The 144,179-nt window shown below is 40.1% G+C and overlaps 1 protein-coding gene and 2 long non-coding RNA genes across 4 annotated transcripts; 2 read left to right on the forward strand and 1 right to left on the reverse strand.

Moving 5' to 3' along the window:
* Positions 1 to 14,445: 14,445 nt before the first annotated feature.
* LOC144457926 (uncharacterized) lies at positions 14,446 to 15,533 on the forward strand. Its single transcript, XR_013487530.1, has 3 exons — positions 14,446 to 14,637; positions 14,786 to 14,870; positions 15,072 to 15,533. It is a non-coding gene; the product is annotated as an uncharacterized LOC144457926 (long non-coding RNA).
* A 3,234-nt stretch (positions 15,534 to 18,767) lies between these two features.
* Positions 18,768 to 78,200, forward strand: LOC110217290 (uncharacterized). Its single transcript, XR_002327014.2, has 2 exons — positions 18,768 to 19,314; positions 76,497 to 78,200. It is a non-coding gene; the product is annotated as an uncharacterized LOC110217290 (long non-coding RNA).
* A 6,133-nt stretch (positions 78,201 to 84,333) lies between these two features.
* LOC110217308 (trem-like transcript 4 protein) lies at positions 84,334 to 100,342 on the reverse strand. Of its 2 annotated transcripts, none has more exons than XM_020999636.1 (6): positions 100,167 to 100,340; positions 96,628 to 96,966; positions 90,713 to 90,788; positions 89,809 to 89,913; positions 85,945 to 86,044; positions 84,334 to 84,667 (listed from the first exon to the last, which is right to left on the reverse strand). In XM_020999636.1, exons 1-6 carry the CDS (start codon positions 100,240 to 100,242, stop codon positions 84,587 to 84,589), a joined length of 777 nt encoding a protein of 258 aa, XP_020855295.1. In that variant the 5' UTR covers positions 100,243 to 100,340; the 3' UTR covers positions 84,334 to 84,586. The 2 variants fall into 2 exon arrangements, with proteins under 2 accessions (XP_020855295.1, XP_078011498.1); XM_078155372.1 differs by lacking the exon at positions 84,334 to 84,667 and adding an exon at positions 84,704 to 85,701 and having other exon boundaries at positions 100,167 to 100,342.
* Between the last annotated feature and the right edge of the window lie 43,837 nt (positions 100,343 to 144,179).

A 144,179-nucleotide genomic window follows, 5' to 3' on the forward strand; every position in this document is an offset into this window, starting at 1 on the left:
TCCTGGGTCTCCCTAGCTACCACCTGCCCCAGACTTTCCCCTCCAACTCGACCCTGTCAGGAAATCCCTCTCCCTACCCTCTTCCCTGCCCCAGGCCCTCTGTGTGCCCAGAGAGCCTCCCAGATTGAATGCCTAAGGCTTCCTCCTTCCCTGAGACCAGCCAGATGTTTGATTGGTGCCTAGTGGACTTGGGGGCAACCAAAATCACAAACACTCCGTGTGTGTGTGTGTGTGTGTGTGTGTGTGTGTGTGTGTGTGTGTGTGTAGGTGGGGGAAGGTAGTCCTGGAAACTCAGCTGAGGAGCCTGGCCTCATGGAAACTTGCCATAGGAACTGGCCTGGCCTGTTCTATGGACATTATCCAAGAATTGCCTTCCATGTGTTTATTCAACTCCCCTCAACCCTGCGAAGACCCAGGAAATAGAGTCCTCTCGTCTTGAATCCCTACCTTTATCACTAGAGTGTCACAGAAAGATAAGATTGAGATCTGGAAAAAACCTTAGAGATATTTCTAGTCCGAACCTCTCCTTTCTCAGACAGAAAATTGAGTCCTAGGGGCAGCTAGGTGGTACAGTGGATAGAGCACAGGCCCTGGAGTCAGGAAGACCTGAGTTCAAATCCGACCTCAGACACATGACACTCACTAGCTGTGTGACCCTGGGCAAGTCACTTAACCCCATTGCCTAGGAAAGAAAGAAAGAAAGAAAGAAAGAAAGAAAGAAAGAAAGAAAGAAAGAAAGAAAGAAAGAAAGAAAGGAAGGAAGAAAGAAAGAAAGAAAATTGAGTCCTAGAAAGGCTTAATGACATGCCCAAAGTCATATAGGTTGCAGACTTCATTAACTAACCAACCAAGTAATGATTAAGTATAATAACTAAACAATAGTGAAAGACAGTATAGCACAGAAGATGGAGGACTGGACCTGGAACCAGGAAGGTCTTTCAAGTCCTGCCTCTGACATGCACAAACTATATGACCTTGGGTAAGTCAATTAACCTCTTAGTATTCTAGACTGAAGATGGCAAATGTGGCCCAGTAGAGGCATGGAGCCCACAACACTCCTGAAAGATCCCAAACCAGATTAAAATGCAATTGAGAAGTGTTTTACAAAATAAATAAAAATGTAGTAAAACATAGATAATAATAAAATGTGGTTTTCTATGTAAATATGAGGCCTGTAGGAATCTTTATGTATGGTTTAATGGCTCCACTGCTATTTGTATTTGACACTACTGTTCTAGCCAGCTTTCTAAGACTATAAATTGAACATGGGATGGGGCTCTGGTAGAGGGATTTTGCTCACTGGGGAATTCTCAGTACCAATGTAATCACAGGTCCAGTTACTAGCCCTATTTATTAGTTATATAAATATTTGATCACCTGTCAATTCTACTTTGTTTTAGTTTGGTTTCTGCTTTTCTCTTACTCAAAATCCATCTCAGGACCTGACTCTTCCATGGATGAGAGCTCATTTCTCCCATCCTCTGTCTGTCCTGGAACATAGGAAGGAAGGAGGCAAGCCGGGCTGTATCAAACACAGTCCAATGTGGTCATGGAAGTACCAAGTGATCTCTCTATCATGGGAAGTCATGGCTATCCTCCTAGACATCGACTTACAGGTTAGGTATATTTTATATCATACTTTCCTCATGCCATTTTTTAGAATAATTCCCTGTTGAGGTAAAAATTCATTTCTTTTCTCCTTTTTTTGTACTGTTTATGGTAGAATTGATAGAAACCTTAGAGGCATCTAACTCAAACCCATCAATTCAACTAGATTCAAAAAACATTAAACTAAGGTCAACAGAGAAAAAGTGACTCATTCAAGGTCATATTGCTAGTGAAATGGTAGAGGCTAGATTAAGACCTGAATTTATGGTCTACTATGAATCAATCAACATGTTTTTAAAATAAGCTTTAGTGGGCTTTAATAAGCTTTAATAGAGGGCAGCTAGGTGGCACCATAGTGCATAGAGCACCTGACCTGGAGTCAAGAAGACTCATCTTCCTGAATTCAAATGTGACCTCAGACACTTACTAGCTGTGTAACCCTGGGCAAGTCACTTACCCCTGTTTGCCTCAGTTTTCTCATCTGTAAAGTGAGTTGGAGAAGGAAACAGCAAACCACTCCAGTATCTTTTAATGACTGAACAACATCAAAAGGCTTTAACAGACACGTGAATTTGTCTCCTATTTCACTGATCTGAATCTCAGTTTCCTCTTCTATAAAATAGGGATAATGGTATTTACAGTATTGATCTCACACACAAAAAGTAATTGATATGACAGTGTCTGGTTAGTCTAGGCCCAAACTAGTGAGTGTTTGTTGTTAAAAAGGGTTTGTGGAACACACGCACACACACACACACACACACACACACACACACACACACACACACATACACGCAGAGGAACCACTGCCTTACTCCTTTTGATTAAAAATCATCGTCTCTTGAGACATTTCCCTTTAACCTTGATCCACAGTCAGACCTACTTCTTTCTAGTACCTTCCTCCTCCCATCCTGTCCTCTGGCACTTTCCTTCTCCATCATTAACAAATTTGCTCTCACACTAGATCTCTTCCTCATGTATTTATTTTGCCTCTTCTTGTTTCATGAAAACCTGGCTTTCTCTCTCTCTCTCTCTCTCTCTCTCTCTCTCTCTCTCTCTCTCTCTCTCTCTCTTTTTGGCAAGGCAATTGGGGTTAAGCGACTTGCCCAGGGTCACACAGCTAGTGAGTATCATGTGTCTGAGGCCGGATTTGAACTCAGGTCCTCCTGACTCCAGGGCTGGTGCTCTATCCACTGCACCATCTAGCTGTCCCAAAACCTGGCTTTCTCTAGAAGACTTCTCATCCTTGGTCCTCCTCTTCAGTGTTAGTTGTTACTTTTCTGATACCCCAAAAAATCCTTCAAGGCTTAGCCCAAATGCCACACCCTCCTATAGGAGGGATGCTTTTCTGATTCCCTCAGATACTAGGGTTCCTCCACTCCCCAGATTATTTTGTATATATTTATCTGTGTACATGTTGTTTGCTCCCAATAGAACGTTATCACCTTGAGGACAGGAGGTTTTAGAATTTTTTTCTCTCTTTTTGTGTGTGCAGTGCCCTCCACAGTGTCTGGCACATCCCTTCCCCTCCCTTTCTTTTTGAGATTTTTTGGAAAATATATCCCTCAATGCTTTCAAAATGGTATTGTAAACAGTATCGATTTCTTCTGTGCATACTTGGTTTAGCTACAGTTCTCCTTCCTGTCTTCCTCTTTAGTGGCATTTCTGCTTCCTCATACAGCACATTTTAGGGACTGAGGTGTTAGTTCCAATGTGGTTGTTTATTGCCATTGATTATGAAAACCGATTGTTATACAAATACTGAGAGATCTGCTCCATTTTTGATCTATTTGTTGTCTTCTTTCCAATTCCACCTATCCACATTCTTAGAATAATGTGACTCCTTTGGGATTCTTGAGACTTGTATTTCCCCTGTACCTCTCACTAATGTATTGTGAGGTAATGCTGCTTATTATCTTCCTCCATCCTCTATATAACAAACAAACAAATAAACAATTGTCAAAATAACCTAAAGTCTGATCATGTTAACTCCCCTTCTTCAAAAACTTCCAGTGGCTCCCTTTTCTTTTTTTGCTTTTTGGTGAGGCAATGGGGTTAAGTGACTTGCCCAGGGTCACACAGCTAGTAAGTGTCAAGTGTCTGAGCCCAAATTTGAACTCAGGTCCTCCTGACTCTAAGGCTGGAGCTCTATCCATTGCACCACCTCACTACCCCTTAGTAGCTCCCTTTTCAAAAGCTTTCTTTCAATAGAAAACTTTCAGTTACTACCATTAAGGAGGGTGTGATTTCACGCTAGCTTTTCTCAATAGAATGGATAATGAGCCAACCTGCAGGAAGGTGCCCCACCTCTGACATAAGCCGGCTGTGTGATGTAGGGCAAGTCACCCAACCTTTCAGCCAACCCTCAAAATGACATTTTTCATTTTTGTATCCTCAGAACCTAGGTTAGTGACTTGTCATTTTTTAATTTACCATATAAGGTGAGAGAATCCTAAGGAGCTTTTGTTCCCAAGACCAAACCTTGGTCCTATGGAGTCATCTATACTTTGTGTCCCCCTTAGTTCCTAGCACAGTGATCTGAAGGCATTCTAGAATAAATATTTGCTTTGCTGCATGTAGCAGACGATTAATACATGGTTTTTTTTTAGACTAATCCCATGATTTCATTGATTTGGGGAATTTTCAATCAGTAAATTTCCTTTACCAATGTAGGTTGGCATCTCCTTTGAAACTTCCAGTCTAATACAGCTACCTAGGACATTAAGAGGTTGTAATTTGCCCAGGGTCATATAGTCTTTATGTGTCTGACTTGAACTGGGGTCTTTCTGATTCCAAGGCTGGCTTTCTATTCCCTATGTCAAGTTGCCTCTCAAGAAATATTTATTCAGTTAAATTCTCTGAGTTCAAGGGTCAGGAATGATGGTCTTCTTTTTGGAGATGGTGAATTCCAAGCAAGATGGCCCAAGAGTAGTAATAGAAAGCCCTAACTATCCCAATGAACACAAAGGAAGAAGCCCTGCCCTGATATCTAATTATCTCCTCAGCCTAAGGATGTTTGATCAGAAGTATTTATTTTACTTCATAGTGTATAAATCCCAGGGGTAGAGAGAAGATCTGTAGGGGAGAGGGAAAACTATTCAACCTAAGAGCAAGGAGGTTCCATTGAGATCTGGCTATGTTTGCATGGGGCCACTTCCAGTAGGTACATAGCCTAGCCTAGGGCAGAACTGGGAAAGAGGCCAATGCAATGGTGTGCATTGAACCTCATATGGCTACTGTTCCACTTGGATAATTCTGATTTGCAAGAAAAGAAAGTGAACTTGTAAGAAGACTTTGCAAAAGACTTTGTCAGTCAACGCACCAATTAGTCAATCAATAAGCATTTATTAAGGGTCTATTATGTGCCAGGAACTGACTTTAGTTTGGAAAAATGTGTTAATCCTACTCCTCAGTACACATGTTGGTGGCTAGGATTAACCAAAATTAAACGAAATAAAGGGGTCCAAAAAAAGGTAACTTCCATGAGAAACAAGCAGATTCTTTGATAAAATATTGGTCAAATTGGTCTCATAACAGTTGGTTGGTAATCCTGCTAGTGACTCATCATCCAGTAATTTCATTGCTTGCATTCACATGGTTCTTTTCAGTTTACAACATTCCAGAGATAGACTATCTAGTTGGTACATAAAGGAAGGGTATTTATTGATGGAGAGGAAATGAGTCTTGAACTAAAGGATCCTCACTTCCAAAACCAGAGCCTCAGACACCAAGCTTCTCACCTCCAGGACCAGAACCCTAGACACTCCTTAGAGCCTCCTCCTCTCCAGGATGAAGCCCAAGACTTAATAGACTTCTTGCCATTAGTATCCTATCTAGGAGCCCAGGACCAGAGTTTCAGATACTAGGACCTTACCTTCAGAACCAGAGCCTGGGAGACCAGGCCCCTTAACTCCAGTATCAATGTCTTAGACACCAGACCTTTCACCTCCAGGACCAGAGCCTCAGACACCAGGTCTTTCCTCTCTAAGACCAAAGCCCAGGACCCTAGGTTCCTCATTTCTATGACGGACCCCTTGGAACACCAGGTCTCTTACTTCTAGGAACCCTGGTGGGAAACCAGGCCTTTAGGATTCAAGTCTAGGACACTAGGCCTCACTTCTAGAACCAGAGCCTGAGATGCCAGACCTCTAATCTCCAAGACTTGAGCCTGGGACACGGAGTTTCTCATTATTGGACTAGAGACCAAGATCTCAGGTCCCTTACTTCCAGGGCCAGAGTCCTAGATACCAGGCCTTTTGCCCTTAGGATTAGATCCTTCGGTTCTAAGCCTCCCACCTCTAGAACCAGAGCCCCAGAAACTAGGCTTTTACCTCCAGGACCCTGCTTAAGACACCTCAGACTCAGACACCATATCCTCAGGATCAGATTTATGAGTAGGGCTTCTGACACGAGGACCGATCTCCCTTCTTACCCAGTATTGGAGAGAGAATAGATGATGTCTCCTACTACCATACAACCCTAGAGAGTGGAAGTTCCACTTAAATGATATTTCATCCCCATCCTGTATCAAATAAACTCCCATATCTTCCTCTCAAAGGTGATAAAGAATGGCTAGATACCTAGGCAAAAACTCCCTTCCCTTGTTACACTCTCTACTCTGCCATCCTCTATCCTGCCTTAACTCTATCCTTATACCAAGTCCCTATCTGGCTCTATACTTCCTTCCATTGTGGAAGCCCTATTAGAGAATTAACAAATTTCCTTTCATCTTAGACCTTTTGCTTTTGCAATCCTTCCATTTGCTTGTACTTGTACGGGAAATCTGATTCCCTGCAGAAGACACCTCATGCTTGGCAATCCTCTCTGGTCCTGGATGTGATTGTTCTTGTGGCCTCCTATGCCCTGGACCAGAAGGACAATTAGGTAGATTCTTTGATCCTTATTGCCACTTTTAGGCTTTTTTTTTCTTTTCTTTTTTTTTTTTGGCTAGGCAATGGAGTTAAGTGACTTGCCCAGGTCACACTGCTAGTAAGTGTCAAGTGTCTGAGGCTGGATTTGAATTCAGGTCCCCCTGACTCCAGGGCCGGTTCTCTATCCACTGCACCACCTAGTGGCCCCAACTTCTAGGCTTTCTGCTTCAGCAACCTCTCCTCTTTGAGTTTCACATCAACCTGACATGTAATCCTATCTTCATCCTGGAGGCAGTTACCTTTGAGGCCCCAGGCCAATCATTCAATCAACTATCATATTTTATAGAGGGCCAGGCATTTCTCTAGATGGTGGGGATAGAAAGACCCGAAATGAAACAATCCCTGCTTTCAAGAAGCTTATGTTCTACTGAAAAAGACTATATACATACATATTATGTAAACTATATTGTGTATGGATATATATGTATATATGTATGTGCATATATATGTATATATTCTCTTTCCTTTTTTATTTTATTCCTGGTACACAGTGTTTAATAATTTTTTCATTATTTATTCACCCCCTTTTTTTTTAAAGGAAATTATTTAAAAGGGTTTTTTTTTTCTATTTGAAATTTAAACATCCAAAACAAGCATTTTCATATACATAGCAGAATACAAAAAGGTTGTATGTGAAACTGTTTGCTTCATCTGTAAAATAAGCTGGAGAAGGAAATGGCAAATTACTCCAGTATCTTTGTCAAGAAAACTCCAAATGGGGTCGCAAAGTGTCAGACAAGACTGAAAGGATTAAACAACGAAAATTTGAAACTGTGAATCTCTATTTTATACCACTTGCTTTTAAAAAATAATAAGTTCTACATGCTATTTTAAAAACTGTTCTGCTTGTCTATACTTTCTTCTAATATTCCTTCTGCCTATTAAAAAACTTAATGGCCATCCTTTTTCATCACTATTGCTACCTGCTATTCTTTCTGGCTAGAGTAAGAAAATCTCCTTTAACTCCAATAAATTCTTGTTTGTAGAGTTGAGTTTCTTCTCAAACTAATTTGGGGTACTTTTTTCCAACAAACCAAAAAGGAGTATGTGAATTCCTTCAGCCTCACTGAGATCACCTAAGTGCCCCATGCAAATAAATAGAAAAAAGAAAGAGCAAAGAGCCTAGCTGAGACCACTGTATGATGAAGTCAAGTGAGCTGCTCACAAAGGGGGAATACCCCTGGTGGGAGCTCACACTGACTCATAGCAGTAGAGAAGAGTGATACCCACAGCCCCCACAGTTACCCTCCTTGAATACTGAGGGGCATATGTAACCAGCCTAGGAGAGAGCCAGAGTATTATACTCACTATGTATATACGTAATAGAATTACGCTAGCAGGAGAAGGTGAGTTTAAGAGATAGACTTGGTTCAGTTGTGTTTGACTCTTCATGGCTCCTTTGGGGTTTTCCTGGCAAAGATACTGGAGTGGTTTGCCACTTCCTTCTGATTTTGCAGATGAGGAAACAACCCAGCAGGCAGGATCAGCCAAGGTCTATAATGCCTAGAATGGGGCAGCTCAGCAGAGGGCAGGGCAGCAAGATTGCATCACCAGCAAACAACAGTGGCCCTGCATCCTTGGAAGTAAGAGTTGTTCTTCCACATGTGTCCTCTATGCTTGTGTCCTTATATAGGATCCCTATGCCTGTCCTCTCTTCCAATTGGGAGTACGTGTATTTGCGGGACAGAGAGCCCCAGGTTTATGAGTACGGGTTGTTTGATTGCTACTTTTTAACTATGCCAAGGCATTAAATGCCTTTTCTTTGATGTCAGAATGCTCTCTTATAAATGTGGAAACACCTGTTGGGGCTCATGAACTATGGTTTTAGGTCCCTTGAATCTAAGAGATTTTTACAGGGGTCCCTCAAGTTTGAGAAGATATGCACGAGTTGACGTATCATTACAGCCACAGTACCTGACACACTGGGGGTCATCTCCAGTTGTTTTCTGATGTATATCTTGCCACTGGACCCAGATGACTCTGGAGAAAAAAGTGAGGCTGGTGACCTTGCACAGCCTTCCCTCACTTAAATCCAATTCACTGCAAGTCATGGCATCATCTTCCTGATGTCACAGTCCTCTTTGAGAATGAAGGACAAGCAACACCAGCCTGACACACTCCCTTGCACATATTAGGGCTTAATAAATGTTTATCAGACTGACTGGATCAGGGAGAAGGATTTTATTTTTCACATTTATGGTCTGGGTCTAGAGACCTCCTGAAGGCAGAACTTGGGAAGGAGAATTAATTTCCTTCCTCCAGCCCAACCTTGGAGGCTGGACCTACTAACAATGAGCAGAGGGGTTTGTGTGGGTTGCATGGTGGGAAGGAGACCCCTGACTACTGAAGGCTCATCAAGTAGAGTAAGGAGGGGAACATGGACACATTCTAGGAGGGAAATGGCAGAGAACTGAAGACAGAAGAATCTCATTTTCTTGTCCCTAACAAAACCCTTTTGGTAAATTTAGGAACCAGGGAGAACCCTTCCTCATCTCTCTGGTTCTTCTGCTAGTACAATGAAATCTTTGAAAGTGGGTTGACTATGTTATTGTTATGTTTGTTACAAATGAAAGATGATGTAGAAATCCTTTTACTTTTTCAGAGTTTTGAAGGGTAAGGGAAGAGGAAAAGGAGAGGAGTCCCAGTAGGGTTTGATTCTAGCACACCAACACCTGTTCCTTCACAATGATCATATAAGAATAGTCCTCCAAGTCCTTTTATACGGAAGAAACTGAGGTTCAAGGAAATGAATAATTTTCTTGCTCCTCATCACTAAAGTATTGGAGTAGCCTCTGACTCCAAGCTTCCTCTTTTCTACCCTCCATCCTGCTACTTCTTAGGGCTTGGGCCCTTGCCTGCTAAATACCTTGACTTTAAAATACCAAGAACACAGGCTCATTGTACCATAGAATTTGAAGGACTGTCTAGTTCAGCGTGCCTACCTTCAGGCAGAACAACACTTAATTTCATAATCTCCCTTGGGCACTGGGGCCAGTGATCAATTCTTTTGATGCTTCTTGCATATTTTAGATGACCCAAAGTAAATAAGCCAAGAGTGAGGCCCCTCCCCTAAATGCTTCCTTTGTCAGCCTATCATGATATGATAATGTTCTGATGTATCTTCCCCAAAAGTCCATTTTCTGGTCCAGACAAACTGGTCACTAGCTGTCCTTCAGAAATTTCTTGTGTTTTCCGAACTCCATGCTTTTGCTTATTGTTTCTTCTTCATCTAGACTGGTCTTCCTTCTCTCTGCTAATGAAGCAGTGTTGATGGGGCAGAGCCAAGATGGTGGAGTAAAGGCAGAGACTCACCTCAGTTTTCCCAAATTCACCTCCAAACAACTTTAAAGTAATGCCTCAAAACAAATTCTGAAGTGGCAGAACCAACAAAAGGACGGTGTGAAACAATTTTCCAGCCCAAGTCAACTTAGAAGGTCGGCAGGAAAGGATATCTCACTGGAGTGAAAATGAATTGCAGTCCAGGGCAGACCACACTTCAGTAAGCCAGCAGCAGGCCTTGGGAGTGACTGAATCAGCAATTGTGTCTTTCAAAGCTCTCAGGCCACAGATGGCAAGGAGGTCAGAAAACTGGTCAGAAGGAGATTACAGGGGTCCCTTTGCTGGTACTGGGTGCAGGATTCTGTTGCATTGCCCATGCATGATTCCTGGTGGCAATCCCAGGGCAAAGAGGAGGAGGAGTCCTAGCACACTAAAGCATGTGGCTGCAGGAGTAAGGGAGCCACTGTCACAGTTCCAAGGAGGAGAAGAAGAGTGCTTGTGGGTGCTAACAGACCAGAACATAGGCCAGTGAGCAGTGACCACATCTTTCCTTAGATCATACCACCTTAGAAGAACTGAAAACTTACAGAACCCCAAAACTAGCTCTGAAAAAAGCAGCATAAACCCCCCAAAGCTTGGGATAGTTCCCCCTCCACCTCAGGAGCAGAGCCTAACTTTAAAATAAAGTTAAAAGTAAAGAAATAGGCTGGAAAAATGAGCAGACAACCACAAAAAAAGAATCTGATCATAGAAAGTTTCTGTGATGACACGGAAGATCAAAACACAAACTCAGAAGAAGGCAATAAAATCAGAACAGCTATATCCAAAGCCTCAAAGAAAAAAATGTGAATTAGTCTTAGGCCCAAAAAGAATTCTTGGAAGAACTCAAAAAGGATTTTAAAAATCAAATAAGAGACATAGAGGAAAAATTGGGAAAGCAAATAAGAGTGATGCAAGAAAATCATGAAAAAAGAGTAAACAGCTTGGTAAAAGAGACATACACACAACTGAAGAAAATAACACCTTAAAAAAAACAGAGTAGGTCAAATAGTAAAAGAGGCACAAAAATCCACTGAAGAAAAGCATGCCTTAGAAAGCAGAACTGACCAAATGGAAAAAGATAACAAAGTTCACTGAAGGGAACTCCTTAGAAAGTAGAATTGACCAAATAGAAAAGGCTGTACAAAGCCCACTGAAGAAAATAATTACTTAAAAATTAGAATTGAGCAAGAAGAAGCTAATGACTCCATGAGGCACCAAGAAACAATAAAACAAAAATGTAAAATAGCTTACTGGAAAAACAACTGATTTGGAAAATAGATGAAAGAGAGACAATTTAAAAATTATTGGATTATATGAAAGTCATGATGAAAAAAAGAGCCTAGACATCATTTTTCCCCCAAGAAATTATCAAGGAAAACTACCCTGATATCTTAGAACCAGAGGTAAAATAGAAATTGAAAGAATTCACCTATCACCTCCTGAAAGAGATCCCAAAATGAAACTCCCAGGAATATTATAGCCAAATTCCAGTACTCCCAAGTAAAGGAGAAAACATCGCAAGCAGCCAGAAAGAAACAATTCAAATATCTTGGAGCAACAATCAGGATAACATAAGATTTAACAGCTTCTACATTAAAGGATCCTAGGGCTTCGAATGTGAAATACCAGAAGGTAAAGGAGCTAGGAGTATAATCAGGAATCATTACCTAGTAAAACTGAGTATATTCTATCAGGGGAAAATGGATATTTAATGAAATAGAGGACTTTCAAGCATGCCTGATGATAAGACCAAAGCTGAATAGAAAATTTGATTATTAAATACAAGGCTCAAGAGAAGCATAAAAAGACAAACAGGAAAGAGAAATCATAAGGAATTCCATAAGGTTGAACAGTTTACATTCCTACATGGGAAGATGATACTTGTAACTCCTAAAAACTTTCTTCTTCTTCTTTTTCTTATTTCTTATTATTATTGCTCTATTATTAGAACAGTTAGAAGCAGTATAGATAGACGGAGGGCACAGAAGTGAGTTGACTATGATGGGATGATATTTAAAAAAAAATAAAATTAAGGAGTGAGAAAGAGGGATGCACTGGGAGAAGGGGGAAGGGAGAGGTAGAATGAGGTAAATTACTTCATATAAAAGAAGGATGAAAGAGCTTTTACAATGGAAGCGAAGATGGGGAGTGGTGGATAATGTTTGAACCTTACTTTCCTTGGAAATGGCTCAAAGAGGGAATAATATACACACTCTGTAGGGTATAGAAATCTATCTTACCCTACATGGAGAAGTAAGAGGGGAAGGGGATAAGAGAAGGGAAGGTGCTGATAGAAGGAAGATCAGATTGGGAGAGGTGGTCGTCAGAAGCAAAACACTTTTGAGGAAGGCCAGGGTGAAAGGAGAGAAAGAGAGAGAAGAGAGAGAGAGAGAGAGAGAGAGAGAGAGAGAGAGAGAGAGAGAGAGAGAGAGAGAGAGAGAGAAGTATAAACAGAGGAAAAAGAATGGAGATAACAAGACAGTAATTGTAACTGTGGAAAAATTTTTACAAATTTCTTTGATAAAGGACTCATTTCTCACATATATAGAGAACTAAGTCTGATTAATAAGAATACAAGTCATTCCCCCTCCTCAATTGATAAATGGTCAAAGGATGTAACAGGCAATTTTCAGATGAAGAAACAGAAACTCTCTATAGAGTCGTATGAAAAAATGCTCTAAATCATTACTGACTAGAGAAGTACAAATTAAAACAACTCAGAGGTACCACCTCACACCTATCAGATTGGCTAATAAGACAGAAAAGGAAAAAGACAAATTTGGGAGGGGATGGGGAAAAATTGAGACACTAATATGCTGTTGATGGAGTTGTGAACTGATCCAGCCTTTCTGGAGAGAAATTTGGAACTGTGCCCAAAGGCATATAAAACTGTGCATACCCTTTGATCCAGCAATACCACTATTAGATCTGTATCCCAAAGAGATAAAAAAGAAAAGAAGAAGAAGAAGAAGAAGAAGAATGAGAAGAAGAAGAAGGAGGAGGAGGAGGAAGAAAGAAAGAAAGAAAGAAAGAAAGAAAGAAAGAAAGAAAGAAGAAAGCAAGAAAGAGGAAAAGGACCTATATATATGAAAAAATTTTAGCAGCTTTTTTTGTACAATTGGAAATTGAGGGGATGGCCCTTCCATTGGGGCTGAACAAATTGTTGTATATGATAGTAATGGAATACTACTGTGCTATTAGAAATGATGAGCAGGATACTCTCAGAAAAACTTGGAAAGACTTACATGAGCTGATGAAAAGTGAAGTGAGCAGAACCGGGAGAAGAATGTTGACAGTAACAGCAACCTTGTTAGATAATCACCTGTGAGTGATTTAACTATTTTGATCAATACAATGATCCAAGACAATCCTGAAGGACTTAATGATAAGAAATGCTATCCACCTCCAAAGAAAGAACTGATGGAGTCTGAATGTACATAGAAACACACTTTTAAAACTTTATTTTTCACGCACGTGCGCGTGTATGTGTGTGTGTGTGTTTGTGTGTGTGTGTGTGTGTGTGTGTTTGGTTTGTGTTTGGTTTGTTTCTTTTACAACACAACTAATTTGGAAATATGTTTTGTATGACTGCACAGGTATAACCAATATCAAATTGCTTGCCTTCTTAATAAATAATCCCTATAAAAGAGGAGGGAAGGGAGGGAGAAAATTGGGAACTCAAAATTTTTAAAAATGAATGTTAAAAATTGTTTTTACACGTAATTGGGGAAAAAATATTTTTTAAAAAAGAAGCTGTATTGACCTTTTCTATTCTGTATTTTGTAAAGAAGTAGCATTGGCTTTCATGTCAGATAACTTGGATTCAATTTCCAGTTCTATTTGTATTACACTGAGCAAGGCACATTGCGTTCTGAACCTCGGATATTTCCTCATCCTGTGAAATTTGTTGTTGTTGTTATTTAGGTGTCTCTGACTCTTCATGACCTCATTTGGGGTTTTCTTGCAAAGTTACTGGAGTGGTTTGCCATTTCCTTCTCTTGTTCATTTTTTACCATCGAGGATACTGAGGCCAACAGGATTAAGTGACTTGCCCAAGGTCACACAGCTAGTAAATGTCTGGGGTCAGATTTTAACTCAGGAAGACAAACACTCTATCCACTGTGCCACCTCATTGCTCCTGTAAAATCGAGGCAAATGAAAAATAAATATGCCACCTACTCAATGGGTTGTGAGGAAAGATAACACTTTATAAACCTGTATATGAAGCAAAAAATAATAACTTTTTATTTCTGCTAGAAGGAAAAGCCTTCTAAGGCTTTAGAAGACTCCTAGGTCCTGTTTCTACCTGCCTTTTCCCCCCTCTCAGGAAAAAGCATCATTAGAAATGGGGAAATCTAAAGGTACTCCCTTGAAGGGTGGGGCTTACGAGTAACAATCTCCCCCCAAACAGGCAGGAAGGTATCTGTACAGCCAAGCTTTGGGGCAGAAGATCCAGAGAAATCTATGACTATTATGGAAAGCATAGATCTCCCCATACTTGCAGGCACATTCAAACTGCCTCAAGGCTCTCTTCCTCGACACCTCCATTCTCCACCTCATGGCTGGGCCGATGCAGTGACATCACAATGGTTGCTGTGGATGAGATGGAGTATGATGGTTCTCTTGGTGAAGGATGTGAGGAGGTGGAGGAAGATCTCTCTCTCTTAACTCCCCTTCCCATGACTTCTCTCCCTTCCTCCCTCCTTTCATCACTATTCTCCCTTTTATCCCTCCCACTCTCCTAGCTATGTAGGAGTCATCTGGATTCATATTTGAGGTTTGTGTGTGTTTCTAAATCTTGTACCCCCAATTCCCTTCCCTCCTTCCTCTCTCCTAGGTCTTCTCTTTTGCCTCTCTGTTACCCTTCATTACCTAATTCCAGCCCTTTTTTTTTATCTCTCCCTTCCTCTTCCTCTCTTTCTCAGAGAAAATGAATGAAGATTCTAGTGAGGGCCCTGACCCCAACTCCAGCCCTGCTGAGGAAGCCTCCCAGAGTCGGAAAAATACAGGGTATATATGGCCAATGAATTCTTCAACTAAAGCCCCAAAGCGCCAATTTCCCCTCTCTGCTTGAATTCTCTATCCACAGGAATATCTTATAGTCGTGCAGTGCCTTTCTGTTATCTCGGTCTTTTTTTTTTTTTAAACTGCCTCTTTCTCCATCTATCTCTCTTCTCCTTATCTAATTTCCTTTTCTCCCTCCATTCACAGAAAGACGCAAACCTTTAGGGGCCGGAGGCAGAAGGCAGTATTGGGGAATAACTTCCTGGGACAGAGCCTATGGTGGGGGGAGAACAAACTCTGCTCTTTCCTCCCCCCAGTGGTTGGCCCTTGTCTCTGTGGATGCAGCTTAAGAGCAAAGGTAGTACTTCACCCTCGGCTCCCACCTTTCCCCCGGCAGGCCACCCAAAATCTCCCCTACCTCCTATCCAAGGGAAAGTCAACATCATCAGAGGCCTGGTCTAGAACGCAACTGGCTTCTCGATCATCTTTCCACCTAACCTCCCGGACCGGCCTCCAGACCAACAGTCACCCTCTGCATCCCCGTCAGCTGGCCCCATTAGGTATTTGGCCCCAAGGTTTTATCTTGGCTCCTTCCAAGAACAGGCCCCCCAAAAGCCAGTAATCCCACCTTGGGGGAGGTGCCCCATTCTCCCAGAAAGAGTGATAACCCCCCCCGCCCAATATTTATTTTAAGAATAAAAAATATATTTGATTTAAGAATGGCTTGTGTCTCTCTTATGGCTTGAAAATTTATCCCTCATGGAAAGGGGTCCATAGCACCTATGAGGGAGGAGACAGTCTAGAGGTAAATACCGCCTCTTTAAATTTAAAGTCTTGTTAGAGGAGAAAGAACAATGGATTTGTAATCAGAAGATCTGGGGGATTAAAACCCCAGTCCTGATATTTTCTAGATGGCTAACATTGGACAAATCACTTAACATTTCTGAGATTCGTGTTTTATCTCAAAAATGGAAGTTTTGGACCAGATCAGAGGTTCTTAATCTGGGGTCCATAGATTCATAAGGGATTTGTTGATAGATTTCAGCGGGAGGTCTGTGAATTTTAAATTATATCTTTGAATTTAACTTTTAAAAATAATTAACTAAATTTTAAAAATTACATCTTCATTTTCACGGACATCTACCTGAAATTTAGTGTTCGCTTCATTATGAATTTTTTAAAAAAATTCTGTGAAGGGATCCATAGTTTTCTACCAAGCTGCCTGCAATATAGAAAGGTTAAGACTAGATGATCTAAGTCCAGCTCTACCTTCTTTCCCTTTTCCTATTGAATTTCTATTCCTACAGCCCCAGACTCTTGCTATATATTTGAAATTGATGAAAATTAGCGATACATGACTGCTCACTTTAGCCATCAGATCCTTTTTTGTTATCCTCAGGCCTGTCTGTTCTATCCTGGAGCTTGTGTCTGGATAGCTCTGTATTGTTGGTCAGTTGTGTTTGACTCTTCATGGACCCGTTTGGGGTTTTCTTAGCAAAGATACTGGAGTGGTTTGCCATTTCCTTCTCCAGCTCCTTTTACAGATGAGGCAACTGAGGCAAACAGGGTTAAGTGACTTGCCCAGTGGGGTCATATAGCTAGTAAGTGTCTGAGGCCAGATTTGAACTCAGGTCTTCCTGACTCCAGGCCTGGCACTCTATCCACTGAGCCATCTGGCTGCATCCAGATTTGTATTACAATTTTATGTTGCGCATTTTGGGGTCCTACTGTTATTTCATAGGTATAGGGAGCTCGCTCTAGAGGGAAGACCCTCCACTAGTTCGGATGGGCTGCAGTCTTTGAGGTTGCTTGAGTGGACTGAGAAGTGACTTTTCTAGGGTCACAGCCCTTATGCCACAGAAGTAGTATTGGAATACAGCTCCTACCTGATTCTGAGGCCAATTACTCCACTGCTGCCTCTCACATTTCAAATGCTTCCTAATAAATTGCCCTATTTGTGATGGACTCATTCTAAATTTAGTAACGTGTCTCTACTGCCTTGGAAGAAAATGATTCTTATTTGGATGATTTAGGACAAGAAAAAAAAATGTTTGCCTCTAAACTGGAGGGGAGAGGGACCCAGATCATTGTAACAAAAATGCTTTTTTGGCCTCAGGGTAGTCACTAAGATATAGTGTCCATAAAAAGAGCGTGGGCCTGGGAGGACACATGGATGGAATACTAGTCCTGGCTCCACCTTATCTCAAAGTGTGACCTTGGGAAAGTCACTTTTCCTGAGCCACAGTTTCCTTCTCTGTAAAAGAGGGAGTTGGAACAGATGACCTCCAAGGTTTGAACTCTAAACTTCTCTGGCTTTAGGAGAAGCCAAACATATGTAAGGGCCAAGAAGGAGAAAGTGGGCAAAATCTCAAACTAGACCATATATATACATATATATATATGTATATATACACACATATATAAATATATATGTATATATACATATATATACATACATATATATGCATACATATATAAATATATATGTGTGTATATATATATACACACACATATATATCTTAAACCATATATATGTGTTTAAAACAAATTCCTTTTAATCCTTTAGGAATGAAAACACAGGGGCAAACTCCCGCTACCCTAAAGAAGGTTTGGGACTTTTCTGGAAGCTGGCTGGAGAACCACGAAGCCCAAATTCTTTTTCTCTTGAAAGAGTTGGAAGTGGGGATGGGGGGGCGGGGAGGATTGTAGGGGAGGGGAGTTAAGTGGAGAATGAGAGTGGGGGTGCGGGTGGAGCAGAACCTGGAAGAGTTCTGTACCTTGCCCTCGAGGGGCTCACAATCTTGAGTATAAAGCCAGACAGACCTTGAACTTGGAGCAAAACCCCATTTATTACAAACTGAAATTCCATCCGCCAGAGAACTTGGATTAGATGAGGGAGCCAACCTCTGGCGCATTGAGCCAACCTCCGCTTTCACAGTTCCACTCGCCAGTGTCCAGACCCTAACGCCCAGCCCCAGTCCCTACCCTTGGTCCCCAAGATGTCCTCTTCTTCTGGGTTTTTATCCCCATCTCCTTTTTCCCTATTCTACGTATTCTTGCTTTCCAACCTTGCAGAAATTAACATTTAAATTTCTGGAGAAGCAGTCTTCATGGGTCAGGAAGTTTTTGTGTGTGTGTGTGTGTGTGTGTGTGTGTGTGTGTGTGTTGTGTGTGTGTGTGTGTGATCACCACTTCCTCTTAGAAAGTACTCGGGTGCCACGCCCCACTCCCTTTTTCTTCCCTTCCCCTCCTGCTCCCTCACCTCTCCTGGCCTAGTAGCCTTGGCCCACAAGAATGGGAATTTAACCTGTGCCAACCTCTTTGGCATGCCCCCTCCCCTCCCCTCCCCAAACGCAGGCTGCTTTGGGCCTGGGGCGCTGAAGGAAAGGGATGAAAACGCAAGTGCTAGGTCGTTAAGGTATTTGAATTTTTTTTAAGAGGGAAAAAAAACTTGGGAGAAAGAAAGTATTTGATGGCTAATAATCTCATTTCAATATAATGGGACTTTCTTCTGCAGAGAGCAAGACAGGTTAAGAGATATAATTATGACTTTGCAAACTCTCTCCCAAGTGCTGGAGACGCGCTGACAGGTCTGCGCCGGGCTGCGCTCGGCTCCGCTCGGCTCCGAGGGAAGACGGCTTTGTCTGGAGCGCCAGTTAAAGAGACAGGATCCCTTTCTTCCCCTCCCCCCCACCCCCATCCTCTGCCTGCTTTGCAATTTAACTTGTCAGAATCATCCCCGCTGCCGGATCCGTGTTTGATTCTCTCACGGAGCTAGGGGGGCGAGGGATGGATGTGTGTATATGTGTGTGTGTTGGAGAGGGCGGGGGTGGGTGGGTGGAGCAAGAGCACAGTAAAGTGGGTTGATGTATAAGAGGTTCCCCCAGGAACAAAAAAGAAAATGAGCTCAAAATTTGTCCAAGCCTGAAAGGGGAAAGGGTCAAGTCTATACTGCTAAAGTGGGTGGAGGGTGGAGCAATTATAGAACTCAAGCAGAGCAAACATGATTCTCATCCACCGTCAGCCAAAAATGAAACTTAAAAAAAAAAAAGCCGAAACATACAATCCGGATGGTGTGGCTGCTTGCTTGGTCCAATCTGTTCCAAATTCTCTGAATAAATTGTCCACTTTTCTTCTCCTGTAGACTCGCCGAACTAAACGTTGCATTTTTTTTTCTAAAGCCAAACTTTAAAACAACAGCAACAAAACTATGGTGAAAAAAAAGGCCACTTAAAACTGGATCCCTATGGAGGATTTCCCCAGCACCCCAGGAGCGCAGGCCGGGAAGAATCTCCCACAGGTTTAAATGGGGCAGACGGTTCCGGCAGTCAAGAGATTAGGTGCAGATCCCGCTAAACCAGGAGTCAAAGCTTTGGATCTCTCGGAAGGAAAGAGACGCCTTTTCAGGTGCTGAGGTTGCTGGGGAAAGGCAAAGAGGCCTTGAGAATGGGTGAGTGCGCATTAGCGCTTGAGCAGGTGGATGCACTCCCAGAGCTATGGTGTTTATAGAAATGTGTAAGTGTTTTAAATGTGTGGCCTCACAGTCGTTCTCCCCCCGACCAACTCCCTTACAGGAGGACTCAACATCCCTCCCCCCAACCAACTAAATCCCCAAAATGTAAATGTAAATGAAGAGACACAGAGAGATAGACATTAAGACCTGGAGGAAAAGAGAGACAGAGTTGAGGAGACGGAGGGAGAAGAGATGAGAAGAGGAAGAAAAGAGAAGGGAAAGGAAAGAAAAAAAGGCAAGAAGAGAGGAGGAGAGGATAGGCGATAGGGAAGGAGAAGACGAGAGGCATGCAGTTCCAGAGAAAAATGGATTGGAGGAAGAGAAATCAATGACTGGAGAACTCTTTCAGAGATCGTTCCAGGGCCTTGAGTATAATGTGGTTGCTGTTGCCTACTCTCTCTCTCTCTCTCTCTCTCTCTCTCTCTCTCTCTCTCTCTCTCTCTCTTTGTCTCTCTAAAATTAGGAGGAAGGTTTATTTAGGGAATGGGCTACCTGCCTCACGATGACTTTCCCCACTTCGCAGTATAAGGAATTAGTAAGGAAGTCTGAAAACCAAAACCAAAACCAAAACCAGGGTAAGTCTTTACTAATTTCCCAGTCGCACCTCAGCGCCCTCCAGACCCGCACAGAAAATCAGGAAAGACTGAAGAATCCAGGCGGCTACTGGCCACGTGATTCGCCTTGGGCAGGGGAGGTAGGGGTTAGGGGACCTTGGGACTGTTCCTAGGACAAAAGAAGGATGCACTGACCCGGAATCCCAGGGACTGATTAAGCCAAATAGCCGGAGTCTGGAGCTGACGCGATTAGCAAACGACTCTAGGCTAAATTTAAAAGGTTTTATTGGGTTCATTCAATTTCAGATCCAGTCTAATCTGAATTACTCCCTCCCAGCACTATTATCCCCACCTCTTGTCTGCATATAAATCACACCTAGGTGTGCGTGGCACTTTCGCTGGTTGTACTTGTGCAATACCACAAACTGGTCAAACAAGATTATAATTTAGAGGTAATGCTGCTGCTTGGTGGCTGAGAAGGGAAGACACTGATAGGAATTTTCTTTGGGCGTGAGGATTTAGTGAATCTGCACAGATTCACTAACATGCTCTTATGGGTTCCCCCCCCCCGCCTCCACCTTGTGATGTCCCCACTCGTCTAGTGGAGGCCTGCGGATCTGGGTTACAGGTGCACTTCCGGATCTCACGACTAGGGGGAGATGAGTAGATCGTTGGCGGCTTGGTTGCATAGAACCTTTTGATCTGGCTCGAGTGACTGGACGAACAGAAAGTCTAAGTTTTACTCACATCCACATCCCTATTCTGATTCATATGCTGTTATCTCCCCCTCTCCCCCGCCCCTCTTCTCTTCCTTTTCCATCCCCGAGGAATACAGGTCAGGAAGCACTCAGCAGTACCGAGCACCCATCTATCCAACCCCAAAATCTACTGCATAGCTGCAGGAAAGAGGATAGGGTTTGAAGGGCGCAGTTCTCAAAGTATCTCTGAACCCGGAGAAGCAAGATGCCACATCTTCCTCCTCCCCCAAACTCCGTCCCGTTTGGGAGTTTGTATTTTCCCCTGGGTGAGGTCCTGATCACTCTTGAAGGTGAGAGAAATAGGGGGTTTGGGCAAGCTTCAGCCTTGGTCCTGGGTAGTTCGGTAAACAAAAACTTGAACTCGAAGTAGGAGGTGAGGGATGATGAAAGTGAGCAAGCGAGCGAGCGAGCGAGTGTGTGTGTGTGTGTGTGTGTGTGTGTGTGTGTGTGTAAAATGCTTTGCTTAGCAAAGGCCACCTGTCCAGGGGAGGCGTATGAGTGTGATTTTAAGTCAAGCACGTGCTCACACGTTTGTATGTTTGTCGGTGAGTGCGTGTAATTCTAAGCTCCCGTCTTGGTGTGTAGGTACGTGTGTTCGCACAACTGTGAAAGATGCAGGGTTGTAAGGCAGGATTTAAGTTTAAAAAAAAAGGCGGGAGAAGAGAGGAAAACAGGATAGATAAATAGGCAAATATACTGGAAGAGTGAAACAGTAAGACATAGGGATTGGGGAGAGACAGAGACACACAGACAGATGGAGAGACATAAAGACAGAATGAACAATGAAGCCGCCAAGGTCAGTTTTTCGAGACTTTGTACGCGTGGCCTCTCCGCGTGCCCCAGGTCGGGGCCTCGCGGGTCAGAGTCTCCGCGGGGAAGCGGGGGTCGCTGGGTGGAGTCAGGGAGGAGCCACAGGACGCAGCCGGCGAGGTCATGGGGGAAGGGGCACACAGAGGGCAGCGGCTTGGAAAGCCTGCTCGGCCGGCTCAGGTTACCTTGGGCCTTCCCGGGGAGCCGCAGCCTCCACCCCCCTCCCATCCCCGGCCCCAGGGAGAGGGGCCGGGGATGGGCTACGGGCTCGTCCCCACCCCCCACCCCCCACCCCCAACCCCCACTGTTTGCATTTCTCTGGCAGGCTGTGGGGCTCAGGTTGAAAGGAATCGCCTTCATTTGGAACTCTGTTTATTTTTTTAACTAACCGGCGCAGACAGACGACCCTGTAGAGCACCGGCGGCCGGCAGGGGCCGAGCCCGGCCAGGGGAAAGGGCGGCCAGGCGGGAGTGATGGGGAGGGGGCCATCTCCACCCTCCTCAACCACTGGAGAAGGGGGGAAGTGACAGAGCAATCGAGAGTTTCTCCCAGTTCCTTGACCAGACGCTCCTTAGTCGCCTAATCCCATTACTTCATCTGTGGCCTGCTCGGTCCCGGCAAATGCACTCGTTTCAGAGTTTCTGGACTTCTGGCTTCCCTAGCCTATCTGCCCAGCCTTTGGGGCCTTGGCTTCCTCCTTCTCCGCTCCGGTTTCGGCCTCTGTACACCCGTAAAGTGGGCTGTGATGAAAACGCCCTTTCCTCATTTTACCCGGCTGGGGTGGACAAAACTGATGAAATCCATAGGTGCCCGAGAGAGTGGGGGTGGGGGTGGGAGTTGTCTGACTTAGTCAACTCAACCTGACACAGGCAGGGACCCTAGAGACACTTGGATGTAGGGATAGGAAGGAGGAGGGGTATTTCTTGCATGTTTTGACTTGACGTGAACAAAATTCAAATGATAGTCAAAGAATTACGCAAATTATCAGCTATTCTTAGGGAGTCAAGGGTCAGCATTATTTGCAATGGTGTGGCAAAGCCAATAAGAATTCAGACGTGCAGTCCTCACCAGCCCCACAGACCTCGTGTGTGTGTGTGCTCGCCTGTCTCTGTGTGTATTCCAGTGAGGTTTTGTCTCTCCTGAAATGCACACACATGAATGTGTGTAGGAGAATTTGTGTGTCTGTGTTTCTGAGAGAATGTTTGTCTAGGGTTGTCTGCCATGTTTATGTCCTTGTGAATTTGTGTGTCAGAAATGTGCTTGTCTGAGTTTGTCTTCCTGCATTTGTGTGGGAACGGCTGTGTGTGTGTGTGTGTGTGTGTGAGAATGTGTGACTATGTGAGTGAGAAAGTGTGTGTGTATATGTGTGTGTCAGCGTGTGTGTCTCTGCTGGAATGTATGTACCCGGGCGGGTGTGCTCGCCTGTCATGAAAATGAGGTCAGGGAAGGTCGTTCCGCTCTACAGTATAAATCAAGGAGGAAAGGAGAATGGAAGTGAGAGACATTCCCAGGAGGACCTGAGGGAGAGACAGAACAGGAGACACAGAGAGGAGAGAGGGAGGGGGAAGAGAGAGACAAAAAGAGGGGAGGGAGTGGGGGGGAGAGAGAGAGAGAGAGTTCTGAGAACATTAGATGAAACTCAATAGAAATCCTTGTTTTTGCTACTAAGTTCCACATCCCACTTCCTTGGGGCCACCGAATATTGACTTACTCTGTTATCCTGGCTCCCCACTACCCCTTTAGGGAAAAGTAGGGAAAATAAGAGTCCTCAAACTAAAATATATTATGCCCTCCAAAAAACAAAAAAACAAAAACCCAAACAAAACAACACCAAAACCACTCTATCTAAGTACTGCTTTCTTTCTTTGGCTAATATTGCCTCATCACAGCCACTCTCTAAAGAGAATTTGTAATAACTAACCCCCTAAACTCTAGTTACAAACACATGCACAATCACACTTCTTACACACTCACACACCTCTCTCCATCACTGTGAGCCAGGAGCTCCCCGATGGTGACCTGGATTACAACACCCCAGAGTCTTCTTCCCATCTCCCTTCCCCATCATTGCCTCCCCCTCATTCTAGAGCCCTTCTCCACCATTCTTCTTTCTACCCACTATATTTTCCCCCTCCTCCACATACACTTGGCCTCCTCCTTTTCTCGCTTTTGCCTGCTGGCCTCATCCACATCACATCCAAATCCCCCCTCAGGGAGCCCAGACTTCTCTCTTAACTCTCTATTCTCTGGCACTCCCCCTTCCCTTCCCCTCCTTTCTCCTGTCTTCTCCCCTTCTCTCCCCTCCACACCATTATTGTGAAACTGGGGCCTTTCAGTCTCATAGCATGGGTCCCACAGGTTGGACTCTGCTGTTCCTCACAGTGTAATTTGTGAATCTTAGCAAAAGCAAGCTGAACTCCTGGCCCCAAGGCCACCCCAGAATGAACAGTTGACCAGGGATTGAAACTGCTCATTATTTGGGCTGGTCTCAAAGACCTTGGGATGGAGGGAATGAGGAGGAACCACCCTGGGAGATCAATTCATCTGCCTCTTTCAAATGCCCCCCCTTCAGCCCCTGCCGTGAAGATGAAGCAGGTGAGCAGGGAAGGCCTTTGGTTTTGCTCTGACTAAAGTGGGAGGTCAGGCTCTGCTGGGCTACAGCTTCGGGGCCCCTAAGTACATAGAAAACATGGGTGGGGAAGGGGGAAGTATTTCCTTGAGGCCCCAGTGCCTAGGGCTATCTTGAGTCAGCCTTTGCCCCATAACTCAGGGTTTTTTAACTTTTTTTTTTTTCAAAATTTCATAGACTCCTTTGGCAGTCTGGTGAAGCCTGTGGACTTTTTCTCAGAATAATTTTTTTAACTGCATAAAATAAAATACGTAAATTTATAAAAGCAACTGATTATATTGAAGTTCAGTTAATCCCCAGACCCCATGTTAAAAACCGTTACTCTTGGGTCCTGTTGGCTCACTTCCCCACGGAATTTTTGAGGCTGTGCCCCTAGCATCCTTCATCTAAGACTGCTGCTTTCTAGGGTATGGGTCTGGAACTGTTATTTGCCACTAAGCCTCCTACTGAGGGCCAATTTACATAGATTTCTTGTTCCTCCCCTTAATGCCCGTTCAGTAAGTTTGAAACACAAACCAATGTTCCAGAGCATCCCCAGGCAGAGTTCACAGGAGTGTGCCTTTGGGCTGATGGCTAATGTGGTATTTGGGGGTAGAGGGAATCAGTTTATTCAAGGCTATGCAGAGGGTGGCAGCGAGTAGAGCCCTTGCCCTGCTGCTCTCTTAACCTGGCTAGGGGAGAAGAGAGGCTGGAAGGGCTTGAGGTTAGGCGACGAGCTCATGACTTCCTCTTTCTTCCTATATATATACCTGTTGCTACAACTGTATGTCCTCCTCCATTGTCTCTGAGCCTAAAAAGTGTGTGTGTGTGTGTGTGTGTGTGTGTGTGTGTGTGTGTGTGTACATGCACATGTGCTAGAAGTCCAGAGCCAAAGCCCTGGTCTTATTCCTATAATTGCCCCACAATGTGATGGAAGTTGAGTTCCCAGCAGAGTCTGATAGGTCACTGTGGTCCCATACCACCCCTACTCGGCCTATAAGGGCACTACAGGCGGTGGAATTGAGCCAAAGAACCAGCCGGTAGAGGCCAGCAGAAGACTTTGAATGTTAACATCAAAAGAAATCAGAAGCCCTCTGTGACCTCTTATTCCAACCAAAGGACAGCCAGATTTGCCATCCAATCCCTTCCAGCTGTGACACTGAGTTACAGAATCTGTTGTGGGGAAAAAAACCAAAACAAAATAAAACTTCTTTTCTTGCCCTCTTTTTCTGAAGCCCATTCAAGGCAACAAACAGTGAGTGCAAAGACAAGAATTTTGGCTCCCTAATTTGCCCAGCACATCATATGACCCCAAATTAGTGGTTTCTTTCCCCTTGTTGAGTTTCAGTTCACATCCCCACCCCCTAATAATAACAACTTACATTTATATGGTGCTTTAATGTGATTTTTTAAATTGGCTTTGGAGTCAGAGGTCTTGGGTTCAAAAACCAGTGCTGCCATAGACTGTGTGATCTCATGTGAGTCAGTCACCATCTGTAGCCTCAGTTCCTTCTCTGTACATTGAGAGGTATGACTTGTTGGGTCCTTTCTAATCTAAATTTATGATCATATTACTAGCAAAGAGCAAGATAAAGATTTTCATACCCATTCTCTTACTTGAGAGGGTCAGCATCTCATGATGGCTAAGGGTTAGGCTTAGAGTCAAGAAGACCAGCCTCTTATAGAGGATAGAAGGCTGGTTTTAGGGTTCAGGTCTTCCCTCTGACACAAATACTAGATGTGTGACCATAGTCGTATCACTTTAACCTTTCTGTGCCCATGCAGTGCTCTATGACTATTAAGACTTTGCATTGGTGAGAATTCTCTGGTGAAATTTTCTTACTGAATGGAATGCAATCATAGGTCTGGATAAAAAGCTCTGCCTAACCTCATTTAATCCCTACAGTAACTGGATAAGGCAGGCAGCGAAGAGATTATTAACCCTCATTACACAGATGAGGAAAATAAAGCCCAGAAAGGGTAAGAGATTTGTCCAAGTTAGGAAGCAGCTGAAATAGATTTTGAGCCCATGGGGCAGAGGTGGCATTAGAACTCTGCACCTGACTTAACCTTCCGCCATCACCTCAACCCTACCCCCCAATTCAGGAACACCAGAAGAGGTATCTTGGAAGGTTCTTCCAGGTTCCAAATGATGCCTATCAGAAAAGGCTCTGGGGATGACCAAACTGACCTTGTACTTGCAGCAACTGTGGCTGGGATTGGTGGTGAGATGAGATAAGGGGCCTGGACTCATCCAGATGGAGCTGGAGTCAGTAACAGACCACTGATGATCTCTTAGAGCTGAGGTTTGTTCCTGAAGTCAGAACGCCGAAGACAGCAATAATTCCTAATGCTCTGCTGCTCCCTTGTGGTGATCAGAGCCTCTACATCAGAGCCAGACTCCAAGCACAGCGTAGGATGGTGTGGTGACTCCTTCCCTATTCCAGGCTCTCATTCTCCCTAGAAATAGGATCTTTCTCTTGAATTGCTCCTCTCACAACTCCCAATCCCAGACTTAGAAGGGGTCCTGGGAAATTGGATATGGATTTTATGAGGCTTTCTGGTTGCAGAACATCCAGTCTAATTCAATCCAATTCAATAAACATTTATTAAGTGCCTACTGCATGACAGGCAGTGTGCCAAGCCCCAGGGATACAATTAATAAAAAGAAAGACAGCCCCTTCCCATAAAGAGCCTGGCTGGTTGTTGTCCTGTGTACTCGAAGAGGACCAAAATGGCATCACTATGTTGGGGTCAGTTACAATGTGTCTGACTGTGATTGATGACACCAATATGAGCTGAGAAGGCCCTACCGTAGGTCAGGCAAGGGGCTTACAAACTAGTTGAAGAAATAAACTTATACATATATAAAAAAAATAGCCACAATTTTAAGTTTAAGTAGTAAGTGGTATAGATAGTAGATGCCAAGGCAACTTAAAAGAGGGAGAGAGACCTGTGGGTCAGAAGTTGTCAGGGAAGGCTTCCCAGAGGAGGTGAGGCAATGTGGGCCTTGAAGAATGGCCAAGATTTGGAGACCAAGAGAAGGGCAAAGGTGATACGAGGATGTGGTGTACAGAAAGTCATGAATGATGATGGGAACACAGCATCTAAGGAGTATTCAGGGGACAGATAGAATCACAGTGTCTCAGGATTGGAAGAGCTCTTGTGTATCTCTTACAACTTGGACCTAAACACAAATCCCATATCTAACAAGTTGTCATTCACTCTCTGATTGGGCCCACTTCTTCTTTGATAGCCCCCTTTTGGACAGTTTTAATTGTTAGAGCTGTCAAATTCTTTGGTTCTTTAAATACTTAAAGAGAGTTATCAGATGCTCCTTAGGCACCCCCTGACCCCAATCTTCTCTTCTCTAGCCCAAGTTCCTTACACTCATGATTGTATGACATGTTCTTGAGGCCCTTTACCATCCTGTCCCCCCCCCCTTTTTCTGAGGCAAACGGGTTAAGTGACTTGCTCAGGATCACACAGCTAGTAAGTGTCTGTGGCTGAATTTGAATTCAGGTCTTTATGACTCCAAGGCCGATGCTCTGTGCAGTGTGTTACCTAGCTACTCCCCTGGTCCCTTTTCTCTGAAATCTTTTTAGTTTATCAGTATCCTTCCTAAAATGTGGCTCAAAAAATTAAACACTAACCAAGGAAGAGTATAGTGAGACTATTTTCCGTTTAATCCCCAGAACTGTACCTTTCTTTTAAAAAAATGAATTGATAGCTTTTGATTTCTTACCTACATTTCCTATTGTATTCCATTTCCCCTCTCAGAGAGCCATTCCTTATAAAGAATTTCAAAGAGGGGACAAAAAGCTCAACAATACTAACCAACATATTGAAAAGTCTGATGTCATATGTAGTATTCCATACCTGTAGTCCACCACCTCTGCAGAGAAGCAAGGAGAGGTACGGTATAATATGAATGATAATAATAATAATAATGACAAAATGGCTGACATTTATAGAGTGCTTTAAGGCTTTCAAAGTGCCTTGACAATATTCTGGAAAAGTGGTCATCCAGAATCCGCCTGAAGAGCTCCAATGAGGGGCAGCCCCACTCCTTCCTCACCTCTCGCTGGGTGAAGGTGCTAGTGGATTCTCTCTAGAATATGTTTTCTCCCACACACTTATGTAAGTCTGCCCTTTGCCCAAAACCTTAGATTCACTCATAATAAATTAAGGGAACTGAGGAAAGGAAACCAATTAGAGAAAACCTATGTTTCAGGAAAATGAAATGGAAACAGAGGAACAAACTTGTTCCCTGTATTTGGAAGACTCCAAGACTGGGGTTGGGAAGGACCCGTGTCCTGGGGGGACTGTGAGCATGAGGGGTGGGGCAGGGCTGAGTGGGAAGAGATGTTGTTGCTTTTATTGACTCACATCTTTTTTAGCACCTTTCTCCAATTACATGTAAAGACAATTTTTAAGATTCTGAGTTCCAAATTTTTCTCCCTCCCTAGTAGGGTAAGCAGTTTGATATAGGTTATGTGCAATCATGTAAAACATATTTCCGTATTAGTCATGTTGTAAAATAAGAAATGGAACAAAAGGGAAAAAAAAACTATGAAAAATAAAGTGAAAATAGTATGCTTCAATCTGAATTCAGACTCCGTTAGTTCTTTCTGTGGCTGTGGATAGTATTTTCCATCATGAGTCTTTTGGAATTTGACCTGCATCTTGAAGGAAGAGTTTGGGGTGGGTAGAGTAGAGCCTGGGGTAGACAGGGCTGTTTGGGGACACATCCTTCATGTTAAATGCAACAGACATCTGAGAATTTTACCCTACACAAAGAGGATAAAAATTATAGCAACAATTCACATTTATACTTTCTGTAAAATAGGGATCATGTAGTGCTTTATAAAATGCTTTCCTTATAACAATCCTATAAGGCAGGTAGTATAAGTAATATTATTCTAATTTTAGCAATGAAGAAACTGAGATAATGTGACCCGTTTAAAGTCACACATTAAATGTCCGAGACAAGATTCGAACCCAGGTCTTCTGATCTCAAGTTCAGTGCTTCTTTCTCTATCCAACTAAAGAGGTGACCAAGAGGAGGTGGGATTTGCAAAAGTCCCCACAATATGTCATTCATTCATTCGGTCACAGAATATCAGAGCAGGAAGGTATTATGTATGGAGATTGCCCAGTACTTCAGGGCAAAAGGTAAGAGGAATCATGCAGGGAAACTATCACTGTTTTATAGCTACCTTGAGACCCTTATGTTTTACCTCTCCATGTATCCTTAAATAAAGCTTATGCAAGCAAACCTAGCAGTAAGTGTTCTACATTTGTCAGACTGTGGGAATCCTTTTGTACTGTCTATAATTGTTTGTAAGAGACAATCCCTATCTCCTTCCTATACCTTCCTGTTGGTATAGCAGAAAGAACACAGGATTTGGGGGTTAGCATGCCTCTGTTTGGATGGCTAGGTCATTCAGTACTGTGGACAGAGCAGTGGCCCTGGACTCAGGACAACCTGAGTTCAAATCTGGACACTTACTAGTTTTGGGTTTTTTTGTTTTTTTTTTTTTGGCAATTAGGGTTAAGTGACTTGCCCGGGGTCACATAGGTAGTGTCAAGTGTTTGGTTTGAGGCTGGATTTGAACTCAAGTACTCCAGACTTCAGGGCTGGTGCTCTATCTACTGCGCCACCTAGCTGCCCCCACTTACTAGCTATGTGGCCCTAGCAAGTCACTTAATCCCGATTCCCTCAGTTTCCTAATTTGTAAAATGAGCTAGAGAAGGAAATGGTAAACCACTTCAGTATCTTCACCAAGAAAATCCCAAATGGGGTCACAGAGAGTCAGATACTACTGAAACAACTCAGCAACAACAATGGTGCCTTTGTTCAAGCCCCATCTCCAACACTTACTAGCAGGTAGCCTTGGGCAGGTCATCTGATTTCTCTGAGCCTCAGTTTCCCTTAGCTTCAGTTTCTTCATCCCCATAGCAGAAATACTACTATTTGTACTATCTCCCTCACAGCTCCTATGTAAGTATTTAAGCACTGAAGACCAACATGATTTATGGGGAAAGAAGTCTGGATTTAGAGTCAGGGGACTTGGGTTTACAACTTAGCTCCATTACCCATGAGGCTTTGGGCAAATCACCTAACCTCCCTGGGCCTCAGTTTCCTTGTCTGTAAAATGAAGGAATTGGGCTAGATGACATCTGAGGTTCCTTCTACTTCTATATCTGTGATTCTATGATATAAACATGAATTGTTATAATTCTTTGTATGGGGGGAAGTATCAGCTGTGTCCCTGAATGTGAGGGATATAGCACTTATTAACCATGTGAACTTTCACAGTGTTAAATGCATTCTTCACAACAACCCTATGAGGTTGACAGCAGAGTGCCGTTATCACTACCACAACTTTGGGAGACCTTTTGCATAGCTATGGCCTTAGGAGGGTTGCATTGTGTTTCTCATCTATGCCATCTCATTCTTGGGTCCTTACGAGTCACCAGCAGATCAGCTCCTGGGAGTCTGAAGAGGGTAGTGGAAGGCCTGGAGAATCTTAGGTGTTGGTATCAGGGCACATGGCAAGGCCTGGTGGTTCTCCATCTTACTGGAAGGATTTCAGTTGGTGAATCTCAGCATTAGCAGGTCGTATGAGCAGCCAAATAGTCTTCCTAGCCTGCTGCCCCACCTGGGATCTGGGTTGTCCAGGGTTGGGAGAGGGGCAAGGAAAGGCAAGGGATACGATACCTCCCACCACCACCTTTTGGCAGTTCTTTCCAGCCAGCTGCCTCATGGGGCCTGCATAGCCTTGAGGTTAAGGGAGCAGAGAAGGAAGATCATAGATTTAGAGCCAGAAGGGACATTAGATTCCATTTTGACCCACTATTTCATTTTACAATTAAGGAACTGAGGCCCAGAGGGGTTTAGTGACTAGCCCCTTGTCACACAGGGAGTATATAGTAATAAGTGGCAGAACGTATTTGGAATCACGGTCCTCTAACTCCAAATCTAGCCCAAGAAACAAGACAAAACAGCATCATGAAAGCCTAAAGAGTGTCTTCCTTGGGGAGGGAATGGTCCATATGGCCAAAGCTATAGAGATGCCATTGATGAAGACAGAGAAAAGGGCATCAGATGAATCAATTAAAGCTGCTGATAAGCTTTCAGAAAGTAATTTCATAGAATGATGGGACCTGAAGCCAGATTACAAGGGGTTGAGATGTGAGCTGGGGGAGGCAGTGAAAACAGATGACTTTTTCTAGAGATTTGGTCTTAAAAAGGACCAGGGGTACAGGATGATATACTAAAAGGATGCCAAGCACAAATGAAGGTTGAATTTTTTTTTATGGATGTGGGAATATCTGTGCATATTTGTAGACAACAGAGAAACAGCCAAAAGAAAGAAAAGAGAAAGATCAAATAATTAATCAATTAGTGAGTATTCATTAAGAATCAAATATGTTAGGCACTGTGCTGTGTACTAGGTTTACATATACAAAAATGAGAGAGCCCCTCAAAGAACTTTCATTTGGGAAAGGGCAACAATACTTAGAGATAAATAATATAGGAAAAAGACTCAGCACATCCATCTATTCGTATGCATATGTATATACATAGACATACACACACAAACATAGACACATAGTTACACATACATGCATATACAAATATGGAATATATCACATGTATACATATAGTATGTAAAATATATCATATACACATGCACAGAATATGAACAAAATTATACATGCATGTAATAAATTCAATTTATGCAAACATGTAGAGTATGTACACATAATACATGTGTTATTTATGCATATAATATAGCATGTATACACATACACATGTGTACATGAGATATTATTTACATAATCTAGTATATACTACAACATCTTACATATATTACATATACATACATAACAGTATATGTGGAGAGTTAGGGGGCACGGTAGATAGAGCACCAGGGCCTGCAGTCAAGAAGATTCCTCTTCCTGAATTCAGATCCAGCCTCAGGTATTTACTAGCTGTGTGACCCTGGGAAAGTCACTTAACTCTGTTTGTCCCAATTTCCCCATCTGTAAAATGAACTGGAGAAGGAATATGGCAAACCACTCCAGTGTCTCTGCCAAGAAAACCCCAAATGGGGTCATGAAGAGTCAGACACAACTGAAAACCGATTGACCAACAACAAAGTGTATATATGCACGATGTATCACATACATATCCATTTATATTATAAAAAGGCCAAGTTCTTGTGGCAGTGGATAGGCTAAATGACAAGGATCATAGATTTGGAGATGGAAGAGACTGTGGAGACTACCTACTCCAACACCTAATTTTACAGATGATGAAAATGAAGATCAAAGTAGTTAGGTGACTTGTCCAAGGTTCCACAAATCATAAACGAAAGAGATGGGATGTGAACTTAGGTCTTCTGCCTCCAAATCTAGTGCTCTTTTTGGTGGAGTACCACATCAACTTTCATCTAAAGGACATTCTAACCCAACCTAATCCAATACAAGGAACATTTATTAAGCACCTGTTACTTGCTAAGAATTGTGTTAAACTCTGGAGTTAAAAAAAAAGAAAAGAAAAAGAAAATCAGTTGCTTCCCACAAGGAACTTATACTCTGCTAAAGAGAGGAAGGTTATAATATGCAAACAGATAAATATATACCAATGTAACAGTGCTTTTCTAATATTTTCTAGAAAAGAAGCAGAGGGGGTGGGACAGGGTGTGAGGCCATGAGGCAAATGTGTGGGCATAAATTTCCCAGAGTCCTTGGATTTAATTTTTCTTTGTCCTTGAAGACATTTCCTACTCTGAGTATTACAGGCTTGAGGAGGAAAAAAGTTGTTGAGTCATTTGTCAGTTGTGTCTGACTCTTTGTGACCCCATTTGGGGTTTTCTTGGCGAAGATATTGAGGTGGTTTGCCATTTCCTTCTCCAGCTCATTTTACAGATGAGGAAATTTAGGCAAATAGGGTTAAATAAGTGTCTCAGGCTAGATTTGAACTCAGGAAGATGAGTCTTCCCAATTCCAGGCCCAGCACTCTATCCACTGTGCCTCCTAGCTGTCCCGGTGAGATCATGGGATCATACCTTTAGCATTAGTTGAGAACTTTGAGGTTACAGCCTCAGAGGTCCAGCCTTTTCATTTATGGATGAGAGAATGGAGGCCCCAAAAGTTTATATGACTTGCCCAAGGTCACACAAGGTAAACAAGAGCAGAGCCTGGATTTGAAGCCATGCTCTCAGACTCTAAATCTGGCACTCAATAGCATGGTGGGCTACACCAATTCCCACGTTCTTTTTTTGAGTTGTAGGTGAGATTTTGGAGTTCAACCTCCAAATCAGGCCCCAGGAACCTCTCCATTCTGCCAAATCGCATCAGCCCTGGAACTCTCACCTCAGTACCTCTTTCCTGGGGTGGAGACCTCTCCTCTCAGAAGCTCCACTGAAGAAGGGATCCGAGGTCAGCCATCTCTTCATTTCACACTGGAATATGCTTCTCTGGACTTTTCTGTTATGTCCCCACACTGGTACTTTCTTCCCTCCACCCCCCACTTTTTCCTGCTTCCCTTTGCAAGTTGTCTTCCCTCATTAGATTGGAAACTCCTTGAGGGCAGGGACTGTCTTTTGCTTTGCTTTATATCACCAGCACTTTGCTCAGTGCCTGGCATATAGTAGGTGCTTAATAAATGTTTATTGACTGATTATAATCATAGTTTGGATAATCTTCCCCTATCCATGCATGATCTTATGTTTGCTTATGCTATAGCCTCACTTCCTGTTCTTTTGCCAATTCACACAGCCCTGAGAAGTTTATATCCAATTTACACACATCGCTGGAGAGGATCCCAGGATTTTTGAGCTGGAGGGACCTTAGCTATCGTTGAATCTACCCCTTTCACTTTACAGATGAGGAAACAGAACCCTAGAGAAATGAAGTTACTTACCAAGGTCATACAGGCCATAAATAGTAGACCTGGGTCTTTTCAGTATATCAGGATGCTTTTTTTTTTTTTACTATCAGAAGAGCTTGGATCATCTGCAGACTTAGAGTTTGTATGTTTCTTTCTCCAGTTAAGAAGGAAGACCAGACTAAGACCTTACTCTTCAATGCCTTCTGGCTAGAGAACCTGCAGCTAGGTTGTATAGTGAACAGAGTGCTAGATTTGGAGTCCAGAAAACCTGGATTCAAATCCCATCTTGAACACTTACTAGTGTGACATATAAAAAAATTGGAGACATAATTTCAGGGTAATTATTCATTTTACTAACTATAGCTAGGAAGTAATTAATAAAAGGATGATTGTTTGGTCATCTCTTGAGAACCAAAGATGGATCATGGCGGCATATTGACGTTTATGTGCCGTTGGAAGAGTGAGTGTTCTTGACATATGGCAATCAACTCTGATTGGTTAACAATTAATGAAAGAGTGAATATTATAATGAGAGGTGGACCTATTCTAATGAGGAGGTGGGGACCACGACTGATTATGTCACTCTTACTTATCTCTACCCAGACCAATCTAGACAAAAGACCCCTCAACCCCCCCCCACCAAACCTCAGTAGAAAACAATGGGCTTCCCCACTTGGTTGGTGTCTGAACAAGATTGAAGACAAAATTAATCCAATCTCATTATCAGCAATCAGATGCTGGCTGAATAACATACCAGGGGCTGATTTCTGAATGAGGAAATAGGGGAAAAACCTTAGTCCTAATTCGATAATTGCTTATTAATATGTGAGAGCAATAATTTCTCTCACCATCTATGTGACCTTGGGTAAGTCACTTAACCTCTCTCAGCCTCAGTTTCCTCATCTATAGAATGGGAATAATAATAGCACCCACCTCCCTGAGTTGTGGTGAGGATCAAATGAAATAACATTATAAAGTGATTTGTAAACCTTGAAGCTCTATGTAAATGCTAGATGCTACCATCGGACAAGTGCCTGTTTATATTTATCCTTTGTCTGCTTTTCCTAAGCCAGTTCATCAGCCATGTGATGTAAAATAATTCTGTCCCAATCTCATTGTGACTTGGTGTTTTAATGGCCCTTGGTGTGGAAGATTACAAAAGGCTTTTTGAAAATCTAATGAATTGCATTCCAAGGGTCCCCTTTTGTCCATATGGCTTACTGAAAGGTTAACCCTTATAAAGCTTGCAATCCCCTTATAGAAGACATGTGGCCAATTCCCCAACAGACTGCTTGCTTAAGTGTTCAGTGATCTTATTCTTTGTTATAGCTTTCATCAGCTGTGAAAATGGAACTAGGTATCATGTAGTTTCTAGGTACTCTCTGCAACTTTTCTAATGGATGGGAAGCATACCTGCTGTTCCTCTGGGACCATCCTGCAACAGGCTACACAGAAGCTTCACTTCTCTGATCAAGAGGGTCTTAAACGGACTTTTATGGAGAGGGAGAAAAAAGCCCAGAAAATACTGTAAAACTGACTAATACAGATGGTAATGTGTGCCAGAAAGAAACAGTCTAATGTAGTAGATATGAATAATTCTCCAATGAAAGTAATGGAATTTAGTTAGGAACAATTCTCATAGCCTGACGTGTATAATATGGTAGACTATGTCTATCTTATCCTGTCTCATATTATACTATAATATGCTATGTCTATACTATAGTCTATACTATCCAGATTATGAATAACAAGGGGAATTCAATTTTAAAAATTGATTTTATTTTGTTTTTATATCATCTCCTGTTGTGGGTTAGGAGCTGGGGAGACGTGAGTTAAAAGACAGACACATTCCACCCTTTTCTTCTCCTTCCGCTCTCCCCTTTCAGAACCCCAACTGGGACTAATGAAAGTCAACAAGTCAACAAGCGGTGATTAAACATCTCTTATGTGCCAGGTACTGTACTAAGTGTTGGGGACACAAAGAAAGTGGGGGGGAAGGGGAAAGCCGTTCCTTGTTCTCAAGAAGCTCACATCCTAATGGGTGAGACAAGATGCAAACTATGTTTAAGTAAGGATACAAGATACAGGATAAATTGCAGATAATCTTAGAGGGAAAGTGCTAGTATTACGGGAGATTAGAAGTAAGCAAGGAAGTTGTGGTGCAGACCTGGGAAAGCTGGGGTTAACATTGCCCATAGGTGGATTGATCTGGGACCCAGATGTGGATCCTTTGCACAATAGTAATATAAAAGTGGTTTTCGAGACTTTGGGGGGAGGCCCCTAAAACTCTAGGGTACCTTTTTGCTGACTGTCTTTTTTTCAACCATTTTTACTATTTTTAAACTGCCTTGAAAATTGCTTCTACTTGAGGGTATTGGAATGATTTTAGTAAAAGGACTGTTTGTTAAAAGCCTCTAGCTCTCAGTAGTCCTGAGATGCAGAATAGTGACTTCTATATCTCCATTTCCAAATCTTTCTCTTTTCCTTTCCCTAACTGGAGCCTCTCCCTTATGACAGGCAATAAATAAGAAATAGAAAAGGGAAACAAAAAAACCTAACAAACACATCAACTGAATCTGATGGTATATAGGCAACATTTTTTAGGTATTTGAAATACAACTGTATTGTGATCTAAACACAAAAAAAGAAGGAATGGGAATTACAATAACAAACAAGAATCACCACTGAGTACTATGTAAAATGAGCTGGAGAAGGAAATGGCAAACCACTCCAGTATCTTTGCCAAGAAAGCCCCAAATGGGGTCACACAGAGTCAGACATGATTGAAAAATGACCCAACAATAACTGTGATAAGACTGCAGCAGTCTTAGATTTAAATCCCGAGGGGAACATAACTGTGGTCCAAATGAACCAAATGCACAGATCCGAAATATGAGTTATATATATTTTTAAACTGCCACATTCACTTTGCAGCCCATTCAACTCCTTCAGCATCCAACAGATTAAGCAGGTGTTCTACTCAGCTATGTAATAAAGTGACAAACATGCTGACCTCATGGGACAGTTGTCTGTAACACTAGACCCCTGGCACTGGGCTCTAGCTTCATTCTGTTACAGTTGGGGAACACAGCTTGGTATGGGAACTCCCTCTACTAATGCAAATTATAACTTATCTGCTTCCCCACACCTGATGTTTCTGTCATCTGATGTTCCTCAGAGATAACATTCAGTCTCCCCTATCTGTGCCTTTGCACTGGTTAAACCCTAAGCCTGGAATCCATTCCCTTCTCCCCCTTGGCCCTTGAAATTCCTGATTACCCTTAAAACTCAGCTGCAGTATCAGCTTCTTCATGAATACTTTCCTAATCTCTCTCTCCCTCCCCACTGAGATGATGGTGCCCTCCTTCCCAAAACTAACTTGTATTCATTCTGAATATATCCTGAATATAGGTACATGTCTTCTCCCCCTATTAGAATGTAAGTTCCTTGAACGCGGGGGTTGCTCCATTTTGACTTTGTAACCCCAGGGATTACACAGTGCCTTTGATAGGTGCTCCATAAAGACTTCTTAATTGATTAGCTTTAACTAGGACTTCTAGGGAGTTGTTGGAGGTTTGCAATATTTAAGTGACTTTCCTAGGGTCATGCAAATTGTATCAGATGCAGGATCTGAAACAAGGTCTTTCTGACTCTAAGCCTACACTTCTTTCCACCATTCCATGTTGCCTCCATAAAAATGCTGCCCAAATGTGAGTTATTATGTCTCGCATGTGCAATTCCACAAGATCATTTCTGTGTGTGCTTCCTATAGGATTTACAGGGTGAATGAGTGCAGGGGTGTGTGTGTGTGTGTGTGTGTGTGTGTGTGTAGTATGGGCTAGAAACTTTTTTAATAGAGAAAAAGGGCGCCCAGGAGGGCTATCCCAGGGAATAAGTGAGTTGTGACGATGCTTTCCGAGTATAGATCCCAAACTTGGTACCGAGAGAAGACAGAGTAGTGATGGGTACATTCAGGTAACTTGACATCTGCTGGAAGTTTAATTCCATTAGAATCTTATTATCTGATTAATTCTTGATATGTCTAGCTGACAATTTCAATTTTTTAGAAGGCAGAGGAAGCCAGGATAGTAACTGCTATTCTACGCTAATTCTAACCAATAAGTAAGAACCGGATTGATGATGACGAAGCAACATGAACCCCTGTCCCACTTGAGCTTTGGGGAAACAGATAGATTATTGGATGATAGACTAGAGCTGGTAAGAGGTGTAGAAGTCATTGAGTCCATAATTTATGACGGGGGCGGGGATGCTGTAATTATTTGGCAAGAACCACATGAACACAGAGAAGTGAGCTGTCAGACACTGAGCTGGAAGAGAGCCTGAAAACATGCAGGTGTGCTTAGGGCAGATGAGAAATTGAGCCCCAGAGAAGTGCTCAAGGTCATGCAGCTAGTAAATATCTGAGATGGGTACTTTCCTACGTGGCCCTCGAGTTCCACCCCACCCCCTTAGGCTGCAGGCCATTCCATAGCTATCTTACAAGAGAGCTGTTATATCTGCTGCTTATAACCCTGACCATTTCTCTTTTGCTCTGTTTTGTTTGCCTGAGGAAAATGATATAATATAGCTGTTGGCAAACCTTAAAGTTGGTCAATTAGCTGATCAGTTGATCACAAACATTTATTAAGCACTTACTGTGTGCTAGGCACTGTGTTATATGCTGGTGTTACAAAGAAAGGCTAAACATGCTTCCTGCCCTCAAGGAGCTCATATTCTAATAGGAGAGAAAACATTCAAATAATTATGTAGGTACAAGACATACTCTGTGCTAATGGAAGGTAATTTTAGGGCAGTTAGGTGGGGCAATGGATAGAGCATTAGGCCTGGTGTCAGGAAGACCTGTGTTCAAATCTGGTCTCAGATACTTACTAGCTGGACAAGTTATTTAAACTTTATTTTCCTCAGTTTCTTCAACTGTAAAATAGGGATAATCATAGCATCTACCTCACAGGGTTGTGAGGATCGAATGAGATAATATTTATAAAGGAACAGTGATTGGCACGTAATAGGTGCTTAATAAATACTTTTTCCTCCTTCCTCTTCTTCCTCTCAGAGGGAAAGCAAGAGGGCTGCGGGAAGGAGTTGAGTGGGAAAGACCACTTAAAGAAGGTAGAATTTGATCTGAGTCTGGAAGGTCAGGAAAACAAGGTAGCAGAAGTGAGGAGGCAGAGCGTTTTGGGTATGGGGGACAGCACAGTCAGGAGATGAAGCAATGTATATGAGCAGGTTAGTATAGCTGGATCATAGAGTGAGTGGAGGAGAAAAGTATAAGAAGACCGGAAAGGTGAGAAAGGGCCAGCTCGTGAAGAAATTTAAATGTCAAACAGAGGACTTTATATTTGATCCTGAATGTAATAAGGAACCACTGGAGTTTATTGAGTAGGGGTGTGTGTGACATGGTCATACTTGCATTTTAGGAAAATCACCTTGGCAGTTAATTGGAAGGTGGATTGGAGTGGGGAGAAACTTGAGGTAGGCAAACTCACCTGCAGGCTATTGCAATGATCGAGGCATGAGGTGTTGAGAGCCAGCACCAGAGTGGTGCCGGTATCAGAAAAGAAAAAGAAAGAGATGTTATGAAGGTAAAATTAACAGGCCTTGACAACAGATTGGATATGAGGGTTGAGAGAGAGAGAGAGAGTGAAGAGTCTAGGATGACATCTAGATTGCAAACTTAGGGGAATTGATGGGTAGTGGTACCTTTCACAGTAATAAGGAATTTCAAAAGGGCATAGTGATTGGGTGAGAGGAAGATAATGAGTTCTGTATCAGCCATATTGAATTTAAGATGACTATAGGATATCCAGTTCAAGAGGTCTAATAGTTGGAGACATGAGTCTGGAGTTTAGGACTAGGACTAGATAAAGAGATCTGAGAATCATCGTATGAAAGTGATAATTGAATCCATAAGAGCTGATAAGATGGTCAAATGAAGTAGTACAGAGAGAAAAGAGAAGGGGGCTCAGTACAGAGCCCTGGGGGGGCACCCATTGTTGGCAAGCACGACTTGGATGAAGACCCAGCATAGGAAACCAAAACAAGTGATCAGATAGGTAGGTAGGAGAATCAGGGGAGAGTGTTTTCATGAAATCCTAGAGAGAAGGAAATATTAAGGAAAAGACAAATGATCCATAGTATCAAAGGCTGCAGAGAAGTCAAGAAGAAAGAGGACTGAGAAAAGGCCATTAGATTTTTTTTTTTAGGCAATTGTGGGTTAAGTGACTTGCCCAAGGTCACACAGCTAGTAAGTGTCTGAGGCCAGCTTTGAACTCAGGTCCTCCTGAATTCCAGGCTGGTGCTCTATCCACTGCGCTATCTAGCTGCCCCCATTAGATTTGTTAATGAAAAGATTGTTACTAGTTTTGGAGACAGCAATTTTGGTTAAATGATGAGGTCAGAAGCCAGACTGTAGAGAATTGAGGAGAGTGAGAAGAAAGGAAATAGAGGCTATTTTTGTAGATGGTTTTCTCAAGGACTTTAGCTAGGAAGGGGAAGAGAGATCTAGGACCATAACTAGTAGAAATGGTCAGGTTGGGTAAGTGTTTGGTTTTTTTTTTTTGATATAGAGAAGATACAGGTGCATTTATAGGCAATAGGGAAGGATCCAACAGATAGAGAGAGATTGAAATGATTTTTAAAAAGCCAACTGCTGGAGAAGATGGGATAGAAGACGATCAAGGATAAGTGGCAAGGGGTTTGCCTTGGTATGAAGAAAAGTCATGTCTTCATCTGAGATACAGTTGAAGGAGGAGATAGTGAGGGAAGATGTCTGAGTGATGTGATGAGGAGGAGGGGGGAAGAGGGAACTTCAGCAAATACAATTTAAGGCAAGGTCCTTATCTGAGAAGGTGGGGGAGGGAGTCTTTAGGGAAGCTTGTGGAGGGATGAAAACATGTGGAATGAATGAGATAGAGAGATAGCAAATAGGAGGTTTTAAAAAGATTGTGTCAGGACAGCTAGGTGGTATAGTAGAGAGAGCATGGGCCCTGGATTCAGGAGGACCTGAGTTCAAATCCGGCCTCAGACACATAACACTTACTAGCTGTGTGACCCTGGGCAAGTCACTTAACCCCATTGAATAGCAAAAACAAACAAGCAAAAAGATTGCCTTGCAGCAGTGAGGGCATAGTTGAGATGATGTAGCAGGTTGTACCTGTATAAGTTTGTGTTTCTTCTTCCCCCTACAGACCCTGTGTGCAGCAGTGGGAGACTACGACCCAGGTTTATGAGTAAAGTGTTATGATGATTCTTGCTGTGCTTCTTTTAGTAAATGTTTCTGATGAATAGTTTAAAAATGTTTAAAAAAAATTACCTTCTCTCATCTAGATAAGGTAAGGAAGGGACAGTCCTGTGCCGTGTGTTTCATATGAATTTTAAATTTAAAGTGGACCCAGTCATCCTAGTTTCCTGATGTTATCTACCTCAGTTCAGTAGCATCTGAACAGGAGCAAAAGAGGCAAGTGGTGAGAGTTGTCCATGGTTGGGATCTGGTATGGTGTTATTGGCTATAGAGCATGTGGACAAGGTATTTGAGTGTAGAGGTTAGTGTAGAGTTGAACTGATTGACCAAGAGGTCTAGATAGGGAATGGAAGAGAGTTTTGAAGTGACGCAGGAGAGTATAGCAGTGATGGTCTATGAAAGAACTGCAGGATGGAAGGAATGGGAGTCATGGTGAAGATGAAGAATGGAGTAAGGGGTCATAAGGCAGAGGGAAAGATAAAATGATGAAACATTATGATCACAATTTTGGAGTTCATGAACATGGGAGTGGAACACTTGTGGATGACAGCAAGTGAAGGATGTGGGAGTACAAGAATAGTAATAATACTTTAGTTATTTCAGTCATGTCTGACTCTCTGTGATCTAAGTGGGGGGCAAAGATACTGGAGTGGTTTGCCATTTCTTTCTCCAGCTTATTTTACAGATGAGTAAATTGAGGCAAATAGGGTTCAATGACTTGCCCAGGGTCTCAGAGATAGTAAGGTAGTAAGAGGTAGTCAGGTCAGATTTGAACTCAGGTCTTCCTGACTCTGGTCCTAGCACTTTATCCACTGTACCACTTAGCTGTCCTCACAGATGAAGAAACTGAGGTTGAAAGAGTTTAAGTGACACAGCCAGTAAGTGTCTTATGGTAGGATTTGAGCTCAGGTATCCCTGATTCTGAGGCCAATGCTGTAGCCACTGTACCTTCTAACTAGGTAGGAGTTCCGTGTGTGTGTGTGTGTGTGTGTGTGTGTGTGTGTGTGTGTGTGTGTATATGTGTTATATGCTATACTATAAGATGATAAGTCATAGGATTATTAATTTCGAGCTAGATGGGACTTTTGATGCCCCTGAGCCAATAGTGGCTCATGTTCAGCATGGGTAATCTGACATGATTCTTTGTCCTGCTGTTGGGGAGAAGTAGACACGATGGACTCCTACTTAGAAAGGAGGAGAGGGCCTAGTGACTCAGGAATCTCTGAATGCAGTTTTGGGAGCCTGGTTGCATCAGTGGGTGATTATTCCCACAGAATCTCTGGGCTGAGTCCCCAGAGCAGTTTTGTCTTATGTTTCCCAGGAGGGCAAAGTTCCTAGGGGAACAATCTGTGTTTTTCTGTGGGTCCACAATTGTAAGTATTCTGGGTCTGACTTCAGTCAGTCAGGTCAAGATGGGGTTGCTTTTGATGAGGCTGGATGTAGTCCAGGCTGTATTTTATATTTGAGAATGATTCAGAGGTACTCCTTATACAACATAAGTTCTTGGAGCACTAGTAAACAAGGCAGGTAATGTATTGGGGCCAATAGGACTAATACAAGGGAGAGAGAAACTCACCCCCTCCACTACCTCGGGGGTGTGACTCTCCTTTCAAATCCAGCTTGCCAATATGGCTAAGCCCAAGGAGAAATAAAAAAGGCTGAAGCTTCACCTTCATACAGTCTGGGGTTTTTTATTCACTTGTGTCTCAAGAGGAATCTGGCCCCAAATACTTTCTCCCCCTAATCTACTGTACCATCACTTAAATATGAGGTCCGAGTCCCCCACCAGTTTGTGCTGACAAAATCCAAATTGCTTTTGTTGAAGGAATTTAAATCTGTTCCCCTTCAGATGTTCTTCTCCCATTCACAAACTCATAACTAGTATTCAAGTAAGTAGAATTGGCACAGATTTGAAAATCTATCAGGATGTTAATACATTATCACATGCATACTGAGAAGACATTTAACATGACATTTATCAAGATATCAGTTTTAAAAGTAGCAGCCAGAGTTTGTAGCCACCGGAGCAGGGAGGGCAGGTGGGATTCCTCGGTGTGGTTGGCTTCCAACAATGTTAAGGAAAGAGTAGAACAAGAGAGTAAATAGGGTACATAATAGGAGAATGGGTCTCAGTCCCCAGGAAAGTACAGAGGAAACTCTCCAAGGTAGTTTTTTTTTTTTTGTCATTGTTCCTGCTACTGAAATGGCTGCTGTCCAGATCAAGAATTCTATCCCTGGCTCCTTATGGTTTGTTCTTGTCATTGGGAAATAGCAATGACTGACCTTGCTCAGCTCAGTCCAAGATGAAAAGTTCGGCCAGCTATTCTGTCTCTAACCTCTACCATTCTCTACCATTGGCCAAGGTCAAAGTTTCCACACCGCCACCTATTGTTTACTTGGCTTGGTTTCTGACTCTCTTACCGCTATGTCCTCTTTAAGATTTGAGTCAAAAAACAGTCTGGGTAGTTTACTCTCAGATAAACTCTGAAATCCCCTCAGAGCTTTAAAAATACCAGAAAGGGATCTGGCCTTGTGCGGCCCCACCATCTGTTCCCTTATCCTATGTCTAAGCCCTTCTGGCAGAGCTCCAAAAGGTGGGTTACAAGTACATCACTAACATGCTTCAGTGCTGCAAGGATCTGTGTCAGGATGCCTTCCATCATGCTGATCACAATCCTTCCATACATGAGGAAATGGCTTTTATGTGGCCAAAAAAATTTGATTACCTGTTGGCCAGCTCTTGGATGGTGAGTTTTTCTGTACTTAGCTAGGTGGGTTCACTGATGAGAGACACTCCATTACCAAGCTCATATGGAAAGTCTTGGTAGCTTAATAGCACCCGGGAGATGAACTCTCTCAGTATTTTTCTGGCAAAGCCATTGAGAACTCAGGGTCACCTTCATGCCAAAGTGAAACCCTGGATCAGGTTTTTGGAAGAGGCCCTACTAGATGAACTTTTCCAAAATATTGATTGAACCAGATGACCTCTGAAGTCCATTTCAACTCTGAAATAGGGGGTGCTCCTCAAATGAAGATATCACTTCTTGGTTCAAAATCTTCAATGGTTTCCTATTCCCTAGAGCAAAGTGTGTGTGTGTGTGTGTGTGTGTGTGTGTGTGTGTGTGTGTGTGTGTGTGTAATGGACTGCTCTGGAAGTTTAGTGAGATTTATGGACTCATTCTCAGAATAATTTGAAGAAAGTCATGTGTGAGGGGGGGTCTGCTACATGACCAAACCCCAATAGTTTACTTGGCTAATGAAATCTATTTGGAGAGTGCTAAGAAGTTTACTTCTGGGGGAAAAAACACAAAAGGGAGGTGCCTTGGAGGTATTCTGTAACCATTCTGATCTGTCAAGCCCATGGTTGGGAAGATTCTTTTCCCCCTCTTTTATCTTGTCTGCTTAGTCAGAATTCTTGGTGCCTTGAACAAGGCCCGACTCAGCTTCAGCCATGTCTGTTGGCTTCCTACTTTGCCGCTGAGAGACTGTGTGGTAAGGTGAAAGTTAAAGAGCTCTCTCCTCTGAGGCAATATGGGTATAAGAAAGGAGGAGAGTCTATTCTTAGCTGGTTTGTTTGCTTTTTTCCATTCAATGTGAAGGAGATTGGAGTCTCCTGCCTTGGGAGTTTAAAAGCTTGCCAGTGGAATCCGGGGGTTGGAATCCAGTCCCGGTTTTACAGCCAGTGCAGCCTCAGTGCCCCAAGTAGCAATCTTTGGGAATGACCTTTGGGATCCCAGCTTAGTGGAGGGACTCACCTAGAAGTCACATCATATCTGGACCTATATTTGGTGGGGTCAATGCTATGTAGGAACTGAATTAAATGTTGAGTCTTTTCCCCGAGACTGAGATTATATAAAAGAAGTATGCCCCAGAGGTATTGGTGAAAATGTTTGTATTATTGTTATTACTATTATTTTGCTATACCATTAAAGTAAATATCCCTTTTAAAAGCTAACTTATTTTAAGTGGTTAAGTGGAATTGGGGTGCTAGTTACTGGGGGAAATAAGATATAGTAGCCTAGACCAGAGAAAGAGGGTCAGAGTATACATGCTACCTATAAAGAGAAATGTATAGGATTACAAAAGAAAACAATTATATTGAAATATAGTTACCAAAATAGATTTTTAAAAAAATCCTTGGACTCCAGGTTAAGAACTCCTGGCCTAGAGGATAAAACCTAAACTTCTTGGCTTGTATTTGTCTTTCCACAGTACGTAAGCTATTTTTCCAGGCTTCCCACTAACACACACATATCTTCAGCTCAAATAGCACTTGAACAAATATTTATTAAATGCCCACTACATGCAAGCCTTTTTGTTAGTGGTGAGGAGTATACAAGGATAGTCCCTGTCTTCAAGGCATCCACAATCTAGTAAGAAGGAATAAAATGGTATGCTAGAACTAGCTTGTACTAGAAAGGTCCAATTGTTAAATTTTCAGTGTGAGGATTCCTACTTCAGAAATTGGCAAATGCTACAAATCAGGGCTTAATTTATTGTTTTGCTGATTGTCCAGACTTAAGAAAATTATAAGAAAGTATTAATAGTGCAGATTAAACTTAAAAATGTGTTGAATGTACCTTTTTTTTCTCCTAGAGAGCCAGTTGTTAAACGTTTACCAGCACCCTCTTGCCTATGAGTCACTGAGCATTTGAGGTAGTGGTCTTACTGCTGGAAGCAATTTCCTGATTGCTCTTCGGTTGGATCTACCATACACCCAGTAATCAGGAATCTGTACAACTCTTTCGGTTGCTGGTCTCTATCATGGAAGGGACTGTATTTCTGCATTTGGGTTTGCCGGTTGACATATGTTCCTGTGTATGCTTGTGTAACCACTAGGGTTCACAACAGGTTTAGGCTTGTCACTGATGGAGCAGATTTAAAGGCCCAAATCTGGAGTAATTTTGCCCTTAGAAATGTTGAAACATATGAATGGCTTGTGATCATGGCCCTGGTTAGAGAGAGAAAAACTCTAAGAAAGGGCTGGGGAGGTGGGGAGAGTGTTTGGATCCCAATTCTATGTTATATGTGACTAATAGAGTTGGCTCCCCACTCTGCCATGGCCCGAATGAAAGGGACACAAGAAAATACAAAGGGAAAGATGAGCTACAGGAGTTTATGAGAAATAAGATTAGATTGGTCAGATTCAGTCTTTAATAGAATGAAAAGACAGGCTTAGAAAGAGGTGCAAATCATATGTATTTTAGGTAAAGCAGATGAGGGGGATAAGGACTGCTACTTCTTCCATATCAGGATTCCCCCCCCCCTCAGCACTGTGGTCACCAGAATGCCCATAATTAAAGCAAAGCAAAACACACTCATAATTATTTTTAAAATTTATTTTTTTAATTTATTTTTATTTAGTTTTAGTTTTCAGCATTCACTTCCACAAGATTTTGAGTTCCAAATTTTCTCCCCATCTCATCCCTCCCCCTATAATTTGTTTTTTTAGCTTTTGCCTTTCTAGTCTCCCCAGATAAAATTATTCCACCCTTTTCTCTCTCCTTTCCTCTCTCCTCTCTTCTCTCTCCTCTCCTCTCCTCTCCTCTCCTCTCCTCTCCCCTTCTCTTCTCTTCTCTCTCTCTCCCTCTCTCTCTCCCCCCTTTCTCTCCCCCCTTTCTCTTATTTATCATTTCATTTTCTTTTTCTCCATTCTCTTTCTTTCTCTTCTCTCCCTCTCTCTTTCCCCCCTCCCCCACCTTCTTGCTCTTATAATAGAATCATAGGGTGTCAGAACAGGGAAGGAACTAGTCCAACTCTAAATGTTGACTGACTGACAGATGTGGAAATATTCACTCAATAGCCTCTTTGATGACTTGTCCCTCAGGTGTCTTCCAGTGATTTTTCCAGAATGAATAAATCAATCAATAAGCATTTATTAAGTTTTCCTCCTCGCGTAGGTTTGTAACATCAAAGCTACCTACTCACACCATGACAATGATAGACAATCTGTACCCTCACCATTGACCTACTTGCTTCACAGGAATATTGTCAGGCTCAAATGAAATAATAAATATGAATCACAAATTATTTCTTCCCTAATATTTAAAATAAAGATATGTTTTCCCCTCATACATGGTAGAGAGAACACATTCTTTGGCTTTGCCATCTGACTAATTCCTTACTCTCCACTCCCAAAGGAAACTGACTTAGGAGAAATAAATTTGGTGTTTACCTTTGAATTTTGACTCCAAAAAGATGAATCACAGAATTGCAGGAATTCCGAATAAGAAGTTCATTTAATTCCATTGCTATCTGAATAGGAATCCCCTCCCTTGTATCCCTAGTAAGTGAAAGAGCTTTGGAAAAATTCATTCATTCACTAAGAACAGTTAAAACACTTCAGTCCATTCATCTAGTTCTTCCTTCCAATGTTGTAAATGACAACTGATGCACATTTTCTCCTCCTTTGCAGCTTTTGTTCCTGTCTTCCATAGGAGTATCATTCAAAGCACTGGGGGCCCTTCTGTATAGTCTTTGACATTTCATGCATGTAGCACGTACACTCGGTCCTTTCAGTCTTCTTAAGCCTTATTCCCTCCCCCATATACCCTGCAATCCACTTGCCTTCAGTGTATCCTATATGTCTATATTTCTATTGTTTGCATATAGTTGTTTACATATTATTTCCCTCCTTTAGATGGCGAACTCTTTGAGAGCAGAGACTGCCTTTGGTCTTTCTTCATATCCTCCAGTGCCGGGCACATAGAAGGTGCTTAATGTTGACTGATGTGTTAGTCTTCTCTCTCTTATTATAAGCCTACCTCCTTTTCTTGCCATATGTCTCTTTGATGATACCCTTTACGTGATGAAGGAACTGGCCAATGAAAGCTCAGGTCTTCAAACATGCCTGGATGTTCTCTGCTTGCTGGTAATGCAACACGAGGAACTTTAGATGCTTGTTTTGCCCATAATGACTCAGGGTTAGTGTTATGTGATAAAAAGCCTTCTGGTTGGCTTTGGAGCTAGAAGGACTGATGATTCAGGAAAACCTGAACTGGAACTGAGTGTGCATGCAAAAAGTTCAAGCAGCCAGTATCACAATCTCTTCCCTGTCAGGTTTCCAGTGAGGACTGCTGTGAGCTGTTAGGTGGAGGAAGGGCAGCTGGTCTCTATGTTTCCTCAAGCACATGCTTCTTCTACTTCTATTGTGTTTTTTTTTCTCTCTCTCTGATTTTAAGTGAATCAGTAGCTAGAAATGGGAGAACGGGAGTTCTCAGGTAACTGGGGAGACCAACAGATTCATTAAATCTATCAAAGGTCCTGCTATGTAGCAGAGTTTGTCAGAGAAGTAATGGCTGATGACAGAGGATGGAAAGTAGAGAAACAATCCACCAATGGTGGTGGTAGCTTCAGGGATCACGATCCCTTATCACTGAAAGAAAGTACTGTCTGTAGACTTTAAAAAGGGCCAGCTAGGTGACACAATGAATGATAGAGTGCCGGACGAAGTCCGGAAGACTCATCTTCCTGAGTTCATATCTGCCCTCAGACATGTACTAGCTGTGTGACCCTAGCCAAGTCACTTAACCCTATTTGCCTCAGTTTCCTCATCTGTAAAATAAACTGGACAAGGCAATGACAAACCACTCCAGTATCTTTGCCAAGAAAACCCCAAATGGGTTCACAAAGAGTCAGACATGACTGAAAATGCCTGAACAACAGCAAGACTTTAAAAAGACATTGTTCTGTTAGTACGCTACAAAAAGATAAAAGGACTTTTAGGCCAGGAGGAGGCAGGAACCTCTTGGGCATGTATGTTCTCTCTCTATTTGCCTCATTCCCATTGTACTTAAAGTTTAAACCCAGTGTCCCCAGAGACCTTGTGTATGTGGAAGGGAAAAATGTGCTCTTGGGGTGGAGTGGGCAGGGGGGAGATATTTCATAACAACAATTACTGCTATATATTCTCAATAAATAACCCTTTCTTTTCCTTTTTGTTTTTTTGGCTTTTTGGTGAGGCAATTGGGATTAAGTGACTTGCCTAGGGTCATACAGCTAGTAAGTGTCAAGTGTCTGAGGCTGGATTTGAACTCAGGTCTTCCTGACTCCAAGGCCAGAACTCTATCCACTGTGCCACCTAACTGCCCCAAATAAACCTTTTCTTAAATCTAATATGAGTTCTGTTGGTTACTTGATATTGGAGAGAATGCCAGATAAGGACTCATGAATGACATCATCATCATCATCATCATCATCATCATCATCATTATTATTATTATTATTTGCTTTTTGGTGAAGCAATCGGGGTTAAGTGACTTGCCCAAGGTCACACAGCTAGTAAGTGTCATATGTCTGAGGCTGGATTTGAACTCAAGTCCTCCAGCGCTAGAGGCCAGAGCTCTGGCTGGGCCACCTAGCTACCCCCACAAATGACATTATTAGAAGCAAAAACTCCTCCAGGTCACTCCTAAAACCTACCCCTCCCTTTTGGTAACCTAACTTACCAGTCCAGTGAGAATTGGAAGAGGGAGCCCAAATGGGATGCTACACTGCATTTTGTGTACCATTTACCATTGGTAAGAGATCTGTCCTTGGTATTCTAATCAAGACTTTTATCAATGACTCGATTAAAGGCATAGTTGGCATACTTTTCAAATTTGTCGATGGCATAATTGTATCCAAAAATATTGCTTGGTTGAATGGCAGTTTTAGGATTATAGATATAGAATATCTATAATAGATTTGGTGCTGTATCCACTGCACCACCTAGCTGCACCTGGAGTCTGGAATACCTGAGCTCAACACTGACCTTAAACACTTACTAGCTGTGTGACCCTAGGCAAATCACTTAACTTCTGTTTGCTTCAGTTTCCTCATCTGTAAAAGGGGGATAACTAGCAACACCTTCCTCCCAGGGTTGTTGTGAGGATCAAACGTGATAATAATTGTAAGGCACTTGGCACACAGTGCTTGGCATGTAGTAGGCACCATATAAATGTTAACTATCAAACAAGCTTTTTTTTTTCTCTTAGCTTTCCTATAAAGTCTCAACTTGTTCTGGACTTTGGTGTTCATGGTTATTTTTTTGTAGCACAGTCATGTGCTTATCTGCTGTTAACCTGTCATTGCTTCCCTTTTCTGAACATATTTGAAAAATCTAAGCTGTTTGTTGGTGAATTATCTGTGAATCCACATAATTCTCTTGGGACAAGAGACTTTCTTCCCTTTGTGTCTCCAGAATGCAGCTCTTCAAAGTTTTCCATTTCTTCTGATTTTCTCTGTAGAAATTAACAACATGGTATCTTGCCTGTCGTTTTTCTGAACCCTTTGAAACCTGCTTCCCACAAATATGGAAAGCATCTCACGCTTAGGAAATGGTTATTTTCCCCAAAGTTTCTCATTATTTCCACACCAATATCCTTAGTGACAATGAGATATAGAAGGGGGTGGGGAACCTGTGGCCTCGAGGTCACATGTGGCCCTCTAGGTCCTCAACTGCAACCCTGGATTCAGTCCAAGGGCTGCACTTGAGGACCTAGAGGGCCACATGTGATCTTGAGGCTACAGGTTCCCCACCTGTGAAGAATTTTTCCTTGTTAGTTCTTCCACCTTCTGAAAGATAAAATTATCATTAAGGCAAGTTAAGAAGTTATTAGTTACTTTGCTTTTGGTGCAAAGAGAGAGCCAGTTAGATGTACGGATCGTTGAAGTCTCCCATCACTACTACATGGGGCAACGAGGTGGTTCAGTGGATAGAATGCCAGGCCTGGAGTCAGGAGGTACTGAGTTCAAATCTTACCTCACACACTTACTAGCTGTGTGATCCTTGGCAAGCTACTTAACCCCGTTTGCCTCAGTTTCCTCATCTGTCAAATAAGCTGGAGAAGGAAATGGCAAACCATTCCAGTGTCTTTGCCAAGGAAACCCCAAATGGGATCATGATGAATTGGACATGACCAAAATGAATGAACAACATCACTGTTATATCATACCTCTGTGAAAGATTTATGATCTATTTTCCAAACTCCTTATCTAGTTCCTCTTTCTGTCCAAGTGGTCTGTGGTATAATTTGATGACAAACATAACTGTTTCTTAGTCTATTGATTTTTGCCCTAAAATTTCCACCATCTTTTCTTAACTCTAGTTCCTGGATTTCCTCATATAATTTCTTTGAATAAGGTTTATCCATCCAAGGCCATTTTCTAGTTCTAGGTTTCATCCTACCACTTTGCGTGAGGTCCAATATTCCTCTTTTTATGATTTCTATGGTTTTTTTTGGTCTAGACTACTATCATTTCCCTCTTCAACATTATTCATCTTCAATAGGAATCAGGAAGGAAAATAGTCTCAGTGGACTTCAGTTTCTTGCCCAACATTTCATAATCTTAGGTAATACTTTCTATGTTTCTACTGGCAATATAATTAGTGCCAATGTGAAACACCAGAAGTGAGTAAGAGTCTGGTTGCTTCTTGCCTAAATTGTGGACATTTATGTATATACATTTACCATGGATTTTTACTATGACTGTTTTCTTGGATTTTGTTTTCTATAAACTTTGGCATATCTCAACTTCTTCCTTATTGCAACTATTCTCTTTGGTATCTGACTGGAATTCTTACCAACTTTTGTTATGTTCTTTCCTGGCTGGTCATCTGTTATTCTTATGTTTTAAATAATGGTCTAAAATTCCAAATTTCATTCTCAGATGCCAGCTTCTTAATCAGATGTTCATTTCCCAAATGAAGTTTTCTCTTCTGCATCCTTAGGCTTCAGTGGAGGGGTGGTAAGGAAATAAAACCTGTGTTGCTACATTCTTCAGGATCTTGCCTAAGACTGCATAATCTTTGGTAATACTTTCTAGGTTCCTGACAACATAATTTGTGCCCATGGGAAACACCAGAAGTGAGTAGCAGTCATCCATTTCAACTAGTCTTAGAAAATTTTCTTATGCCTTTGATAGGTTCCCTAGGGAGAAAGCATCTTTTTATTGGGTCTAAAAATAGTAGCTTCGGTAACCTTGAAGTATAACTTTAAGTGCCCACAACGACAAAGCAAGATAGCTGTTGTTTTTTGGAGAAAACTCCAAGATATCAGACTCCCAATGGAACCTTGGGATGGACACATAGATTGTGTGAGGCAGCACAGTCTTGGAAAAGAAAACAAAAGGGGCAAAGTTGGCTGCAAAGGAGACAGAAATAAAAGCAAATAGGACTTCTAGAATGTTGGGTATGAGCAGATAGGGAGAGGCAAACTGCAGGCTGTAATCAGTGGGAATAAGGAAGGAGGAGCATATGAAGAGGTCATGACATAGCATCTCCAAACCAAGCTGTCCAGGTAGAATTTTGATGACCCTGGAACTAAATAGAGAAAAGTAAGCAGATTCCAGCCTGTTCTGAGAGACTTTTATAGAATTTCTGGATGCAGGTGGCACGAAACTCAAGATTTTACCACCAGATCTCAAGTTCGAAAGTAATTATATCCCTCTCTTGATTTTCTGAAGACAATGTGAATTATAGGGGAATTAGATTCTGTATCTGCAGAAGTATATAAGGTAGTTCATCTATTTGTATACTGGGGGCAGAGAAAAACTCTATTAGTTGTTTCTCTCCTGTTATTTATATGTTTTCATGTCTTACCTAAATACTTTTGCTACTGGATTCATCAGTCAGTCAACAAACATTTATTAAGCATTTACTATGTGTAGGGGGAGGGAGGGGGAGAGAGGAGAGAAATAGCATGCTTCAGTCTGCTTTCATTTATTTACATGTTTTCATGTCTTACCTAAATACTTTTGCTACTGGATTCATTGGTCAGTCAACAAACATCTATTAAGCATCTACTATGTATCAGACTCAGTGCTAAATGCTGGAATTACAAAGAAAGGCAAAAAACAATCCCTGCCCTCAGGGAGCTCAAAATCTAATAGGGGAAGACAGTACATAAAAAGAAATTGCAAAATGGTTGGAGAAAAGGATACCTGGCAGTCAGGGCATGAAGACCTGCAGCTAGGTGGGAAATTATGAGGTGGCTGCACTGTGCCTCCTCTTAAATTGGGAGGAAGTCTCTGATGGCTAAGAGGGAGAGAGGGTCCCCAGGGTCAGGGTGTATTGGGGAGGTATGAGTTTCATGTGATGTGAATTGTGATCTTGCTAGAAGAGCTTCTGGAGACAATGATGAATTTGAGGAGTTCTGGAAATAGTGAGGAGAGGTATTAGAAAAGATTCCTGTTTTTTGCATGGTCTGGTAATAGAGTTATTGTATTAGTAGGGGCTTAGGTCTTGATTTGAAAAATTGGTTACCCAAAACAACCCATAACGAACATGGAAAAAGTAATGGGGCTTCCGCATCAGTGTTCCCAGAGCCTCCAGGGACCCAGTGTTCAGAATTGGAACGTGGAGTGCATGGAGAGGAGTGGTAGGAGATAAAACTGAAAAATTGGCTTACCCTAAATGGTGGAGGATTTTGAATGCCAAGATCAGGAGACTGTACTTATTTGGTGGTTAATGAGGAAGCATTGGAGGCTCTTGAGTAGAGGAATGACATGGACAGAGCAGCACATTTGGTGGATTACTTGGGAACTACGTGGTGGGTGGATCAGAGAGAGAACTAAGGCAGTAACTATGTGAATGGAGAGAAATAATGTGAGAGATGTTGTCAAGGTGGAAAAGACAATATTGGATATGTGGGATGAGGGATGGATAGGTGAAGAGTGCTAGAATAATGCCAAGGTTACAAAAGAGGAAAACCGAGAGGATATGATGTCTTCAACAGAAATAGGGAAGTTTGGAAGAGGGGAGGGGTTAGGGGAAAGGATATTGAGTTCACTTTTAGCTATGTTTAATTTAAGTTGTTTCTGGGACATCCAGTTTGAAATGTCTGGTAGGAAATTAGTAATATTTGACTGAAGCTCAGGGGAGAGATGAAGGCTAGATAGATAGATCTGGACATTTTCTGCATAGGTATGAGTTAAACCTATGTGAGCTAATGAAGTTACTGAGAGAGAAAGTATAGAGAGAGAAAAGAAGGGAGTCTAGGAAGAAACCTTAGGGAACAACCCTTGTTATGGGGCCTGATATGGATAATGACCCAGTGAAGAGGAAAAGCAGCAGTCTGATAGATAGTAAGTCAAACCAGAGAGTAGCATCACAAAAACCCAGAGAAGAGACTATCTGAGTGGCAACAGTATGAAATGCAATAGACAGATTGAGAAAGGATTAAGACAGAGGGAAGACCATCAGTTCTGACATGTAAGAGATCATTGGTAACTTTGAGAGAACAGTTTCCATTGAGTGATGAGGTTGGAAGACAGATTGCAAAGAGTTGATAAGTGGGTGAGAGGAGAGGAAGTAGAAGCAGTGCATGTAGATAACTTTTGTCAATATAGCTGAGAAAGGGAAGAGAGATAAGGAGCTGTAGTGAAATATTTTGTAAAGATGGGGTTGAGATGGACATGCCTGAAGGTAGTATGGAAAGAACAAGTTGATAGGGAAAGGTTGAAGATTTGAGAGAGATGGGGAATGGTGGAGGATTCAATCTACTGGAGAAGATGGGAAAGGATGGGATCAACTGCTTGTGTACGATTGGCCATGACAAGGAGAATGGAAGGCCACTTCTTTGTCAGAGACTGGGCAAAAGGAGCAGAGAATGGGAGATGATGTTAAGAGCTTTAGAGATAAAGAGAAAAGGAGAGGAGGGAGCTCATGTTGAATAGTGTCCATTTTTGTGTGTAAAATGAGAGACAGGGAGGAGAGGAAAAGGTGTTGGAGGTTTGAAGAGGGAAGGGAAGGCTTGGAATAGCTCCTGTGGGGGCTGAGATAAGGAATAAGGACTGAACATTTTTCTGTAGGGAGGGGCTAGTTGAAGTTGGAGAACATGAATGTACTGTAATGTGCTTGGCCAGCACAGTTGTGAGACTTCCTTTAGGGTCACTCAGCAGCTTGTGAGTAGAAGTGAAGGAATTAGGTGGTTGGAGTAATGAAAAGATAAGATGGGAGGAGGGGCAAGAGATTTGAGAGAAGACAGCAGAGAATTGAAATAGTTAACTATTGGGTTGAAGTTGGAGAAGGAGGAAAGTGAGGTTAGGGCAGGGGTAATAGCCAAAGAAAGTACTAAGAGATGGAAGGATTGGAAGTTTGATAGCAAATCCATCTTAGGATGTTTTAAGGGAAATATAGTGTCCCTAAGAATTGGAATTATCCAGAAGTATAGTGCCTGGAATGAAGAATGGGATAGTTCTGCTATACTCTGCCCTGGTCAATCACATCTGGAGCAGTGTGTCAGTTCTGGGAATCACATTTTAGGATAAACATGGAGAGATTGCAATTTGTCAAGTGGAGATTATTTAGACTGTGAGTAGGTTGGAGGTGGTGTATTTTTCATCTTGGAGATATTGAAATGAAGGCTGAGTACTCTTCCAGTATATTGTAGAGGAAATTCTTGCTCAGGGATGGGTTGGACGAGGAAACAGCATGCTGTAGTGGAGAAGAGAATTGGATTTGGAGTCAGAGAACCTAAGAAGTATCAGAAAGTCTCCGATCTTTGGATCATTATCTTTGTTAAGTCACTTAAACTTTCTGAGCCTCAGTTTCTATGTCTGTCAAAAAGTGAAAAGATGGTCCTCTCAGATCCCTTCCAGCTTCAAACCTATGATCTTCTGACCTCTGATACCTTTCAGCTCTGAGAGTCTATGATTCGGTACAACATGCCCGTGACTTGATCAGCCCTGCCCAAACCCAGGTAAATGAAATCTTCAGTGCCCTTAAGTGCCAAAACACTTTGCAAAAGGGCTGTTGGTACTGCAAATGTCTAATTACCTCTGAATGGGAATAAGTGGAAAACTCATTACAAGGTACTTGTGAAGCATCAAGCCTTTGAGAGCTTTCTGTTAGTAACTTGGAAAGATAAAGTCACAGCTGCTTTGGGGCACCTGCTTATTTACTCTGTAATGCATTTCATTTGCATGAAAGTAGCAAGTCAGCAAAAGAGGGGAATGGAGCTATGAAAGACATGTGGGTATGAGTGAAAAGAATTGAGAGCAGTAGGGGTAGTGAAGCATGCTCATCCTGGGCTTGGGAGCTGATTGTTAAATTTTCAGCATGAGCATTTATACCTTAGATATCAACAAATACAAACCAGTGCTTGATTTATTGTTTTGTTCATTGTCCAGACTTAAAGTGATGAAGAAAATGTTAGTAATGAAGAATAAATTTAAAAGTGTGTTGTGAGTACATTTTTTTTTCCTCCTGGAGAGGTGGTTGTGAAACATTTACCAGCACAACCCTGTTTATAGTCTGGGGGAGGGGTTGCCCCCTCTGGAGCCTTTTGACTATGGATTTGAATGTGAACTCTTTTTAGTGTTCATTATTTTGTAAATAAAACTGTTTTATGTTTTAATCCTTGTGATCCTGAGTATTTAAAAAGGGGAGCCAGAAGCCTTGGGTAGCCAGGTGGGTGGTGCGGGGGATAGAGCAGGGGTGGCCCTCCTCAAGTGTGGCCCTTTGACTGAATCTAAACTTCACATGTGGCCTCGAGGCCACAGGTTACCCACCTCTGGGATAGAGCATTGGACCTGGAATCAGGAAGACTCTTCTTTATGAGTTCAAATCTAACCTCAGACACTTACTAGCCATGTGACCTTGGACAAGTCACTTAACCCTGTTTGCCTCAGTTTCCTCATCTATAAAATGAGCTGGAGAAGGAAATGGCAAACCACTCCAGTATCTTTGTCAAGAAAACCCCAAATGGGGCCATGAAGAGTCAGACATTTCTAAAAAGACTCGACTACAACTGGAAGCCTTGGGGAGGGTAGAGGAATGCTGGCTACTGATATTCCCAGGTTCTACTTGGTGGAAGTAAGAAGCTAGAGAAGTGAGATGACCTCAACCCCTTTTATGTAAGGAAGGAGTCTCTGATGCATATTTATTGGAGGAATTATTTATTTAGTCTATGGTTGGCATATGTGCTTACTTAGCATATTGAGTTTCCTAATGAGATATGTCTCTTGTAATAATTTGAGGATCACAAGCCCGTGGGGTGGGATTTAGCACATCCTTCCTACTTTATAGTCAAAGAAATTGAGGCTCAGACAGAGAAAGCAACTTGCTTAAGGTCAAAGAGCTAATTAGAGGAAATCCTGGCTTCTTGAGCTCCATTTCAGAGCCCTCTATAACACATGATGCTGCCAGTCAAAGGATATGTAACAATGTGATGTATTGGATTTGGGGCCAGGAGACTTCAATTTGAACCCCAGCCTTTCAGTATGTGGTTCGGATGATCTTGGATAAATCATTTAATCTTTGTGTATCTCTGTTTCTTCATCTTGAAAATGAGGCTAGTAGCACTTTCACTTCCCATCTCATAGGGTAATTGTGAAGAAAACACTTTGTAAAGTACTATACAAATGCTAGGTGGCTGTCCAGTGGAGTGAGCACTAGACTTGGAGTCAGGAAGACCTGAGTTCAGATCCAACCTATGAAACTTACTTGTGTGATCCTGAGCTAGCTCCTTAACTTCTGTTTGCCTCAGCTTTCTGATCTGGAAGATGGGGATAATAATAACATCCACCTCCCGGAGTTGTGAAGATAAAGTGAGATAATAAAGTATAAGATTTTGAAAACCTTGAAGCATTGGATAAATCTAGCTATTTTGATGATGATCTTGATTATAATGTTATTTTTCCTGTCAAAAGTCCTGATAAAGATTTGAGAGTCAAAGTGAACCTGACCAGGATTTGGTGTGAGACTATTCAGATTAAGAAACCCTTTATCATCTTGCTCTTGTCAGCACCACCTTCCCAGAGAGGCACTTCTTTCCCGCATCCCGCAATAACCAGTACCACACTTCCCGACACCAAAGAAGCTGCATAGAGATTCATCATTTTGAGTGTGGGTTCTCAAGACCTAGTAGAAGCTTTAACTTTGATGTTAGAAAAATTTGTTTCCTTTGGCTACTGTGTTGTTTCCAGTCTCCAGGCAAGCAAGAGAAATTGATGACAGAGACTCCACAGCAGAAATTTGGGAGACATTTTGCTTTGGGGGAAATTTGGTAGGAATGGCTAGGGTTGTTTTCTGTCATTGTGTATCATCCTACTTTCGAACATCATTCTTTCTTGGGCACCTAGCCTAGATGTTCAATGTAATAATAATTCAATAAATAGTAACTCATATTAATAGAAAGTTACAGATGGATATGTTCTGGAATGCCCCACTCCACATTTCCCATGGAAATGTAAATTTCTGCCTTTATGGAGAGTGAGAGGATGGCTCTTACTGGGAGATCACTCTACTCTCCTATCTTCAAGAGGATTAGAAATACATCTGGGCCATAGAATCAACAAAATGGAGGCCTAGATACTTTCTTCTATCTTCGTGACTGCCCAAACTGTTCCCAAATAGGAATTACACCAAAGAGATAGAGCAGTTTCAGCTGTCTATTTGACCTAAGACACCAAGAAGCCTAATAAGGTTAGGCTAATGCAATAACATTGCCTAATATAATTACAGCAGAAAGGGCTGATCTCTAATTTCTACACTAATGCCCTCTCCCCATCATGCTTTGGCAGGGCTGCACAAGCCAATCCATAGAACTTCACTGTCCCCACACCACTCTTCCCTATGCTACAGAAAGCCAAAAGCCAGAAGACTGATCTAGTTGGGATGGCAGTGCAGCAGCATTTTGTGCTGCAACCAGAGAAATGAGGAACAGAAGGAACTAGTTTAGGATGCCTACATGTGTGTGGCTTCATCACACTTGAAGCAAAGGGGACCGACATCCAAGTCAGTTCTTTCCTCCTAGAAGTCACGTGGAACAGAGACCAAACTTGATGAAATGTGAATTGCCCAGCATGAAAGGAGACTGAGAGAGCTTTGAGGCCTAGCTCCTGTCATCAAAGAAGGAGTCACAAAGTGAGCAGCAGAGGGAAACAGGCTGAAATTGCTAAAGGTCTTAGGAGAAAGAAAATTCATTTAACGAATATGACCACAACCAGGTGAAACAAGAAGAAAAATACTAATAGCAGGGGAATATGGCCTCCAGATCCTCAAAGAGAATTTAGACATCTATGAATAAATGTTTTAAGATAAAGGAAGATGAATCAATACCTGAGGAGGTAGAGGACCGTGTGGATTCTCAGGAGATCATGGAACCACAGCAAGAGATTCCCAAATGACTTAATAGGGAAATAAGAATTGGGAAAACAGAATCTATGGTCTTCACGGAGAAAATAATCAATGAGTAGAAAAACTTGAATTCACTGTGGCAAACCCCACCAAAGAAACAAACAAGAGAACAACTGATTGGGAATGCAAATACATAAAAGTGAAGAATGATGAGGAAGAAAAGAAGCAAACAGCAATAACATTTTAAAAAATGATCTCTATACAAGCAAAGAATATTGCTTTTAAGGCAGAAGGTATAGATAAAACTGAAGGATTTTAGGTCTTCTAGAAGAATAGGACAAGTCAAAAACACTGAACATCATAATGTAAGAAATAATGCAAGAAAACTGCCTAGAACTTCTGCCCAGAACACAGAAAACAAACTGTCAATTGAAAGAATCCAGAGACTGCTTCCAGAAGGAAAAAATGTACATAATAGGTGCTTGATAAATGTTTGATTGATTGTATTTGCTGCAAATTCCAAGACATATAATGATTAAATTTAATAATGGTAATGACAAGCAACAAATTTTATAAGGAACTAGGAGAATAAATATGTATTTTAATTTTAATTAATTAAATTTATAAATTAATAAAAATTTAATTTAATTTTAAATATAAAGGAAAGGAAATTGAAGTAATACAAGACTATTCTGCACCTACCAGAAACTGCAGGAGAAATTGTTACTAAGAGCAAAGGAGCTTAAGATACAACCCAAGCTCAAGATACAACCATGCAAACCTGTGCCTTACCATTAATGAAAAAGGATAGACATTTGAGAAAAAAAGGCACCTTTGAAACAGTCCTGCAAAATAAAATTAGGCTTAAGAAGATTATTTGTTTGCCAACACTCCAGAAAACAGAAATACAAGAAAGTAAGCAAATATAGCTACCAAGGAAGGCACAGGTAATAAAATCCACTAACACTAGAAAAAAAGAGGAAAATGGAAAAAGCAGAAGACACTCATGGCGTTAACAACACCACCACCACCACAACAGAGAAACCAATAGGAGATTTCTTTCTAAAAGTTCACAAGGAGATAGGTGAAAAGCAAAGTCAAATAGAAGTGATGGTGGAGGAACAAGCCTGTATCATCGTAGACTAAACTTCACAATATACAGCCCCCAGTTGCATAAATGCTTTCTGTGGTACTAAACTGAAGAACATAAAAGGGAAATTAGAAGAAGAAGATAGAAGGAATACATGACATCTTTGAGAGCTAGTTCCTGGGGAAATTGCTATCAAAGGTAGAGTCTGAAAGTGAGCAGTAGAGGAATATAAGGAAACAAAGGATGAAATTACTAAAGATCTTATGAAGAAGAAAACTCATTTAAAGATCATGACCATAAACAGGTGAACCAAAAAGGAAAATATTAATAACAGAAGGGAATATGCCGTTAGATCATCTAGTCAAAGGTTAACAATGAAGGGAAAATAACTCCTATGGTCTCTCAGGAAGAAGGCCTATAAGAGAATGGGGAAAGAAGCCATGAGAAGAAATAAAACAGAGAGAAAGAAAGGAATAAAATTTGTTTCAGTGGTGGTAGGGGCTTCCACTGAAGAACATTTCCATGAGGGAAGAGAGATATTTTTATCATGGTAATATCATGGACCTGAGGATAGATATAATCTTCAGGGATTTGGTGCTTAGAGAGAACACTCATCTTGCCTTTGGAGAAGGAATATCAGAGCCCAAAGAGAATGGGAGGGCATGGACCCAGAGAATAGATTTCGTGGCAAATGGGAGAAATTGATCATGGAGAAGGAAAAGGGTAGTAGTAAACTTCAGTCAGGGACATAAGAAAATTCCTACCATAGGTAAAGACTTCTATCTTCTATCCTATTCTACCTTCAGGAATTGTTATTTCTAAGAATGAGGCACAATGTAAAAAGAGGATTAGGAGGTATGATCTCTATAAGCAACAATAAAAGGTATTTAAAAGAGGGAACTCTAAATAGGTATTTTAAAAGCTATAATTTCATGAGGCATCTTATAACTGAAGTAAGAATAAATAAGTAGATGACTCATGAATCAAAGTATAAAATTCTATAGAAAAGGAAGATAAATAGTGAAGAGAATAAGGGAAAGTAATCCTTTTTAGAAAAAAAAAACTTCTGAAAATTAAACAAAAAACTAACAAACAAAACAAATTGAAGGGGAGAAAAGGAGGATCTTACTTGACTTCCTTACTGAAAGAGTAGAAGAATTAGACAACTAGTTAAAGGAAATAAAGGAAAAGGAATTAATAAACTAACAACAATTTTAAAACTATGGAAAAAAATAGCAAGCTGGAACAGTAGGGAGGGATGAGGGCGAAGAGAAGAGAGTTGGTGGGAATAGGGTTACTTTAAAGTATATTAACTTAAGATAACCAAAGAAAAAAAGTATTCTCCTTATAGTGGAAGAGAAAAAAAATGCTATCGTAGAAAAAAAACCCCTTACTATTAAAGTCAAATGGAGGAAAATATAAATCTTGCTCTCACAAATTTAAATGTGAATGGATTAAATAATCCAATAAAATGGAACAGTTACAGATAGGATTGAAAAAAAATAAAACTCTACAATCAATTGCTTACGAGAAATACTCATACACCCTACCCTCCCCCAAACATACACAGAATAAAAATGAGGACCTGGAACAAAATTAATTATGCATGAGGTAAATCGCCCAAAAAGGAAGGAATTAAAATCATAATGTCAGGCAAAGCAAAACCAAACATTCACAACACAAAGAGGTAAAGAAGGAAGCTACATTATTCTGGAACCATGGACAAAATAAATCAATATCAATATTAAACTTATATGCTCCAAATGCCTTAGTATCAAAATTCATAAAAGAAAAGTTAACTGAGTTACAAGAAGACATAGACAGTAACATAATAGCAACATGAGATTTTAATACCTTTCTTTCAGTTTAGGACAATTTCAGAAAACAGACAAACACAAAGGAAAATATAGAATTGGACAAATGCTGGGGAATCTAGAGTTAAAAAAACTTATGGTGCCTTCTAAATGGAACTGCTAAATAATATATATTTCACTACTGCATGGAAATGCTCCAGAGTTGATAGAAATACAGTTTAGGTGCTTCATTTAATCCCTCATAACACCTGTTCATGTAGGGAGTCCCTGCAGGCCAACTCTAAGAAAGGAAGAACTCAGTTGTCAAAAAGTAAGTGAGTTGTTGTATAGATCAAAGCCTTATTACCTATGGCCAGTGCATTGACAAAATTTTCAGGGGGGCAGTCCCCTTTGGTAGAGAGGTAATGGCACATGGGGAAAAGAGAATAAAGTCCTTGGTTGAATCCCGCCAGTTCAATGAAAATTGATATAGATGAAAAAGTTCAAAGGTTTAGTCTGTATTACAGCCCTCCCCTGCTATGGAGAACTTTCTAGACTGCTTTGTAATTGTAGGAAGTAACAGATGTACATTTCTGCAACAAGTTATGTTCTTAGAACAGCTCTGAAGTAGCTCTTCCTTCCAGATCTGCTCAGGTTCTAAAAGCATGTAGGAAGGCTTCATACAGACTCAACATAATTTAATACCCCCTTCTAACTCAAGCCCTGTGGTTCTGATTTTATTAATAGAGCTAATAAGAAGAACATCAAATTAAGAACACATAATTCATCTGAAACTTCAGAGAATTTAAATTGTTATATCAAGAGGGCCTGGACTGGAAAATGAGTCTTTCTTTTTCTTAAAATTATCAGATAGATACTTCAAATAGAAAAAAAAATCCACCCTCTCTACAATTATTAATGCAATTTTACATGCGCGATTCTTTTTTTTTTTTTTGTGAGGCAATTGGGGTCAAGCAACTTGCCCAGAGTTACACAGTTAGTAAGTGTTATGTGTCTGAGGCTAGATTTGAACTCAGATCCAGGGTTGGTGATCTATCCACTGCAGCACCTAGTTTCCCCTACATGTAAAATTCTTAATCCAATTTTGAGAACTGTGTTACATCACCCATTAATTTCCCCCCCCATGAGGATATTATGTCACATTAACATAATGAAAGGATGTTGTAGTATCTATCTCATATAAACTAAACACATATCAATTATAAATCCTCATGGTGTCTATTATTTGTAATTCAAAGGACAATTTATAGTGATTCCTTACTATAGTAGTACCATACTAGTCAAAATTCAGTCAGAAGTCACCAGTAGGGTTTATCTCTTATGTCTTCATTAAAATGAGAAAATTATTGTTCACTTGCATTTATCAATGGAATTTGTTATGTGAGGAAAAGGGAGGGACATGGCAGTATCAATACTGTTCATTAGTTCTGTTTGATTTCAGGTATGAGTCATAGGCAGCCAACTGTATAAGATATCACAGCCAGGCTCAGAATTAACCAGGAGAAAAATGTCTTGTATGGGAAGCTGAGTCATGAGAGTCTTACCTTAGTCTTCTTAAAATCCCCTCCCTCTGCCCCCTATTCCCCAAGGACAGCTGTCCACTAGTAGGAGTTCACAAATGCCAGTCCCACTGAGCTATTGACATTTTTCTTGAATGATGGATTTATGACTTTATGAGAGGTCAGACACATACTTGAAATCAAAACTTAGAAGTATATCAAATTAAAGTCCCACAAGATTCTACCTTAAATAGCAAAACTTCTTTAGTCGTATGTTAGGGCAGGATATAATTATTGTGTTCATGTGACAGTAATTATTAACGGTGTTGGTTCAAATTCATACAGTATTTGTTAACAGGAAGACTTTTCATGCATTCAGTATAGTTATTGGAGGCAAAATTCACCACATGCGCATATGTTCTAAAGCATATCTAAGTAAATATGTGATAGATTTTAATATTTTAATTTTAATAATATTAATTATATAAAATATTAAAAATATATGAAATTATATAAAATAGTTAATGCAGCTTTCCCCTTGGTCTGCCTTGTAGATAAGATAAAGGAAAGGGAATGCTAGATTAAGTTTAAGCCACTTTAGGTGGCCTTCAAAGTACAGCTTGCCAACAGGAGTTTTATATTCCAGAACAAGCTTTAGCCCGCTAAGTAAGTTGAAGGGAGACTTTATAGTGACTGGACTTAGGCATACCTATGAAATCAATGGGTGGATGTTGATAGCAACTACCACAGGAAATGATGAAGAAGCAAGCTGGTTGAATGTTGAATAAGTTGGACAAGCAGCAGAAATACTACATTCTGGAGTTTTATATGAATACAGTAAACACTAGTTTACACACAGTGAATAGTTGGTTCAAAAATCTAACTTTACTACATACTAATACCAAGGCAGCGAGGTGCTCGGTGGATAGAGTCCTGGGCCTGGAGTCAGAAAGAACTGAGTTCAAATCCAGCCTCCAACACTTCCTAGGCCTATGACTCTGAGTGAGTAATTTAACCTTGTTCACCTCAGTTTTCACATCTGTAAAATGAGCTGGAGAAAGAAATGGCAAGTATCTTGCCAAGAAAACTCCAAATGAGGTGATAAAGAGTCAGACGTGACTGAGCAACAAAAATTGCTGGGAGAGGTCCCTATTCTTTAAACTGCAGCATTTCAGAGTTTCACAACATGCTATCAGCAGGACTGTTAAGATCTTCCAACTTAGCACAAATGGAAGGTCCTAAGGAACCTCAAAGACAAAGCTCTCTTAAGAGGATTTTGCTATGCTTTTCTCCTAACAGTAAGCCATTTATCATTTTGATTGTTTACTTAATTTAAAACAAAATATACCTTATTAAATATTAATAGTTTTCCAAACATTTTTGCCACATTCTATAACAGATACATTTATGATCTAACAGCATTTAGATCAAAAGGGGAAGTAACTTGTCTTAACATCTTTTCTCAGATTTTACAAGAGAAAAATTTTGCATACCCAATATCATGTATTTAAAACATAAAGCTTATTACTAGTCAGATGACAATAATTCAATGGAATGCATTTCAAAACTATGGTACAGGGAAAATTATCTATCTTAACTCCTTTGGTATTTTATTAATCACGTCCAAATTCTCTTTCTCTTTCCCTCTTTCCCTTCCATCTCCCCTCATTGAGAAAGCAAGCAATTTGATATAGGTTATACATGTGCAGTCATGTAAAACATATTTCCCTATTAGTCATGTTGTGAAAGAAAACTCAGACCAAAAACACAAAACAAAATGCAAAAAAAAAAATATGCTTCAATCTGCATTAAGACTCCATCAGTTCTTTCTCTGGAGATGGAAAGCACTTTTCATCCTAAGTCCTCAAACCTCTTATTAAATCGTAAGAACTGAAGGCAAAAGACACTTCATTATTACCATTTTCCAAAGACTGTTATCAGATTCATTTTAATAATTCAATAGGGAAGTGACCTCTCTAATAGCACTTTACAATATTTTAGAAAAATTTCATGTAACAGTATGTGTTTAAAAGCATAGTTTCCTAATTAAAATAGAATTTACATTTCTAATCATATGTCTAATATTCTTCCAAATTCCACAATGTTTGTTTGTTTTTTAAACATAATGCCAAACTTTTCAAGTTTTTCTCAAGTAAAATTTTATCTATTCAGTTAGATAAAATCTTAACTTATCGTTCTTAGAAAATCATCCATGTCATTATCTTTAATATGTTGCTTAATCCAAAACTCAATAACAATAGGCAACATTTATACAGTGCTCATTATGCTAAGTATTATAGAATCATTTAAGTCCTCCAAAAACCTTGGGAAATAGGTGCTATTGTTTATTATTATCTTCTTTACATACATATAAAAAAACTAATTAAATTCTCTGATATACCATAATTATAATGTAGTTTCAGAATGAAATTTTGATGAGATCAAACCAAGATTTATAATCTCTAATGATAGTATTTAAGCCTCAATTTTTAAAGTTAATTAATTACTTTTAGTTTTCAACATTCACTTCCTAAGCTTTTGAGTTTTAAATGTTCTCTGCCTCCCTCCCCCCTGCCCTCAAGAAGGCATGCAATCTGATATAGGCTCTACATGCACATTCCTTTTTAAAAATTAATTTTTTTTGATTTATCAAGAATCACTTCCATATGCTTTTGAGTTTAAAATTTTTCTCCCTGTCGCTCCCCACCACCATCCCCAAGATGGCGCACAATCTGATATAGGGTATACATATACATTCCTATTAAACGTATTTTTACTTAGTGATGTTGTAAGGAAGAATTAGAACCAATAGGAGGAACCACCAGAAAGAGGAAATAAAACCTAATAGAAGAAAAAAAATAGCAAATAGTATGCTTCAATCATACTTCAATCTTCATTCAAACTCCATAGTTCTTTCTTTGGATGTGGATAGCATTTTCCATCATTAGGCCTTTGGAGATGTCTTAGATCCTTGTATTGCTGAGAAGGGTTAAGTCTATCAATATTAGTCGTTGTACAACATGGCTGTTATTGTGTACAATGTTCTCCTGGTTCTGCTCACTTCACTCAGTATCAGACCATACAAGTCTTTCCAGGTTTTTCTGAAGTCAGCCTGTGCATCATTTCTTATAGCACAATAGTATTCCATTACATTCATATACCACAACTTGTTCAGCTATTCCCCAATTGATGGGCATCCTCTCAATTTCCAATTCTTTGCCACCACAAAAAGAGCTGCTATAAATATTTGTATACATGTGGGTCTTTTTCCCATTTGTATGATCTCTTTGGCAAAGTCTTCCTCCTTAACTCTCACTGAAAAGAAGTTTTCTGCAGTTGGCAGACCAATTCACAGAAAGAAAAGAGAGAAAACAAAAAATATGGCTTAAATTAGTAAGAGTCAAATGCCTACTAGCCGGTAGAGATGTCTCTGCCTTTCTAGATACTCTTCCAGTTTAGGGACTGTGGGCTAGCCCCTATCTCCCTTAAAGGATCTTCCCATTGGGAAGGATTTAGTTTACCCTTAAATGGGATTTTACCTCCCTTATGCAGGGGATCTTCCCAAGGACTTTTAGGGAAGGGCTTTCTCCACCTGGGCTGTGGAAGTTCCCCATCTGGGAGCTTTAAGAGAGTTTTCCCAGGAATGTAGAGGTTCCCATTTACCTTTTTCAGAAGAATTTGAGCTGAACCCAAGAGGGAGTCCAACCTCTGTTTTCTGGAGAGATGTCCTTGGGGGTTGGAGTCCCTCACTCAAGTCTCATTTGGGGTCAGCAATTGTCACAATAAAAATCTGTGAATAAAGGAAACTGAGGCTCAAACTTCCAAAAGTATAATGATTTATCTGCAAGGTAAGCAGTTGCCAACAAAGTAGGTCTACTGATTCCTCAGTAGTCAGAGACAAAGGAATGATTCACAGAGCTTAGTTTTATAACATAAAAAGAAGAATTGCAAATTACAAACCTTGAGAAACTTGTTTTGAACATATTCCAATTGGACAAGGCAGGTCATTTTACTAGTGTATTTCTTGGGACTTGTTGAAGGCATAATGGGGAGTTTCTAGGATGTGACACTTACTAGATTGATTATTCTATTGGACTAGAATTTGAGTTTATCATCCTATATGTCAAAGGGAGATTGTTTTAGTTAGAAGGTCCTACAGCAGTATCATCTGCAGCTAATTTAAAGGAAATGCAGCTACTGAGAGGGGCAATTAGGTGGTGCCATGAATAGAGTCCTGAACCTGGAGCCAGGAAGACTCGAGTTCAAATCCAGCCTCAGATACTAGCTGTGTGACCCTGGGCAAGTCCCTTAACCCTATTTACCTCAGTTTTCTCTTCTATAAAATGAGCAGAAGGAAATGGCAAACCACTCTAGTAACTTTGCCAAGAAAATCCCAAAAGGGGTCATGAAGAGTCAGATACAACCGGAAACGAGTAAACAACAACAAGCTTCTGAGAGATGGAAAAAAAAAGGAATTTACTGCCAAATAAAAAGGAACTTATCCTTAGGAACTTAACTTTTAACAGAAATCTTCTGATATCAAACTTAATCTAGTGATTATTTTATTTCTGTAGAGATCTACGTCTCTTATCTAAATTCCCACTTAGCCTATCAAAGTAATAATCATACTAGTATATTGATTCCAACAGAATGGAACCAGGTTGTAAAGGGCTTTGGATATTGAACTGGGCTTTGTATCTGATCTTGGAAGCGATAGGGGGCCACTGGTGTTTTTTCGATGGAGGGGGAGGTGACATAGTCAGATCTGTACTTTAAGAGGACATTTTTACAACTGAGTGGAGGTAGAGGAATAGAGAGGGCCTGAGTCAGGGAGAATGGCCAACAGGTTATTGCCACTGTCCAGGCATGAGGTGATCAGTGCCTGCAGTAGGGTAGTAGCACTGTCAGAAGAGAAGAGGGGATGACATGTGAATACCCAAAACAATGACATCACAGATCGTTGAAGTATGGAAGTAATAATTATCATAATTATTCCTAAGAATAACTCCACATCTAGACAGAGCTGGATTCTATAACCGTTCTGTGCACCTATCATCATTTAGAGCTTGTCTTCTCTGTTTTTACTACTGAAACAAAAAGTGATGCATGGAGGTTGGGATCTTTGTGTTTATTGCACAGTAGGGCAATAGATACATTTGCTTCTGTATATTATGTACTCAATCCATTCCACTGATCAATCTATTTCTTATCCGTAGCAAATTATTTTTTAATAATAACTGCTTTGTAGTATAGTTTGAGATCTGGCACTGCTAGACACCCTTCCTTCCCATTTCTTTTCATTATTTCTTAAGATTCTTGACCTTTCCCCCCATTCATATCAATTTCATGATTATTTTTTTTAGTTTTATTAAGTAACACTTTGGTAGTTTGATTGGTATGGAATCAATTAAGTAAAGATGTAATGTTGTTTTTATTATATTGGCTTGTCTTACCCATAAACAACTAATATTTTTCTAATTATTTAGATCTGTATTTCCATTGAATAATTTGATACAGAATTTATCAAACAAGGATATATTGTTATTTTTATCATATTGGTTTGTCTTTTTCATGAACAATTAATAGTTTCCAATTACATAAGCCTGTCTTCATTTCTTTTAACAGTTGTTTATAGTTGTATTTATATAGTTCTTGTTTATATCTTGGAAGGTAGACTCATATGTATTTGATACATTCTGTAGCGATTTAAAATTGAATTTCTCTTTTTATCTCTTCTTGCTGAGTTTTATTGGTACCATATAGAAATGCTGATAATTTTTGTGGATTTATTTTATATCCTGCAACTTTGTAGAATATAAAGTTTTTAATAACAGGAATTAATTCTACAATAAAGTTAATTGTACATTATATAAGTTAATTATATAATAAAGCTGTTAATTATTTCAGTTAATTTTTAGCCAGCTCTTTAGGGTTCTTTATGTATACTATCATATTATCTGCAGAAAGGTAAAATTTTCTGTTTTCTTTACTTAGTAAGAGGAAGGCAGGGACAGGAGGGGATAATTCCCTCCTAGAAACCTTAGCCTCAGGAAGTAGCTCCAAGCTCCATGTGTTAGCAGGATTGACTGCAGCTCCAGGGGTTGGGAACCTGCAGTTTTGAGTCCACATGTGGCCCTCTAGGTCCTCAAGTGTGGACCTTTGACTGAGAATCCAAACTTCACAGAACAAATCCCTTAATAAAAGGATTTGTTCTGTAAAACTTGGACTCAGTCAAAAGGCAGCTCTCAAGGACCTAGAGGGCCACATGTGGTCTCAAAGCTGCAGCGTCCCCAACCCTGGCTAGGCTGTCCTGGGACATAGGTCCCTGTGCATGGGGAAATTCAAGGTCTCTTTCCCTCCACCTGCTCTAGAGGAAAAAACTCTGGCAGGGAGTTTGGGCCAGTCGCTTCTCTTGCCTGAGCCTAAATTTCCCCATCTGTAAAATGAGACGGTTGGATTAGATGGATAGTCTCTGACATTCTTTTTAGCTTTAATATCCTAGGATTCCACCCCTGCTATCCCAGGGGAGCTTCTCATAGGAAAATATATCTGGGGCAGAGGAAGGACTATTCTTCCTTCCTCTCTATTCCTAGCCCAGCCCTTCTGCAAGGTTCAGCTGAGGCAGGGCACACCCCACTAGCACTCATTTCCCTGTGCCCTGTCCTGGGTGAGCTCCAGGGGTCCTCTTCTTGCTTGTCTGACCCCAGACTGACACCTGCTTAGATTCTGAGCAGTTCCTTCATGCATAGGGGGAAGTTTATAGGCTTCAGGACTCCTTTTTCCCCTAGGGGAATGTTCTTTACTGAGGAAGCAGAGAGGAAACCATTAGCCCAAGGTCAGAGGAAAGAGACTGGGATTTTTGTCCAAAAAACTGAAGGGAGAAAGGGGCACTGTGAGGCCCCCACACCTGATTGGCCTCTGGAGAGCCAGAACAAAGAACCTAAGCTGAACTCTGACTTAAACGGGTTCCCAACCCGAAGGAGGAGCAAACACTTGATTGGAGAAGCGAAGGGAGTGGAGGGAGCAGGGACACTGGGCTCAGAGGAAATGGGTGTGAAGGTTATGACAAGGGCCAGAAGCCCTCTGCTTGCAAGCCTTGGCAGTTTCCAGGGTGTGGGCTATTGCTTGGCCAGTTTCCCCACCCAGGCCTGTCTCCTCCACATAGGGAAGCCTCTGGTAGGGTTGGTAGGGTGGAAAAATGGGACACATTTGGCCTGGGAGCATGCTTCCACATAAACGCTAGTGATTGAGCAGGCAGGAAGTTTAGTGGGTCTGTCTTGGAGTAGGGAGAAACAATTCTTAGATAACATCACTTACCTCCTTCTTTTCATCTCTCACACTGTCTTTAAAACTCGTCTTTCTCATCAGATTACTACTTCTGCAAATAACCCCCTTTATCTTTTGCCAAATCCCAGAAGGAGGGAATAGCTGAAAATATTCAGAAAAAGGAGTCTATAAATAACAGAGGGTATCTGATCCCTAGATGGCACTGAACTTGGCTTTGGATCTGTCTGAGAACACCTTACTTTGTACCCTAACTTGGAGGAAAGATTGGGACTGAGTCTTGAGAGAAGAGGATGTTGGGCAATGATTCTAATTGTCTTTACACTGAGAGTGAGACACCAGACTGGACCTTCTCTCGAACATAAAAGTAGCGCATTACTCCTATGGACACATTGTTCTCCCACTTGGTGCAGGAAGACAAAGGGGGCCTTACTAATGTGGGGGGAGAATTGATGAGCATCAGCCCCAGGTAGTGATTTGCAACTGTCAAGATCATGCACATAATTTTGGTGTTCAGGAAGCAATTGCTTCAAACTCTTACCACTTCTGACCTAGGGCAATGTGTTCTTGCAGTTTCTCAACTTGTCATCAAATTGTTTCCAAACTGCTATAAGGGTTTGACATTTATTTTACAATAAATCTTATAATTTTATATGTAAAGTTTTCATGATTATAGGGAGAATAAAATTTTGTGTTTTATAATTATATAATGTAAATTTTAATTTGGGTCTTTTTTGGGCAAAAGTTATCATTGTGGATATTGAAGCACTTAATGAATAAATGTAAAAATGTATTATGAATATATATGCAGTTATCTTGGGGGTTCATAAGACATTTTGCTGTTGAAAGGGAGCAAGTGTTGGGAGCCATTTTTTTTTTACTACTTTATTATTCTCCTTTATGTATTCCATGTTCCAGTAGAACTGTACTACTTGCTATTCCCTTTATATGAGATGTTTCCTACCTGCGTACCTTTCAACAAATTATTTTGCATTTCCTGAATACTCTCCTTACCTATGCCACTTGGAATCCCTAGGCCACTTCAAGACCTCTCAAAAGCCATCCTTTACAGGATATTCTGATATTCTGAGTCGTTAGTGCTCCTTCCTCTTCTGAAATGACTTTTCCCCCCTTGTAATATAGGTTTTTTTTTTTTTACCAGATCTGTAATTTCATTGGCCTAAGAAACTCTTAGTGAATAACTTCCTTTGCTAAAAATCCAGTTTGGAACCCTCCCTGCAGTTTATAGTAATAGAGAGTTGCCTAGTCTACTGAGAGGTTAAGTAACTTGCCCAGGGTTACATGGTCTGTGTGTAACAACAATAAGTATAAGGATACACAGTGGGTAAAGCTTTGGGTCTGGAGTCAGGAGGTTGGGTTTTTTTTTAATTTTTTTTTTTTTTTGCTGGGCAACAGGATTAAGTGATTTGCCCAGGGTCACACAGCTAGTAAATGTTATGTGTCTGAGGCTGGATTTGAACTCACATCCTACTGAATCCAGGGCTGGTGCTCTATCCACTGTGCCATCTAGCTGCCCCTAGGAGGTTGTTATTGTGTAATTTTAGTTATGTCCAACTCTTCATGACCCCATGGCAAAGATGCTGGAGTGGCTTTCCATTTCCTTCTGCAGCTCATTTTACAGATGAGGAACTGAAGTAAACAGGTTTAAGAGGCTTGCCCAGGGTCACACAGCTAACAGCTTTCTGAGACTGGATTTGAACTCATGAAGATGAGTCTTCTTGATTCCAAGTCTAGTGCTCACTGCAGCACCTAGCTGCCCTGGAGTCAGCAGGACTTGAGTTCAAATTTGGCCTCACACACTTACTGACTGTATGATCTTGGGCAAGTCAGTTAACCTCTGCTTTGCTCAGTTTCCTCAACTGTGAAATAGGGATAATAATGGCACTATCTCCCAGGGTTGTTTTGAATATCAAATGAGGTAATAATTTGTAAAGTGCTTATCACAGTGCTTGGCACACAGTAGGCACTATATAAATACTAGAAGAAGCCAATTATGTTCAAATATACACATATATATATATATTATATTTTTATATTAATTTTATATATATTAGAAGATGACATGTTCCAGGTTAAAGAATCCCTGCACTCAGGTGTTGTTGTACCATAAGCCCAAAAGCCTGATCACTTCTGTTCTGTAAAGACCTCTTGATCCTGTTATTCCCTCCTTTCACTACTCCTTCATTACTTAACTTCTAAGAAGGGGAGTTTACATTCATCACTTGAACTTCATCACCAACCTAAATCTTATTTTTATCCTTATTTCTCTCTTGAAAAGATTTCTCAAATTCCCTCAATTTCTATATCCAATGGGCTTTTCTTTATCCTCCTTGAAATTTCTATAAAAGTTGATGCTGATGACCAATGCTATTTCTTTTTATTTCATCTTCCATTTCTTTCCTTGATGTTTGTTTGTCTCTTCTAGTTATCCTCCTATCTCTGTGACTGCTCCATCTCAGTCTCTTACATTCCTTGAACATCCTCCCTCCATTGCCTGGGTGTGGGTGTCTCTGAATGCTCTGTCCTTGGTCCTCTTCTCTGTAGTTTCATCCTGCATGATCTTACCAGCTCTAGTGGCTTCAATGATCATCCCTTTGCAGATAACTCTCATATCTGCATATTTAACTTCAATATATCCCTTGGTCTTCCCATCCACTTTTTGCCTTTTGGATATCTCCACCTGAATGTCCTGCCAGGATCTCAAATGCAACATATCCTCAATTAAATTCGTCCTCTTTGCCCTCAAGCCTGTACCCCTTTCTGACTTTCCTGCTTCCATGCAGCCTAAAAACTTTGGGGTAATTGATTCTTTCCTTTCCCGCATCTCACATCTTTTAGTGGTCAAATATTGTTTGTTTTTATAAATATGTGTCTTACTTATATTACCACCTTAGTTCAAGCCCTCATCACCTTTCCCCTACCACTATTATAAATGCCTCCTAACTATTTTCAGTGACTCTAGTTTTTCTACCTTCAATCCATTCTTCACATAGCTCCAGAGAATCATCCTAAGGCTCAGGTCTGACCATGTTACTCTTCTACTTGAAGTCCTTCTGTGGCTGCCTATTGCCTCTAGATTGTGTAATTAAAGAAAGTATAAAGTTTTGGGTCAGATGACCTGGGTTTGAATACTTGCATGACCTTGGGCAAACTCGGGAATCTCTTTGGATCTTAATTTCTTTATTAAACAAAGAAGGCAAGAAGTAAAGAGGCTAAAATGTTTGAGGTTGGAATTGGTAAAGGGCAATCTTAGAAAGGATTTTCCTCCTGTGACTTTTTTTTTTCTTTCGCAGTGCTTTTTCTTGAATAGTGGGTTACAGAATCAATACACACAAGCATTCATGAGCACCCAGAGAGACACATGGTGAATCGGGATATTTGCTTGGGTCCTATTTTTACTATCATCCTCCTAGCCTCTTTCCCCTCAACCTGAGTATAGGAAGCAGGCATAAAGCTAGGAAGTGCTTTGAGGAGGAAGTCTAGGGGGGAGGGACTTAGTGTCTCTTCCGGCAAATCTAAGATATCAGTTATCAGATAATAGTAAAGTGTAGAGGTTGCCTTCTCACTTTTGCCCTCCCCTGCCTAGTCTTCCTATAGTGTGATATACAGATAGTTCTTGCTTTATGGACTGCAGATCTCTACATAAAGTGATTTTTACATAGTGCAAATTTGCCCTCACCCACTCACTTTACTTAGCCTATGTAACAAAGACATAAAGAAAATAATACTTTTATGTAAGCCATAAAATATACTAAAATGCAGACATATTAGACACTGTACCATAATAACAAAATTATGAAATGAAAAGTAAAGTTAATGATAAAGTATGCATGAGTACTGTACAGTAAAGTTAACATAGGTGTGCGGTCTCTTGCTATTTCCCCACTCACTGCACCTAATCTTTATTTGATTGGCAGCATAATTTTTTTAAATGAAGCTAGCAAGTGAGTGGACAGTGGCTCCTTTTTTTTCCTTTGGATGTCTGAGGACAGCAAGCAATATTATCCTCAACAAATCTTTGAATTTTTAAAAATCTTGAAGTATTTGGATCCATCTTTTCAATACAAGAAAAAAAAATCACTCAAATGATGAAATGTTTCTGCCAGATGTTTTGTTGCGAACCTTTTTGGTTCAACCTCAGGCACAAAGCTTCCCTTTCTTCTTCTGTAATCTTTGTAGCTAGCTGCTCAATCAAATCTTCACTCCACAGTTCTTCTCCAAGAGATTCAATCAGCTCCTCTGTGTCATTCTTATCTACTTCTAGCTCCAATTCTTGTGCTAATTTTGTAATCTTGTTACCTTCTTGCAATATTTTGTCTTTGTCCAATTCATGAAAATTGGGAATGAACTGCAGGTATACCCCTTCCCGCCCCCCCAAACTCTCTTAGTTTCTGTTACATCTTCCCATGCCTTAGCAATATTCTGGATTGTATGGTAAATATTGTAGGACTTCCAGAAATCTCTCAATGTCAAGTCCTTATTTGCATTCAAAGCTGTAATTGCCTGAGCAAATGTAGTGTGTAAATAATACGCTTGAAATTTGCAATCACTCCCTGATCCATAGGTTGTAATAATAAGGTAGTGTTAAGGGAAGGTAGACCACTTTTACATTTTCATTAAAATCATCTAGATGGGGAGGGTGGCCTGGGGCATTATCCAAAGTAAGTAGAATCTTGAAAGGAATGCTATTATCATTACAAAAATTATTCCAAGATGATAAGGGTTATCCACGTCCTAGGGTTAACAAAATAATATACAAGTAGTGTTGCCTTGCTGATTCCTTTCAATGCTCTGGAATTTTCTGAGTGGTGTACAAGAACAGGTTTTAGTTTATAAGTCCCAAATGCATTCCCTCCAAGCTGAAGAGTAACTCTTTCCAAATTTTATGCCCCAGCATGTTTTTTTCCTCCACCAAGATGTAGGTTTGAGATGGCATTCTTTGATACAGTAGGCCATTTTCTAAGATCTCCTCCAGCAAGGAGCACCTTCATCTACTATTTTTTTCCAGGAACTCTGGGAACTTTTTTACTGCTTCAGTATCTATACTGGCAGCCTCTCCTGACACTTGCACATTATGAAATCCTGCACAATTTTTAAATTGTGCAAACCAACCACTAGTTGCTGCAATGAACTGTGTTCCTTCATGGTACTTTACCTTTAATCTTCCAAGAGGCTTCAAGCCTTGGCTTTTGAATTGTTATCAAACTTAAAGGAATATTCTTCTGAATCTGGTCTTCTAGCCACATAGTAAATAGTTTCTCAAACTCTAGAATGGTACCTTCTCTCTGTTTTGACAGAGAAGTTGATTTCCTGCAAGCACTACCTATTGCAAACTTCTTTATCCGGGCAGCATCCTTCACTATGGTGTTCACAATTGACACTGCAAGACTAAATTTATGTGCTATTGCAATAATTTTTATCCTTCTTCATATTTTCTAATTATTTTCATTTCTAGGTTTATTGGCTTGCACTCCCAAGATGGTTCACTTTTCCCTTCAAGAGCACATTTGCCCCCAGGCAATGGTAGAAAATACAAGGATCACTATTGAACACAAGGAGAGGCACAGAATCACTCACTGTTTACAGACCGACAGGAACCAACTTAGAGATGCTTCTCAGCTTCCTACCACTGTTTACACTGTCTGCATCATTTAGCATCTTGTCATACAGTGACTGCTTTGCATGAGGAATTTTCATAATTTGTTTTGGAATGCGTATTTCTTTCAGAAATAAAGTTGATTTTGCATGTGAATTTACAAGAAGTGAACACTATCTATATGTGATTCAGCTCCCTGGTGAAACCCCTAGGAGGTGCAGGAGACCACAGTATAAGCTCACTTTTTTTTTTTCAAATCCAGGGCAGTAGTTTGCTGGATTCAATTTATAATGCTGACTATTTGTGAAAGATAATAAATTCAGAGCCCCCAAGCTAGAGAAAAGGACTTTTCTCTCTCTGACTGTTGAACAGAGGCTGGCTCTTTTATACTAGCTAGCCCCAGCATTTCTCATCAACACTTCTCCCACACTGTTTTCACATACAAACATATCATTAAACATTTCAGATTCAAATATATGGTTTTATGTGAGGTGGGGGAGATCAAATAAAGAAAAACATCAAAGATTGAAACATCCAGGAAACCCAATAAAAAGGATACCAGGAAGTCTAACCAAGGCAGAGTAGAGAGAACAAGGAAGGTGAAGGGAAAGGAAAACATTTTCAGCAGTCATAAAGAGATGATAACTCCAGGTTCAGTCTTAATACTTTTGTTGTGTTTCCTACAAAGTGGAGGCATATAGCCTTCTACATGTAAAGAGGGGTGTCCCCTACTTGTAGCATGGGAGTGTGTGTCATTATGTGGCTCAAAAGGAGGCAAAAATAGACATCTCTAGCCTGTTTTTCTCCCACCCTTCTCCAAGGAAGACTTTAATTCATTCCAGGAGAGGAAGCAAAAGTTTGGAGTCAGAAGTTTGGCCACTCTGCTCCCCACAGAGGGAGGGTGTACCAGTCTAGAATTATATCTATCTGCTGCATTAAATATTGTTCATCCAGGGGATGTGACTTTAAGGTTCAATCTGACTTCTGATCACTGTTTCATTATTTGGTGAGACAGGACCCTAAGCTCCATATCTCTGACTTGATTTCCTTCCCACCAAATACCATTTTCATAATGAACACACATAGGAGGTAGCCAAGAAACCCCTTTATCCAAGATGATAGCAAAAACAGAAATCAGAGGAAGTATACATAGAAGAATATATATCAGACGATACATATTGAAGGAACTCTTCCATTAGAGTGAGGTGACTTGGCTCAACCAAGAGAGAAAATCCTCTTCTCACCCAAAGAGAAACTCCCTGAAATCTGTCGAGTATCAAGCTGGACATAGGGGACTGCCAGCTACTCTCATGTTGATGTCTTCCAAGAGTCTTTTCTTTCAGCTACCTGAAGTGGGTTAGCATCATTCATCTTCTCTTTCAAAGCTGGAAGCCAGAAGAGACTGACCCAAAGCCTGAAGAACTGAAGACATTCAAAGAGACCTGAAGATAAGTCCAAAGAAACAGAGGAGAGTAGATCTCTCTTCTTTTCTGCTCATCCCCACCCTTAAAATGTCTCATTAATGAAGTAGTGTCTCAATAAATATGTCAATTTGTTGATCCACTCTCTAGCCTCTGAAGCCAATTTTCTATCCACTACACTGTACTTCCTCTTGACTTTTTCTTTTTATGCTTTTAAGGTATAATTTCAGATTCTTTTCCAGAACAGTTGATTCAAGTCACAGCTCCACCAACAATGTACTCCTCTCTTCCTACACTCCCTCTCCCAATATCTATAATCTTTTACCTTTTGTTATCTTTGCTAATTTGATCAATTTGATGATTGTGAGGTAAAACTACAGGGTCATTTTAATTTGCACTTATCTTATTATTGATGAGTTTGGAGCCTTCTTTCATATGACTGTTGATAGCTTGAATTTCTTCCTTTTTGAAAACTATCTGTTCATATCTTTTTATGGCCTGTCTATCAGGGAATGACTTGTTCTTAGGCTTTTTTCCCCCAATTTTCTTGCATCCTTTATATTAGACCTTTGTCAGAGATATCTGCTTTGAATATTTCCCCTAATTAAAAGCTTTTCTCTTTCTAGCTGCATTTATTTTGTTCACAGTTGCTTTTTGTCAGTCACAGTCATTACAACTACTATACTATGTGTGGGTGTTTGTGTGTGTGAATGGGGAGGTGCATGAAAGTTTTTGATGTTTAAAAATCTTGACAGTGATTGTTCTAGACCAACAACTTCTGTTTGTTAGATTACTATATTGAACCTGTATAGTCTGGAGTATGGGAGCCAAGAACAGAGAAGAGATAGATACCCCATCAGGGTAGCTAGGTGGTACAGTGGATAAAGTGCCAGGCCTGACATAAAAAAGACTCATCTTTGTTCAAATCTGACTTCAGACACTCATTAGCTGTGTGACTCTGAGCAAATCACTTGATCCTATCTGCCTCAGTTCCTCATCTGTAAAATGGGGTAGAGAAGGAAATGGCAAACTGCTCCAGTATATTTGCCAAGAAAACTCCAAATAGGGTCATGAAGAGTCAGACATGACTGAAACGACTGAGCAACAGTAACAGATATCTAGTCACAGTGACTAAGTTAGAAGAATAGGGAGAGATAATTAGGGATCATAGACTACCAATCTCTGAGCCCAAGAAGCTAAATTGGCCAGGAAAGTCTGAGATGCTCTGTGTGGAATTGGGTTCTATCCATCAGTGAACATCTAGAAAATAGTGAAAGATAAAAACTCTGAAATCAAAGTGTAGATGTCTTGTGGGGAGGGAAAATCCAGGAAGCTGGAATTGGGATGGATCCTTTGCATAAAGGTAATAAGTGCTAGCCTAACGTTTAGGTCAGGGAGTTTAGGAAAGCTTAGAGGGATTTTTAATAGGCACGGATGTGAGGAGTGGGATTTCACATCAATGAAAGTATGAACTTCCTAATGACAAAAGCTGCCTGAAAATGGAATGAGTAATGAAATCTCCATTACTCAATGTATTCAATTAATAAGTAGACAGAAACTTGTCGGGAATGTTGCAAATATTCTTTCCTTCAGAAAGGAGATAGATGAGATGATCTCTGAGGTTCTTCCTCCTAGATGTACAGAGCTATGATTTTGTGATTTATGGGTCATATTAGGTCAGCATGCACTCAAAACTACAATCTCAAGTCCTCATGAATGTAATTTTTGCCATACCAATAAGAGGACACATGAACTCAAAGTAAAAAAGCATTTATTTAATTAAACAACACAGAAAAGAATGACTTGGAAAGTCCTCTATACATATAGGGAAGGGTACACTCTCCCACAGATTACTATAATACCAGTGGAGAACCAACTTAAGGAGCTTGTGGGGAGAATGGACACACCTGGGGACCACAAAAGATCATGGTGACACTATGGAGAAAGCAACATGCATAGCTATAGTCATTCTTACTCTTGGGGTGGCCTCCTTGATGTCATTCTTGTCTGCCTCTGGTGCTTCTCGTAGCTGCGTCCCCTTCATAGAATCACTGATGTCCCTCAGCTGGCCCAGTAATAACGTCATCAAGCTGTGAGCTGCTGTGCTCTGCTAGGTCATTCTTACATTTGTTGTCTGGTTTTCCACGTCCAAGCTGCTCTCTGCTTCCATCTGCTGTGCTTCTTTGGAATTTCAACTACTCTATGTCTTTCTAACCCCTTAGGGGAAGAGTTTTCAAGTCATTTTCAATCTTGGCAAGATCTCCCTTTTTTGGTAACTTAAAGTATCAAACTTCAACTGGCCTGACAGTCAGAAAAAGTCATAAGGCTTAAGTTCAATCTGTCTTTGGAACTCCTTTGACTCTATCTAAGCTGCCCCTCTAAGAGTTTAGTCCCTTTTATTTTGAGAAAATTATTTTTAGCTTTTTCCATGTTTGTGATGCTCACCATAGTCCATGCAAATCACTGTCCTGGGAGCTTCTGTTAACAAGACAGAATCCCATCAGCATTAAGAAAAGAAAGAAAACATCTGTTCTTATATTTAAAAAAAGATGGATTGGAATATTAATAATAATAGCTAACATTTGTATAGAGCTTAAAAGTTTGTAAATGTTTTACAAATTTCTAATTTAGCCCTCACAACAATCCTGTGAGAAAGAGGCTATAATCATTCGCATTTTGTAGAAAAGGAAACTGTGACCCAGAGAAGTTAATGGATTTGCCCAGCCTCATACAGCTAGTAAGTGTCTGACTCAGGATTCAAACTCAGGTCTTCCCAATTCCAAGCCTAACACTTGAGCTACCACACCACCTAGCTGTCCCAGCATCATAAAAGAAAAAGAAAAAATATGAAGAATGAAAAGAAATGTAAAAGACATATGAAGACCAACAGAAGCAGAGCAGTGTATTGAATGGAATTATATTACCATATAATATAATTTTAGAGCTGAAAGAGTTATCAGAGCTATCTAATCCAACCCAACTTCTTCAAACATGAAGTCCCTTTTTAAATTTCAAAAAGTTTTGCAGAGCCTCACCCAATAGAATTAGTACTACTACTGTTCATTGATTTGCGAAATTACATGATGGCATAAGATTAGTATTCTTTTAAATGAATTAATATCTGTGTAATCATGATATCTACCTACAGTAGATAAAAACAAAAACAGAACTCCCCAGTAATACATGTATATGGAGACATACTATTTATTTAGTCTACCCAAGGTTTGCTAACTAATTTGCTATACTGAGTCATGCTGCATATTTTGTTGGAGCAAAATAAAGACTGAAATGAAGCTAAGTCGTAAATATGCACAGATCTTTTGCAATAATTTCTTCCATAACTGCTCTCCCCCATTCCCCTCCTCCCCACTTTGCCTAGGGTTCTCAGTCTATAGCTTGGGAACCAATCAGTCAATAAGCATTATTAGGCATCTACTATGTGCCAGTCATTTTAGCTCTGATCTGTTAGGCTAGAATATCTAGAACCTCTCTTTGAGAAAGGCAGCCTGACAGTTCTTGAGTCATGGCCACCATAGCAAACTGACAAAAGTCGGACGATGCCCTTCTAAGGACAAGATTAGGGCTTTTGGACTTGGTGTCTTGGTGGAGATTGTAACCCTCTCTTCCAATCAACTGTCACACTGACATTCTCCAATTTTTTTCTGGTTTAGCATGCAAATGTTAAGGTGAGCTAAAGCGGCCACATCACTTATGTCACATACAGTTTGCCATTCATTCATTCTGCACTCCTTCCTTTACTACGCATATTGGTCAGCAGCAAACCTTTTGCATTTTGGTACTCTTTTGACCATTGATAAGCCTCTGTTTCTCCTTATACTGTTAAAACTTATGTGCCCCCCTCCACCTCAAACTTCATTCTTCCAGGCTTTGGCAACTTTTGATGTTGTTAACCACCGCCTGCCCCTGGATACTCTCTCCTTCTTTGACTCCTCTGACGCTGTTCAATCCTGTTCTCCCATTATGGTCTGGTGGCCCTTTTCAGTTTCCTTCATCAGGTCACCACCTATCTCCTGTCCACTAGCTATGGGTTTCCCTCAGGACTCTGTTCTGATCCCTTGGCTGTTCTCTGTCTATATTCTCTTAGTGAGTGGTAGAGTCAAGAGATATTGTAGGTGGATATCAAGAAATATCGTCAATGGATATCAAGAGATATTGTCAAGGTAGAATTAATGAAGTATGGCAGCTCATCGAATTGGGGAATGGAGAGAGAAGGGTTAAATATAAGCTCTGAGGTTTTGAGCCAGGGTTATTGAGAGGATAGTAGAACTATCACCAGAAGCAGGATTGTTAGAATGAGTGGCAGTTTAAGCTGAGATATGGTAAGTTCAGTTTTGGACATGTTAACTTTGAGATACCAATGGGAATCCAGATTAGAAAGCAGATAGGTGAAAATGAGAGGAGAGCTCAGGGGAGAGAATAGAGCTGGATGTATACATTTGGCACTCAGCATATGCTTAGAGGCACTAACTGAAATTATGGAAATGGATGAGATTGCCAAGGGAGAAAGTATAGAGCTTGAAGGGAAGAATGCTGAGGAGAGAAACTTAAGGGAAATTCACACTTGGAGCATGGAAGGAGAAGATTGAACCTTCAAAGAAAAGCTAGAAGGGATGGTCAAAGCAGGTCAGTAACATGGAAATCAAAGGAGAAGAGATGGGGTAGCATATGAGATCTGGACTTGGAATAAGAAAAGTGTTGGGTTCACATTCCTGCTTTGATGTTTATCACCTGTGTGTCTATATTTCTATCACAGAGTGATTATAAGGGTCCTGTGAGATAATGGACATAAAGTACTAAATAAATGTTGATTATCATTATTTTTAAGGAAATATTGGCCAAAAATGTTGAATGTCTTCCTAATCCCAGCCTCTGCTACAGCACCTTTGACATATCAGGTGCTTGAAAAATGTTTTAAATTGAATTGAGTTGAAGTCTAAGGGGGATCAGTCAATCAATATTTATTAAGCATCAGCTATATGCCAGGTGGATGAGGAAAGAGGAGTGACTATTAGTTTCTGCTCCTCTCTATCTCTTTCCCTGAATCATTACCTCAGGAGAAACAAAACAAATTCAAAGCAATAAGAGGACAAGTCAGAGGGGCAGGTTACAATATTTTATTATCTTACAGCCTCCAAGGGGCTCAGGAGAGCTGATGGTTAAATTTTTTAGTATGGGCATTTACACTTTGGACATCAGCCAATGTGCAGATGGTAAGGGGGTCAGACACCTGGTTAGAAGGAGATTACAGGAGTCCCTTTGCTGATACTGGGTGCAGGAGTCTGTTGCCTTGCTCATACTTGGATCCAGGTTGCAGTCCTTGGTGAGAGTCCCAGGGTGAGAAGGAGCACTAGCACACCAGAACTTGTAGACTCACGGGAGTGGGACCATGGTCACAGTTCCAGGGTAGAAAAGAGTGCTTGTGGTCACGTACAGACCAGAGCATGGGCCAGGAGAATAGTAAACACACCTCTCCTTCGATCATACCACCTTGGAAGAACTGAAGGCTTACAGATCTCCAGAACTAGCTCTGAAAACAGCAGCATAAAAACTCCAAAGCTTGGGACAATGCCCCCTCCACCCTGGGAGCAGAGCCCAACTTTGATATAAAATTAAACTTCAAGAAATGGGCTGTAAAAATGAGCAAATAATAAAAAAAAGATCCTGACCATAGAAAATTCCTATGGTGACAGGGAAGATCAAAACAGAACCTCAGAAGAAGATAACAAAGTCAAAACTGCTACATCCAAAGCCTCAAAGAAAAAACGTGAATTGGTCTCAGACCCCAAAAGATTTCCTGGAAGAGCTCAAAAAATCAAATAAGAGAGGCAGAGGAAAAATTGAGAAAAGAAATGACGCTGATGCAAGAAAGTTATGAAAAAAGAGTCAACAGCTTCATAAAGGAGGCAAAAAAATGCTGGAGAAAATAATTTAAAAAGCACAGTAGTCCAAATGGTAGAAGAGGCACACACATCCAATGAAGAGAATACCTTAAAAACAGAATCGGTCAAATGGAAAAGGAGGTGCAAAAGCTCACTGAATAAAATAATTACTTAAAAATTAGAATTGAACAAGTGACTAATGACTCCATGCGACATTAAGAAACAATAAAACAAAAATGTGAAATATCACATTGGAAAAATAACTGACTTGGGGAGATAATTTAAGAATTATTGGACCACTTGAAAATAGTTCAATCAAAAGTAGTCATATAAAAAAAAATAAAGGAACCTCTACCCAAAGAAATCAGCCAATGCTACAGATAATGACTGGATTTATTGTTTTGTTGATTGTCAAGACTTAACACAGTGTTGGAGATAATACTAATAATGAAGATTAAACTTTAAAGATTAAAACCCAGCATGGGTTTTCAGAGAGTGGGTTGTTAAATATTTACCAGCACACCTGGCTCCAGCATCTGGTGATGTATTTGGTACTTGAGAACTTGGTGAAGTATGAAATCTCTATACTTAGTACCCTGGGCTGAACTAGTGGCATCAGGACCCTCCATCAATAAGAGGATAGGTAGGGGGATATCTCAGATAGCTCCAATTTGTTCAACTCTTCTACTTTTCCAGTGTCCCCATTACTCTGAGAATGGAAAATGTTAAGAAAATGAACAAACTCAGTATCTGACCATGATCCCTTCTTCATGAAACCTTGAAGTTTTTTCCCTCTTGAAGTTTTCATACTTCCTCCAGCCTTCCAACCCATGTACCCACTTCATATGACCAGGCAAAGCTCTTAATCCCTGGGAAAGGCGTATTAGAAGTGCCATGACATCATGTCTAACTGTCATCTCAATTCAATTAACACCACATTACTGCCCTAGTACCCTAATCCCCGCCTGTCCTGGCAACCCTTAGTCTGTCCCTTTTCCACTGAAGCCAGATCCATCCATAAAACAGCTAATTGTGATGAGAGCTAGTAATATCTAACATTTGTATAGTGCTTACTACATTTTATGTACTGTTCTAAATGCTTTACAAATACCATCTCATTGGATCCTCAAAACAATTTTGTTGGGGTAAGAGCTGTCCTAGGTCTTAGGACAGCTAAAATGTATCCCCATTTTAGAGCTGAAGAAACTGAGGCAAGCAGAGGTTAATTGACTTGCCTAGGGTCATATAACCAGTAAGTGTTTGAGTCTGGATTTGAACTCAAGATTTCCAATCTCTAATCCCAGTGCTTTATCTACTGTGCCATCTAGAAGCCGTACATATCCCTCATTTTAGTAGGTCACTGTAGATTTTTCTGAATCTTTTTATTATTTCAGGGCTATCAGCTGTGTGTCTGTGGGGGTGAGGAGACTCTGGGAGTCTTTTGTTCCAGTCTAAGGGACAAGGGGGAAAGGGAAGAAAGCAAGTATTTATTAAATGCCTGCTGTATTCCAGGCACTGTGTTAAGCACTTTACAAATATTATTTTGTGAAGTAGATGCTATTATTATCCCCATTTTATAGTTGAAGAAACGGAGGCAGACAGAAATTAAGTGACTTACCCTAGGTCACGAAGATAGTAAGTAGCTGGGGATGGATTTGAACTCAAGTCTTCCTGACTCCAGGCCCAGCACTCTATCCACCGTACCACCTAGCTGCCTCTAGTGCCTGTGGGAGCTATTTCCACCTGGGATGGTAGAGAGGATATTCCTTGGTTTATTTCTAACTCAAACCAAAGCCCAAACAGAGACAGTAAGGTGTAGTATAGAGAACACTGGACCTGATGTCAGGAATAGCTGGATTCATATCCTGCCTCAGACTGCATGACCCTGGGTAAATCATTACTTTACCTCTATCTGCCTCAGTCTCCTCAACAGTAAAATAAGGAATGTATGGCCTCTGAGGTCCCTCCTGCAATGCCACCACTCACCTGACTCCTGGACCTGAACAGGAGAACAAGGACTAAGAAGGCCAGACCTTTTATCAGGAGGAGGCCAAGCACCACAAGGAGGAGGAGACAGTTTGGGGACCTGGGAGGAGAAAATAGAGAAGATGGTGAAACATCTGTGAGGTCGAGTCCTCTGGTACATTGTCTAGCTGTGAGGGTGCCTATGGTGGAATCCTGGTCATGTCTTCCCTATGTACTTAAAAAACAATTTATTCTGAATGTAAACACACACACAGAAAATAAAAGAAAGAAAAAAACATAAAAGAAAAGAAAAGGCAAAGAAAGAACATTTCTGAATTGTGATATGATTATATCTATCAGCATTTCTACACTAGATGGGTTTGGTTCATGCTTTCCCACTCTTCCCCAATATGTTTTCCCTAAAAGGAAAACAAAATGTTCATTGATCTGATTGACCTTTGCTTTCCCAAGATAGATTTCTGGTCACCTAAGGGCATAAAATGAACATGATAGGGCAGTTGGTGGCGCAGTGAATAGTGCTGGCCCTGGACTCAGGAGGACCTAAGTTCAAATCTAGCCACAGACACTTACTAGATGTATGACCCTGGGCAAGTCACTTTACCCTGTTTGTCTCAGTTTCTCATCTGTAAAAATGAATTGGAGAAAGAAATGGCAAACCAGTGCAGTATCTTTGCCAAGAAAACCCTAAACAGGATCACCAAGAGTCAGACATGATTGAAAATGACTGGACAGCAACATACAAAAGGCATTAAAAAGTCTAATCTGGGGGGGTTAGGGTCTCTCAGACTTAGCAGGTATGCGACCACTTGAATTGCCTTAACTTGTGCTAACCTGCTGACTTTCAAATTTCCGAAAAGAAGTGAGGGAGGTCCCATGTTCCCAAGCTGAAGTTAAGTGTCATCATCTCCTTGTTGCATATGTATTAGGATAATAGAAACTTCCTTTCTGTTAACTTACAAATGCCTTATTTGATGCTAAAACTGAACCTGAATTAAGAGAGTGCTGGCCTTAGTACTGACATTAGGCCCTCTTCTAACACATCTGCACAGAAGAACACAAAAAAGAAGGTCGTATATGAAACTATGAATCTTTATTTCTTGCTGTGTGTTTTTTTTTAAAGTATATAATAAATTCCCCATGTTACTTTCATATCTGTTCTATTGGTCTGTGGTTTCTTCTATTACTTTCTATTTACTCAGTATACATCTTGTAGGTACTTAATTACTTGCAAGTTGATTGTCCTAATAGAATATGAGCTCCTTGAGGCCAGGGATAGTGTTTGCCTTTCTTTATATCCATAGCTCTTAGCATAGTGCCTAGCACATGGTAAGTACTTAATAAATGCTGGTTGAATGATTGATGAAGCTTGAATAGGCTTTCTAATATGGAGATAAGTGGGCTATGCTCCTTATGGGACAGCCCTTTCCATGACACAGATGGCTGCTTATCAAAAACTCTTTGGTGGAATCATGGTCCATTAGATTGTGAACTCCTTGAGGGTAGGGATTATCTTTTGCCTCTTTTTGTATCCCCAGGACTTAGCACAGTGCCTGGCACATAATTGGTGCTTAATCGCTTTATTGATGACCCAATTTGGTAGCTCCTCTGTGACCTGAGACTGAGCTGATGATGTTTGTGGCTTCCTCAGGGAACCTTGTTTTCCCACTGCACATGGGAATAGAAGAAGCACCCAGAAACCATGACCAATATTAATGTTTCAACAAACCCTTAGGGGTAGAGCACAACATCATATTCAGGAAGGAGTGTGATCTCCTTCAAATCCACCCCCCCAAAAAAAACTCAAGCAAATAACAAGCAAAAACCAACTCATACAACCAATGAACACAGTGTGGCCCAATCAACAGAACACAGGACATCTTTAGGTAATACAAAAGCTGTGTTCTTAACAGGGCCCATGCCTGCTATCCCTTTTTGTCTAATTTGGGTGCCCACTCAGCAGTTCAGGAAGTCTTACAACCCAACACCCTAACCATAGCCACATCTACATACATATGAGCTGAAGACTCCTACCAGATGATCAGAGAGCACATGAAGGTAGGCTGTAAGGTATAGTTATCCACAAAAAACTCTAATGTCATTGATCCACCTGAAAACTGGTGGCCCCTTCCTCATTACTCAGATATCATGCTTCTAACTGGAAATAATCTGAGGGTTTTTTCCCACCTCCAAGTTTCACTGACTGTAGTCTAGCAAGTTAATGAGTATGCAATCTTGCTCTTCCTCCTTGCCTACAAACCCCAAACCACAGCCACATGATAGTGCTTTCTCATTATCAGGCATTTTTTTTTTTTAACATTTTATGAACTTAAATACAAAATGAGAAAAGAAAAAAAATAGCATTGCCATGTGCATAGCAGAATGTAAGGGAAGATTCAAAATATACAGCAATATATTTCCATTTCAAGAAAGCCTGTATAATAAATACTACATTGAGAGCTGTCTATCTTTTCTTTGCTTACTTATAGGTTTTTTTTTCCTTCTCTGCTGTGCACTTTTTACTTTGTTCTTTTTCCCCTATTATTCCCCACCCCAGGCTACAATTAAGCATAGATATATATCACACACACACACACACACATAATGCACATACAGGCAAATTTTTAAAGCTCATGAAGATTGTCCTTAGCTCTGGTGTAGTGAAGAGAATGTTGCATTTGAAAGCAGAAGACCTGGGTTCAAATGCAGACTTTTCCAGTTACTACTCATGTAATACACCACTTAACCTTTCTGAGCCTTTATTTTCCCCACGAAGCATTTGGATAAGAGCAGAGTTTTTCATCTTTTTTTTGAGTCATGGACCCCTTTGGCAGTCTGGTGAAGCCTATGAATCCCTTCTCAGGGTAATGTTTTTAAATAATTGAAGGAAATGTTAAATTTTAGTTAGAAGCTAGTGAAAATTAAAATGTAATTTTTTTTCTAGCCAAGTTCATCTGAAATGCATCTATGGATCTTGGGTAAGAACCTTTGGACCAGATTGCCTCTATTCTATTCTATTCTATTCTATTCTATTCTATTCTATTCTATTCTATTCTATTCTATTCTATTCTATTCTATTCTATTCTATTCTATTCTATTCTATTCTTCCTATTCCAAAATCCTATTTTTCCCATGATATTACTTGGTCATTGAATTTTATGTGATTTGCATTTCATGCCTTCATCCTGGTCTTCATCTTGTGCCTTCCAAGGGTTATGAATCTCTCCTCTTTCTAGACACAGTTCATGGGCAGAGGACCCTTTGAATACATTCTATGTGCTGAGCTTGGATGACCTTTGGCATTATTAGGTATTGATGAAGTTGTGGGAAAACTTTCAGATTCTGTTAGTGATGAATTGGCTTGAGTGGAAGTGGTAGAGACCCTTACTAAACAATGTACCAGCAATGAAAACGTTCTTAATTCAGGGCTGGGATGAGTGCACTTTCCAGAATGGCTGTTAGGGCAAGGGTGGAGTGGAGTGAATAAGGGGAGAGTGAGATAGACAGCCCAAGATGAAATCTGCTGAATGGATCACAGGATCACAAAAGCAGTTAAAATCTGTAAAGCACCTGAAGAGATCCTCTAGTCCAACTGTCTCATTTTTGTAGATGAGCAAAATGAGGCCTAGATAGGTGAAGTGATTTGACCAGAGTCACACAAGTAGTAAGGGACAAGCCTGGTCATCTAATACCAAACGATGTGCCTTTTTCACATTGCCTGCTGTAGCAGGTATCTTGTCAAAGGGGACTACTTATATTGGACTGGGTCAGTGCATGCAATTCAGCTAAAATCAAGAATCAGAAATGAAACTAGAGAGGGAAGCACTAATACTGCGCAGTAAGGGGACCCTAATTGGAACCACTTACCTCAGGTCCCCAGAGCCTACATGATCCACAACCTGACTTCTAGAAGTAGAATTTTCTGGTAGTTGGACATCTGTGTACGTCATATCAGTTATGTTGAACTGGGGCCTGAAAAATGTCAGGGCAGAGATAAGTCAATCAATAAACATTTATTAAGTGCCTACTATGTGCCAGGCATTATACTAAGTGCTAGGGATACAAATAAAAAAAAGATTGTTTCTGCCCTCAAGGAGCTTACAATCTAATGAGGGAAGACCACATAGAAAAGGAAACTGAAAAGGTGAGGGATAGGAAAGAGAAGGTGGGGAATGATGGACAAATTCAAAGGAGTGCTGTGAGGTGGGAAATGAAGACATGGCTGACCTGGGCCCCTTCCTTAAATGGAGGTTGTAGGAAAAGCTGTCTACTTTCAATGCTTAAATCAGAGGGAGGGAAGGGCCCTGGAGCACAGCATACTGATGAAACATGAGCACCAGGTTAATGTAATCTTGCAGGATAATGAGGTTCTTGAGGGATGTGATGAAATCCAAGGCAGTACAACCAGATGGAGAATTGGGAGGTAAAAAGAAATCAGACTGCAGGTCACATATATTTGAAGACAAGAGAAAAAAATGGGAAGTCTTCTTCCCTGAGGACCACCTGAGCTCTGGGCTGAGCCAGGAAATCTCACAAGAACCACAGTGTGGTAGCTGGGAACTATGGAGTAGCCTGATGGACTCACAGGTCAAGAGGGTCAGTGAGGTTGGAAACAGGCCAGGTATGCACAGGCTGAAGTCTAAGGAAGCCTGGGGTACTCTGGAGAAGTCTCTGGATAAGTGGAGGATAGAGCACACACACAGACTTCTGGGGAGGCAGAGGAAAAGTGGGGTGTCACAGGACAGAGGGTGTTCCTAGAGAGGAGTTTTACCTTTTGGTGGTAGAGGTGATGGCAATAGCTTCTGTCATGGTAGTTAATTTCTGCTGGGTTGTTCTCTGCATTGGGGCTGTGAAGAGAAGACAAAGGGATAGACAGTTGGCATCTCCCTACCCAATTGCCAATTGCCAAAGCCTCAGACTTTGCCCTGACCTGTGGGATAATCAGAAAGAGGGCACAATGTAAAGTCAAATGTTCCTTATTAATGTGTGATATTATTCAAAGAATTATATCAAGCCTCATTAATGATCAATTCTTTCCTCTTCCATTTTGTCTTCTCTTTCCCTGGTTGTCACTGTCCTATAATTGATCCATTATCCTTGGCACTAAGGCCATTGATGACCAAGATGATCATAGCGTAAGGAGAAAGAGGTTGGTTTAGCAGAAAGGTCTTCACTGAAAAGGGGAACAAGAGGAAAGAGAAGGTGAGGAATGATGGATAAAGCCACAGGAGTGCTACAGGATGGGAAATGAAGGGATGGCTGGCCTGGGCACCCTCCTTAAATGGAGGTTATTGGAGGAGCTGTCCATTTTCCACCTTTCAATCTGAGGGAGGAAGGACACCCAGGACAGAGGGTACTGATGATGTGTCAGCACCAGGGCTGATATAATCCAAAGAAATTTACATCCAGCAACTGGTCTTGTCACTAACTTGCTGTATGTACTTGGACAATTGACTCATCTCTAAGATCCAGTTTGCTTCTTTGAAATGAGGATGTTGAACTAAAAGACATAAGAAATCATACTGATTGCCATGATCAACACTGATGCCAAAGAATCAGTAATGAAAAATTTCCCTCTTCTAGATGGCAGCTAGGTGGTATAGAGGATAGTGTACTGGGCCTGGAGTCAGAAAGACCTGAGTTCAAATCCAGCCTCAGATAACTAGTTATGTGACCCTGGGCATAACCTGTCTGCTTTAATTTTGTCATCTCTAAAATGAAGATTAAAAATAGCACCTAACATCCAGGGTTGTTGTGAGGATCAAGTAAGAGAATATTTATAAAGTGCTTAGCACAGTGCGTGAAACATAGGAGGTGCTTAATAAATCTATTTCCTTCCTTTTCCCTTGGGATTAGAGGTGATGGGCTATAATCAGCAATGTTTTACATGCTATCGACTGGGTCAGTTATTGATTCTACTTTTTTTTTTAAATGAGGAAGATTTCTGTGAGTATGGTTGTTGTTGTGTTCAATTGTTTCAGTCACGTCCTGTTCTTTGTGACCCCATTTGGGGTTTTCTTAGGAAAGATACTGGAGTGGTTTGCCATTTCCTTCTCCAACTCATTTTACAGAAGAGGAAACTGAGGCAAACAGGGTCCAGTGACTTGCCCAGGGTCACACAGCTAGTAAGTGTCTGAGGCTGGATGAACTCATGAAGATGAATCTTCCAGACTCCAGACCAGGCACTCTAGCTCCCCATCCTTATAGGATGGGGGGTAGGGGCTAATTAAGAAATAATTGTGGTATTAAAAAAAAAGACAAAAATAGTTTTAAAATAAAAAATTAAAAGAAAGGATTGAACCAGCTAATCCTTAAAGGATCTCCCAGTTTTAACATTCTACTACAGGACTATGATGCACCAATGATCAGAATTTTTAATTAAATGGTGAAACTCATGAATATATGACCCATGGGATCATAGTTTTAGAGCCAAAAGGGACCTCAGAGGTAATCGAGTTCAACATTCTTTTTTTTTTTTTAATACTAGAGGAGATTGAAGACTAGAGAGGTTAATTCATTGCCTGAGGTCACCCAGGTAGTAACTGCCAGACCTGGGCATCAAACCCAGATCCTCTGACTTCAAGTCTTGCATTCTTTCCCCTGATACCCATGAGACATCTTGACTTTGCTAACTAGAATGAGCAGAAAAGGTGAGGGACAATGATTATAATAGCGTCTATGCAATCAGCCTTGGTTGATATGTTGGTTTCTTTTGCTGAACTGTTTTTTTCCCCTCTATACATTCCTATACACATCATAGTTCTGTAACCTCCTCCTCTCCTTACCAACGTCACCTCCATTCTCTGACATTCACCTTCTACCATTAAACATGGCAAAATGGAATTAAGAAACTTAAGATCAGAGCATCATATGTCTAGGGCAAGGGTTTTTAAGCTTTTTTGATTTTGCTAAAGCACTGGTCTGACAATATCACCTCCATTCTCAGTAAGATCCAGTGGCTTCCTATCACCTCCAGGATCAAATACAAAAGCCTTTGTTTGCTATTCAAAGCACTCAGTAACCTACCTCCCCCACTTTTCCAATCTTCTTACACCTTATAACAGACATGCACAGCTTGGCAGTAGGCAGGGGCCAAAATTAAAATAGGATAAAAACTTCTTCAGGCTGCAGATTGGTTTTTAGCAGCTCACGTTCCAAGTAAAGGTATAATTAATGATTAACCTATCTTGCAAATAAACCATATTTTAAAAAGGGAAATTTCAATTAATATGAATTAATTACATTTATTATTTAAGATTTTTATTTATCATGAAATCATACTAATGTTTAAAAATTTACTTTGCTAAGCAGTACAAGTTGTAATACATTTTTCAGGTTTTCTTACTGTTTACATTTAGTTAATGGGACATATTACACATCTTGTCAGTGATCAGTTTATCATGCTCCAGAGTCATGTTTGAAATCGATTACTTTAGAAATCTGAGAACTAACCTTAGTAGCTGCCTCATTTTCTGAGTTTACTTTCTTGAAAAACCATTGCTCCCCACTGAAATTTGGATGCTTTAATTTATTTTTCATTGGTGTCCAATTTACTTAAGTCAGGATGTTTTGAATCAAAATGGCAATGAAGACTGTATTCTTTCAGAGCATATTACTTCTCAGCAAACAAGGCACAATATTTTGTCTCTCATGCTCCAGATTGAACACTATGTTCTGATTCTATTTTCCATTTCTTTTTATCATCCATTTTACAAAGTTATACCCAAAACTGTTAGAACCAGGGGAAGCTAGATGGCTCAGTGGGTAGAGCACTGACCCTGGAGTCAGGAGGACCTGAGTTCAAATCTGACCTCAGACACATGATACTCACTAGCTGTGTGACCCTGGGCAAGTCATTTAACCTCAATTGCCTCTCAAAAAAAAACCATTAGAACCAAAAAATCTCCATAGCAACTGCTCATATACAAAGAAATACTGAATTGAGTGTCTGACCTTGGAGAGACTCATGTAACTTAGAGGGTGGCTGCGCAGTGAGGGAGGGGAAGAAACCCTCTGTTGCCTCTCATTGCATAGGGGGCATCAGCTATATTGGTGCATGGCTGCACTCACTTTGTTCCTGTGCAATGCCAGCAATCACTGAAAACACAGAGAAAAGATAGGACTCTCACTTGCCACAGGTCATGTGACAAACAGGAGACAGTGCGCAGTGGCAACCCACCTGCCAAGTTCCATGACGGACACAACAGTGACTAGTGGAAGGCGGGTTAAGGAGGGCATGGACAAAGCACTCATTACATCTTTACTTTATTCTACATCCTTTACCTTTTTTGTGGGCTGCCCAAAATCCTTTGGTGGGCTGTATGTTGTGTGGACATGCCTTATACCTTTCCCCTCCCCTCCCAGATTGATTTTTTTTTTGACAAGGTAAAGAGGCTATTCTCTGCCTCATTTCTTACCTAGCCTTAAACATTGAATGGCTGTTGCCTCAATAAAACTGAGACCTGTTAAAAACCTTAGCTTAAAAAGGCCAAGGTCTCCCACTGCATCCAGGACCATCTCCTGATCTATATCTTGCCACTGGACCCAGATGGCTCCAGAGGAGAAAGTGAAGCTGGTGACTTTGCACAGCCCTCCCTCACTTAAGCCCAATCCACTTGCATGTCATGGCATCACCTTCCTGATGTCACGCTCATTTTCGAGAATGAAAGACAAACAAGCCCTCCTACTCTGCTGTCCCATCATGCTGGCCTCCTAGCTGTTCCTTCGACAAGACTGTGAGCTCCCTGAGGACTGTCTTTTTGCATTTCTTGGTATCTTCAGTGTTTAGGACAGTGCCTGGCATGTAATAAGTGCTTGATAAATGTTCTGACTGACTGTTTTTGTGACCTGGACCCCTTGGACAGTCTAGTGAAGCCTGTGGAGCCCTTCTTAGAAAAAAATATTTTTAAATGCATAAAATAAAATTATAAATAAAACTAATTATGTGAAAAGACAGTTTTATATATATATATATGTATATAAATATAAATATAAATAAATATAAATAAATATAAATATATAAATATATATAATATATAATATATATATATATACACACACACACACACATACATAGACACACATTTGATATGTTCGTGAAAGAGGTCAGATTAAGAATCCCTGATCTTAAGCTGGAAAATGACCTTAAAGACCACTTGGTACAATGCTTTATTTGATAACTGAGGGAACTGAGGTCCAAGAAAGTTAAGAGATAGGTAGTGTCAAAATCACATTAGGACGCACCTAGGACGAACTTCTTAATATCCCAGCTAAGTTCTCAGGAGCTAACACTCCAGGGGTGACATCATCCTGGACATGTCCTTATAATACACACACACACACACACACACACACACACCTGTATATACACACACCTGTGTATATATACACAGGTGTGTATATACACACACACATCTGTATATACACACACCTGTGTATATATACACACGTGTGTATATACACACACACACTCACACACACATCTGTATATACACACACCTGTGTATATATACACACGTGTGTATACACACACATCTGTATATACACACACCTGTGTATATATACACACGTGTGTATATACACACACACACACGCACACATATGCTGTAACCATAGCTCACATTTATGTAATGCTTTCCAATGACAACAAACAAAACGAAAACTTAACACAATCCCATTTGATCCTTACAACAAGTACATGGGATTGGTTGTGAATGTCTATTATTCCCCTTTATAGATGAGGAAAACAGAAGCTCAGAAAGGTGCAATCACTTGCTCAAGCTTACACAACAGTCCCTGAGTGTCAGAGGTGAGAATTGGTTCAGGTTGTCTTACTCCTGAGCCAGCGCTCTTCCTTTTGCACTGCCTCTCGGACTGGAAAAGTAGGGAGAATTACTTTGGGATCGTGATAGTCAGGAACGAATTTAAGAATCAATTGAAACATTTCCTCAGGTTAGAGCAGAGCTGGGAAGGATGTGGAAGAGGGACGTTTGGTAGACTCAAGATCTGATCGAGTCTCTGCCTTTGGGTCTAATCTGTCCTTGTAGAGAGAGAAGAAAGGCAGAGTCAAATCCAGGGCCCAGAACTGCAAACTTCAGCCAATGTCTGGCATGGGAACCACGACCCACCTCATATGCCCTATGTTGAGAGGAGCCACTACCAGACATACAGGAACAACATTAGGGGTGTTACCTTCAACATGTTTGGGGTCTGGGGATTCCCCAAAATGTCCGTCATTGAGTTTTGGGGTTCTCCCTGATCCAAAGTGCTTGATGTAACTGGTGTCCAGTGTAAATACAAACCAGTATCTGCTGCAATATCTAGCTATGCAGTTTTTAGCCTCCATCACCAGTTCCTGAGATTATAGGAATTCAAAATGGTGAAGCACATTTCTGTTTTTGTGCACACTTGTGTGTGTGTGTGTGTGTGTGTGTGTATGTGTGTGCACATGTGTGTGATGTTGGACACCAAGTCCAGTGATCCACTAGTCAAAAAAAGGACTGGCAAGGAAGGAAGTGTCTTAGCTTTCATAGAGATAGAAGACCAAGCTACGAAAGAGCTGACGGAAATGTAGGAAGACAGGTGCTACATGTATGTGGTCAAGGATGTGAGCTTGGGGAGTGATTAAAGTACTTTAAAAAGGATATGAAGCTTCAAGAAAGCCCTGTTCCCAGGGAAGGGACTTACCTGCAGCTACCATTAGGTGAACTTTCTTGAGAACATTAATAATATTTGCACTAGAATTGTGGTTTCCACACCAATATTCCCCAGAGTCTTCCACCTGGAGGCCAGACATGTTGACCACCATGACACTAGTGTTATAACTGAGGGAGTAGCGTGGGTCTTTAGTCTTTGACCAAGATTGTGGCCTTGTGATTAACAAAGTACATCTAGTTGTGTTGACTATCTTTTTACACCAGGCTTTGTCCAGATGATCAGGTTTCTGAGGTGTATACTGGCAGCTTACTGTGAGTGTCTCCCCAGCCACTCTGTGCTCTTCTTCATAGACTTCTTCTCCAAGGGAGCCTGCAGAATACAACCTCAGGTCACCAGGAGCTCAGTTAACAACAAGCATCCCTCCTTGAGTAGGAAAGAAGGAGCAGAGGGAACATTTCTATAGAATGCCAACAAAACCCAGCAGGAAGAGATAGGAAGTGAAATTCTATTCAAAATAACCTCACAGAGAATCACAGATGGTAAAATAGACAATTTTGATTATAATTTTTAAAAAATTTTGTGCAAACGAAACCAATGCTGATAGAATTGAAGCAAATTAATGGGAAAGACTCTTTGCAGCAAGTTTCTCTCATAAAGGTCTTATTTCTAAGATTGTGTAGGAAACTGATTCAAATGTATAAGAATAAACCATTCCCCAATTGATAAATGGTCAAAGGATATGAATAGACAGTTTTAAGGGGAAGAAAGCCAAGGCATCACTGGCCATACTTTAAAAATGCTTTAAATGAGTAATAATTAGGAGAATACAAATTAAAACAATTCTGAGAAATACAGAAACAATGTTAACAACACATATAACAACAATGACAGTACTACCTAAATTAATTTACTCATTCAGTGCCATACCAATCAAACCACCAAAGGATTATTTTCTAACTACGGATCTGGGGAGAATGAATGACAAAAAACAAACAACAACAACAATAACAAAAAAAGGATAGAGAAAATCACAGAAAATAGAGTGGGTAATTTTGAGTCCATAAAATTAAAGTGTTTCTAAGAACAAAACCAAGATGACTAAAATCCTAAGAGAAATAGTTAACTGGGGCAAATTCATATAATCATTTTCTTTTCTAGGGGGTGAAGTAGTCAGAGCACTAGTCTTAGAATCAGGAAAGCCTCAGTTCAAATCTGGCCTCCGATGGGGACTAGCTATGTGATCCTGGTCAAGTAAGTCACTTGACCTCGGCCTGCCTCAGTTTCCTCATCTGTAAAATGAGGATAATAATAACATCTACCTCTCAGGGTTGTTGTGAGTTTAAAATGAGATAATATTTGTAAAGCACCTAGCAAACCTTGAAGTGCTATATAAATGCTGACTATTATTATCACCATCATTATTATTTCCAGGATATAGAAGGAATTGATTTAAATTTATAAGGATGAGTAATTCCTCAATTGATAAATGGTCTAAGGATATGAATAGGCAATTTCTTTTTTTAGGACAGGCAATGGGGTTAAGTGACTTGCCCAGGGTCACACAGCTAGTAAGCGTTATGTGTCTGAGGCTGGATTTGAACACAGGTCCTCCTCAATCCAAGGCCGATGCTGTATCCACTGCGCCACCTAGCTGCCCCAATGAATAGACAATTTTCAAAGGAATAGGTACAGACCATTCAACAATCATATGAAAAACATTCTCCCTATCTCTAATAATTAGAGAAATACAAATAAAAGCAACGTTGAGGTTCTACCTCACACAATGAGAGTGGCAAAACCAACAAAAAGGGAAAGTGATAAATGTTGAAGGAGCTACAAGAAAATAGGGAACGATAAATTATGGTTGGTAGAATTGTGAATTGATCATGTCATTCTAAGTCATCCAGTGGATGGAGGGCTGGGCCCAGAGTCAGGCAGATGTGTCTTCCTGAGTTCAAAGCTGGCCTGAGATGCTTACTAACTGTGACTCTGGGCAAGTCACTTCACCTTGCTTGCCTCAGTTTCCTCATATGTAAAATGAACTGGAGAAGGAAATGGCAAATCACTCCAGTATCTCTGCCAAGAAAACCCCAAATGGGTCACAGAGAGTCAGACATTATTGAAAAATGACTGAACAACAGCACATTATTCTGGAAAGTAATTTAGAACTATGTCTTAAAATTACTAAATTGTGGCTTTACTCCTAAAGGGGTCAAAGAAAGAAGAAGAGGATCCATATGAACAAAAATATTTATAACAGCTCTTTTTGCATTGTGGCAAAAAACTGGAAAGTAAGGAGTGCCCATTAATTGGAAAATAGGTGAGCAAATTATGGTACGTGAATATATTGGAGCAGCATTATTCCATGAGAAATGACAAAAGTGGTGGTTTGAGAGGAAGACATATTAGCTGATGTAGAATGAAGTGAGCAGGATGAGAACAATTTATAGAATAACAATATTTTAAAGAATAAAAACTTTGAAAGAAATCATAATAATAATAATAATGATAGCTAGTATTTATATAACACTTTAAGGTTTACATAATGCATAATGAGCTGGAGAAGCAAGTGGTAAACCACTCGAGTGGTTTGTCAAGAAAACTCTAAATGGGGACACAAAGAGGCAGATGTGACTGAAATGTCTGAACAACAAATACTTTAGAAAAACTATCTCATTTTATCTTCACAACAACCATGGGAGGTCTTGTCATCCTCATTTTACAGAAGAAGGAATTGAGGCATACGGTAGTAAAATGACTTGCCTAGGGTCATACATAATCAGTTCCAAAATCATATTTGAACTCAGATCTTCCTGACTCCAGGCCTGGCACTCTACCCACTATACTACCTAGCTGCCTCATCAATGCTCTAACTAACCATGATCCCAGGGCACCTTCTGTGAAGCATACTACCAGTCTCCTGGATTCAGGATGCAAAATGGGACATACATTTTTGGTGATGGCCAATGTGGGAATTTGTTTTGCTTGACTGCATATGTTACAACTGTTTTCTCTCTCTCTCTCTTTCCTTCTCTCTCCCCTCTCTCTTTCACTCTCTCTCTTTCTCTTTCTCTCTCTCCTCTCTCTGTTTCTGTCTGTCTCTTTCTTTTCAACTGGGAGAGGAAAGAAAATAAATAGAATAATATAATATATAAATATAATATACATAATATATATCATGTCATATAATATGTCATAATCTATTATAATAAAATATATAAACATAATAAATGTTGATAGGGGAAAAAGACTTATAAAAACAAAATAACTATGGAAATACTTAGGAGTCTGCTTAAAGAAAATTAAAGCATGTTAATTGAAAAAGGTAAAAGAAAGTAAAATAAAGGGAACCTGGGTTCTTCAGAAAGCAGCCCCTCTTATACCAGCACTGTTGTACCCTAAATATGTCTCCCAAGACCCAATTCCTGTCCTGGGGGGCCAAGCCTTCTCTACCTGTTAATATATCATCTGTGTAGCATCCCCCACCATCCTCTTCTCCTCTCCTGTCCCTTCCCATCTCCTCAGCTCATCTTGTCTCTACTCTCCTGTTATTCTCTTTTCCTCCTTACCCCTCTCATATGAAACCCATAGAAGCAGCAGCAGCAACTGAAGAAGGACCTCTGGGGTAATCTTGCTTCTTTCCATGATTCAAGGGACAGAGGAAGCCTCCAAGTACATCTGGGAGAGCTGAAAAGAACAGCTGAGGACTGATTGCTCTCTTGGCTCTTTCTGAATCCCAGAAACAAAAGAAGAACTTACATCCTATTTGGGGAAGTGGGTAAAGTAATAAGTAGAAGTACTGCACTCAGAAGGGAGGGGTTGGAGAGCCTTGAGTTTGGGCTTTAGAGCCCTGTGGATCACCAGAAGATGCCTTGTTTCGGAAAATCTTGATCAGTTTCTTACATAATCATTTTTATCCCTCCCTCCCCCCAAGGAAGACACCGGGAGAACCTAGTTGGGTTATGAGTGTTGTTATCTCAGTGAGGGAATATAGATGGGTTTTTGGGAGTAGGATGAGAGGTATCTAGGATGGATGGCAGCCATCTCAACAACAGGAAAGGTGAAGATGAAGTCACAGCACATAGGTGGGATGCTTCCTGGAAATACTCACTCTCCCCTCCATATTCCTGCCTAGTACCTCTCCACCCCCAAGAAGGAAATAAAGTAGCAATAATGCAATTGTCCCTCAAATCTGTTGAAAATGTCCCTACCATAACTTGGTGTCTCTCATAATAATAAAAACATAACAATGTTATGATTGATGATGATGATGATGACTAGCATAATAATTAGGCCCTTATTGACCAGTCCCTGTTGCATTTATTCAGCAGTTTAAGATTTGAATAGAATTTTCCAGAATGTAACTTCCTTGAGAGTAGAGATTATTTCAGTCTCTGTTGCTATAGCCTATCAGGTGCTTAATGACTTGACAGATTGATTAATTGTTGTTATTCAGCTACCTGCACATACCACTATGTGTCTGATTTTTTAGAGTAGAATGTTTATTTTTTTAATGAATTTACTCCTTGAACAGAAATGGAGCCCTCCTTGGACCTGCCTGAAATGACTTACTGCATCTATGCCAAGATACCATAGGAATTACAATAATTTTATTATAGCTAATATTTATTTAGCACTTAGTGTGTGCCAAGCACTATGCTAAATGCTTCACACAGGTTTTCCCATTTGATCCTCACAACAATAGTGTAAGGTAGGTGCTATTATCATTGCCATTTTTTAGATGGGGAAACTGAGGCAAGCAAGGGATAAAGTGACTTGCCCAGGGTCACATGGCAAGCAAATACCTGAGGCTGTATTTGAACTCAGATCTTCCTGACTCCATGCCCAGTGTTCTAAACACTGGGCCACCTCAGATCACATAACACATTGTTGGAGCTTGAGTTTTCTGTTCATAAAGAAAATAATTTTCAAGATTAAATTTGAATTGTAGAAAGGTGGATGGACTTTTTCCTTTTCAGCCTCGGTTTTTGACAGAATTTAGCTGCTATTTGGTAACTTCTCCTCTCTTGAAATGTTAACATTTGGTAATGTTTGGTTTAACTTTTGGATGTCTCGAAGAATAAATTTTGGCTATTTCTTTCTAAGCCATCCACACTATTCTTTTAAACAATTTTTCATAATTTAAAAGGGTCTATTTTGAACTTTCTGCACATTAAAATTATCCCTATGAGAAAATGTTACCCAGCACTACTGACCTCTTACCCAACCCTTTCCGTTTTCCCCAGGCCAGCAGAAACCATTTGAAGGAAGTCACATGTACATAAAGAAGTAGGTCAGGGCAAGGCAGGAAGCAGTCCTGAGGTCTATCAATTTCAATCAATTTTCCAAGTAGGGTCCCCAAGGGTGTTTATGAGGCAGGGGACCCCACAATCATCCTAGAGGCATCAGTCAGACACATTGATTCAATTCAATTCATTCTGTTCAGTTCAATTCAATTCAGAGTTGTTCACTAGAGTTCATTTCAATTCAAGAAACATGAGCTGTGGAGTCACAATACCACAGAATTAAAGGTTTGGAAAGGGCCTTCAGAACCAACCAGTCCAACCTACCACCAAAGGAATTCCCACTATAACATTCCTTACAAATGGTCAACCAAGCTCTGCTTGAAGACCTCCAAGGAGAGGAAACGTACCACATTCAAGTCTAATCAACTTTGGGATAATTATAATTCTTAGGAGATCAATGGCCCACACCTGTGGGAAAGAGGGGAGTGGAGTTGAAGAGGAGCTCGGGACTTCTTGGGGGAAGGCTCTCCCGTTTCCTTGTACTAGGCAGTCACTTCAGGTGCTTCTGGCTTCTGGCTTCAAGAGAGAAAATGGGTGGTGCCAAATCGACTCTAGGTTACTTAATGGAAAATAAGACTCTGGGAAAAAACCATCATGAGAGGAGCCAACATTTCTCTGTCATGTCCCTATCCCCAGCTTGCTACACTAGAAACTTTGGGAAATTTTCCCCTTTGGGTAATATCTGGGACTTTCTCTTTCAGTTGAGCAGTTATCTCACTCTCAGAGGGTGAGCTCCTTTACTCTGTATTGTTTGGCATATATTATCATATGTATACTTTCTCTGATTTCTGTTTTGCTATCAACTTGGATAAATAGATTACTGCTTCCTATGTGTGTTTATTGTGGAACTGGTATTTGGTGGGAAGGGATATAAAGTTTGGGGTCCTCCTTTCTCTATTAAGAAACGGTGGTCAGGGGGAGGGAGGGGAAGAAAAATTTAAAACTCAGAAGCTTATGGAAGTGATTGTTGAAAACTTAAAATAAATAAATTAATAAAAATAAATAAATAAAAATAGAAAGTGTAAACTAGGAAAAAAAAGAAAAAGTGATCAGAAGTTTAGCTTGAACCTGAAAACCACATACCCTAGACTAGGGGTGGGGAACCTGTAGCCTTGAGACCACGTGTGGCCTGGTAGATCCTTATTAAAAGGATTTCTTTTGTAAAATTTGGATTCGGTCAAAAGGCTGCACTTAAGAATCTAGAAGGATACATGTTTCCCTAGAAGGTGGCAGGTTCCCCTCCCCTGCACTAGACTAATGATATTTAAGGGAGCAAATAGATATGATGCGAGCCCAGTACCCCTCTCTTTGAGGAGGACAAAGTAGTCAAGCTTGTGGCCTTAACCTCCTGCTTCCCCTCCTGTTAGGAAATAAAGTCTCTCTTGGATATGGGTATGGGGAGAAGAGACTAGAGATGTCTATTCTACCTCCCTTTGAGTCATACAACACCCCCATCCTGCATGTGGAATATCTGACATTAGGCCTAAATTAGACTCTTTGTAATTCCCATCCATTACTCCTGGTTCTGTCCTCCGGGGTCAAATAGAATAAATCTAAATCGACCTCCACATGACATTTCTTCAAATACTTGGAGACAGCCATCATATCCCCTGGAGTCTTCTTTGTCCAGGGTAAACACGTCCTGTTCCTTCAACTGACCCATATATGTCAGAGACTCAAGGGTCTTCGCCACCCAGTTACCCTCCTTTGGGCATTCTCCAGATTAATGTCCTTCTTAAGGCCAGAAATGAACATAATGCTTCAGGTGGGATCTGAGGAGGACAGGGCATAGTGATACTCTCACATCCCTATTTCTGGATATTGTGTCACTTGTAACATAGCCCAAGATTGTGTTAGCTTTTATGGCATCTCATGTTGAGCTTGCAACCCACTAAAGCCCCTAGAACTTCTTCAGAATGATTGCTATTAATTAATTAATTAATGTCTCCTCTATTTTATACTTATAACCAGTATAAGCATTTACATCTTTCCCTGTTGAATTTCATCATACTAAATCCAGTCCAATGCTCTAGTCTGATGAGATTCTTTCGGATCATGACTTTTTCATCTAGTGTTTGTAGGATGTATCCCTCCAGCTTTGTGTCATCTACAAATCTGATGACTATACCTTCTATGCCTTTATCAAAGTCATTGATAAAAATGTTCAATAGTCCAGAGCTGTTTCTGGGTTGGGCCTGACTGGATAGTTTAGAAACTAAGATTGAAACAAAATGAGATGTTCATAGAGAATGACCTACAGTGTTAACCAAAGGTTATTTATGGAGCCATAGCAGGAGAAGACTATTTAACAGGGATAGGCATTCAGAGCACTTTAAGGTAATTCAAGAGAGTGAATCTCGCTTCAAGACCCATTAGCTAAGCATGTGAAAGCCACTCTAGCTTTCTGTGGCTCCTTTGTATTCAGGATATGAGGAATTCAGTCAGCTGATAAACATTTTTTTTTCTTTAGGCAATTGGGATTAAGTGACTTGCCCAGGGTCACACAGCTAGTAAGTGTCAGGTGTTTGGTTTGAGGCTGAATTTGAACTCAGGCCTTCCTGACTTCACGGGCCGGTGCTCTATCCGCTGTGCCACCTCGCTGCCCCATGATAAACATTTATTAAACACTACTCCATGCTGGCTCTGTGCTATGTACTGGGGATTCAAACACCAAAAATAAAGACAGTCCTTGCTCTTAAGAGGCTTGCAATCTAATGGGGGAAAGCAATACACAAAGGAAGCTGAAAAGGGGGGAGGTACCCATAGCTGCAATAAGGTGGAATCTGGTCCTCCAAGCAATTCTAAATCTGTTTGATTGCATGGTTGTCCAATTCATAACTCTCCATATTCTCCAAAAGTGTAGAGACTTTATCAAGAGACTTGCTAAAATTCTAGGCAAACTGCAGCTACATCATTCCCCTCATCTACTGGTCTAGTAATCCTATTAAGAAAGGAAATGAGGTTTGTCTGGCATAACCCCTTCTCGATGAACTGGCCCTTCGTAATCACACTGCTTCTCTTTCTAGATGCTTGCCTAGCATCTCTTTAATAATCCATTGTAAAATTTCCCCAGGAATCAAAGTTGGGTTCGTGGGTTTATAGTTTGCAGACTGTTCAATTCCCTTTTTGGAAAATCAGGACAGTGTTCAGCCTTCTCCAATCTTGTGCCTCTCCTCTCATTTTCTGTGATCCTTCAAATATCACTAAAAATAACATCTTTCAGTTCTTTCAGAACTTCCACAGATCACAGAACTTTACCTTGACTCAAACCAGCATAAGATTTTTATTTTCCACATTAGTCAACCATGTCTGGGACAGGACCATACCATTCATTATCATAGCCTCTGATGGTCAACTTTGAACAATTTAAGGAGGAGGATGGAAAGAATCTTTAAGAATCAGTTGTGCTAAAAGACTTCCAACTATCTGGTCTGTCAGCTATAGGAGGTGGCATAACTCAGTAGAGTGTAACAATTCATTTTGAACCCACAGCATAGAATGTGGCTGTCTTAATTGATCAGTTTCAAGAAGGCATGATGAACACAATCTGGGAGAAACTTGCCTGGCTATAGAAAGAACAGAGGTTGTCTCTTGTCTCCAATTTGCAGGAGAATTGTCCTCATTGGACATGGGCCTAAATCTAGTTGACTTCCTCCAGACATTTACACCCATTGGATGAGAAATACGGGTTGAAGAAATGGGTACAGTAGTACGTTTTATAGGAAATCAAAGTATGAAAGAGGGAACTGTCTGGTCCAGGGCCTCAAAGGAAAACAGGAAGATTTAACAAAACTGGGAATGATAGAATTTTTAGATCTAGAACTGGGAAGGGACCTCAGAAAACCATCTAATTTAAGCCCTTCATTTCAAAGTAAGGAAACTAAGACCCAAGAAAGTTAAGTGATATGCCCAAGGTCATACAAGTAGATAATGGCAGATACAGGATTTGGACCAGGTCTTCTGGTTCTAAAGCTAGTGGTCTTTCCATTGCACTTCACTGTCCCTTGCCATCAAAGACCACTTTCACTCTCTAATTCTTTCCTGGTATCTCTTTTGTCATATTGTACTTGGACCCTTTATGGTCAAGGCAGATACCTCCAATCTGGCTTTCAGGATGATTCTATCCAAGTCAGAAGTTCATTTTGCCCTCATGCCTTCTTACTTCGGATGCTTTTAAGACCAGAGCCAAACTGCCCAGCCTGGGAGAAGGAATTCCAACTGATAAAGGTGGCTTTTGAGGCCCATCATTTCAAAAGGGCAGAGCATTCCATCATTGTGAGTTCTGGGTTGACCCAGGAAAAACTGGACCTCCTCTAGAAGGTCCAGAAGTAAGTAGCATGCCTGTCCAGCCAACTCCTATAAGGGCTTATGAATGGAGAAGAGAGTGAATCAGTGGGGTAGCGCTTTGAGGCCAGGCTGTCACTCAACGTGATGGAACAGCAATTTATAAAAGAGACAAAGGACAGGGGGTGAGGTCTAAATGAAACAGTCATTTTGTATACGCACTTGACTCTGGCACTCTGTTTTATAACATAAAACCAAAAACTTGGCTTTATGTTAGCCCAGCACAAACTGAAGGAAGGAGGGCCTTTTAAAACAAAGTACTTTATTATCTTCCTATTCCAAAGAAAGTACAGATGGTAACGTTTTAGAAATAACCTCGCCCAGTTTTAGCCAAGCATGCTGATAGATAACATTGGAGTGGGGAGTAACTCAGAGTTCTAAGCATAATGGAATTATGGAACTCTTTATTGCTTTTTGGCTCTTGAATTTCCAGTTATATGTTATAAACCTAATTGAGGATTTCCAGCCAAGATGGCTGCCTGAATGGGAGGCAGACTGCTCAGCCACCACATGCTTGCTACAGCAAAACTCTGAAGTTCACACTAGACTGAATAATGATTTTAAAAAATCTAATGAGTAACTCAATAACTGACTTCTTCCACCCCAGAATTGCTTAAGGGGTGATAGGAAAGGGGTTCTGCCAGCAGAGCCAGTGCAGGGTAGCCTCCCAGTGCAACCAGAAATGGCCAAAGGTATGCAGCCTGCAGGACTTTGTGTCTAGAGGCAGAAAAAGTAGAGGGCTCCCTTGAGAAAGGGAATCAGGGTAGTCAGAAAGGCAAGGTGGAGGGAAATCTTGGAAGTTTAATGAGCAGGGTCAGTGGGCAGCAAATGATGACCAATGAGGGGCTAAGCTCTTAGCTCACCTCACTCCAGGCCCAGGAGCTCCGAGGTTCCTAATACTCTCTCTTAAGGTACAAGAGAGGGGCAGCTAGGTGTGGCAGTGGATAGAGCACCAGCCCTGGATTCAGGAGGACTTGAGTTCAAATCCAACCTCAGACACATAACACTTACTAGCTGTGTGACCCTGGGCAAGTCACTTAACCCCATTGCCTAGCCAAAAAAACCAAACCAAAACAAAAACCCAAAAGGTACGAGAGAGAGCCTTGTAGATCTAGTGCTCTTTACTTCAAAGATGAGAGAAGGGTGATGGGGACATCACCAGGGAAGGTAGAGGAGCAGCTCAGGAGCCTCATTGACCCAATGGGAGACTAGGTAGAGCTGACCACCCCCACCCAAAAGCAGAGCAGATAGAGCCTGGCCTTGGCACAAAGCCCCAATTCATCAACTAAAGCTAGAGCTAAAATTTTGAAATTTAGAGATTCCCCCAGAAGAAGGAAGTAGTTGTAACATGCACAAGCAGAGACTAATAATAAAAAATGAACCTAAGCACAGTGCAGGGATTTAATGTGCTGATTAATTGATCTAGCAGCTTATTGCCAGTGGTTGAAGAGTGCAGGCTTTTGCTGTTGGGTTGAAAAATGTATTTTATTTAGAATGTAAAACATTTCTTTTTATTTTCAACAATTTGTATTTATAGTTGTGAAACACTGTGGACCTGGAGTCATGAGGGAATTGGATTTGAGTTATACTGGCTGTATTTCCATGGTCAAGTCACCTAACTTTTCTGAGTCTCATCTTTCTCATCTGTAAAATGAGGATGATTCTTCCTAATATTTATACTTACCATCTTTCAGTTGTTATGAAGCCCAAATGAGATAATGTAGGTAAAGTGCTTTGTAGAGCTTAAAAAGCTGTATCAAGGTCACTTTGAAAATTGTTATTTTTATTATTTTCATTACTGTTAGCTCAGTAAGTTCTGCTCTTCAGCTAGTTTTACTTTCAGAATTATAGCTACTGATAGAAAGAGGAGTTGAAATCTGGGAACATAAAGATAGGGTGAGGCAGCTAAGCATGTAAGTGTACTGTAGGGTCACTATGGTTATAGTACTCCAGGTTGAAGCACATTTTCTTTCACTTTTTTTTTTTGCTTTTAAATTTTTCACAACATGGCTAATGTGGAAATATGTTTTGCCTAACTTCATACGTATAACAGGTATTGTATTTCTTGTGTTATCAAGGAGTGGGAGAAAAGGTGAAGGGAAGGAGAGAACTTGGAAGTGAAAATAAATTTTTTTCCCTAAGGATTTGAGTTTTTTATTTAGTAATACACAATTTCAACAGCAAAAGGGTCACGATTGAATTTTTAAATAGAAAATAGAAAGGACACAAACACAGATGCAACTATTCTAATATTTTCTTATATTTAGTCTACCAATTTCAATTTCTAATACTTGAAAGTCAACTCTAGAGTTATTATAAATAAATTTGACATGTTATCTTTTCCTGGTTTGATAATTTAACAAAACAACAACAACAAACAATCTAGCTAGTCTGGCTAATTTGGTGCATTCAGTGCATAGAACTAAGTGATTGTATATAATCTTTAACCAAGGTGTGAAGAATAGAATACTTGAGGTGAAAGAAACAAGCAGTGTCATAAATTCTTCACTTCTCCATAGAAAATGATGGTCTAATACTTATTCTAATCAATTTTCATCTAAGTGACATTAAAATTGCTAATTTGACTTATCAGAGTTCAAATGTTTTTGGTACAATTCATGAACTTTGCTGCTTTTCATTAAATTAAATCACACAACTTGATATTTATGATGTATAATTTCATACATTATACTACAAAAATTGAGCTTAACATTTAAGTTAAAAGCCTATCAGAATAATGTCAAACAATTTATTATATAAGAAAGTTTGTTCCCCAATATTATGCTATTTTAGGTATACAATTTATTATCTTCAACTTTCTTCCTTATCCGAAAGCATACAATGCATTCAAGTAACATTGTATATTTATGATTATATCAACGAGGCTTTGAAATTAAGTGACACACTGATGCCATAAAGCCAAGTGATTGTATCTTAGCAGGACCTTATTATTCAATGACTCAAAACATTCACATTTTGTTTGGTGGGTTCTTTTTTCCAGACTATTACATATTATATTGAGCAGAGTGATAGTAAGTCTGTCCGATGACTCTATTTCACAGAAAAAATACTATTACACCAAAACATTTAAAAATTTCAAAATACATCAAATTCCTAATGTTTTAGTTTTCCTCATTTAGCTGACCTTTTATAGACACACTGAGTCCTCACTGTCTGAAGAAACTAATTTTACTAACATCTTCAAACTCCTCCTTTAACATAACATTTGTTTGATTGCAGAATGTGTAATTTGAGAGAATTTTCTGCCAATGTCTCTCTCCATGTTTTTTCATCCCTGATTTCAGTTTCTTGTCTTTACCCAATTTCCAAGCAGATTCCACACCTGCAAGAGATCATGGTTTTGCATTGTTTGCCACTTTTTTCTGCACACAAATTTCCTCTGCTTGTGCTTCTAACAAAGTGACCCAAAATGTCTTCATTTTTTTTTGCTTTCCACTACTTCTAATGTTGTTTTCATGAGAAAGTTCGATGATTTTTCAGTTAGCACCTTATTAGCATAAATCTTGATTCTGTCTATTATGCATTTATAAGTGAAGCATTGAAAAAAGCTAGATGGCTCAGTGGATAGAGAGTAGGGCCTGGAGTTAGGAAGACCATAATTTAAATCCAAATCATACCGGCTTTCATTGAATGGCCAATAATAGACCCATCCCAAGCCTCTGTAGCTCATTGTTTAGTTTTTGACGCTTAAAGTGAGTGTAAATAGCAATTGTTTTCTGTTCGGGCAAGAAACTCCCAGACGTATCTTTGGTATGGTAAGTTGCATCATCTTTTGTCTCAATTCTTACCTAGTCCTTAGTTATTGAATGGGCATGGCCTCAGACAAACTGAAACCTGGGAAAGACCTTAATTTAGAAAGGTCAAGGTCACTCACTGCATCCTGGGCCATCCAGTCATCTTGACCTTTGTCTTGCCAGTGGACTCCAGTGATTCTGGAGGAGAGAGTGAGGCTGAGGACTTTGTGCTGCTCTGCCTCACTCACATGCACAAGTTAAGACATCACCCCATGATGTCATTGATCCTCTCTGAGAACGAAGAAAAACAACAATCTTCTTGCAATCACTGAGACCTGGTTCTTTCCTGATGACACAACTTCTCTGGCCACCTCTTCTAGGATTGATTGTACTTTTACTTATTCACACAAACTCATTGGTTGTGGGGGGGGGAGTTGGATTACTTTTTTTTTTATTCACCAGTGACTTTATTGAAAATAAAATTTTTATGTGACAATAAAACAATATATGGTTGGATAAAGATGGTTTTTAACTTTCATAATTGAATTTTGCTTGTATCCAGGCAGCCAACATACATAAAAGTTGTCGTGTACCATCCCTTTGCTCTAAACCTTCTAAATGCTTCCCTTGATGTTTGATTTGACATACAGCATGTTTTGGTATGTACAAAATGAAGTTTTTCCTAGTAGAATTTTCTCTCTCTCTCTCTCTCTCTCTCTCTCTCTCTCTCTCTCTCTCTCTCTCTCTCTCTTTCTTTCTTTCTTTTTTTTTTAGTAAATAGTATTTTATTTTTTCCAATTACATGTAAAGATAGTTTTCAACATTCACTTTGTATAAGATTTTGAGTTTCACATTTTTTCTCATTCCCTCCCATCTCTCCTCCCCAAGACAGCAAGCAATTTGATATAGGTTATACATGTGCAATCATGTAAACAGATTTACACATTAGTCATGTTGTGAAAGAAGAATCAGAACAAAAGGGAAAAGACACACACACACACACGCAAAAGGTGAAAATAGTGTTATAAAAACCCCAGACTCAATTCAGAATTCAGCCTGAGATTGAATTCACTGAACAAGAGTTCGCTGGGTAATAACGAAATCACAGTTGTGGAGTGAGAGAAGAGATACATTTATTGTCAATTCTCATGAGAATTGGGTGTGTATGTTTCCTCATGGGACCCACAAACGTATACAAAAGCAAAGCAAGTGGTTATATAGGATTATTTGGCCTTAACCCCCAACTTGTCCCAACATTCCTGCACGTCCAATGTAACATCTGTGTTTGCAATGTAATATCTGTTGTTTCTATAGAGTCTGTGAAAACCAATCTCCCCCTCATCTTGTTTACATATTTGTGTAAACCAGTAAACCAATAAACCAATCTCCCCCTGTCCTATTTTCCTATTGATTCTGTGGGAACCAAACTGTTAGCATTTCTCACAATTCCCCCATTTTCTTTTAATAAGGATTTGGTTCTCACATCTTCCCAATTTCCTTATCCTCTAATCTCCTTAACATGATTTCACATTCTCCATCACTCGGGAAAGTCTCATTGGTACTTTCAATCATCATCCTTACATTGCTAGAGCCTGCCATCTGAACTCCCACTGTGGGTCCTACTGGGATAATCTTTAGTGAGGGATGTCTCTTTCAATCATTGTACCAGTCCCCTAGTGCATGGAATTATACAACATCCTACAGCAGTTACTACTCTTGAATGGATACAGCCATTCCTTTCCATTTTGTCAAACCACGATTCTAACCATCCCTTTAATCAATTATCTATTCCAGAGTTCTCTGCCAACTCCTCAGCTAAATTGGTTAAACCTTGCAATGACTTAGTGATGGTTCTATCTGGGGCTGTGCTGCTGGGCAACGTCTCCTCGAGGAATTTGGGGGACTTAAAACAATATGGGAGAAGGAAGGGAGAAATTGACCAACACATTGACAAATTAAAAAGGGGGCCGTCCTCTTATTAAGTACAGATACAGAGACCCAAAAGTAATAATAAATTGTCCATTTAAAACTTCAGAAGTTTCTTCTCATACAACTGTCCAACACTCTGGACATCATCTGGTGAAGTCTTCTGGTCTAAGTGCTGTTCAAACAGTGTCCAGCAGACTCTCTTCTTGTAGAGATCCTCCTTCTTGTGTCCACTCCCCTACAAGATTGATCTCAACATAATTTTTAAATTACCTTGCCAATAACCAGGGCAAATAACGAAAATTAATTCAACTCCCATGTCTCCACCATTACAAGATCAAAATTGGAAACTTGGCCAATTGTCATATTTTAAGAAACTCAAATTAGAAAAATTAGAACCTAGCCTTACACTCTGCATTATTTCTAGTTTTATACCTTGCTTTAATTCGTTATTCATTCCTATTCATATTCCCCCATCAGGAGGATGAGATTCCACTAAGGAATTAATAACAGACTTCAATACATAGTAGTTAATTTAAAACCAGAACATATCAAATAATAAAACAATCCCAACTTCTAGTCATGTACAAATAAATAATCTTTAATTAAAATGGATGCTTCTTTCAAGGAATTTACAAGATAACTCACAAGTTATTCTTCTTTTAATATTAATTAAGTGTAATAAACTGAGGGCAACTTTAATATTAACTAAGTATTAACTAAGTAACAGAATAATATCCTGGTTCCACAATCTCCTGGCCTAATTATCCTCATACCATAATGAGAAATTAAAGGATCCTGACTGATACAGGAATACATTAGTAACATATCAAGACTGAATACTTAATTCTGAAATTCTAGGCCAAATAACTCAATCTTATACTTGCATCTTACTATAATAACCCCAGATGTTTCTGCATCAATCTATTGTTTAATAGATTCAGTATTTATGCTTACAAAACTTATGATTATAGGAATTTGTCATGAAAAAACAGGGACATAACTAAAGTAAGGTAACAATGCTTCTCTAGATTCATGTCAATTCCAGGCAGAAGTTATATAGTAACCAATTGCATTGAGCCAGGCTTAAAGTCTGCCAGGTGTTATAGTGGGAAATTGAATTAGGAGAATCCTACCTCAGCCATGCAGAAAAGTCGTTCTCCTGACCTTCCCATGAGAACACCTCTTGCAGGTCATAGAGGCAGCTCACAAATCTCTTTGCAGGTTGCTGACGTCATGGGTCAGTGGCTCAATCAGTTCCTTGTTAACCATAGCTGGAGTTAGACTCAGAATAATAGTTCATTAACAGTCTCCAAGATCTTGGAGAGCAAATTCCCTTCATCGGGGTTTCAGGTGTGACTATAGTTTCACATTAATTAGAGAATATCTCCAAAAAGTGAGCTCTAAGTATTTTGCATAACTTCCTACACATGTTCTGGTTCCTAATAACATCCTGAGCAAAATAAAATTTCCATTAAGATCATAAGCTGCTACTCTAAATAGATTTGCCTCTCTGTTTCTCAAGCTTATTTATCCCTCTCTAATCATACTTAATCTGAAAGAATGAGACACTTTCAGGACTCAAATCTCATACATGTAAGTTCAAACAGTAATTTTAACTCTTGCTAGGCCATGGAATGAATTCAGATCAAAACAGTAAGATCTTTCCTACTTACAGTTTATTACAGAAATTTAGATGCTTTAGTATTAATCACTAGCCTTAGATCTCTGATTATGCTTCCATTGAGACTATTTCTCTAAAAGCACCCAGTTAAGTCCAATCCAAGGACACAACAAACCCAGGAATGAAACTCTAAATTCATAGTAGGTTTGGACATAATTTTCATGAACAACAAATTATTACTGCAGCAAATTAGTTTGCAAATAGAAATTTCAAAGGCCCTCTAAGGAAATATCAAAGATTTCATCAAAACATTTTCTTCATAAAAAATCTCTTTTTCTTAAAAACAGCTTACAATTTCCTAATTACTGTAAAATTCCTAGTTACCTAAATTCTCTACTCAAAAAGGTCTCTGTAATGAGCCATTTATTCAGTAAGAGTTCCATAACACAAATCCTGCACAGGGTTGATAAAAGAATTATGAGATTTTACAAAATCTTTTTTTTTATAATCACCAAGTTTCTTTTCACACACACACACACACACACACACACACACACACACACACACACATATTTTTACCACTGCTTGACTTAAACAATAACTCCAAATAGCTTAGTTAACAATTTTAAACTTCATAAGTGAGAGCTAAATAATCCCCAGCTAAAACTTAGACTAAAACATAGATAGAGCTTGGAAGTTCTCATTTCTTAAATTACAGTACTTAAAAGGAAATGTTACAGAATGGGACCATAGAATGCCTCAAAAGCCCTGACTCATTCCTTTTTCTCTTTCTCTGATGGCACAATTCTTAATCTAACAACATTCCAGATTATAAAAGAAATTGCCCTTCCAACAAGATAGCTGACACAATTGCTTACCAGATTACATCATATAAGAAAATTCAGAAATATATAACCAATATATTAAAAACTTGAAGCATACTTGAAAAAAACCCCTTTCTTTCTTTCTGGACCCCTCCACCAGGTCCAACAGTCTCCTGAGGCCCCTCCCACCCAAATAGACTGGCTTTTCTTTATTATCTATGCTAGCCTTTCATTGTCTTTTACTGGTCTGATAGCCTTGGGCCATATCTAGATTCCAGATTCCATCCAGATCCTATTCAACCTCACTGACATTCCCAATCAAGACATTTGGGTCATTCCCCACATCCTTTAGTCCTTGTCTTAAGAACCTTGCCCATGTGGCCCATCTCCCAACAAACCCAGTCTTTAGCCTAAAGAAGGCCTGAGTTGAAGAAAAGAAAAAAAAATTTAAATTTCTAATTGAGGCCCTTTTATATGAGAAAATATTTCATTAATTCCAAATCAGTACATATCAATAAGTTGTTCACAGTACATTATGTTTGTACCACAGGGCATACATTATAAAATTATTTCCACAATAGTAATAAACTTTGAAACAACCCATTATCAATTTAGATGAATGCACTTCTAAGTCACTTGTACAGAAAATCATTCATCTCATAAATAATATGTTGAAACTATAACTTTAAACCACCATATATTTTTATAATCAGGATTTTAAATGAAAATCTGCTATCATAGTAAATATCAATATAATTATTACTTGCTTATAACCAAATATATCTCACTAGATATTTTAACAGTTTCAGATTATCCCATTTTTATCACTAAAAGACCCATTCCAGGTCAAGAGTTACTTTAACACCATTTCCACTTCACAATAGTCCCTCAAATTTTATAATCTAAGAGCTTTTACAAATACGATACAATTTAGAAATACAGTAATAACTTTTGTCACACAAACAATAAACTTTGGATAACATCAATTGCATTTCCAGATTATCACATATAGAAATTATCGATCTTATTACTCTTCGTACTTTTAACAATTACATTAAATAATAATAATGCCATATCTAACATATGCAATTGTATTAAGCATTTTATAATCATTCCATTATTTTTCTGTCCCATAATAACCGTCATTATTTTTTTCCTTTGTAGAACAGTAAACTTAAATCCAATCAGATCCAAATTTATAATTGATGGGGTGTGGCCCAAATCGAGGTCTTCACCCCTTGCCCCAAAGGGAATCTGGCTCCCATTTGTCTACAGACCCCAGCCCCTCATCTCCCTTTGAAAGCCCTAGCCCCACCTTTTTGATCTCATTCAGATGCCTTTCAGTTCCTTCATTATCTATTCCCATTGTCTATTCAATCTCTTAGACATTCCAATCATAATTCTCACCCAGACTGTTTTTCCAGACTATTTTCCCAGACCCCTCCTCTGGCTATCCAAAGTCACTTTAGTATATAAGATCTACCCTGGCCCCCATTCAGAGGCTGAGAATCTCATGCCCAAAAGGCTGAGACTTTCTCATGCCCACTCGTCCTCAGGGGCGTTACCTGGCCTATGTGATTTATCACTAATAAACTTTTCCTCTGTCTGAAAGAAGATTTAAATTGAATTCTTTCAGGCAGGGCCTGGCGTTGAGATCTTGGGGTGTTCCCCAGGAGCACCCCAAAGTCCTAGACCTCTTCAATAATTACTAATGATGAACATTTAAAAACATTTTTGTTTTAAATCCAATATTCTTGGCCCTTTAAAAGGAAATATTCTCCACAAATTCATATATTCCCTTAAAAGACATGTGGTGATAATTCCTGCTCTAAATAATTCTCTCCCCTTTTCTTTCCTACTTCCTTAAGGGAGCAAAGAAAAAGTCCCCTCTCCTTTTTAAAGGCTTATCAGAAAAGCCACCCTCCTGAAAATCTCAGGCTTCAGCAATTTGAACCAAGTGTAGTCAGTTTTCTGGCTAGATTCAATAAAGCCCTCCTACAGTTTATCCTGAGAGGTGGATGGCCTTTTAACCCTCTATAATTTTATTGGTTTTCAAATCAAACTACAAAATTTTCATTTTCAATCCTTCTACCTAAAACAAACCTAAACTTCCTCACACCTTCTCAACATGCTTAAACCATCTAAAGCTGGCACAAAAGCACCCAGAAAAACCATCCAAGGGTGGAGAATTTAAGAGCACCTGGCTTTCCTCAAAACACCCTACCCACACCTAAATTACACTCACCAAGGCTGGGCAGCTTTCTTTTGCAGTTCTGAAGTCTGAAGGGAGATAAGAATTGCAAATCCAGAAAACAGCACTCTCCCTCTCTCTCTTCCCAAATAGCCTTCACAGCTTTACTATGCATTTTAAACAAATCACTGAAATCTTAAAGTAATCACATTAAAAGACAGAAAAACCCTTATTTTTACAACTCTAAACACATTGCCTTGGGTATCAGCCTTATCAGTACCTCCCAGCTCTTTGATTCTAATCTCAATCTCCCACTGAAAGACAGAAGTTCTTTCCCACTATTCTTTCTCTAATTTCAGGCCTCAGAAATTACTTAAAAATTTTTCTGGCACACATAAAACATTTGCATACATACATACAGACAGACACGCAGTGCACATGATTCTAATTCTAACCTTGACTGGTCAAAAGAAACTCATTTTGTCATTATCCTGGGTAGTCCCACTACCCCAATTTGCTAGTATTCTCCCCTGACAGTGAATTATTTTGGGGAATTTTGGGCAGGTGGTCCTCCTTCCCCTCCCTTGGCACCTTTTCCTTTGAGCTTCTCCCTCCCATTTCTAGACCATTCCTCTGAAAGTCCCACCCAGGCTAGCCTCAACAGTCCCCAGAAATCAGGGTTCTCTAGACCAACAAGGCAGGTACTCTAGCCACAAATTTTCCTCTGCTTTGATCAACATATTGACTTCCCATGGTCTGTGGCTGATTCTTCCCTTCTTCCCTGGACCTGTTCAAACATTCCATTCAGCAAATACTGAAGTCTCAGGTCTCATGTGCAGCCTAGAGGTGCCGGAGAGAAAAGCAGAGGACTGCCAAAAATTGGTGGGAGATCTCTTCCTCCACCTACCCCTCAAATAACCACCCCAGGGGCCTCAGGAGTATTCCAGATGATTCCCCACATTTTTTATAAAAACACCAGACTAGATTCAGAATTCAGCCCGAGACTGGGCTTGGTGAATTCTTCCAACAAGAGTTAGCTGGGTAATAATGAAATCAAAGTTGTGGAGTGGGAGAAGAGATAAGTTTATTATCAATTCTCACGAGAATTGGGTGTGTATGTTCCCTCATGGGACCTACAAACATATACAGAAGCAGAGCAGGCAGTTATATAGGATTATTTGGCCTTAACCCCCAACAAGTCCCAACATTCCTGCACGTCCCATGTAACATCTGTGCTTGCAATGCAATATGTTGTTTCTATAGAGTCTGTGAAAACCAATCCCCCCCTCATCTTGTTTACATATTTGTGTAAACCAATAAACCAATCTCCCCCTGTCCTGTTTTCCTATTGACTTTTTGGGAACCAAATGGCTAGTATTTTTCACAATGGTATGCTTCAATCTGCATTCAGACTCCATAGTTCTTTCTCTGGATGTGGATAGTATTTTCTATCTTGAATTTTGGAATTTGTCTTGGATCATTGTACTGCTGAGGAGAGCTAAGTCAATCATAGTTGATCATTGCACAATGTTGCTATTACTATGTACAATGTTCTCCTGGTTCTGCTCACTTCATTTATCACTAGTTCATATAAACCTTTCCAGGATTTTCTGAAATCTGCTTGCTTATCATTTCTTATAGTGCAATAGTATTCCATTACACTCATGTACCATGGATTGTTCAGCCATTCTCCAATTGACAGACATTCTCTCAATTTCCATTTCTTTGTCACCATGAAATGAGCTGCTATGAATATTTTTTGTACATGTAGGTCCTTTTCTCTTTTTGATGATCTCCTTGGTATACAGACCTAATAGTGGTATTGCTGGATCAAGGAATATGCATAATTTTATAGCCTTTTGGACACAGTTCCAAATTGCTCTCCAGAATGGTTGGGTCAGTTCACAATTCCACCAACAATGCATTAGTGTTTCAATTTTCCCACATTTTTTCCAACATTTATCATTTTCCCTTTCTGTCATATTAGCTAATCTAATAGGTGTGAGGTGGTACCTCAGAGTTGTTTTAATTTGCATTTCTTTAATCAACAGTGATTTAGAGCATTTTTTCATATATCCCTAGATAGCTTTGATTTTTGTCATCTGAAAACTGCCTGTTCCATATTCTTTGACCATTTCTCAATTGGGTAATGACTTATAGTCTTGTAAATTTGTCTCAGTTCTCTATATATTTGAGAAATGAGGCCTTTATCAGAAACACTTGTGGTAAAAATTGTTTCCCAGCTTTCTGCTTTCCTTATAATCTTGGTTGGGCTGGTTTTGTTGGTGCAAAACCTTTAAATGTAATCAAAATGATCCATTTTGCATTTCATGATGTTCTTCATCTCTTGTTTGGTCATAAACTCTTCCCTTTTCCATAGATTCAAACTATTCCTTGTTCTCCTAATTTGCTTATGGTATCACCTTTTATGTCTAAATCATTCACCCATTTTGACTTTATCTTGGTATCTGGTGTGAGATGTTGGTCTATGCCTAGTTTCTGCTTTCCAATTTTCCCAGCAGTTTTTGTCAAATAGTGAGTTCTTATCCTAGAAGCTGGAGCCTTTGAGTTTGTCAAAGTGTATATTAGTATCATCATTTACTACTGTGTCTTATGTAGCCTAATCTATTCCCCTGATCCACCGCTCTATTTCTTGGCCAGTACCAAATAGTTTTGATGATTACTGCTTCATAATATAGTTTTGTATCTGGTATGGCTAGGCTACCTTCCTTTTCATTTTTTTCCATTAATTCCCTTGATATTCTTGACCTTTTGTTCTTCCAGATGAATTTTATTATTTTTTCTAGCTCTATAAAGTAATTTTTGGTAGTTTGGTATGTCATTGAATAAGTAAATTAATTTAGGTAGAATTGTTATTTTTATTATATTAGCTTGGCCTACTCATGAGCAATTAATATTTTTCCAATTGTTTATATCTGACTTTGTGTGAAAAGTGTTTTCTGCTAGTTTGTATAGTTTGTATAGTTCCTGGGTATGTCTTTGCAAGTAGACTCCCAAATATTTTATATTGTCTATAGTTATTTTAAATGGAATTTCTCTTTCTATCTCTTCTTGCTGAGCTTTGTTGGTAATATATAGAAATGCTGATTATTTATGTGGGTTTATTTTATATCCTGCAACTTTGTTAAAGTTGTTAATTGTTTCAAGTAATTAGTTGGATTATTCTTTGCTCCTCATTGCCACTTTCAGGCTCTCCCTTTACCCCAATCATTCAGTAACATCTCCTTTGAGGTTCATTCAATACATGTTTATCAACTAATCAAGTTTTGTTAGCTATTGTATATAAACCTCCAGGACATTCTCCTTCCTTCCTGAATGAAGTCAATGCCTGGTTCCCAGTTTTTCTCTCATCTCCAACTTCTGCTCTCATACTAGGGGACTTCAACACACACATTGATACTTCCGCAAGTACCTTAACTCCTAATTCCTTGTCTTACTCATTTCCCATGACCTACTTCTCCACTCCACCGCAGACACACAGAGGTGGTCATTTCCTTAATTTTGTTATCACCCACAAATATTCCACATCCATCAACTCTGAAATTCCTATATTTGATTATAATCTATCTCTCCACCTCTTCTTCTGCCTTGTAATTCCAATTCTAAGGCAGCCTCCTAACCCAGCTAACCCCAGGGCTAGCCACTAGTTATTTAAATGATCCCTACACCAAACCTCCTCCTGGGATTTTTCTTCAGATCTTAGATTATCCCAGGAGGACAACAGTTCTTCTCCTTCTCTTATTTATTTTTACCTCTCTATGTTTGCCCCGAGGTACTGTTTTATCTCTTTTGTGGAGGAAAATCTTGAGAGGTTGGAATTTTCTGACCTACTCTGCCATCTTCCCAGAATCCTCTCCTGTTAACAGGATTTTACTGAGCCAGTCTCTAACCTGAGAATGATGTAATAGCAGGCCAGAGACAAAGTGCCCCTAATCAGGGGTGGGAAACCTGTGACCTCGAGGCTGGTATTTTGTGAAGTTTGGATTCAGTCAAAGAGCTGCCCTTGAAGACCTGGAGGGCCACATGTGGCCTAAAGCTGCAGGTTCCTCACCCCTGATTGGCCAACTCCCTCAATTGACAGATGAGGAAACTGAGGCTCTACTGGTGAAGTGATCTTCCTTACCTTGCACCTTACCTCACATAGTAGAGTAGCAGAGTTAGGGCTTGATGTCTTGACTTCAAATATAGTGGTCTTTCCACTAGACCACCATTGTCTTTCCACATAAACCTCCCTTACTCCCTACCATACTTAAAAAACAACAGCCTATGACAATATGAGGTACATGCTTGACTGTGAGCTTATAGACTGCATATAAGCCCTGAGAGAACTAAGAATTGGGAAATATTGCCGTGGGTTGGTCTGTTAGGGAACTCTTCTCAGAGAAGATAAATATGAGCTGAAGGATGGGGTTGGTGTGGGAAAGAGGGCATTTTAGGCCAAATAAAACATGAGCTAAGGCACAGAAATGATATTGAGCCCAGTAGGTTTGTGGAATACTAGGAGAGAGACCGACCTGATGGGAGCAGAATGTTCTACTTGGGGAAATAGTGGGAAATTTGGAGCAGATAAAAGGAGTCAACTAATGGAAGCCTTGCATGGCAGGCTGAGGACTTTAGACTTACTGCAATTGACGCTAGAGAACCTTTGAGTGATCAGAGTGGTACTTTAAGAGGATTGGTTTGTAGAAAACATCAGAGGAGGAGGGACTAATCAGAAATATAACTATAATTGTTAATTAAACTGTTTTTCAGTCATGTCTAACTCTTTGTGACCCCATTTGGGGTTTTCTTGGCAAAGATACTAGAGTGGTTTACCATTTCCTTCTTCAGGCTCATTTTCCAGATGAGGAAACTGAGGCTAACAGAGTGAAGTGACTTATCCAGAGTCACACAGCTAGTAAGTGTCTGAGGCCACATTTGAACTCAGGAAGATGAGTCTTCTGGTTCCAAGCCTAGCACTCTACCTACTGAAACACCTAGCTGTCCCATGGCTATAGTAACTGATAGTCAAAATGGCATTAAATGAATTAAAGGTCCATAAACCAGGCATTATATTAAGTCCTGAAGATACAAAGAAAGTAAAAAACATGGTCTCTGTCCTTCAGGGACACACATTCTAATGGAGGAGGCAACAGGTAAATAATTATGTATGTGCATGTGCAAGATACATAATAATAAAATAATAACTAGACACTGTGCCAAGTGCTTTATAAATATTATCCCATTTGATCCTCACAGCAACTCTGGAAGGTAAGTAAATTGGAGAGTAGTCTTAGAAGAGGAGCCCTAATAGTTAGGGGGAGGGGAGAGGATCAAGGGGTTCTAGAATGGAGTAGTGGCCCTGAAAATGGAGGGTAAGGGATGAAATGAAGAAACATTGAGAAGGAAGAAATCAGTAAGACTTAATCTTCTCTTGTTTCTATCATTTGCAGATGGGGAGCTAGAGATAACTTCATCGTTCAAGCCTGGGATAATTGGAGCTGAAGCCCTACCATTAATAACAATGGGGAAGTGAGAAAGGGAAGCTGGTTTGTAGGGTTTACCATGAGGTTGCAAGACCCAGGTGACACTGAGTAGCTCCCAGGGATAACAAAAAAGACCCAGAGATGGAGCAGAAGTCACAGAGACAACATATTCATTATAGGCTTCACTGACTCTCTTAGGGAAGTCCCTGAGGCAGGACCATGATGATCACATATTTTTCTGATCCCACAGTTGGGGCATTTGGCATTCCTATTGATAAACCTCATTCAAAGTACCTTTTATTTACTTGAAACCAGAATCATCTTGGATGAATATCTGGAATAGGCATCCCTTCCCTATCCTCCCCATATCCCACCAGCTGGCACTGGAAAATAGTAACATTGGTCAGACTATGAGCTTTTAAAATAGAGCATGTGTTCCAAGAAGCTCTGGATATGACTTTACACTGGTCATCCTGAATGTCTGGAAAGAAGGAAGGAAGGAAGGAACAATATAAATGAAAAGATTAACAGTAACATTAACATTTCTGACCTTATGTCATAATGTCATATCTTATGGTTTGTCATTTTTACTAAGTTCACTGGCAAACCATAGGTCTTGACCTTCTTGGAAAACAGATATGTCAACTGTGAACCATTATCCTTGAAAAAATAAAGATTCTCTCCTCTTCTGGATGGGAGTCTGTATTCTGGAATAATAAATACTGTGGGTAATGTAAATGAGTTTGACCTAGAAATATGAATGCTTTCCTGAAGGGTACACAAATGGCATGGCTGCTGTATGACAAAACTCTATCCAAGTTGGCATGGAACCCTCTGAAAATCCAAATTCCATCAATACTGCCCCATATTTCCCTCAAAAGTACTTTTTAATCTGTTTATGTAAATAGTGGTCTTTTTCTATTTTCAATTCCATTCAATGTAACATTTATTGAGCACTTGGGAGAATAAACCACTTATTGCCTATGTGACCTTGGGCAAATCCCTCATTCTGTCTGGACCTTAGTTTCTTAATTTGTAAAATGGTAGAGAGGGGTTTGATCTCAATGACATCTAAGGTCCATTACAGCATTAAATCTATTTTACCATGACCTGTTCTGTTCTAGGCAAGTGGGGAGGGGAACAAGCTTTATTAAGTATCTTCTATGTGTTGTGTTTAGCATTTTAAAAATAAAATCTGATTTGATGCCCATTTCCTAGTAGAGGAAACAGAGGCAGGCAGTGATTAAATGAGTTGTCCAGGGTCACACTGCTAGTAAATGTCTAAGGAAAGATTAGAATTCAAGTAGTCCTGAGTCTAGGACTAACTCTTTTTAGAGAGTTCTTGGGAAAACCTGAGTTTGAGTCTTGCTTTTGACAAATACTAGCTGTGTGCTTCCTGACCTCTTACACATGAAGTGGCTCTTTATGAATCTAAGTTTCAGAGGATTGTAGTCTGCATTGGAGGAAGTTGTTTCTACAGTGGGAACTCCCGATAACAGACCAGGTTAACAAAAGTACTAGATACTCTTCTAAGGTGGTAGGGATACAAAGACATAAACAAAGCAGTTCCTGCCCCCAAGGAGTTTACATTCAACTTATCTATCCACTGTGCCACCTAGCTGCCATGCCTAAGAAAGTTATTTTGGCGATTACGTAAAGGAAAGGTTGGAAAAGCGAAAAGGTTAGTTACAGTGAGACCAGTTAGGAAGCTATTATGGTAATCTAGGCAAAAGATGATGAAAGCCTGAAACACAACAGTGGCTGAGTAAGTGGATAAAAGTGGATGATTGTGAGTGGTGTTAGGGAGGTAGACTCAACAAGACTTGTTGTATGAGAGAGAAAGAGAAAAAGTCAAGAATCACTCCAAGGATATGAGCAGCTTAAAAGACTGGGAAGATGGTGATGCTTTTAACAAAAACAAAGAAGCCTGGGTCAGATTTTGAGTATGCAGAATGTAAGATAAGACTATATCAGTTTGGTTGCTCACTTCAAAGAACACTGGTTTACTTTAGACCTGAATAGCTGTGGGAAAGATATGTATACACTGAAGTTTCATAGAAGATAATCTGTTCTTTATTGTTTCTATTGGGTCTTCATTTTATCATTAGAAGCTATAGTTGCCCCCAAATTGTTGCTTACATGGAAAAAAGGGGTCTTTGAGATTCCAAGATGGAAAAAGCCAGATAATTTTTTTCTGCATGCCTTGATTCTGTACACAGTTTTGCTCTTCCAACTACAAAGGATCCAGTTGTAAACTGGACTCAATTCAAACTCATCTCAAATTCAACATGCCCCCAACAGACTTCATTATCACTTTCCCATCTTCTTAATTTCTTTATTTTCATTGTGGGTACCACCATCCTCTAGTCATCCAGATTTGCCACCTTGTAGCCACCTCTAAACTGAGACTCTTCCTTAAATCAGTTGCCAAGTGTTGTTGATTTCACCTCTACAATATCTCTTGTGTTTGTTCCGCTCTCTCTACCCACATAAGCATCATTCTAGTTTGGGTTCTCATCACCTTGTGCCTCAACCATTGTAATAGCCTCCTAATTGGCCTCTCTGCCTCCAGTCTTTACCTTCTCCAATCCATTCTCCACACATCTGCCAAATTGGTATTCCTCAAACACAAGTCTAGTCACATCATTCTTTTGCTCAAATGGCCCCGTCTCAGTACTACTTGGAAATGATATAGCAAATCCTTATTGGTCTCTATGACTAGGGGATTGTGGCTAAAGATGATTGATGACTCAACCAGGAATAACTGACCCTTTAGTAGTCTATAAGAGTTCTCTCTCTTTTGAGTGCTTCACTCTTTAGATAGATCTATGGCCAAGTGTTTAGTTCCCAGGTGAATATGTTGGTTTTTTCTTCTTGGGAGATTATGGTTATGATGGGCTGTTGTTATATATTTTAATTATTTGTAAGGCACACTTAAAAGTTTTTTGTATTTAAAGCATTTCTTTTGTGTTGGAAATTTCTTTTGGAGCACGTTAAATTTTATTTTATTTTTTTTTAATATAAATTTATTTATTTTTAGTTTTCAATATTTACTTCCACAAGATTTTCAGTTCCAAATTTTCACCCCATCTCACCCCTCCCCCCACCTCAAGATGGCATGCATTCTGAATATCCCTTCTTCTAGTCTGTCCTCTCTTCTATCTCTCCCCACCTTCTCTTATCCCCTTCCCCTTCTATTTTCCTGTAGAGCAGGATAGACTTCTGTACCCCATTTCCTGTACTTCTTATTTCCCAGTAGCATGTGAAAACATTTTTTTAAATATATGTTTTTAAAACTTTAGGTTCCAAATTTTCTCCCTTCCTCCCTCCCCACCCACCCTCATTGAAAAGGCAAGCAACTCAGTATAGGTTATACACATGCAGTCATGCAAAACACTTCCATAGTAGACATGTTGTGAAAAACTAGCTCTATTTCCCTTAATCCTATCCTGCCCTCCTACTTATTCTATTCTTTCTTTTGACCCTGTCCCTCCTCAGAAGTATTTGCTTCTGATTATCCCCTTTCCCAATCTGCCCTCCCCTCTATCATCTCCCTACACTCTTGTCTCCTTCTCCCCCTATTTTCCTGTAGGGTAAGACAGATTTCCATACCCAATTGAATGTGTATGTTATTTCCCCCGTAAGCCAAATCCTATGAGAATAAGATTCACTCATTCCCTCTCACTTCCCCCCGTTTTCCCTCCACTGTAAAAGCCTTTTCTTTTCTGTTTTTTTTTGTGAGATAATTTACCCATTCTACCTCTCCCTTTCTTCTTCTCCTAGTATAATCCTCTTTCATCCCTTAATTTTATTCTCCATATATGACCTCTTAATCTTCAACTCATCCTGTCCTCTCTCTCTCTCTCTCTCTCTCTTTACATATGTATAATCTTTCCCTCCAACTACCCTAATACTGACAAAGGTCTCATGAGTTATACATATCATCTTTCCATACAGTAATGTAAACAGTTCAACCTTAATAAGTCTCTTATGATTTCTCTTTCCTGTTTACCTCTTCATGTTCCACTTGAGTCTTGTATTTGAAAGTCAAATTTTCTATTCAGCTCTGGTCTTTTCATCAAGAATGCTTGAAAGTCCTCTATTTCACTGAATGACAATTTTTTTCCCTGAAGGATTATACTCAGTTTTGCTGGGTAGGTGATTCTTGGTTGTAATCCTATCTCCTTTGCCCTCCAGAATATTATATTTCATGCCATGCGGTCCTTTAATGTAGAAGCTGCTAAATCTTGTGTTATCCTGATTGTGTTTCCACAATAGTTGAATGGTTTCTTTCTGGCAGCTTGTAATATTTTCGCCTTGACCTGGGAACTCTGGAATTTGGCTACAATATTCCTAGGATTTTCCTTTGGGGATCTCTTTCAGGAGGAGATCTGTGGATTCTTTCAATTTCTATTTTGCCCTCTGGTTCTAATATATCAGGGCAGTTTTCCTTGATAGTTTCTTGAAAGATGATGTCTAGGCTCTTTTTTTTGATCATGGCTGTCAGATAGTCCAATAATTTTTAAATTCTCTCTCCTGGATCTATTTTCCAGGTCAGTTGTTTTTCCAATGAGATATTTCACATTGTCTTCTATTTTTTCATTCTTTTGGATTTGTTTTATAGTGTCTTGATTTCTCATAAAGTCACTATCTTCCAATTGCTCTATTCTAATTTTTAAGGAAGTATTTTCTTCAGTAATCTTTTGGACTTCCGTTTCCATTTTGCCAATTTTGCTTTTTAGGGCATTCTTCTCCTCATCGGCTTTTTGGACCTCTTTTGCCATTTGGGCTAGGCTATTTTTTAAAGTGTTATTTTCTTCAGTATTTTTTTGGGTCTCCTTTAGCAAGCTGTTGATTTGTTTTTCATAATTTTCTTGCATCACTCTCATTTCTCTTCCCAGTTTTTTCTCTGCTTCTCTTGCTTGCTTCTCAAAATCCCTTTTGAGCTCTTCCAAGGCCTGGGACTGATTCGTATTTTTCTTGGAAGCTTTGGATGTAGGAGCTCTGACTTTGTTGTCTTCTTCTGGTCGTATATTTTGATCTTCTTTGTCACCAAAGTAAGATAATATAGTCTGACTCTTTTTGCGCTACTTGCTCATGATCCTGGCCAATTACTTGAGTTTTGAATTCTTTGTTAAGGTAAGAGTCTGTTTCCAATGTGGAGAATGTACTATCCCAAGCTTCAGGGGTTTCTACAGCTGTTTTCAGAGATACTTGTAGGTACCTGTAAATTTTCAGTTCTTCCAAGGTGGTATAATAAAGGGCGAGGTGTTTACTCCTTTCCTGGCCTGGGCTCTGGTCTATTAGTGACCACAAGTACTCCTTTCTGTCCTGGAACTGTGAGGAGGGTTTTCTTTTCACAGCCACTACAAGCTCCACCATGCCAGGGCTCCTCCTCACCCCAGGACTGATGCCCAGAACTGTGACTCAGATCCAAGCATGGGCAAAGCAAGTGATTCCTGCCTCAGCACTGGCAAAGAGATCCCTGCAATCCCTCTCTGATTAGTCACTGGATTCTGCTTCGGTCTGTGGACCAGAAGCTCAAGAGGCAGCTGCCCCCCCTACCACTCTCTCGGGGAACTGGAGCTAAGACACCGCATTCCTCTCTCAGCACCGCAGAAATAGACTTTTCCAAATGACCTTCTAAGTCTTTGGCAATTGTGGATTGAGGAGTCTGGAAACCGCCACAACTGCCTGAGATTCAGTCCTCTGAGGCCTGCTCCAGGTTCGCTGTGGCCTGCGTGCTCACACCAAACTGAGCTCCTCTCCCAGACCAGCACAATATACCTTTCTGATCAATCATCCAGGTTGTCTTGGGCTGGAAATTTGTTTCACTCTGTCTTTTTGTGGGTTCTGCTGCTTTAGAATTTGTTTAGAGCCATATTTTATAGGTATTTGGAGGGGTTTGGGGGAGAGCTTAAGCAAGTCACTGCTTTCCCTCTGCCATCTTGGCTCCACCCCCTTTTTTAAAAAAAGGTCCTATATGTGATATCTACTTTGTCCATTAAGTATCTTTTCTAGAAGGGACTCTGTTAATTCTTTTGGAAAGATCCTAGACATCAGCCATGCCTAAGCTTTGTAAGAGTTTTTCTCTTGAGTTATGTTCTATGGTGATGGCATAATGAGATAGAGAGTTCAAGAAAGGCCTGATTTCCTATTTTGGGGATTAAGCCACTCTTAAGACTGAAGCCAGGTCATATGAGTCCAGAGTGGGAACCATTAATGGGAAGGGGACCCTATGGGCCAAAATTGACCCTTCTTTGGAATTTAAAACCATTTGCAATCTATCTGTATGCTACCTTTCCATGCTAGTTTCACATTACTTCCTCTTGTACACTATTCTCCAGCTAGACTGGTCTACTTGCCTTATCTTATACATTCCATTTTGTTCCAACCACTGTACCTTTGCACAGGCTGTCCCTCACACCTGTAATTCATCCCCTCCTCATCTCTCCTTCAGACAATCCTTAGCTCTTTGCAAAGTTCATTTTGGGGTCCCCTCCACAGAAAGTGGAAAGTGTCTCTGAATCCCTCCAATTGCTTGTGTCCTTTTTTGTCAAAACTACTTTCTATGTACCTGAGATTTACCTTTTTGTTTACATGGTGTTTCCCCTAATAAAATAAAGCTCTTTGATAGCAGTGACTATTTTGTATTTGTCATTGTATCCTTGCCATCTAACAGATGCTTAATAAATGCATTTTGAACGAATGAGTGAATTCAATGTGGTGTCACTGTATCACCATGGTAACCCAGGGTTACAAAAGTCTGATGGTAATGGCTGTGGAAGGACTTTTTTTTTCATTTTAAAAAATACACAAAGCAAACATTGATGGCCTCTAAATAGCTATTTTTGTTATTGTTGTTTTATATCCTTCCATGTGGGGCTCTTGGACTTAAGTGTTTGGGGAGGATTTTGTATGTAGATAATATTTTCCCCTCTGAATTGCTTCTAGTATACAGAGATTTCTTTCTTTCTTATTTTCTTTTGGCTTTCTCTTATAATTAGCAGCACTGGACATCTTTCAAAACAAACTTTCTTTTTAGAATCATTGCAGTATTTTATCTAATTAGCTGCCTTGCTTGTTAGATTAAACACAGATGTATACATAAGATGATTTCTTTTCTCCTCCTTTCTCTCTAGGGTCAGACTTACTGTGTCTTCCAATGCAACAACTAATTTGATTTGATAAATTTCTCTGCACTGATAAAAGAAGATAACAGGGCCCTCCCCACTTCATGTAAGTACATCAAATAAGGGCTCCATCAGATAGGGCTTTGAACCCATTCAGACCCATATGCTTGAGTTGTGTCACTGCATGATGTTATCTTCCTTTATGTAGTTGAAATCAGTGTGTATATTGTTGGTTTGGTTCTTTTTTATTTTTAGCCTGCTTTACTTCACATACCTCTTCCTATATTCCTTTTCTGTTCTTCACATTCATCATTTCTGATGGCACAATAATGTTCTATATTATTGTTTGTTTCTCCATCAGCTACCTTGATTGTTAAGTTCCATATGCCTCAATTTTATTTGTCCATTTCCCAGTCATTGAGAATATAATTTCCTTCCTTCCTTCCTTCCTTCCTTCCTTCCTTCCTTCCTTCCTTCCTTCCTTCCTTCCTTCCTTCCTTCCTTCCTTCCCTTCCCTTCCTTTCTTTCTTTCTTTCTTTCTTTCTTTCTTTCTTCCTTCCTTTCTTTCTTCCTTCCTTTCCCCCACCCCCACACACAAATGCCGTCACTTGGAACATTTTTGTACAAATGAGTTCTTTCTTGCCTCTGGCATCCTTAGGATATAAACCTAAAAGAGGGATTGAATAATTGACTGAATAGTCAAAAGTTAAGAGCATCTTTGTAACTTCTATTGTAGAAACCCCTGTTGGGTAGTATAGAAGAAAGAAAGAAGGCTGGGGAAGGGAGCACCAGCTCAAAGGAAGCGAATTCTGACTAGGAAAGGGAGGTTAGGATTACTTGCTAGGAGGGGAGACCTTTATGACTGAGGTGATGGCAGCTCTGTGTGTTGACAGCAAAAATAGAAAGCTAGTTCTTCTAAGAAGCATAACCCTATGGAAGGAAGACTCTGAAGAATCTTCCCTCCCCTTCTCCTGTCTCACAGAGAAAGGACAGCTCAGAGGCACATTCTGAAAGGGAGAGTAACTACAAGAGTGGAATGACATCATTTAAATTGGTCTATGAGTGAAGAGCCTGCCATTGACTGGAACTAAAGTAGTGGAACTTGTTCTTGAATCATAGAACAAAGAATGTTAGAAAGGTAGCATAGAATAGTGGACAGAACATGAGACTTGGAATCAGAAAGACCTGAGTTCGAGTTCTGCCTTAAATACTTACTATAGTGAAGAAAGTGTGGTATATGAACCTGATGGAATACTAGTGTTCTGTAAGAAGTGAGGAACTAGGTGATTTCAAAGAAACATAGAAAGAGTTATATGAACTGATAAATAGGGAAGTGAGTAGAAACAGGAGATTAGTTTGTGCTATAGTATCAATATTGTAAAAATAAACAATTTTGAAGATTTCTGTAACCACTGAAGGAGGAAATGAGCAAACAGGAGAACAATAACAATAACATGACCAAGACAAGCAACTTTGAAAGCCACAAGAGTTAGGGCCAGTGCCACGGCCATCCATGATTTCAGAGAGCTGATGACAAGGCATGCTGTTCATCTGCTGATAGAAAGGGAATGGATTCAGGGTGTGGAAGGAGACATATATTTTTTGAACATGGCCAATGAGAGAAAGCATATTGTTTGACTATGTATATTTGTTATAAAGATTTTGCTTTTCTTTTCTTTTTTCTTTTCCAAAGGAGTGGTGGTGAGAGGGTGGGAGGGAGAGAAAATAGATTTCTGTTAGTTTAAAAAAACACTTTAATTTAAAAAAAAAGACATTAGCTATGTGACCCTGGGCAAGTCATTTGAGTTTTCTCCACACAATTTTATCATTTGTAAAATGAGGAGGTTGGAGTCAATGGTCTCTAAGGTCCCTTCCAGCTCTAAATGTTATGATGTTTTGATGAATGTTAGACCCTATAACCGTCAGAGCTAGACAGGACCTTAAAGTAAAGAACATTAGAACACTGAATCTGTGGTGTATGAATTGTTCATAGAACTTGAACTCTTGGTTACCTTTTTTGGGGGAGGGCAGGGGAGGGAAGTGTCCATCCTTTCAACAACTCCATTCTCTTTCTGGCAGTTTTGCCTCCCATAGTTCATCTCCCCCTCTCCCCCCCCCCGCCCCATGTTACCATTTCTTTTTCCAGTTCATTTTACAGATGAGGCAAACATGGTTAAATGACTTGTCCAGGGTCACACAGCTAGTGTCTGAGGTCAGATTTGAACTCAGGGAGCTGAGATTTCCTGATTTCAAGCCTGGCGCTCTATCCACTGTGCCACCTAGCTACCCCAAAATCAGATTAGATTATTGTTTATTTTATATTTTTTCTTCTCTAAAAAAGAGACCCTCAAACAACAACAGCAAAAAACCAACCCCAAAACAAACGATTTCAGTTCCTGTTTTTATTTATCAATTTTTTTTCATTTCAATTTGGTTAATCTTGTTTTGATTTTCAGAGTTTCTAATTTGTTATTAGTTGATGTTTTTCTAGTTGTTGCTTTCCTAGTTTTTTTTAATTTAGTTGCACGCCCAATTTAGTGATTTGTTCTTTCTCTTTTCTGTTGATGAAAGGGTTTAGAAATATGAAAGTTTCCTGAAGGACTGCTTTGGCTGCACACCTTCCACACCCCTCCCCCAACCCCTCCCTCAACCCCTCCCTGCCCCTAGCAAAGTCTTGACATCTTGTCATTTTCTATGGGGAATTGATCACTCATTTCCATGATTTGTTCTTTGACCAACCAGTCCCTTAGAATTAACCAGAGAATAAGCTTTGATAGGTCTTACTCAAATGAAAAGACTTTGAATGTTGACCCAGTTATAGAATCTGTCTGCTATCTCAGATACTGCTGCTTCATTATCCTGAAACCGTGCCTGTGAGGAGCTATACCAGTCAGCTCTGGACTCCTACCCCAGGAGCATGTTTATTCGCTTCCCCCTAGCCATCTTTTGCCCTGTACCCTACAAACCAGAGCTCCAGAGACCACACCCAGGAGGAGTCAAGCCACTAAACTCTGTACTCATCATCCTGATGCTCCAGGATAGAATTCACTCAAATGAATTCTATCTTTGATGCTATTGCCCCTGGCTCCCACCTTTTGCTTGGAATTGTAATCAAAATAACTGTATCATTGATTGCTTCTGGAAAGAATATGTCAAATGATTACCCTATTGCTCCTTATGACTTCAGAGACTAAAGCATCCTTCCTTGACCAAATCTCCTCTACGTTCTTTGTCCCTTTATTTGAATGTGTGTTTCTTGAGGGCAATGACTGTCTTATTGTTGGAATAAGCACGATATTTGGCATGTAGAACACACTTAATAAACATTTTTTAATTCATTTACCAGAAGGTTGGCCTTTGGGTGATTGGTCACAGAATTCTTTTGGTCACAGAAACTCAGTAAGACCAACTGTTAAAGCCTGGAGAGGATCAGTACGTGTTGACGGTAAGCATTCATCCTAATGAAACTGTAGCCCTTTTGTTTATTTTATTTTTTAGGCAGCTGGGGTTAAGTGAGTTGCCCAGGGTCACACAGCTAGTAAGTATCAAGTGTTTGGTCTGAGGTCGCATTTGAACTCAGGTCCTCCTGACTTCAGGGCTGGTGCTCTATCCTCTGCACCACCTAGCTGCCCTGGTAGCCCTTTTGAAGAAGTGACCAAGTAACATTTTAAAAGTGCCTTTAGTTTGGCCCCACTGTATGCTATACTTCAGACTGGAGTTTCTGGGGATATATACGAAACCTTGGCTCCTTTGTGAAAGCCCACCACTAGCCCCTAAGGTTATTGTACTCTCATGCTGTGTGGGATTACCAAGTGGAGGAACTGTTAAGAAACAGCCCCAGAAATAAAACGTGAATAGAGTGGGTTGACTTACAAGCCAAGAAAACCACAACAGAGATGATGAGTCAGTGTATGGTGAGGAAAGATATGAAAGTTCCATTGATAACTCAATAAAGACCAGTGATACCTATCAAGAAACCTCACTGTAACTTGCTCCTTTGTTTGCTTATTTTTATTTTTGTCTGTGGTTTCTTGAAGTAAGAATGCTTTGAAAATCACAGCTGGGTTGAGTGTTGGTTTCAGAGATAGCAGAGAAGGGCAGGAGAAACTGGATCTGACTGTGACCTGGGGGAGGAGAGCCCAGAGAAGCAGGGGTATGGCAATGAGTGTGGAGGGATGGGAGAAGCTGGACCTGACTGTGACCTAGAGGGGGAGGAGAGCCTAGAGAAGCAGGAGTGTGGCAATGAGTGTGGAGGGATGGGAGAAGCTGGATCTGACTGTGACCTAGAGGGGGAGGAGAGCCCAGAGAAGCAGGAGTGTGGCAATGAGTGTGGAGGGATTGGGATTCACTTCACTTCAATAAGCATGTTTGAAGTGTCCAGCATATGACAGGCACTGGGGATACAGAGAAAAAAACAAACCAGTCTGTGCTCTCAAGGACCTTACAACAACGAAACAACATATACAAAGAAAGTTAAATTCAAAATCTATACAAAGTAATTTCCAATTACTTTGGAACTAGCAGTTGGGGGATGGGAAACAGGAGAGGCTGCCAAGTATCATTTGAATTGAGCTTTCAAGGAAGCTAGCAATTCTATGGGGTACAGGTGAGGCAGAAATACATTTAAGATACAGTCTTGTAGGAGGCATGTACAAAGTAGAAAAGAACGTAGCATCTGGGGAATAGCAGAAAGGAAAGATGGAAAACTAAGCCCTGAAACTAAAGGGATAAAAGAAAGAAGAGCAGGAGTTAGCCAGTATGTGCTTTTAATACCGGAAGAAGACTGAATATGGCAACTCAGAGATCTTAGAGTTGATGGGATGGGAAAGGGGGCTGTGAGGGAATTGAGATACTGAGCTTTGGGGGAGGGTGGCCTGCATCTGGGGCAAAACTAGCAAGTTGTAAACAGAGTTTTGTCTTAAGTCATCAACATCTGTGGAAGGGGCTCCTTCCTTATGGAGATTATCATCTCTTTGCCTTGCCTTATAGTCCTCTCTCCACACTGCCAACATTGTGAAACTGCCCTAGGCTGCTACCCTTTGGACTTCTTCATTCCGACCTTCTTCTCCCAAGGTCTGTCTTCCCCTTCAGCCCCTGTGGGGTCTCAGTCCCTGTGGAATCCTGTGAAGGCTGGAGACAAGCTGCCTTCTCTCCTAGCATTACAATACTCATGATGAGACTGTTTCCTCAGCAGTTCTCATCCCTATCTCCAGAGGAACTGGCACAAAGAATATATCCTGCTTATAGCTTCTATCAGGAGACTTCAAGGACCCTGCCCCCCAAGTTCTTCCTTCTCAGAGAAGGGAATTACCTGGAGACACCAGCAGGTAGACTCTCTTGAGGACAGAAATGCTATGCCTGCTAGAGCAGTAGATTCCATAATAATAGAGCCCAGCATCCTTCACCCAGAGCCTGATCGTGATGATGGTGAAGAGGTGAATATCCTGGAGTGAGCATTGTGGGGATTTAGTCCATAACCCATGTCCTGAACTAGTGACTAGTCATACAGTGCTGTTTATTTTTCACTTTACACTTCCTAAGTCTTTCAAAATTGTTCTTTTTAAAAATGTTTTTATAGTATGAATTATTCTTCTGGTTCTGCTTACTTCACTCTGCATCAGCTCAAAGTAAGGTCCAAGTGACACCCACTCCCCTTACGCTTTCCTTGTTTGTATAGACTTCTACTTGCACCTTCCCCCATACTCTTTGACTATATGAGGTAAGTCTCTCCCATCCCTCCCTCCCCTTATCTTCTTCAGTATGTCATTTCCCCCCTTCACATTCCTTTTTTTCTTTCAAGACCACTATAATGCAACAAAAATAATTCCTAGGCCCTCCATCTTATTTAACTCATCACTGTTCTACCAGTTTCCCAGCTTTGGCCTTTAAATTTTTTTTTTTTTAAATCAGGAACACAACTAAAAGATTAGAAAAACCTCAAACTGAAAACTCACCTAAACAATAGAATAGAAATTCTGGAAATCAAAGAAAAGATTAAAAAGTGAAAAAAGGAAAAAATGAATTGTTAAACGAAACTAGGAGCAAGGTTGTTTTTTTTTTTTGGGGGGGGATATAAATAAATAAATAAAACAGATAATTCATTAACCAATTTCCAACTTCTTTTATCCTCCCACCCTGAGAGAGAGAAACCAAATTATCAAAATCAAGAATGAAAAAAGGAAAACTCATACAGATGAAGAAGAAATAAAAGAAATTTTTTTCTTTTTTTTTTTATCATTTTAAATATTAATTTATTTTGAATTATCAACAATTACTGGGGCAGTTAGGTGGTGCAGTAAATAGAGTATCAGCCCTGAAGTCAGGAAGACCTAAGTTCAAATATGGCCTCAGATCAAACACTGGACAGTACTAGCTGTATGACCCTGGGCAAGTCACTTAACCCCAATTGCCTTAAAAAAAATAAAAAAACAAAAAAAAAACCCCAATTACTTCCATAAGCTTTTGAGTTTAAAATTTTTCTCCCCCTTCTTTCTCACCACCCTCCCCAAGACAGCACGCAATCTGATATAGGCTATACATATACATTTCTATTAAACATATTTTTACATTAGTGATGTTGTAAGTAAGAATTAGAACCAATAGGAGGAACCACCAGAAAGAGGAAACAAAACTCAATAGAAGAAAAAAAACAGCAAATAGTGTACTTCGATCGGCATTCAAACTCCATAGTTCTTTCTTTGAATGTGGACAGCATTTTCCATCATGAGGCCTTTGGAGATGTCCTAGATCCTTGTATTGCTGAGAAGGGTTAAGTCTATCAATATTAGTCATGGCACAATGTGACTATTACTGTGTACAACGTCCTTCTGGTTCTGCTCATTTAACTCAGCATCAGACCATACAAGTCTTTCTAGGTTTTTCTGAAGTCAGCCTGTTCATCTTTTCTTATAGTACAATAGTATTCCATTACATTCATGTGTCACAACTTGTTCAGCCATTCCCCAATGGATGGGCATCCTCTCAATTTCCGATTCTTTGTCACCACAAAAAGAGCTGCTATAAATATTTTTTTGTATATGTGGGTCCTTTTCCCATTTGTATGGTCTCTTTGGGATATAGCTCTAGAAGTGCTATTGCTGGGTCAAAGGATATGCACATTTTTATAGGTCAGTAAAGGAAATTGTTTCACGCCTGCTTAGAGCACACAGCCAATGAGAAGCATTCAGGAGCAATTTAGAACAGATAAGTAAAATCTTTTATTGGACAGTTTGGGGTAGAGGAAAGGAGAATCATTCAAGGGAGAAAATGAGTTGAGGGTTTGTGGGGGAATATTTGGAATGCAATTAGGTAGTATTTGTTTTTGGAATATTGGCATTTATATAAAGCTTTAAGGCTTGCACAGCACTTTATATATTTCATTTGATCCTCACAACCATTCTGGGAGGAAAGGTGCTACTATTACGTCCTCATTTTATAGATGAAGAAGCTGAGGAAGAGAGAAGTTAAGTGACCTGCCCAGCTAGTAAGTGTGTAAGGGAAGATTTGAACTCCTCTTCCTGATTCCAAGTTCAACACTCTTTGCACTACGTGGCTTAAAAGTTCTCTGTTCAAGCACAAGAAAGAAGAAGGGGTGACCAAATACTTTTATAACTATTAAAGAAGTCCGTTTGATTTTATGTTTTTTGTTTTGTTTTTAGACAATTGGGGTTAAGTGACTTGGCCAGGGTCACTCAGCTAGTAAGTGTCAAGTGTTTGGCCTGAGGCTGGATTTAAACTCAGGTCCTCCTGACTTCAGGGCCAGTGCTTTGTCCACTGCGCCACCTAGCTGCCTTCCCCCCCCCCCCAAGGTAACTCTTAAGAGAAAGTTACAGGCATCTATTATCTAAGGACAACAAATAACTTTTTTTTTTTTTTACAATAGTAGATAATAATAACAGCAAGCATTTAAACAGTACTTAATATGGATCAGGCACTGTACCAAGCACTTTACAATTTTTATCTCAGTTGATACTTAAAACAGTTAACTCTGGGAGGTAGGTGCTATTATCATCCCCATTTTATAAAAGAGGCAAACGAAGCAAACAAGAGATTAAGGGACTTACACAGGGTCACCCAGCTACTAAGTGTGTTTGAGGCTAGATTTGAAGTCCGGTCTTCCTGACTCCAGGCCTGGCAGTGTATCTACCTCCTCGCTATTTGTATGTGGATAAGTTCTTCTGCTTTTCCATGCCCATGTACAATTGGTTATTTCTCCTTCATATGTAAGTCTAACAACTGGTTGTATATTCCTATGCATTTATCTTAATTTCTGAATTTCTAGATATTTTGTTATCAATGCTGTATAATGCTCATGGATAACTTAGGTTGCATACTACCTTCCGCTATTGGTGTAATCTGTTCTTTCTTGCCAACTGGTTTTTCATAGTCAAATGGGGTTGTTTTTAAGTTTAATCTTCTCTCATCATCTTTTGAACTTTTATTTCTCTTAAATTTCCTTAAATTTTACTGAGATGCTACCGGTGGAATTCCCTGGACCTCTGATGGGTACCAATGGGCAATTAAATAATGATCATTTGAACTGGAGTCTTTAGTTCTGAAACTTTTTTTTTTTAAATCACAGCAGTGTGTTCTTTGTTAGTTCTCAGATACACTCATTTTCACCAGTCTTTAGTTTCTATTTCAACATAGCAGCTTCTTTGACCTATCGCTTGGATTTCTAGTTACATTATTACTTTTGTGTCCTTATTTTTCTTTCTTTCATTCTTTTTTTCTGACAATTGGGGTTAAGTGACTTGTCCAGGGTCACATAGCTAGTAAATGTCAAGTGTCTGAGGCCAGTTTTGAACTCAGGTCCTCCTGACTCCAGGGCTGGTGCTCTATCCACTGTGCCCACCTAGCTGCCTCATGCCTTTAATTTTCAGGTTTTTTTCCCCCTTCAATTTTGGTATCTCACATTTTATAACTTCCAGATGATTCTCAAATTTCTCAAGTCATACATACAAAAAAATGCATTTCTTTTGTTAATATGTACAATACCCTTATGTCTACCCAAAGCATAATTATAACAAAAAGTACCTTTCATATTCCATTGGTTATACTGGTGATTTTCCAGTATATGGTCAGGATCTGTGGTACTTTGCTCTCCAGTTACTCCAAATAGATGGCCAACATGACCATCCTCCCACTCTCTGCAAAGGTGGGCCAGATCACAGATAAGATCTATGCATATGATCTGCAAACCAGCTCACATAGATCTTACATGCAGATGATGAAAATGAGGTCTGGATTGGTTAAGTAACTTATCCATGATGACACAGTAGTAGAATTAGGATTCTGACCATGGAATTTTGGCTCTAAATCCAGTTTTACCTCCCATTACATAATGCCTCTAAACATTAGAGTGGCTTCTGTTTTCCTGGGACATGTGTTTGGGAAGTGACAGAAAATCTCCTATGAATTTCCAAAGCAAAAGATTAATACCCACTTCAGTTGGTTCACATGACAATAAATGATACCAGAAGAAGGAACCTAGAAAACATTCCTAGGAATTATGAAGTCCTGGGCAAGAAATTTGAGGCCTTAGGAATACACATTGGGTTTTCATCAATTCAATTTAAGTCAGCACATACATCTTTAGCTCATAATGTATGCAAGACATTGTGCTAGCTGACATATCTAATAAATGTTAGAGTTGAGATTTGAACCTAAGTACTCAAGACCGCCTGAGTCCAGAATTCTATCCACCATGCCGTAGCTGAACCTCTATCTAAATCTCTGGAGAGTCATTAAGAGTTGAGCCAGAAAAAAAAAAGTTCATCTGTTACTTAGTTCATCCTTAAAGTCATAAAAGACAATCCCTTTCATTATATAGGTGCAGGGATGCTCATCTCCTCTGAAACACCCGCTTTACATGGGAACTACAGTGGAGAGGTGGGTGGGTGGTCAAGGAATGACTCAGAGTGTAATTCTTGCATTTACCACCAGGTGATGCTCTGAGATCAAGATACTTTCCATCTCTTCATTGTCTCAAGTATGTGAATGTAGACTCCCTACTTGGCTATTAAAAGTGCCAGGACCTTATTTGAATACCTGTGGCTTCTGAACCACCTGTTTGAGGAAGAATAGACTAGCCAGGGCTCTCTGTAGGTCCTAGATTGTCTTAGCACCTTGGCCAAGATTCTATCTCATGTTTAGTCTAAGGTTGAAAAAAACCCCCACCACAATTTAATTCATAGTTTCAACCAAAATGATTAATTACCATATTCCTGTCAAGAGTCTTATCTATGACCCTTTCACTTTATATATTATAATATATTTAGCTAATGGAAATATAAACAAAAGTTCTGTAATGTAGCCAGTAGTGTGCTGGAGCTGTCTTGAATTTGCCTTTGAGAACCAATTGTTAAATTTTTAATGTGAGCCTTTACATCTTGGAAATCAGCAAATGCTACACATCAGGGATATATTTATTGTTTTGCTGATTTTTAAACTTAAGAAAGTAATGAGAAAATGTTAATAATTCTGATTAAAGTTCAAAATGTATTATGTGTACTTTTTTCTCCTAGAGAGCTGGTTTTTAAACTACACACTCTAGTATGGAAGGAAGGAAATCAATACTTGCTAAGTGCCTACTATGTGCCATGCATTGTGCTATCTGCTTTACAAATATTACCTCATTTTATCTCTACAACAATCGTGGGAGGTAGATTTTGTGATCCCCATTTCACAGTTGAGGAAACTGAGGCAGACAAAAATTAAACGACTAGTCCAGGGTCACATAACAGGTAAATGTCTAAGGGCAGATTTAAACTCAGGTTTTCTTGACTCCAGGCCCCAGTGATCCACTCACTGTGCCATCAGTTGCCTCTCTGGGGGTCTTTATCCCAACTCACATTCACACTGATGAATCCAATACCCACAGGATTCACAGCTGGGTACCCTGAGGGGTACCTGGAAGGGTTAAACATGTCTTTCTAGCACATTCTCTCCAATTTCAATAAGTAGTGTTTTTAATACCTCCTTGATATAATCAACACTATTGATTAGTGCCCTAGTGTCATTTAGCCAGTGGACATCAATTAGCTTTTATGTAAGGACATTGACTGAGAAGTTTCTTTAAAATGGTCTATATCAATACCATCTAAATCTATTTGTAGATATACTTATATCTATATAGACAGATAGAACTTTATAAAAGCATCTCTTTCTCTATCTGTCTCTCTATTGAGAAATTCCATGGATAGATTTCATAGGCTTCATGAACTTTGAGAGAAAAAAAATTACATTTTAATTTTCTCTAACCTCTAACTAAAATTTAGCATTTTCTCCAATTTTTAAAAAAAAATTATTCTGAGGAGAGGTCTTTTTCAGACTGTCAAAGGGGTCAGTGATACTGTTCTAAAGCCAGTATTAAGATAAAGCTGTGGCTAACTGAGGCATTATTGGTCTCTGTGTCTTCATTTATTCAAAGGCAATTGAGAGGAAGGAAAACACCTCCTAACTGCTAAGGTTTTCTCACCAACTCAGGGCTCCAGGCACAAAGAGATTTTATTGATAAATATTATTATGCTTCTGTTGAGGTTTAGAATTGGGAGAACTGGTTCAGATGGGAAAGAATTCACTTAGATGTTCTCTGTAACCATTGGGTGCTTTATTGATGCAAAAGCAGTGGGCTAGCTCTGGAAAGAGGACTAGCAACTTAGAGAGGGACAGGGACAGTTTTATAAGGACAGGATAAGGAAGACGATTGCTTACAAGATAGTTTTAGAAGTTTCATGGGGGTTAAAGATTAGAGACAGGTCAAGAAAGGATTTTATGACATAGGATGAGAGAGGCAAAGGGGATTCTTTATGGTTTACAGTAGGACATGAGGGCACAGGTCAAAAATTAAAGGACAGGAGGAACATAGGTTAAGGGACACAAAAGCAATTCTTTTGGTACTGGTTCAAGATAAGGGAGCAAGGACTTTAGGACACCTTTCAAGTTACAAAATAAGCTAGAGTTTCACAAAGTACTGGAAAAGCAACATTAATATTCTCTTAACCCTTAGGGCACTGTATGTCTTCTGCTTCACCTCCCCTCAAATGGGGAAAGAATTAAATAAATCTAGCCACAATCTGGATCCAGAATGAGTCAACAGCTTAGCACAGTATCTGGCACACAGTAGGTGCTTAATAAATACTTGTTAACTGAACATTGTTGGCAGAAAGAAGAGTTGGTGAATTGAACTTTGGAGTTGATTCTCTCAGAGGCAGTTGCCCTAGTGACCTCCAACAAATGTCCTTTCCCATTGAACTGCCTCTTGTGAACCGAGCTAAGGGTGGTGACCAGAAAGTCACACCTGAAGGGAGCAATTGGAAGAGAATGGCTCTGTTCTCTGGAGGGTGAGGGCCAGCCAAAAGGAGGCACCTGGTTTTCCTTCTAAATCAAACATCTCCAATCCTTACTTACTAGTAGCTTTATTTGGGTGCACTGATTCCTTTCCCACCTTTTTAGTCTTCTTATATGTTACTCCCCTTGGCTGACTCAATGATCCAGCCATAATGTCTTACTTACTGATCCTCACACATAATATTCTATATCCCAGCTCCATGCCTTTGCATTGTCTGTCCTCTCTCCCAGATCTACCGTGCATTCCTTTTGCATATATTGTGTGTGTAGTTACACTGCATATACTATCCCCATCTTTAGAATCTAAGGTCCTTAGAGGAAGAGATTTTCATTTCTGTCTTGCAATCCCCAGCGCTCAGCACAGTGCCTGTTACATAGTAGATGCTCAATAAATTCTCATTGATTGATTTATTAAAGGGAGATTTATAGAGATTCACGAAAGGAGACCAATCAGAAGGTTACTGCAATATTCTGCATGAGAGGTTATGATCACCAGGGTGATTGGGGTGTGACTGGAGAAAGGATGACAGATATGAGAGGAGTTGCAGTTAGACTTGACAAGATGGGGCATCCAATCAGATGTGTGGGAGAAGGCAGAGTGACGAGATGAGGGTGGTTTTAAAGCTGTACACCAGGATGACTGGAAGGATGATGATGCCCTTGAAAGAAACAGGGAAGTTAGGAGGGGTTTAAGGAGAAAAGTGATGATGTCACGCTTGAGACACCTATGGGACAATCAGGTGGAAATGTCCTGCAAGAAGATGATGATGTAACAATCAAGCTCCAGGGATAGATTAGGGCTAGAGGTATAGATCTGGGAATCATTTACATAGAAAGGATCATTGAACTCACGAATGCTGATGAGATCATCAAGAAAGAAAGTACAGGAAAAGAGGAGGATCCAAGCCAGAGCCTCAGAATAAATCTGCACTTAGACTGGGGGCTGTGGATGGTGATCCTGAAATATAGATGGAGAGGGTCCATGAGAATGAACTATAATAATCCTATTAGCTGTCCTTGAGCTAAGAGCTGTGCTGTGAAAGCAGAAAAGATTTGTTCTACTTGGTTCTAGAGGACAAAGGGAGAAGCAGTGAGAAATCAAAGAGAGACAGACTACCTATGTGTAAAGAAGAATTTCCAAGTAACTAGAGCTATCCCCAAGAGGAATGGGTTGTCTTGGGAGGCAGCTGACTTCCTTTTACTGAAGTCTCTGCCCTCATGGAGGATGGCCACTTGACATTAGCTTTCAAAGAAGGATTCTTGTTCAGGGACAGCTTGAGTCAGGCTCCTTAAAAATTCTTTCATTTTTTTCCAATTACATGTAAAAAACAATTTTTAACATTTGGTTTTTTTTAAAGTTTTGAGTTCCAAGTTCTCTCCTTCCATTCTTCCTTCCTCTCCCCCCTCACTGAGGAGGTAAACAATTTAGTATAGGTTAACCATGTGCAATCATGCAAAATATATTTCCACATTAGTCATGTTGTGAAAGAAAACACAGACCCACTCCTCCCTCACCCCTGCCAAGGGGAAAAAAATCAAGAAAAATAAAATAAAATTAAGTATGCTTCAATCTGCATTCAGACTCCATCAATTCTTTCTCTGGAATTGGATAGAATTTTCCATCATGAGTCCTTCAGAATTGTCTTAGATCATTGTATTGATGGGAAAAGTAAAATCATTCACAGCTAATCCTCTTAAAATATTGCTATTATTGTGTACAATGTTCTCCTAGTTTTTCTCATTTCACTTTGCATCAATTCATGCAAGTCTTTCCAGGTTTTTCTGAAAGCATCCTGCTTATCATTTCTTTTTAATTTTAATTAATTTATTCAATTTTGGTTTTCAACAATTACTTCCATAAGCTTTTGAGTTTTAAGTTTTCTCCCCTTCCCTCCCAATCTCCCTCTCCAAGGCGGAGTGCAATCCGACATAGGTTCTACATATACATTCCTATTAAACATATTTTCACATTAGTCATGTTGTAAAAAAGAATTAGAACCAATAGGAGGAACTACAAGAAAGAAGAAACAAAAAAAACAGAAGGAAAAAAAGCTATTCATCATTTCTTATGTCACAATAGCATTCCATCACAATCATACACTGCAACTTATTCAGCCACTTCCTAACTGATGAACATCCCCTCAATGTCCAATTTTTTGCACAACACAAAACAGCTGCCATAAATATTTTTTGTATATATAGGCCCTTTTCCTTTTTTTAAAAAAAAATGACTGCTGGGTCAGAGGGTATGCAGTTTTATAGTCCTTTGAGCATAGTTCCAAATTGCTCTCCAAGATGGTTGGATCAATTCACAACTCCACTAACAATTCATTTATGTTCCAATTTTCCCATATCCCTTCCAACATTTGCAATTTTCCTTTTTTTTTTTTTTTTGGTCACATTAGGCAGTCTGCTAGGTGTGAGGTGGTACCTCAGAGTTATTTTAATTTGTATTTCTTGAATCAATAGTAATTTAAAGCATTCTTATATGATTATAGATAGGTTTGCTATCTTCATTTGAAAACTGCCTGTTCATATTCTTTGTCCATTTATCAGTTGGGGAATAACTTGGGAATGATTCATATACATTTGACTCAGTTCTCTACATAATTGAAAAATGAGGCCTTTATCAGAGAAACTTG

The sequence above is a fragment of the Phascolarctos cinereus genome, unplaced genomic scaffold (assembly GCF_003287225.1).
Source record: "Phascolarctos cinereus isolate Bilbo 61053 unplaced genomic scaffold, phaCin_HiC Scaffold_5;HRSCAF=322, whole genome shotgun sequence".
Classification (NCBI taxonomy): domain Eukaryota; kingdom Metazoa; phylum Chordata; class Mammalia; order Diprotodontia; family Phascolarctidae; genus Phascolarctos; species Phascolarctos cinereus.

Coding starts and splice junctions, on each gene's coding strand:
- LOC110217308 (XM_020999636.1), bottom strand. CDS start 100,242: ATGGAAAGAAGCAAGATTACCCCAGAGGTCCTTCTTCAGTTGCTGCTG. Junction 96,967..100,166: donor ATGGGTTTCATATGAGAGGG/GTAAGGAGGAAA, acceptor TGTATTCTGCAG/GCTCCCTTGGAGAAGAAGTC. Junction 89,914..90,712: donor ATCACCTCTACCACCAAAAG/GTAAAACTCCTC, acceptor GACATTTTTCAG/GCCCCAGTTCAACATAACTG.